A 121,067-nucleotide genomic window follows, 5' to 3' on the forward strand; every position below is an offset into this window, starting at 1 on the left:
TCCATCGATGCCATACCCCATCCGATCACCACAGTGGTGGTAACGGTCAATGACACCGCAATCTAGAGCAATCACAAGGTCCTACATTATGATGTGCCTTCTCTTGAGATATTAAATGGATTGTGGTTTCAAACGTGTTAATTTGTTTGGATGTGTGTGTGGTCTGTAATTGTAGAAGCGATGTAAAAGGTATTATTGCTTTTTTGACCTTTTAGACATAATCTTCTTCTATCGTGTGGGTTGTGAGGTGAATTACCAACCTCATCAACCCTGGTGTCAGCTATTGAGCTATTGAGCTGCCAAAGGCCCCTAACATGACTCGTGTAACGACTACTTACTTACATCAGTAAGTAGTAGTCGGGACCAACGACTTAACGTGCCTTCCGAAGCACGGATCATCTTACTTTTTTGGACAATCAGGTGATCAGCCTGTAATGTACTAACCAAACTAGGGATAACAAAGTGATTTTTGTGATATGTCCCCACCGGGATGCGAACCCGGGACCTCAGGATCGTGAGCCCAACGCTCAACCACTGGACCACGGAGGTCGTAAGACATAATTAACTATTGGTATCTTAAATATACTCTAGGATCAACCGGACGGGGTGTGGAACATACTCCACCACGCTGCTCCACTGCGAGTTGGTGGAGGAATTGAAGTACTTATAATATAGTATATTTAGCGCCCCTTGTCTGCCTGCCTTTCTCAAACTGCAAAAACAACCCTGATAAATGTATGTCATTTTAATTATTTAAAATTTTTGGAAATGTTTCTTTGCATCATAAATGATAATTAACACCTACAAATACAAAGTAAGTATGTAAAATAAATAAAAACTAATAGCATCATAACATCACGCCTGAATCCCCGAACGGAACCGGACGGGCGGACGGTATGTAATCCGTGTCTGTGGTGTCCTAAATATTAAATGTTTCTTTCTTTCTTTGTATGCACCATGTCATCAGCATAACTTAGGTTATTTACACATATGTATGTATGCTACTGAGCCCCTCGATAGGGGGTTTAAGAAAACTTTTACATGTATGTGAGACTTATGCTGGGGAACATGGTTTAAAATATAATGAAAGAAAGAGTGAGTTCATGCTATTTAAAGCTGACAAAATATGGCCGACTATCATACCTCCAATCACTCAAAATAGCACACCTTTGAACCGTGTTTCCCAGTTTAAACATCTTGGTCACATAGTCACTGAAAATTTATGTGATAATGCTGATATTGAGAGGGAGCGCAGAGGGTTATCGGTACGTGGTAATATGTTGGCACGCAGGTTTGCTCGGTGTTCAGCAGAAGTTAAAATTACGCTGTTTAAGGCATACTGTCAGACTTTTTATGCGGACAGTCTGTGGGCCAACTTTACACTTGGGGCCTATAACGCTCTGCGTATCCAGTACAATAATGTATTTAGGGCTCTGTTTAGGCTCCCTCGTTACTGCAGCGCCTCAGGCATGTTTGCCGATGCTGGAGTCGACGACTTTTACGCGGTAATTCGCAAAAAAGTTGGCTCATTAGTACGCAGAGTGCGAGGGAGCACGAACAGCGTCCTTAGGATGGTGGGAGACCGGCTGGACTCCGCGCTGCTGGGCCTGTTCACCGAGCTGCACGTGTTGCGCCCGAGCGCACGGTGAGGTTGCCCATCTGCTTATTATCTACATTACTTGTTACTAACATAGCATGTAAGCTAATCATACTAACATATCTATAAATGATTTTTATTTTATTTTTATTTTTTATTTGTTTATTTTAACGGGTAGGCAGAAGTGTATAAATACACAACCACTCCTCGCCTGTGGATCATGGATAATTAATATCACGTGGTTTCCACCATTTATGCCCACGATGGCAGAAGCTCGTCCCCTATTACATAGGACTTAAACATGTAGCTTTTTCTTTATTCACCGGTCAGTAATTGCAAAAGTAATTTAATAATAAAGCGTCATCCTTTTACAGACTGGCAGTTGACTCATCTTCCACATTATTTCACAAAGTAGCCCCGACGCGACCCATATAGTCCACAATAGCACATTTCAGTTCGTCATTGAAAAGAATGGAACTTATAATGTGATGCAAAAACGTTAGCAATCTAATGTGTCTGTGGCTAGATTTACACGCAACTTATCTAAAACACAACCAAAAAAAATAATTCAAAAATATTTATTTTTCAAAATTGGCTTACAAAGTTAGCGCTTTTTGAACGTCACAAAAAATTAAATTACATATTATATAACTAGCTGTAAAACTACTACCACATCGGAATCTGTAACGCTGAGGGAAAGACGTGGCCAGAAAACCTCCCAGCACAGAGTCCTACTGTTTCATGTTTTCCTTTATTTTTTACCTTCTTAAAGATTACCCATTGGAGTCCGGGCGCCTTAGCCAAATCGTAAACAATTCAATCAATCTATCAATAATTCTTTGTGGTTAGCTAATATTAAAGAAAATTTAAAATGTGTAAGAGAAATATATTTTATTTAAAAAATGCTATTTAGCAATAAGGCCGCCGATTGTACTTCTCTTGTCACATTTGTAATTGTTTTTAATGTGTTTATATGTGCAATAAAGCGTTTTGTATTGTATTGTAAAAATGTCATCATCATCAATTTAAGAGCCACGCTCTTGTCGCTGTAGCATTTTCCATTCCAGTCTATCAAAAGCCAATTCTTTGACTTCCCTATAAGACACGACGTTAACTTTTTCTTTAATCTATTCCATGTAAGCTCTTTTTGGTCTTCCCCTTCCTCTCTTTCTTTGTAAAAATGTATTTTGATGAATTTGAAGCACCTACCCATATCTACTCATATCTTTGCTTTCCACGAGAATCATTATAATGTTACCAAACTAGGTAAGTAAATGAGCACACAAAGACGTACCCGGTCACGGCAGCACTCGCGCGCCGAAATCTGCGGCCTTGCGCGTGCGCATAATGGGGTCTCAGTCAAGACGAGCTCACACACGACATCATGGAAACACGCCCCGAGGATAACCCCCATTTGTAACACAAGCGTGATGATTTTATCTAACCACAAATTTGGCAGATAGTTTCGACTAAAAGTATTAGGAAATCAAAACATTATCGTAGTAATTAATCAGGCTTATTGTCACGTAGGCAGAATGTAAACAGCTTTAACTTGTTTTTTGGGACAATAGATTTTAGACAAGACAGCAGACTAGACTGGTCGTATAGGTACATATAGGCCCCGATTCCTGCTTTAAATCCGCCGAAAAGAAAAGAGACGGAAGCTATTGACCAATACAAAATTTTGGGAGGGTTTTTTTTTAATTTCTGCATAAGTATGTATGGAGCATTCCGCAATTTCCAAGATAGAAAGCTAAAACTTGGTATGCAAAGTATTTGTGACTAACAAAAAAATTGTGCATCAGTTTTTTTGGAAATCTGCCCCCAACCCCTTGAAAGATGGGGGAAATTTTTTATGGGATACTTTTTTCGCTTTCAAGATGAGAAGTTAAAATTTGGTCTATTAGGAAAGGGAAACCGTGTTACCCCAAATTTAACGCAAGCGAACCCGCGGGCAACAGCTAGTACACTATTAAGGTCTAAACTACAGAATTCGTGTCTTAATTCCCATGAAACTTATTTAAACTTGCTATCAAATATTAACAAATTATTCTTCAGTACCTATCTCGGCAAAATGTGCAGAGTTTTGAAAGTACCTCCAGATACCTGAAGTTATAACTTTCTGAAAACTCTAAGTGTATAAGTTCGATACAACAGTTGCTGGTTCCCGAATACCAACCACTTGTATAACTCTACAGAAGGTTTCATTTTAGAAAATGCTTTATTAAATACCTAATTATAGAATAGAATAGAATAGAATAACTTTATTCCCAAAACAGTGCAGTACAATAGTAGAGAAGATAAAGATAAGTATACAAATCAAAAATACACTGCCAGGGAAAAGGGACTGACTCAGCATGTTGTTGCCAAGGATAGTAGAAATACCACTCTTAGCAACACTGATATTCTGCCAGTACCTAAGTTACGCTTATAAACACTTTGAACTATCGTGCCAACAAAAAGTGTCGGGATTTACTTACAATAAATGAGAAAATAAGCAAATATAATTATGAAGAAAATATATGAATTAAGGGATTACGAAAAATATGAAAGTATTAGTCAAAGGTAGATAGTATGCCAAGGGGTTAAAGTATACATAATAGATACGGCAAATAAACAGATGTGTAAAATAAAAGCCACAGATAAACATAACGAGAGAGATTCATAAACAATATATGACAAGTAGGTGTGTATAACATAATTATGAAATAAGTATAAAGTTCAGTTACCGACGTTTTTCTGAATATTATTTATATACTTAACATCTAATCTATGATCTACTTTACTTTGAGACTGATCATTTAGTTAAAAGAACCAACATATGTATAGCATAAGATAACATCACACCTGTATCCCTGAAGGGGTAGGTTACGTTAGACGTACGGTTAGACGTACGTACATAGTATATACACTATTCATCGCCAGCTCTATTAACATATAAGTCCACTGAATTCTACTTTATGAGTTTAAATTCATGTTTTGATCATAGATAATTGATATCACGTGGTTTCTATGGCTCCATTCTATTACATCGTATGTTGTAGATATTTTAACATAACATAAACTCACAAATATATCCTAATGGGTCAGTCAGTCAAGATCCATCGCAAGATGAACTCAGTACCCACGCCTCACCGAGCTTTCTGTTAGACCAACGTTATGTTTGTTTGGTGGTGTTATGTTTTTACATGACCTAAATTATATGATGTAATTGACAAACAAGAACTCTGTAACATCCAAACATAATCTAACAATAGACATAAATGTAGTTATTAAATAATTTCAGCTGCCGTGTGCGCGGGCGCATCCATATTCATCGACGTGTCGAGATGGGCCATTCTCCGCGCCCTGGTTGCTCCTACATACAGGTGACGTCATACGGACATACATTATGGATGCTCTGACCTATTGCTTCACTCACCACTTAATTTACTTCCTGATGTTCAGATAGGTATACTTTGGGCGAGCCGAATGGGACGTACAGAGGGCTTACACCCGGCAAAATTAATTTATGGTTACAGTCATTATCATCATCACTAGCCCATTGACGTCCCCACTGCTGGGGCACGGGTCTTCCCTATGGATGGATAGGGAGATCGGGCCTTAAACCACCACGCGGGCCCAGTGCGGATTGGTGGTTATTAACGACTGCTAATGCAGCCGGGACCAACGGCTTAACGTACCTTCCGAAGCACGGAGGAGCTCGAGATGTTTTTTTTTTTTGTGGTCACCCATCCTATGACCGGCCTTTGCGAAAGTTGCTTAACTTCAACAATCGCAGACCGAGCGCGTTTACCGCTGCGCCACCGAGATCCTCAAACTATGGCTATGGTTACAGTACGGATGAAATAATCATTTAATTTTTACTCATCACAACAAGACAGATATCGTAGGTGATTTCTTAAATTCTGAGGGTTCTATTGCACTGAATCGCGCCGCCAACAAAAAGTAATCAGGTGGATAAACACTACCTCACCTGTGTCTTCTTAGTTAAAAGAGGGGGTTTAAAAAGTAATGCAAACAAACGTCAAAAAGCAATATTTCCTTTTTAGATAAATTGCTCACGTTGTGGCCTTTTTAAACCTCAGTATTCGTTACGATGTCACTTTCAGTCATTATTCTGAGTTTGAAATTTTCCATCGCAAAGGTATAGAATTAAAAATACACAAAAAAACATTAATTTTGCGGCGGAATATTCCACATAGAATCATGGTCTGAATCATCCCCCTCAGTATTCGTTACGGTGCCACTAACATCCTGTATACCACAGTCATCTGATACTCCGTCGAGTCACGACAACAGCTGGATTATTTCACCGAGGTAAACTTCGCATGCAAGTGATAAATAATGGCTCGTTAATAATTAAGTGTCATTACAATTTATCGAAAGGCGATTCTTTCGCGATAATGTGCGAATCTCCCTCTCAGTTCTTTCGCCGTTGAGCCTTATATTATCATTTACCCACTTAATCTTTAATTGAAAGCCCAGAGCACGTCCTACCATAATATTTTATGTGTTCTTTTCATCTTCCTTATACGAAGCTTTGGCTAAAGGTAAACGTTGTGAAATTGTCGTAGGCCTAAGGTTAAATGATACGAGTATCTAGAAACAGCCTCCTTGGTCTGGTGGTCAGAGCGTTAGGCTCACGACCTGGAGGACATTTTCTAAATCACTTTGTGAGACTGTCCTTTGTTTGGTAAGGACATTGCAGGCTTGAATCACCTGATTGTCTGAAAAATAAGATGATTCCATGCTTCGGAGGGCACGTTAAGCTGTTGGTCCCGGCTATTAGCCGTAAAAACATCTCCACTAACCCGCAGTGGAGCATCGTGGTGGTCATGCTCCATACCCCCTCCGGTTGATTAAGGGGAGATCTATGTCCAGCAGTGGGACGTATATAAGCTGTTTAAAAAAGTAATCTAGGAGCACATAGCGAGGAGAACCGATGGCCGATGGGGCGGAAAGGTTCTGGAGTGGCGACCACGTGTCGGACGACGCTCAGTGAGTAGGCCCGCTACAAGGTGGACCGACGATCTGGTGAAGGTCGCGGGAAGCCGCTGGATGCGAGCAGCGCAGGACCGATCGTCGTGGAGATCCTTGGGGGAGGCCTATGCCCAGCAGTGGGCGTCATACGGCTGATGATGAGGAGCACATAGGATATTTCACTAGGTTAAAATATGAATTATAAAATGCTAATCAAAAAAAATGAAATATCGGGAGTCTCATATCCCTGCTTTAAACGCGGTAAGAACCCGTTATTATGTGTTTTAATTACATAACATAACAATAACATAAGCCCACGACTACAACCCAATTGGGAGAATCAGAAGTACATCCATCGCAAGATGAACTAAGTACCCACACCTCACCAAGCTTTCTGTTAGACCAACGTGATAGGTGGTGAGCCGTATCGCCGTCTGTAATGGTCGCGCCAACTGTGTTAGTGAAAACGGCACTTAAGATACAATATACAACAACTTCCATGAAATATGCGTTATATACTTTGATAAAGTTATAAATGTGTCGTTCCCGGGAATGTTCCCAAAACGAGAATGTTCCTGTAATAAAAAATCTTTAATTCAAATTCAAATTCAAAAATATCTTTATTCAATAGGTAACATAGTTACACTTTGAATCGTCAATTTTACATAACGAACGTCTCATCCGCCTGAAACTACTGCAGCTTCTCACAACCTGTATAGCCGGGGAAAAGAAGCTGCAAGAAAAACCTCGGCACAGGGCCCTAGACGTTCTTTAAAAAAAAAAACATAAAATATTGGTATACAATTGAGAAATTTAGCTGCCTAATATCAGTTCTCAGACAGTTAATCCCATGCATTCATATCTTCTAAATAATCACTAACTTTATAATAACCTTTTTTGTAAAGTTTTTGTTTAACTACTGTCTTAAAACAGATAATAATAAGAACACCGTCTGCTTTGTTGTACTCGGATCCTAAAGGTTAGGTAATAAAGCTTTTACATAACTTTTGCGCCTTTTTAATATAATATAATAATATTCTTTATTTCAGGCCAGGCCCATATTTTAAAATTACAAATTACAGCAAAAAGACATCACAAACAGTAAAAGTAAAAGGGAAATTACACACATAACACACAAAGTAAATTTAAAAGTGTTTACGGGGCAATACTAACATTTAAAACTTTATTTTTTGTTCACGTCCCGATGCACTCTAATCCAGTGCCTCACAATCCCGTTTCTATATATATCGCCTGATGCCGAGAATGTTACCACTTTGGGAATATTTCCGAGTATAGCACACCACTGGACATGTCATTTTATTATTTCAACTTCAGAGTCTGAAGACGACGTAAACATTTGCCAATTTTATTACAAAGTTACAACAACATTGCACATTCTTTCTAGAGATACGAGCGCGCCCGCACCTCCTTTTACTTTCCTACAAACTTATTGTATGAGTCACATTAAAAGTAATGATCTCTGCTGGATACAGTTCGTATCTTTGTTATCTCATGTTACATTCTAAAATGCTCTTTTAAAACATTATTCTGCGGTAAACATTATGCTATGAGTTAATTAAATTAATACTAACATACATTCGTACGTAAAAGTATGATCGAGACCGTAGTAACATCACTAATTAGCTTAGTGTGCGGGTTATAATTTTGACGTTTTATTTCTCATACTAGGTACATATCTATTATGCTTCCTATTGGGGTAATTATGGAGAATATAAAATAAATACTTAATGCTTGCAGTTGGTTCGACCTTTATAGACGTCGATACAGCTCATCACCTATTACGTTGGTCTAACAGAAAGCTCGGTGAGGTGTGGGTATCTAGTTCATCTTGCGATGAATGTACCTCTGACTCTTCCAATTGGGATGTAGTTGTGAGCTTATTTTGTTGTTATGTTTTGCTTCTAAGTTCGGCAGTTGATTTTTGAAAAGGTTTGTCATAGTGAAAGGTTTGGCGCCTGTAGGTATGATGGTCTACGTACTGTATAATTGTGTATGTTATTTGTAGACAAAAAATAAACTTATAAATCTGTAATATCTATCTATCTAATACGGTGATGACACGACATCACCAAGATATAAGTAGGTATATCTAGGTGGTAGTCTCGTCCACTTTATAGACGTCGATACAGCTCATCACCTATTACGTTGGTCTACAGGAGCTCGGTTCATCTTGCGACGGATGTACCCCTGCCTAGCCCAATCGGGAAAGTAGTCGTGAACTTAACATATAGACCACTACTTTGCACGAACTGCTCTGCTCTTATCAACTGAAATACTATTATATAAAGAGACTTCATTCAAGTTTTGTTTTATCAGAACGCACGCAGTTGCTATTAAAACTGCTTACGAAGTTTACACTATAAGAAGACGATAAGGCTCTGTTCACACTCAGCGAATGCACCGAGAATTGTATGCAAAAGACTCGCGACATTACCCTGACCGGTGTAGGACCAACCATGGAAAGTCAAACCATCACTCACCTACATAAATGGAGCTTAAAGGAGTCGCCATACTGTGAATGTGGTCACCCGGATCAAACCATATCTCACATAGTGAACGAGTGCCCTCTGCACCGGTTCCCAGGTGGCATAGCCGGGCTGCATTGTGTGACGGATGCGGCAGAGACTTGTTTAGGGGAGCTTCAGCTGGATATATGATCCACGCAGGATATTTTATTTTTGTCTACCATACGCAATAATAATAATAACGACATTACCCTTATAAACGTTATACAAGGAAACTGAATGAGACAATGGAACAATTCATAAAACAAAACGCCAATAAATAAATAAGACAAATCAATACACAAGTCAGCTGATTGTCACACAGAATGCGTGTACGCATTCGTGACGTAATCCCAGTACCACATTGTTTCACAGCTGATGAATTAAAGCGTGAATCAATTGTAGTTATTGACATGTGTTATGACCATCATATCACATAACTTCGCTTGCGACGGTGTCAAATACCGATTGATTAATTATTCATAGAGGTTGTTTAATAATAATTGTGGGATATGTCAGTAGTACCGTATAGCCCACGCCGTGGTAGCCCAGTTGGTAGAACGCTTGCCTCTCCCTTTGATGTCGCAGGTTCGAATCCAGCACAGGCCTAAACCAATGATTGTCGAATTTGTTTTCGAATTCATGTTTGGATCATAAATACTTGTCACGTGCTCAGCGGTGAAGGAAAACATCGTGAGAAAACCCACATTCCCGAGAAATGCATTTTTGGAGGTACGTAACCTGTTTTGGGCTGATTTTTCCTTCGCGGGTTTGGCACCATAGTGATTCTTCTTCATCTATCGTGTGGGTTGTGAGGTGGATTACCAACCTCATCAACCCTGGTGTCAGGGTTATTATTGAGCCGCTAAAGGCCCCTGACATGGCTCATGTAACGACTACTTACTTATATCAGTAAGTAGTAACCGCGACCAACGGCTTAACGTGCCTTCCGAAGCACGGATTATCTTACTTTCGGACATGTCAATCCCGTATACGCTGTCGATGGTCAAAATAGTGGCCACTGGCCTAAGACTCCTGAACAAATTGTTCGTATAACTACCAATCCAGCTGAGCTGTATGTATTAGGTTGACAACTGCATGGGAATGTTATTCCACTAACACAAGATGCGCGATGTTATATAAACACCATAATTATTTGAGAACTGACCATGGTATGTTTACATACAGATGTCACTTGTTGGTATCTGTTTTGGCATAATTACAGTCACGAGATTCGTTTTATTATGGTCTAAAATAAAGAATCATAACAATTCAGTGGTGGCCTTGGCAAAATATTTAGGTGGTGCAAGACCTTAAAGTGGCACCCCTTAGCCCCTCAAAATACAAAACCTAGTTGCTCCCCTCTAGATACGGGGCCTGCTGCCCAGGGTGGACCAGTCTTGTTGATTTTGCCCCCCCCCCCCCCCGGTCTCGGCCGATGTGGTCGCACCGCTCCCACCGCCACTGACAGACACACACACACACACGTGACTTATTGACGTGACTTATTGTAGATTTGCCGCAGGCCTGAGGGTGCCCAGTTGGGCTCGAATGCCCAGTTGGGCTCGAATGCCCAGTTTGGCTCGAATGCCCAGTTTGGCTCGAAACTGTAACTCTCCGCCCCGCACCAATTCGTACCGGACGCTGTCCCGTAAAGACCTGACGCCCCTCTGGGGAGTTACTTTACTAATGGCTGTAAGTCGCGGAAGAGTAAGGGGGAAAGCACGAGAAGTGTGTCTCGCGCGCACTTACGCATTACGAATGTCTTTTTCTTATGGAGAATCCGGGGTGTGGCTACCTATGTATAAATTGTGTATGAAATCAGTCCACACTGCAACAGCCATAGTAATGACAACTAAACAAATTCGCTCGTAACATACCCCACTTTACGGCGATGTTAGCCCACTTCTGCAAGGGCCGCGGTGACCCACAACACCAAACTGATGGGTAATGGCCGACATAATGGTAGAAGTAGTAAATAGTAGCAATTCTGCACGCAAACTGCGGCCCATGACCACTTGGTGGTTACATCATCTAAAGCTGAGGCTACATAATGTATTGAAACTGTGAAAGGCATACTTACAATACAAGAAATAAAAATAAAATTGCTATTCAAAATTCTAGATTAAGTAAAGTAAATTCATCTTTTTTGGGGTTATGTATACGTTTTTACCATAAAATACTAATATATTAAATTTGACAGAAAATAAATTTAAAGCTCATGTGAAGCTTACTTTATGTAAAAAAGCTTATTATAAGATTAATGATTACCTAAATGATAAAAATGTCTGGTATTAAATGTGTTCCTCTAGTTATTAAATAACTTGTAATGTATACCCTCATTGGTTTGTAAAAGATGTGTTGCTGTTGCAGTTTCTTGTCATTTCTTCTCCTCAGCCATAACACCTTGCGAAATGACGTAAATTCAAAAATGTTACATTGACCTTCAACAAGTTCATCCATGATAATTACGTTGAATAAATGATTCTGATTTCTGATTTCAACAGATCCAACGGCCTCTGTGGTCCATAACATCACGCCTGTATCCCCGAAGAGGTAGGCTTAGGTGTATAGTATATACTACCCCTCCTCGCCAACTATGTTTAAATCCCATGTAATAGGCGGCGAGCCATAACCCATGTAAGGGGCACAAATTTTTGAAACGACGTGTTATAAATCAACATGACATGGATTAAAACTCTTAAAGTCGGATTCAATGGTCAAAGTCAAAGTCAAAGTATTAATTGCACACCGTATGGTAAACAGTTGTTATAAATACATATTATAGTATCACATATGGACCCGGGAGGGTATAGCAAAAACAAGCAAAAATAACAAGAAACTAAATTAAGCCAGAAATACAAAAAAAATAATAGTAATAAGTACTTAACATTAAACAAAATTAATCAAAAAAATAACTATGAAAATCTTAAAAACTATTTATAAGTAACAAAATCTACACCACTTACAGTCTATTTATCATGTAATAAAAACAAACTTTTCTCAATTAGGAATTTTCTTAAGTTAATTTTTAACTTTTTTATGTTTAAATCTTCCTGTAGCACCCTTGGAATCCTATTGTAAATTTTAACTGCCATGGCAAATGGACCAGAACCTACCATTTCCATGGTTGTTATGGGGAGCGCTAAACAAGTTTGTGGCCTTAAGTGTCTGGGTCTGGAATATTTTGGAAATAAATGCAAATTCTTTTTACACACCATAATGCAAACTTCAAATATATATAAAGATAAAATATTATACTGTTTAAAATAAGGTTTACAGCTTGTCATGGTATCAATGTTAATTATTATTCTAAGGCACTTTTTTGTAGTGTAAATAATTTGATAACATTACTGCTATTTCCCCACAACACAATTCCATAATTATGATAACCAGCCATGGGCGTACGCATAGTATGCTGTAAGAGCCGTTTTACTATCAGTATTTTTTTTTTAATTCATACAGTGCATACTTGGTTTACAGCCCAAGCCAGGAATCGAACCCGGGACAGTACAATGTAAGTCACGCGTTCTCCAAACAGGGCTAGCAGGGATTGTTACAAAGCTACCACTTAATAAACGTATCATTCTTCTTCTTCTATCGTGTGGGATGTGAGGTGATTACCAACCCCATCGACCCTGGTGTCAGGGTTACTATTGAGCCGCCATAGGCCCCTGACATAGCTCATATGACCACTACGTACTTACATCAGTAAGTAAGTAGTAACCGGGACCAACGGCTTAACATCCCTTCCGAAGCACGGATCATCTTACTTTTGGACAATCAGGTGATCAGCGTGTAATATCCTAACCAAACTAGGGTTCACAAAGTGATTTGTCCCTACCGGGAATCGAACGCGGGACCTCCAGATCGTGAGAACATCGCTCAACCACTCGACCACTGAGGTTGTCTTTATAATATGTCATTATAAGAAACATTTAATCATATATAAATAAAGTGCGTGGTAAAACGAGAATCTGCTCGATAAGTCATTTTCCTTTAAAGTTCACATTCTTTGCCGAGAATTAATAAACTGAATAGCATTGACAGTTCGTCTGATTTATCGACCGACGACTTGAGGCAATTGTGGATTTAAGGTAATAAGGCATTTTGTGAAGAATGAGGAAGGCACGGCTCATTGTGAGGCCTGCCTATTGTGCTGCCTTCATAAAAAAGGCAGTCTTAACGGAATCAGCTTAAGTGATGACTTTTATATACTTAAATAACTTTTAAAACGTGAATGCGCGGATTGCATCGGCATTTTCTTTTTTATTGAATTAGCTAGACAATAAACACGGTGAACCAGTGAGCCAGGGTGTGTAAGTAACTTCTTTTTTTTATTTTTTTTTTAAGTTTAGGTACACAACCTCTTCCAGAACTACTGTTTTTCTATTCTTTTATATACCTCCTCAATTCTTAAGATACAGGTTTTTACCTAGTTTAGGGGACAGCGAATCACAACCTTGTATTTTAAGTACAACCATTGTAAACTTCATTGTAACAATTATTTTTTTTGGAAATAAATTTATTTATTTATTTATTATTTATCTTCTTTTAACAGCCTTCGTGGTCTAGTGGTTAAAGCGTTGGGCTCACGATCTGGAGGTCCGGGTCCGATTCCCGATGGAGACATTGTCGAAATCACTTTGTGAGACTGTCCTTTGTTTGGGAAGGACATTGCAGGCTTGAATCATTTGATTGTCCGAAAAAATAAGATGATTCCGTGCTTCAGAGGACACGTTAAGCAGTTGGTCCTTGGCTACTAGCCCAAATACCTCCACCAATCCGCAGTGGAGCAACGTAGTGGAGTATGCTCCATATCCTCTCCGGTTGATTGAGGGGAGGCCTTTCCCCAGCAGTGGGATGTAAATAGGCAGTTTATGTTTATGTATATACCTATTTGAATTTGGATAACGTTTTGACTGAAAGTCAAACAAAGGGAGCCCTCACCGCTCCCCATTTGTCCGGCCAAGTAGTTAATGCCATCTGCGGCAAATCTACAATAAATCACGTCAAAAAAAGCTCACGATTCCTAATCGGGGTAGTCAGGGGTACATACATCGCAGGATGAACTATACTAACTGACTATTACTGCTACTACCACTACTACTATCTTCATTTCACTCAATAGAATGTAATATCTTTGACATGTGGCCGCCCTGACCTCCTTCCCCAAGACAGGCAGGTGCTTACCTATTAGTGCAAACTTTATGACATAATCGAAGTTGTAAAAACTGACAGTACCCCAAGTTAAATCGACCTTAAAGCCTTTTTACATAAGTGTTCACGTTACCAGGCCCACTGTTGGGCAACTGACATATTGATGCGTGATTGCTGATCACACCCAGTGCGAATTATCTGTTTGCAAATATGCCACAACTAAAATAAACATTGGTTATTATAAAATGGTAATTTCGTCTTTGAATGGGCATTAATGTATTTTATTTTATTTTATTTGACGAAGCCTGTGGTGGATTTAATGATGTATTTTTTTTTTTCTTAAATAATCAAATAATCAAAATAGTTTTAGGGTTGTTTTATTTCGTGTATTTTATTTCATTTTTATTAATAATATTAATTTTATTTGATTTTATATATAATTTAATTTTAATTTATCTAATCTAATCTGATGTTCTTATAATTATGGATATTAATCTGAAAATAAATAATTTGAATTTGAATTAGTGGGATGACATTTATGTTCGGGATGGTGAAATAGGCAAGATTTTAGAAGGGATGAGAATACTTCTTCTTCTTATCGTGTGGGTTGTGAGGTGGATTACCAACATCATCAACCCTGGTGTCAGGGTTTATAGAGCAGCCAAAGGCCCCTGACATGACTCATGTAACATACTTACATAAGTAAGCAGTAACCGGGACCAACGGCTTAACGTGCCTTCCGAAGCACGCATCATCTTACTTTGGAACATTCAGGTGATCAGCCTGTAACGTCCTAACCAAACTAGGGATCACAAAGTGATTTTTGTGGCATGTCCCCACCGGAATTCGAACCCGGGGCCTCCAGATCGTGAGCCCAACGCTCAACCACTGGACAACGGGGGCCGTTAATACTATGAGAATACTGTAATTGTTGTTTAGCACTTGCGATCACTCGAACACGAGTGATAGAATATGTCCTGTCTATATCAGGAGTATTATATTGCATATGTTTGGATAGGTAAATGATATTACTTGGTTTCCAGGATTTGTTCTCGGTTGGCAAGAGGCTCGCTCCTGGCGACAAGTGGGTGTACATGTCGTGGCCAGGGGGGTTAAAATGGCCACATTGCAGCAATTCATCTAATAAAGCAATATTGCAATTTGACATTTGCGCATATAAACATATGAGCGCAATGCAAACAAATGTCAAATAGCACTATTGCTTTCTTAGATGAATTGCTTCAATGTGGACATTTGAACCCCCCTGGTCACGATATATGTACTGTATAACTCTGCCGACTTTGTTGTCACCAAGCTGATGTGATGAAGATACACTGATAGAGTCAGTTCAATTAGCAATTCCCCGGATAACTGTTATCTCACTGTTACGTGCATATTACGCGTTTATCATCAATCTTATCGATACAATCATCGACATTTCTTATCGATAAAGCTTGGATCTGTCGCGACATCTGATGTTACGCGTAGTCTTCGTAATCTTTACTCATCGCGTCGTGGAGTTTGAAGTTCTTTTTTCACAGTTCTTCTATGTTCTTTGGATTGTGAGGTGAAAGGCTCCCCTGGCAGCTGTACATACACACACACACACACACCCTATATGTAACCCCCTGTGTGTGTGTATGTATGTGTGTGTGTGTTGTGTGTGTGTATGTGTATGTGGCTGTGTGTATACAGCCTATATGTATACGTCCCACTGCTGAGCACAAGCCGCCCCTCAAGCAACCGGAGGGGGTATGGAGCATACTCCACCACGCTGCTCCAATGCGGGTTGGTGGATGTGTTTTTACGGCTAATAGCCGGGACCAACGGCTTAACGTGCCCTCCGAAGCACGGAATCAACTTACTCTTTCGGACAATCAGTGATTTCGACAACGTCCCCATCGGGAATCGAACCCGGACCTCCAGATCGTGAGCCTAACCCTCTTACCACTAGACCACGGAGGCTGTCAACCCTGACTGCCCCTGGCAGCTGTATGTCTGTCTTATTCTGATCCTTCCTGTGTTTATTACCGTAATTGTAGGTGTAGGTAAAAAGTAAAGTAACTCACTAAGTAATAGCCGGTTATAAATTAACTGCGAGACCTTCATCCATCACAGATTAAAGAGTCAATCCGCAACTGGTAAGTTAAGAAGTCTTCTGAAAATTAAGACGCATGCGCCGACGTATACGACTACAAAAACATATGATTATACTTATTCACCAGTAAATAACAATTACAGTGAAGGCAATCTTATCTTTGTATCGTAATTAATAACACGTGCTTGAAGGAAAACATCGTTTTTTTTTTGTTAGTTACTTACCTACTTTACAAACCTAGATGTTGTCTTACCTGGGGGGTTCAAATGTCCACATCGAAGCAATTCATCTAAGGAAGCAATATTAGAATAGAATAGAATAGAATAGAAAAATAAAAAAAAGTAAAGTACATAGAAAAATATTACCGCAAAGATGTATTATTACTATTATTACTATTTGACATTTGTGTGCATTGCGCACTTACTTTTATATGCGCAAATGTCAAATTGCAATATTGGTTTTTTAGATGAATTATTTCGATGAGGCCATTTTAACCCCCCAGATAGGTAAATAAAACTTCAACTAAGTACAGTCATGAGCAATATAATGTACCCACTTTAGGACTCTGTCGCATTAACATATTTGACATTTAGTGCGACTTACAGTTCAATTTGACAAAAAAGTTAATGTGACATGGTACCAAAGTGTATACATATTAATGCTCGTGACCGTACTTATATGCAAATTAAATTATTCTAGACTATATACTATATTTTTTTGCCACAAATGGCATTAACTACTTGGCCGGACAAATGGAGAGCGCTGAGGGCTCTCACTTGGTACAAAAATTTAAGACAACAGGCCTGAGGGTGCCCAGTTGGGCGCGAACTTCGGATCAGGGCGTCATCTGCGAGGATAATTATTTGAAAGAATGAATCGACTCTAGTGGGTCGATAGCGATAAGTCCTGAATGAGCGACTTGCCTTAATAAAAGCTTCCGATATTTTTTACCAAAATATTCATCTTCTTCATTCTTCTTTGTCCTCGCCACTTCGCGTTGTGCTTCCCATCATGACCCTCTGGACATTTGTCAACCAGGTGATTTTAGGTCTTCCCCTCTACCTCCCTCTAGTACCCATGGAAAGGAGTTTCCTCACGACATGGTTATCCAACAAAAAAAATACTAAGTTCATCAATATTAAAATGTAACCTTCACATGAGGATGATTTTAAAGGAATCATGATATAATCATCAATAGGAAGTAGGCTTCTAATCAGCAGAGATTCTATAGAATATATTTAAGTACCATTGAAACATATTTTTTACATAAACATAAGTATTGTAACCGCGCCTATGATCGAAGCTCACAATGTGATTCATTGAATCATTCGACAGCATTAGATGTCTTAAATAAATAAAAACACCAGAAGTGTTTAACAAACATAATGGCCCCGATTCCTGCAGACACCTCCTATTTAACCGACTTCAAAAATAAGTGGTAATTGTAAATATTTAAAAAGTAATAATAACTTTGTTAAATTATTAGGTATTAAGTTTCAATATTTAATAATACTGGAATCAACCCCAGTGATGAATTTCTGATGTTATTTACATGACTCATTTGGTTTACCTCAAATAGCATTAAACTACTTTGAAAAAATAAATAAAAATAAAACACTTAATTACAAAGTGTGGCTTCAAATAAAAATATATAAGCTTAAAAACTAAAACCCGACTACGGAAAAACGCGCTGTAAAAAGTGTGATATGAAAGAAGAAAATATATCTCTGAAATTCAATAGTGGTGTTTAGGAGATAGTCGACGGTCGTATGCCGTGGTAAGCAAACTCTAAGAACAAATTGGCATTCAACAATACATACCCCATTACAGTTTAAGGGCGTGAGTTTATGGTATGTTTGTATTATATATGTAGTACATATATGTAGTATTTATTAAGATGTCCGCCTCGGGCAAGGCAACGGACATAAGCTAGTGTTATTGCGCACGTGAATTCGAGTGTACAGTCAGCAACTTATTTAATATACATAATATATTATTGCGGTGAAAAAGAATATGCATTAAATAAAGTTGTTATACATAAGTATGATAAATATGTGGGATGGGGCATGATGGAAACGATTATATTTCTTCAATACTTCTTTATTAAAACGTTTTATTAATTTATAACATTTTCCATTTTCAAACAACCGACCGCCATTTCCCTGTCCTTCCGCAATCCTCTCGTCTCTCTCGCTCACTCGCCGCTCTCTCTTTCATACGCCCTTACGTCACGTTTCATTCAGCCTACCATTCCTGCCGTTTAGATTCATCTAAAGTAAGACGGAGAGGGGGTGAGGTAGAATCTAGCTCGGCGCCCGATACGAATTAGTGCGGGGCGACGAGTTACCGTTCTATTCGCAGTATTATTTTGTTTGTTTCTATGACACAAATTAGAACCCAGTCAAGCCAATTTGGTGAAATCCTTTGCTAAAGCGGATTAAGTGGCCCAGTTGCCTACAGCAGTAACCAAATATTTTTATATAAAATAACTTTGACTACTTTGGCGCAGACGGTAGATCATGTGCAAATAGCGTAAAGCAGGTAGCGAGCGAGTACGTGTGGTGCGCGGGCGCAGGCGCGGGTGAAGTTCAGGCCATGATCCGCGCAATTATAGCAGCGTTTCGGCAACCTCGAACCGCGCGTCGCCATGGGAACGCCCTTGCGAGGAGACGTCGCGGACTCCACTAGCTTGCACTGTTAAGACAAATTATAACTGTGTTTGAAAACTGTATTTAAAAACCTAATCTGTAGATTTGACAGGTCCGGTTTTTTACAGAAGCTTCTGCCTGTCTGACCTAACCCGCGAAAGGAAAGCCAGTAATGCAGGTTAGGTCACTCTGAGAATGCATTTCTCGGGAATGTGGATTTCCTCACGCTGAGCATGTGATAATCATTTATGATCCAAACATGAATTCAAAAACAAATCCCATAATCATTAGTTTAGGCCTGTGCTGGATTCGAACCTGCGACCTTAAAGTGAGAAGCAAGCGCTGTACAAACTGGGATACCACGTCTAAATTACTATTAACATGATATTAGTAAATAAAGATCGCTGTATTATCTATTGCTAACTACGATGGCCATCAAAGAGCCAATATTGTCGTTTATTACAAGCGAACAAATAAAGAAGTCATATTTACCATCTCCCGGGTCACTGGGACTTCCTCACTCTGTCACACGTGGTTATGTCAGTTGACAGCTGGCAGTTGGCGGTGTATGCTCATTTAGAAACTGGTTGTACAGTAGTTTTTACATATATAAACTTATACCCTAATGGGGTGGGCAGAGCCACATGCAATCAGAATATGATTATAACTTTTATAATGTGACTGAATTCTTAAATGACATAGAATTAAAGTGAAATCATAGATTAATAATTTAATTACTTATTATTGACATGATCTCTATTTTAGTCTAATTTATATTACCTACTTATAATAATAATAATAATAAAACACTTTATTGCACACTAATTCACAAAACATTTACAGGGTAAACTTATTCTAAGGTGGGCAAAGGCGGCCTTATCGCTAAGAGCGATCTCTTCCAGACAACCTTCGGCAGAGGATATAGTACACTTGTACAGCTGCAGTGTAGCGCGCAAAAAAGTTAAATAGAATAAGAGAAAAAACATAAATAAATAAATAAAATATATATAAATATACAATATATATACAATATAATATTACAATATTATTATATATATATATTACAATATTATTATTATATATTATTATATTATTATTATTTATATTATATTTACAATTACTTATACATGTATTTTTAAGAGTGGAATTCTTTCCCGTCTTCTGCATTTCCAAATGCATATAACCCTGGTGCTTTCAAGGCCAGCTCCATCCTAGCTCCATCTTAGGCCTCGTCAATGCCTTCGGGCAAGGCTGGGGCCAAGAGCAAACCTATACAAATATCTTAATTATCCCACGAATCTTCTCAGACAATGCCGTGAGGGCTTTTCCTGAGGAGACCCTCAGGAATTTGGTTTAAACATAAATAAGTCATGCAAAACATAGGAATACAGTCTTGACTTTCATCTTCTTTTCTCGTGTGAGTTGAGAGGTACCAACCTCATCAACCCTAGTGTCCCCTACGAACCCTAGTGTAGGTTACTATTGAGTCGCCAAAGGCCCCTGACATGACTCATGTAACGACTACTTACTTACATCAGTAAGTAGTAACCGGGACCAACGGCTTAACGTGCCTTCCGAAGCACGGATCATCTTACTTTCAAACAATCAGATGATCATACTGTAATGTCCTAACCAAACTAGGGATCACAAAGTAGTACTCTTGACAGTCATATACAATTCATACAGATAGGTAAAATTCTTAAAAATACATTTAACACTAATCAACAAATACCAACGTGGGTTTATTTATACCCTTAATGATAATTATTGATTCCCTGCTTCGGAGGGCACGTTAAGCCGTTGGTCCCGGCTATTAGCCTTAAAAACACCTCCACCAACCCGCAGTGGAGCAGCGTGGTGGAGTATGCTCCATACCCTCTCCGGTTGATTGAGAGGAGGCCTATGCCCAGCAGTGGGACGTATATAGGCTATTTATGTTTATGATAATGTTAATGATAACTGAGATAAATGAAACACAATACCTACTGTTTGTGCTCTTAATACAACACGTGTGAGAGACAGGGATGTTGTGATAATGGTAACGATACACATGACATACAACGATGACAACGATATTTACAGTTACTGTCAAACTTGTATACAGTACAGTAATTTTTCTTTTTTCGTCTCATTTATATTATTTGTGGGAAGCATCGTGTGAAATCTTTCATCTTTCAATATATTTAAGACTCATTTTCAAAACACACACTGTGATATATTTTGTGGGTGAATATCAAAATGTGTCAAGTTTGGTGGCGAACTCACATACAGTTTTTTCGTGAAAAATTGGGGAAATTGGGAATTGAAAAATTCCTTTTTCATGTCGGAACCGAGGATCCTTTTGGATCTTTTTCATGTCGGAACCCAATTTTTCACGAAAAAACAATATGAAATTTCGCCACCAAACATGAAATTTTGAGATTCACCCTTGTCATAAAGAGGAATTATGATCTGTAACATTTGAACCTACCTTTCTCTGTTATTTACAAAAGGCCCTATTACACTAGGACACTATGGTGGCGCATCCACGGTCTACGGTCTAATCTACGATAAGTCACCTGAATTAGGGCATCTACCATTGAGTTATTAATTTATTTACGTCGTCTTCAGACGCTTAGTTGAAATAATAAAATGACATCTCCAGTGATGAGCCGTTCTCGGGAACGGGAACATAAGGCTCCATTATAACCCTGTGAAATGGTTATAAAAACCTTTTCAAGTACCTACCCTACAGTATGGGATTCCCATGGTGTAAAGTTCTTCGGAATGCGTATAAAAAAGTAACACACTTAATAAAACAAACATAATATGTTCACACCCTCTTTTCCTATCTGGGTAGCCAGAAGCTCTCCCTTCACACATCGTACCAGCCTCCCTTTGCTTCTCCGATTCTTACTTCGAATATTATGTTGGTTATTGGGGTTGGTTCCGTTACACCTGACACCAGGGTTGACGAAGCTGGTATTCCCCCTCACAACCCACACGATCTTAGAGAGGAGCAGTGGCTAATATTTAACAAAAAAATCTTCTTTTGTAGATACAAAAGAGAATTTTTTGGTAGTCGGGCGGCGGCTGTACTCCATCCATGGTCCGTTTGCTCCGAGCCTACGACCACGATCTGTCGTAACATGAGATAGACAAATAATGTAGGTACTTACAATAATTCATCAAATTACTTCATTACGACATATTTGTGCATCTATACAGGTTTTCTCGGTAAGGTAACTACAGCAGCAATCATGTCATAGGAAAGGTTTAATAAGTCTTTATAATATAATGAAAAATACACTTAAATAGTCTTTATAATATAAATCCTAGAACTAAATCGAGTTAAAAATATTTAAAGCTTATTAATCAAATTCCTAAGGCTTTTAATAGTTACTTACGTAGTTTATAGAACATAGATGCCTTAATAGTACAGCAATTGTATTTAACAATATTTGGGAGGATAATTATATGGAGCCGGCGATGATGCGCCGGGCGCGCATGGTGGGGCTGTGCGCATGCGTATATATCGTTGCGCGCGCACCGCCGTGCCATCAGTGCGACGTGCGCGCACGTCACTTTTTACTCCAAATTGCAAACGTTCCAAATTCAAATTTGACAGCCGAAAGTTTGTGATCGTTCTTTTTATTGGTGAATTGGATTCTGTGGTTTTCTGGTGAGTAACGTGAGAGTGACGTGTCGGTGAATTATCGTCAGAGATTGTAATAAGTTGTGATAGGATTTAGTAATTTACATTTTCCTGAAACTATTATTAAGTTAGTTATTATCTTGCGTGAGATTAGATCCGCATCCGAGTCGTGTAAATCACGAGACGGTTGATTGGAAGTTAATGATATGTTCTGAAAGTATAGCACGTTGGTTGGCAAGTTTTGCGGAAATTCCGATCTCATCTGGTTTCTATAGAACTTCTATTGTCTGACCACAAGAGTATGTAATTCCCTGTAATACATAGTGTGTATATAAAGAGTAGTGCAGTAACTCTGGTCGTATTTTACAGAGCCAGGTCGTCGGAGTCGATAAGATGGTGCATTTTAAGACTGTGGTGAGTACCAAAATTCAAACAATTTCATCATTATATTCAAAGTTTATCTAGGTAGGTATGATATATCTATAGTGGGAGAACAGGTGAACTACAACTTTTATAAGTTAAAAAATATATATTAAAACATTTTTAAGACAACTATTTATTAATAAAATATCTTTTTTTTTGCTGAACTATAAAGTTACAAGTGTTCTAAACTTGAAATTAAAAGACAAACTAAAAAAAATAACACAAAATTTTTAATGTATCTTAGAAAAAAAAATCAATCTTAATACAATTTCAATGCCTTTTCATAATATGTCGCTAACAGACTTAGCAAAGAAAATTTTAAGTTTTCTCGTCTCCAATCTCCATTTTATATGTAATTAATGATACTGTCATGTAGAGCTGCTTCATAAGACGGGCACCATCGTAACCTGAGAGAAATTAAATTTTCCAATGTATGAAAATACCTACTTAGCTTACGTAAGATGCAGCTTTGCGAGAGTGAGATACCTACAAGTATTTATCGCGTTTCTTTTTTAAGTAGTAAAAGGTAACTAAAATGGGGTATTTCACAGGGTCGAAGATAAATTATAAAATGCTAATCTAGATATTGAAAAAAAAATAATCTCATTTTACTTTTAACTTAAATTCGAATTTGAATTATGTATTAAGCAACAATAAGTACGAATTTTGACTGCTTGTACCGATGAGGTCACAGGACTTTTGAAAAGAAGGTAGGTATTGCTAAAAAAAATTCAAAAATATTTATTTTTCAAAATTGGCTTACAAAGTTAGCGCTTTTTGCACGTCAAAAAAATTAAATTACTTACATATTATGTAACTAGCTGTAAAACTACTACCACATCGGAATCTGTAACGCTGAGGGAAAGATGTGGCCAGAAAACCTCCCAGCACAGGGCCCTAGTCCTACTGTTTCATGTTTTCCTTTCTTTTCTTTTCTTTGCTATTAACAATTATAAAAATATACCTTATATTATAATATAAAATGTATTTATTTTTACCTAACCTAACTACAGGTTTGACAGGTCCGGTTTTTTACAGAAGACCTTTCAACCTACGAAACTTTATAAATTGAAATCCTTTTATTTATAAATAACAAATGAATGTTTATACAAATGTATGAACTGCGGGCATTTAGTACATCCGGTGGATGTACCTCCGACTACCCGAATAGGGAACATGACCGGAAGTTTATAATTATGTTCTGGTAGCAAACGAAGAAATCGGATCTGTTAAAAAAATAAAAGATCAACGGATGCTCACTGGGACGATATTATTTCATCATCTCATCTCCCTAAAGTTTATTAGAGCCATGAGTTTTAAGAGGCTGGTTTTCCCTTCGCGGGTTGGAAGGTCAGACAGGCAGTCGCTTCTGTAAAAAGCCGGACCTATCAAATCTTCAGGTTAGGTAAGCGGACCCTGTAGGAAAATATTAGGGAGCTCATCATCTCCCTAACATTTATTCTGTATGTATTATAGAGTCAGCTACACTGACTTAAAGTTCAAAAGATTTTCTATAAACTTAATACAACAACAAATCTTCTGTGCGGCCTATTTAATTTAGTTAATTTTTAAAATAAAAATAAATCCATTGGGAAATTGACGTGGGTTTTTATTATGTTAAAATGAAACCTGCCTACTTAATGGCCATGGCACAACATGTATCAATCAATATTACATTTTACGCTTGTTTTTTTTTTTTTTTTAAAATACGCATATCATTAAGCAGCGTTCACACACACACACCATCCCTCATTCACAAACTTCGCGTTGAAACAATCGGCGGCTTGTCATAAGCCAGATAATTCGTCTTGACATATGTTTAGGAGAAATACACAAAAAATACCGCGAAATACATTAACAAACAATCATCGGGGAGTATTCTCGTAGTTTTTGTGTCGTATTCAAATGTGGTTGTGATTTATTAGTATTCGGTTGACTAGCTGTAGCTACTGGCTTCACACGCGCGGCGCCACCCGTTATTTGCACGAGCTATGTAAGTAAGTAGTAATTTTATTTGTAACGTAATAAGTTGCATATTGGAAAGATATTGCATATTAGTTTCCGAAGAAAAAAACGCCGTAATTGCTGCATTTATTTTCATTGAGTAACAAGATTGTCTGTTACAATTAACGAAAGAAATGCGTCTCGGAGGTATGTGACCTAACCTGTATTGTGCTGGTATTCTTTTCACGGATTGGAAGGTCAGACAGGGGTCATTCTTCTTTTTTATCGACAATAAGAAGTAATTTTCTCGTTATATCGGATTTAACATCTTTCATTATAACGGTAATAAATATTTAAAAAACATCATATAGAGATGTGTCTGTAGAGGAGTATTTAGTGTTTCTCTTTATCTTGGTAATATACTGTTCCTTGCAGGCGCATTGCAAAATATATTGTGACAGAGTGGCCCTTTTCATCGGAGACAGCATTTCGATTTACCACTCTGTCACAGAATTTTGTGAAAAACAACCAAGCTACGTTAATCACTAATCGAGGAACCGATTAGTATTTCGCTAGTATTTTAAGTATAATAAGATAACTATATTTTTGGACAATTAAACGAAATATTAAATAAAATTCTAAAACATGCTATGTTATAGCAGAGCGAAGGACAGATCATTGTCGATAAAAAAGAAGAACGACCCACAGGCAATCGCATCTTTAGGAAACCGGACCTGTCAAATCTTCAGCTTAGGTGAGCAGACCTTGTGTAAAACAGAAGATAGATAATCACAATGTAGGTGTACTCACCTTGCGAAATCGACATAAAATGACTTCTACATACATACATACTCGTAATATGCAGAGACTATAGAATTCCATTTGCTTCGATCCTGACAAACTTCTCAAAAAAATGACATCTGTTTCAATATAAAACTTATTTTTATTCCACACAATGTTCTCCATCATCCATCATCAATTTAAGAGCCAGGCTCTTGTCGGTGCAGCATTTTCCATGCTACTTTCCGTTTTTTTTTTCCTTTTTTTTTACAATTTTCTTAAACGTCGTTAAACAGACTACACGACCTCTTTTCTGTAGTATCATTATCATATCATAATAATTCTGCAACAAAAGCGACAGAAAGTTCAAAACTTTACTAAAATACAGGATAACTTATCCCATATGACTCTACAATAAACATGCGTACGATTTAGATAACGTTATGCGCAAAATGGTCGAAGTTCCCGCTGTAACGTAAAGTAATGCGATTACGATGAACGAGCAATAAATATGACGTTTACGCGCATAATGCCCATTATACGCACTGATCGACGCGAGCGCAGGGTTGCGTCGTGATTTATTTATTTAACGGTTTACGGTACAATATAGACAAAGATTATATGTAGTAGAAATCTTTTCCAGTAGACCGTGAAGGAGAATCATTAATGAAATATAAATAAAACTACCCTACCCGGCTGAATTTGGGTAGTTTTATTTAATGCCTTAAAAAATGAGGAGTTTGAGATACTAAATTGATCGGAAAATTAATTTTGTCGAAAAATACGTAATTTTCCCTAAGCACGGGTGAATATTATAAAAAAATCCTTTAAAATAAAAACCCTTTTAAATCGTACTTACACTACTTAGAAAACAGCGTCTCAAAAAAACTGTATCTTTCTTCTCATCCTGCTAAAAAGAATGAAATGGAAACACATAGCCAACCAATTATATATTCTACCACAACAAACTTCTTCTGCGAAAGGATCACCTAAAATAAAATGGCTGTAAAAACTAAAAATAGCCGGAATAAAATGTTGAATCATAATGTTATGTAAATTACGCATTAACACTTTGTCTCTGTCACCGCGGATGATATACGGACATTGAAAGAAAAAGGTAACTTTCATCTTGCTACCGTTAATACAGCACATGCAAAACAGGCAATAAATTTAACATAAACAACCTTTATACGTAAAGAAACAAGAAATAAAAGCAATAAAATCGAGCATGGCAACAACATTCGAATGTACCGCGGGAAAGATAATGTTGCCAAAGTCCTACGTGAATATAATGGTGCTTTCCCACTGAAGCGGAGACGAGAAGAAATAAATTTTCCAAGATTTGCACAGATACAACAATGTGGCAGGTTAGTAGATATGTTAGCAACTACACAACAACAACTACTACTACAACAACACAACGCAACTACTATATTGCGTGCGTGTGTTGTGTGCTGAAACCAAAAACATATCGTCACTGGAAAGGCAAAATTACGTAAGCGCCAAAAGGCCATTTCGAGAAAAAGCCGTTTAAAGTTTCATTTTTTAGTTTTTTTATCATAACTTTTTACCCAATTATCCAATTTAGATGACGTCAAAGTAAGGTTACATTGTTTTTTAATTGTCTATGTCCAGCAATACATATCATAACAGTTGGATTGCTATTTTAGGATATAGTGGCGCTTACGTAAAAATGACTTCAGTTTACAGTAAAGCAAATTTACTTAACCGCCATCTGGTTAAAATATTATTTGGAAGCAAAATTACTTACAGCTCTTACGACAATGCATACGAGAACGACAATATTTCTTTAAATATAATAATACTGTAATGTTAGCGGAGTAAAAGTTACTGTAACGACTTTTACACATCTGCTTTCATTATGTGAAAATTGCCTAAAAAGTGATCGATTGATTATGTCAGTACACCAAAGATTCTTTAAAGTAAGTTTTTGTAATATCTTACAAGGGTAAAAAGACGTAAGAGACTAATAATTATTCTTAATACCTCCTTAAATTACTTATTACTTCAATTGATTTATAAAAATAGCTATTAAAATACTGAAGTGCCAGAAATAAAGTTTCATAAAATATAAATAATAGCGTACAACCCGTTATCTGTTTGTAAAAGTTTCTTTTTAACACTTTCAAAGACAGAACGTATACGGACGTTCCGATTCCAAGGTATCATACTACCTATTATGAACCACCAATGACCCATGGTCTCTGTCCGTGAAAGGGTTAAACGGTTTTATTTAGCTAAACCCGTACGGTATATATTTGTATCAAAATTAGAAATTGCAGTTTAAGTACCTTCATGTTGTCAGATTGATCTGAAATTTGGTACGCACCTTTAATTCCGATGTCAATACAATATAATAAAATCAATAACATTATAAATCTAAGATGGCAGCCGGTACATAATGGGGGATTACATATTTTTCCAAACCCCCTCAATATGGGTATCAAATGAAATAGCTACACAAGTAGAATACTGTGATTATGTCAAAATTTAAAATCCAAGATGGCCGCCGTTCCAAAATAGCGGACTAGGTACATATTTTTCCACAACCCCCTCAATAGGGGTATCAAATGATGGGACTACACTAGTAGAATACTGTCATTATGTCAAAATTTCAAATCCAAGATGGACGATATTACAAAATGACTGAAAGAAGGATGTTGCCCTTAATTTTGTCATTGGCATCCACCGTCCATAATATGCAGGGCAGCACAGTGGATCGCTGGGTAATGATGCCGCCGACGAACTGGCAAGAAGAGGATCAGACACCAGGGTATATGGACCCGAACTAATCCTGCCGATACCTTTCAGTCAGTTACGCTCGTGGGTACGGGACCATACCCAGCAACTACACAACGACAGATGGGCACAGCTGCCCACATGCAGACAGTCGAAGGATATCATGCCTATAATATCCAATTCACTCGCCGACTGCTTCGCTTAAACCGCAATGACCTCCGAATAGTAGTGGGCAGTATAACGGGTCACTGCCCACTCAACAAGCACCTATTTAACTTAGGGATAACGGACAGCCCACTTTGCAGAGGCTGTCTGGACGCAGAAGAAACTGCCCCCCATGTAATCCTGGAATGCACGGGAGTGTCAGCACAACGGGTAAAATCCTCAAAGGAATGGGGTCGCTCCGCGAAGCCTGTAAAATCCCCAGGAGGCTTCTGAGCTTCTGGAAGGAGATAGGTTGGCTTACGTAGTCAACAATTACACGCATAATGGGCCACCTTAGAGTCTAAATGCGGAAAACAGAGCCACTAACATAACATAACATATGCAGGGCAGCACAGTCGACCATGCAGTAGTATATTTGGGCTCAAAATTGTTTGAATTAGGACAAGATAACGTGCCTCTAAGTCGAGTCAAGTCTCTGGAAGGGTCAAGTCTTTTTAATTCCTCAATAATTCCCCTTATTATTTTTCAAAGTATTTACCACGAAGTTTAATACACTTTTCCATTCGCTCGAACCATGTATTATTTAACATTTATTCCACTCCAAAGTAGAGGTGTTCAAAATGGCTGACTTGAAAGCGTTGGCCGCTTCTTCACCGCACTGGAACCTTTGACCGCGAAGAGTTTCTTTTTTAATTTTAGGAAATGTATAGAAATCATTGGAGCTTAGGTCAGGACTGTATGGAGGATGGTCAAGAATTTCTACGTTTTCCTGCTTCAAATAATCGTTTGACGAGCGGCGTGTGAGCTTGCGTTGTCATGGTGCAGCATCCTGCACCCCTGCACATCATCATGCGTCGCTTTGGGTTAGATTTTCGAAGTTCGGTGATGACTTGTGGTAAAAAAATTGTGGTATACCAATCCGCATTAACCGTCCTACGATCTTCAAGTGCAATTGTCGCAACATGACCGATTTTCTCCACGAAGGTAGCCACCATCTTCTTTGAAGTGCTTCGAGAGCGAACAACTTTAGTCGGCTTTGACTCGTTTTGGAAGACCCAAACTGTGGATTGTTGTTTGGAATCAGGATAATAGCATAAATCCAAGATTCGTCACCACTGATGATGTCTTACACGTGATTTGAGTCTCCTCGGTTGAACCTCTGAAGAGTTTTCTTACACCATCTGACGCGGGCTACCTTATGATCGTCAGAAAATGCGGGATGCAACGGCAAACTAGTTTTCTCACACCAAGTGCCTCATGCAATATCGTTTAAATGGTTGTCCCTGAAATGTCTAATAACGCCTCTATTCTCGGTATGTCACATGACGATTTTTGAGGATTAGTTGTCTCACAGCAACGATATTATCTTCAGTGAAGGCGGATGTCCACGCTCGAATTCTAAGACATGGCACTTCATCGTGGAATAGAGATTTTAACTCTTTGAAACACTGAAGTCGAGGTAGGCCTCTTCAAAAGTTATAGAAAATTTTTCTTTGTAAGATTCATTTTCGGATGTGACCTGACAGATTCAAACGAACGCTGTGACTAAACAATTACATTAATCCTAATGCTTTCAATTGTTTTGATATTCGAAATTCCAACAAATTTGAATTTTGAGTTCTCAATTCAAAATTGGCGCTAAATATGCAAACGACAGAACTTAAAAAGCATAACAAAGTCGCTTTTTCTGTCCCTATATCCCTATGTACGCTTAAATCTTTAAAATTGCGCAACGGATTTTGATGCAATTTTCTTTAATAGATAGAGTGATTCAAGAGGAAAATTTATAGGTATGTATAATAACACCCAATAAATAGTGTAGAAATACTGTTATTTTTGAGGATTTTAATGTGATGTCGTAAATAATTTAATTTTTCCTCAGCATTGCACCCGAGCGAAGCCGGGCGGGTCGCTAATAAATTATAAAATCAATACTAAAATAGTTTTACTTTTAGATCTATTGTTAAAAAATAACTTCCTGGGAAACTTACTGCTAGCCCGCAAACTTTCTTAATAACAGCATAAAAATGCGAAGGCAAATTTACGTACACGCCTTACTTATTCTAAATACTGTAAGTCAAAATTACTTATTCGCCATTCACTGCATAAACATGCTAAGACATTTTTTTCTTATACGCCTTACTTATTTTAAAAGCTGTAAATAAAAATGACTTATACATAGTCTATTTTTTATTTTCAGTAGTCCAAAATTACTAATAAAATGATACTTTTCTAACTATAGAATGCCAAATTTACTTAAAGTTAATATGTAGTTATTATATAGGAACACAATTTTACTTATACACCAGTCACGAAAAAAACACCAAAATCTTGTCGTTTAAGAAACTGGAATTGAAAAAAGTCAACTATTTTTAAATTTACGTAAGCGCCAAAAAACTGCTCGTATCGCAATGCTACCCAGACAGATCGACGCAGAATGAAACGCTGATTCCGAATATATAAAAAACCCAAAATACCTATTTTGGCGCTTACGTAATTTTGCCTTTCCAGTGACGATATCATTAAAAATAAGGAAACGGTTTATTAAATCATACATTTGGAGCATTGCACTCTATGGAAGTGAAACGTGGACTATGACACAGAGAGACAGAGAGAGGTTGGAAGCGTTTGAGATGTGGTGTTGGCGAAGGATGGAGGGTATAAGCTTGACTGAAATGGTGTCAAATGAAAAAGTGCTGGAAAGAGTTGAAGAAAGGAGAACATAATGAAGACTATAGAGAACCGGAGAGGAAATATGATTGGCCACCTGATACGACACGTTTCATTTATAACAAACGATAATGTTATCCGCTTCCTTTGTAACTCATATTATACAAAATTAAACTCTTTTTGAAGTCCTTTATATTTCGAAAATTTAACTTGTGTAGGTACTTAAAAAAGTTATAATAATTTTATAATTGTGATATCTACATAAGTTTGGAGGCCAGTGTAGTAGACGCCGCTGGCGCAACCCTAATCACGCGTTCCGGATGCGCGAACGCACGCGCCGCGACCACGCGTTGTTTACAAACTGCTAACAAGATGCCTGTTTACGATTACTGCTGCAGGCACAATGTTGCCAACAATCACTTTATTTTACGAATATTGACGATATTAGTACAAGGATAAGATACTGTGAGGTAAGATTCGGTTCCGATAGTTTTATGATTCATCACTTGGCCAGACAAATGGGGAATGGAAAACGCAATTCAAAATAGGTAACTGTTATAGATAAAAAAAAATGTGTATTTTAGGTACTTACAGTTATAATAGATCCCAGTTAAAAAGTGTATTTTAATAATTATCGTAATACCTAACCCACTTCGATTCACAAAAAAGTTTACGCTAAATGACTAATGACCGAGGTAAATATTTAATGCGGGCTCGCTTTTCACTTTGTATCGTAATCAGGTGAACTTTTTAATTTTATTTCCTCATGCCTAAAAAGTTATAAAACTCAATCAATCCCCATTAAGAACATTAAAAACTAAATTCTTATTAAGTACAAGAAACTATAACATTTTAAAAAGCTAAATTAAAGAACTGTGAAGTTTGTAAGTAATTTAACTTGAACCATAATAGTAGTAACTCACCTAAATGTAATTCGTTCCCTCTTTAATAAATAAGTAAGGCCTAGGTCCAATTAGTCAGTGTTCGTGTTACGTTACTTCTTTTTATAAAGCACATAATACTCTATGAACTTAACCTCTAACCTAGTTCCCATAAAATCGCAAGTGAACACTGAACAAGTCACGGATTTTGGCCAAAACAAACGAAATTTACCCAATTGTTCGCATTCCTCACGAAAAGTTAGGGCGGGGTGAGACGCGCGGGGAGACCGCGCGCACAATGCGTTGCGTCACCGCACCGCGACCGCACGTTGCGTCACACCCTCAATGATGATGCACTCCACGTCAAGATGTATTTGTCACATCGCCACTTTCTTCCTAGTGGACTCGCTGCCTCGCTATTGATGCTCGCTGTGACGAAACCATACATCATCTCCCTTCGACTACAAAAAGAATTACGCACTACGTTACCGCAATCTCATGCATGTATACAATGTCGTATTTACTTTACAAATAGTTTGGTGACGTAACCGAATCCTTTGCACTTACTTAGTTTCATAATAATGAAAAGTGCATCGTGAAAACTGGCTAACAGAAAACCATTAAAGTTTGGGAAGTGCGATTGTTTGCTTAGAATGTGTGTCGACGAGTGTCGCGTTATGCAAGGTGCGTTACCCGGCGGGTCGCGCGGCCGGCGCGCGGCGTCGCGCGGCGCTATACGTACAAGACAAGAAGGTCACGGCCACTTCCGCGCGTGTGCTCCACCGTTATGTCACCGTCAAGTGTGTTTATTACCTTATCTCTGTTAATTCGCTTTAGCTGTCCGCGCATACGTAACCTTTGCTCTTTTATGAACATAATGATGATGGTACGATTGTGCTAGTTCAGAAACCCGATACCGACCCCGCCGGAGTGGTCGACGATGTCCCTCATTCAGCGCTTATCGCTATCGATCCACTAGGGTCGATTAATCCTTTCGAATATTCTTCCTCTCAGACGACGCCCTGAGCCGAGGTTCGCGCTCAACTGGGCACCCTCAGGCCTGTTGTCTTAAACGTTGTACCGGGTGAGAGCCTTCAGCGCTCCCCATTTGTCCGGCCAAGTAGGTAATGCCACCTGCGGCAAATCTACAATAAGTCACGTCAAAAAAAAAAGACTGATCGTGAAATCAGAACTGAGATGACTTACTGAATATTAACGGTGACATCCGCACAAGTTGGAGACGAATCCGCGAGACCCCGCAGTGTTGCTCAACTTCACTAAGCGCACGTAACAACAGTGTACAGGCTTCCACTGTATAACGGTTATTTTCTTTCGAAAATACGTGTAATAGAATTGTTACAAAATTGATAGCGCTGTGAAATATTATTTTCGAAATACGAAACGTTTAGTTTTTGTATTGCAATTTGCATACCACGCGATACTACCTTTGCAATTGCAACCTTTAAAGCTGTTAACACATTAAATTGTCATCGTACTTAAACTTACTGAGCCGAATACATCAATCCTATTTCCAATAAGAGTAGACAGAGACCCGCTACAAACAGAATAATAACATATCATAACATAAATAGCCTATATACGTCCCACTGCTGGGCACAGGCCTCCCATCAATCAACCGTAGGAGGTATGGAGCATACTCCACCACCCTGCTCCAATGCGGGTTGGTCAAACAGAATAGCAGCACTTTCTCATCTCTCTCTCCTCTTCTTTATAACGTTTTTCTTTTCTACTCCATTCTTCTTACATCTTCCTCTTCATAAAGTAGGTATTGTAGTACTGTCATGGTTTCCTTTCTTCCATAGTAATGTTTGTATATATTTACGTATTTATATATTATTATAATCATTATTGTTTTTAATATAGTCTATCTAGTTATAAGTACTTATATTTTTCAACATTTTATTATTATTATTATTATTTTGCACTGTCTATCCCGCTACACTTTTCATTAAATTCATATCCTATACCTAAAGGTTGCCTGGAAGAGATTGCTACCTTAGCAATAAGGCCGCCTGTTGTACTACCAATTTAATTATAATACTAATGTATTTTTAATGTGATTCAAGTGCAATAAAGAGTTTTTGTATTGTATTGTAATAATACACCTATTTGAAAGCTTAGTCAAAAAGAGCTTACAGAATCAATTATTAGTAAGTATAATTTTATAGGAGACTTTATTGATATACAAATGGGATAATTGTAGAACAAGTTATTGTAGAAACAGTTTTTTTTTTGATGGGACTTATTGCTGACTTAGCTCAGGTGGCATTCATTACTTGGCCGGACAAATGAGGAGCGCTGAGGGTTCTCACTCGGTACAAGTACAGGTGTGACTACAATGATTATCTGTTTACGGCGCATTCACTAATGACTGAGTCTACAACGCGGAGATCAATGTACCCACAAGGTCACCACATGGCCAGTGTTGCCAGTCCGTTGGTGCACATCATCGGTACATATTTGGCCAGTCAAGTGCAATACAAAGATGGATGTAATGATAAAACTGAGTTCATTGAGTTCAAGTACGATATTCATGGCTGTATTCGCAATTATTATCATATATCCAGCTGAAGCTCGATAACCAAGTCTCTGTCGCATCCGTCACACAATGCATCCCGGCTATGCCACCTGGAAAACGATGCAGAGGGCACTCGTTCACTATGTGAGATATGGTTTGATCCGGGTGACCACATTCACAGTATGGCGACTCCTTTAAGCCCCATTTATATAGGTAATGGTTTGATTCGCAATTGGGGTAGATATATATTGACAGTTTCACGGCGCATTGGTACTTCTGCACTGCAAAGTCGTGAAATGTAAATAAATAAATAAATAAATAAATAAATAGAGGTACAGCCATCACATGATGAACCATCAACCCGCTCCTCACCGAGCGGGGAGGAAGCGAGGTTTATGTGATGGGTTATTTTTAGTTATAGGAGAAGATATGTTTTATTATTATAGCTAATACTATTAGTAGTGACAATTAGGTCGATAGCTAATTGTGTCTGTAATTAAATAGTCTTTTACTTTTTTTATTTGCCGCGTTAACTACTTGACCGGACTTATGACCAGCGTCGAGTGCTCTCACCCGTTTCGAACGGCATTCACTACTAAGTACTTGGCCGGATAAATTGGAAGCGCTCTCAATCAGCTCACAGCATACGTTCTCACAGAATTTGATATAAGTACTTACCGTTTACTAATCATCATCTCCCAAGCGTTATCCCGTTTTTCACAGAGTCCACTTACCTAACCTGAAGATTTGACAGGTCCAGTTTTTTACAGAAGCGACTGCCTGTCTGACCTTTCAACCCGCGAAGGGAAAACTAGCCCAATACAGGTTAGGTCACATACTTCCGAAACGAATTTCTCGTGTATGTGGGTTTCCGCACGATGTTTTCTTTCACCGCTGAGCTTTATAATCTAAATATGAATTCGAAAACCGATTTCTTTAAAATAGGTTTAGGCCCGTGCTGGATTTGAACCTGCGACCTTACAGTGAGGGTCAAGCGTACTTCCAACTGGGCTACCACCGCTTACTAATATTCGAATTTTTTTTTACTGCAAACAACCTTTCTCTCTTATGATTCTCATCTCACGTATGATATTCGTAAATACACAGGTAACTTTTGTTTTTAGTCATAAAAGCCCCATTTGCGCGACGCCTGATCTCCATAAATATATTTTTTTATTTTCTCACGCGTATTTGGTATACGCGAAGATAAAAATAATAATGTTCCAATAGAACGCCGTTTTCTTTTTATGTCATGTAACATAAATTGAACTTTTCTCGTCTTGAATATAAAAGCAATTATTATTATCGTGCGAAAACTAGAGCTGGTTTTACTTTAGCAAAGCTCCCAGGTTTCAATGTAACATAACATATCTTCTAACAATAGAAACATAATCACTTTGTAGATCGATGATAATGAATAACAATTAGTTTCACGATTGATGACAAACTTGAAGTCTCATCAGCGGTTGTCAATCGTTACCTAACCTCTAATTTCTACGTGTTATTAGACCTATTGTGTATAGTATACACAAAACCTAAGACTTCACCTCTAACAATTATTAATAATAACCCAGACGATTTCTCCGCTTTCAATATACAATATAGAGCACAATGGCAAAGATTAACTTACCCTAACAATACACACAAATGCAACAAAGCTCAGAACGTCATATCATCAGTTAAAAGCTCCGTTTAAATACCTATTAACCTTTAAAACTAAAATTTGTAAAGAATAATCGATTAAAATTATAAATTTAATATTAAAATTCTACCGATATCGTAAAATTCACATGACATAACAATGTCTTAATAAGCAAAAATATTGCCATTGACCCTGTTTAATCGAATTTGAATGCTAAACTTATGTAGGGCAAAGTTTTAATTTCTCACGTGACGCGACTATATGTATAGATATACACTTTAATATTCTTATACATATTTTTTTGTTTTTTTTTTATAGGTTTTCCTTCTTATGCCATTGAACGGTACATAATTTTTGTTTTCTTTGTGTGCCGCGGCGGTATGTGTGCCAAACGAATCGTGTCGTGACTAAAAACTCTGGGTCATAGTTCACATCACCTCAATCGAACTAAGTTACATAACAGCGACAGTTTTGTACCTCATAGTTTACATCGACGCTTTCAAACTAACAAAACTAATCGATTTAGTGGATAGTGTACAATGCACGCGGTGCACCGTGTGCTTCGCTAACGGCTAGAAGGTTCGTGTATCTACTTTTACTTTCATTGTGGGAAGCCATGTTCGTTATGTCATATTATTCAAATGTTTTCACATTAATTCGTTACTTGTGAGGGAAATTGGAGCAGTATGTACGCTTCTTTCGACATTATAACGATATAACTTATATCCTATTATACGTAAAATAAATGCTTGTAGCAAACACTGCTTCATAGTTGCACATTCTTGACCTATTGACCGGGTTGGCAGCTTTAAAAAATTGATTTTCAAAGAAAGAGAAAATAAAAACCTTTGAACTTTCACACGTCATTGTTAAGGTGCTGGTGATTAGATCACAGCTCATAAATATCGAATTATCTATTGTGACGGCCATCAGTCAGTCCTCGGGGCGTCTGCCAGACGTCTGGAGTCAGTGGAGAGTGAGCTTTATACCGCTGTCGTAACGCTGAGAAATAGGCGGGAAAACATCAGCTGTTGGAAAGTGTCATGGCGGCTCATTGTGCCCGCGCGTTCCGCCTCGCGCTATTATCATATTAAAATGCACTTCCTCCCGCGCAAACTTAAAAAAACAAAGATTATGTTTCACTTTCGTCGCACTGACAATGGTAAATCCTAAAAACTATCATGAAAGTTCATGTGCGTGACACGGCGAGCATTGTAGGTTTTTGTGGCCATTAATAGTGCATCGTGATCTTGCAACGATTGCTTCCGTTCTCACTGGATGTATTTACGTGTGGCAACACCGCGGGAACGGATGTGAGTGACTCCCGATCTCGGAGAATACAGTCGCGATTTCAATTTGCACAATTTTTGAACAATACTGTCCGGTGTTGCGCAGGGGCATTGTGGCGGTTCCCATGGCAACGCGCGCGTTCCCGTGAGAGGAGCTTTGAGTGACACATCTAGATGCACGTCTATTCTTTGATGCGTTTTAGACGTTTACATAAAGTTATTATAGTAATGTACGCGCGGAGTGCAGTCAATATCTACAATCTTCGACGTAACCGGTGTCAGTGCGCCGGCTGAGGCAACTCATACAGATGTCAGCTGGGTTCCGCGAGTTTATCTTATTTACGAGGCGCGGAAAGGGAACTTTTGCGGTATATTGCTGTCAGTTTTTGCGCCTCCGGTGAAGATTAGCTCTCTTTTCGTAATTATAAATGCGCACAATAGACTGTTCCGCTTACTCTAATTAAGTCGCATTCTTTTGGCTTAATACTTCGTAGAGAATTACTACGTAACCTCATTATGACGACGTATAAAAATAACAATACTTCACTTCTTTACGTATATTATTACCTATCATAAAATTTAAGATGACTTAGAAAGGCCGTATATTAAGGAATTAATAATTAATTATGCATATACATAGTAGATCGAGCTTGCATAATGCATAAGGCTTTATAATAACTTGTATAAGTTCCATAATACTAAATAGAAAATTTATAGTAATTAAAAAGAAACAATCGACGAATTAAAATCACCTTTCTGTTTATTTTTCTATATTTCTCACGACTGGCAACTTATTTGCGGAATCAAAGATGGCCGAAAAAGAGCGCCAATTTAAATGTATAATTCCATTCACGAATGATGTTAACAAATGTTAATATCATCATTAAGGTGATTTTAGACAAAACACTTGTCTTAGTGTCGTAATGAAACGAGAGTGAAAGTGTTTGTGATGTTTTAATCTCACATGATGAATCTATGAATGAGACGTAGGTTCGTAAGATTACGTATGGAACTGTTTTTATTTTTATTATACTACTAGAAGTTTCTATTGAGCAATACGTGAAAACGAGATTCTATGTTGCATCTGGGAGCGAATAAATAACATTATAGAACGCCATCAACTGCTTATTTTCCCGGGACTATAGTACCCGGGACTGTATTATCCGGGACTGTAGTATCCGGGACTGTCCCGGGACTGAAGTAACTACGGACAGAGGAATTGTGTTTTACTCGTCACCATTCAGTATACCGTATCTATCTTAGAACTTCGCAGAAAGATTTTCGCATCTGGACTCTTCCTAAGCGTATGCTCTGTCAGAATTTCCAGTTTTGTATGGAATTATTAGATAGAAAAAATCTTTATTTAAGTTACTAACACACTAGGTCACTATTACAGAACAGATAAGGTCAGTTTTCGTTTTGTTATTTAAAAAATCTGCCATCCAACGTGCCGAATTCTTCTGAATAACCTAACACCTAAAATCTTAAAACTAAAATATTAATAAATCGTTTTCATTCCCACTGAAATCTTAATTTGGATTGAAAAAAAGCAAAGAACTTTTAGTATGATCATTTATATTTGTAATAGGGTAATATAATATGGCAGCTCTTTAGAAACCGAGTCAATAAAAGTCATAACGCTTCTTTCATTTTTAAGATAATTTTATAAGAAAAGTAAGGCAAATCCCTTCAATGTCAGATGTTCAGACATTCAAACTCATTACCCTACATTGGGTACTCCGGCACAATGAGCCACGCTAAGCAACAAAGACAGTAAATGAACTCTCTGTACAGAAAATAGGAATTTAAATAAATTAGCATGCGCCCGCACCATTGTTCAGTGTTGCCATTACACAACCAGTGTTGCAAGTTGAGGGAAAATCCGACAGTTTCCACCGTAGCTTGACCGCAATGAGTTCCTGGAAAATAAAATGACAGCATAATATGCGTTCTTATGTATAAATGTGTGACATATTTATTTGCATTCGGCCTACGTGGTCCAGTGGTAGAGCGTTGGGCTCTCGATCCGTAGGCCCCAGGTCCGAATCCCGGTGGGGACATATCACAAAAATCATTTTGTGATCCCTAGTTTGGTTAGGACATTACAGGCTGATCACCTAATTGAAGTAAGATGATCCGTGCTTCGGAAGGCACGTAAAGCCGTTGGTCCCGGCTATTAGCCGTAAAAACACCTTCACCAACTTGCAGTGGAGCAGCGTGGTGGAGTATGCTTCATACCCCCTCCGGTTGATTGAAGGGAGGCCTGTGCCCAGCAGTGGGACGTATTATAGGCTGTTTATGTTATTTATTTGTATACAATAAAACATCAATTTTTGTGTCCTTTATGCTTTTTATTAGGTTAAGTTATGTTTATTTTCATGACACCAGGTAAATTGCAATTAGTTGGTTATCTGAGCTGTATTTTCGAAATGTCTAACGTAATAGAGTAATTATATCAAGATCTTAATAACACGTCAAGCGAACTGCTGCTTAATGATATTAATTAACGACTCTGACTTTATTTTCTTAAGTTGAATGTAGCTCTTAATAATGTGCTAATAACGACAGTACAGCCCAGTTATTAAATTACTGAGGATGTTGCAAAAGTTATAACTCTATAACACTCCACCTCTGCATAATTATGTGGTGAACTACTTAAATGTCTTGCAGTCTAGGCCAAAATGGCAAACAGCTAAGAGCAATATTACGATTGGTTCTCTGGTACTTTTAGTTGAGAATAATTCTCCTCCCTTGACTTGGCCTATGGTTTGTGTTACACAGATTTTCCCTGGCAAAGATAATCATGTTCGGGCATTTGAAGTGATGACTCCGAATAGAAAGAAACACATTAGGTCTGTAACTAAAGTGTGTATTTAACATTAGATTAAGAATATGTTCCTACGGATAATTACTAAAGTTAGCATAAGATTGTGTTATTTTTTTACTATGATAAAAACTAAGATAATCATTCTGTCATGCATACTTAGATTCTTTGATACAAACCTCTTCATAATTTGAACGCATCGTAAAGCCCGTAATTCGTAACGGGCTATGGACCTTTTGATACAAAGTCCTAAGATGGATATGATGGAACCGTGAATCCCTCAGTTCATTTCTACGACACGAAATAGGTACGTATTATATTTGTCTGTAAGTACTCCCGTTAAATAAACTTGAAAAACACATAACGTAACATGAGCTAACGACTGCACCCCAATGAGGAAGTCAGATGAACTAAATACCCACATCTCACCGAGCTTTCTGTTAGACCAACGTGATAGGTGAGCCGTATCGCTGTCTGCAATGGTCGAGCCAACTGTGTTAGTGGAAACTGTACTTCAGATGGAGCAAGTCAAGGTAATCGGGGTTCGAACCGACGCTCTCTCTCTCTTTGAGAAACAAGCCGGTAAACTACAGGAACACAGTGACTTGGAAAATAAACTTTGCTATTTTAGCATAAACTCATCATCATCAATTTAAGAGCCACGCTCTTGTCGGTGTAGCATTTTCCATTCCAGTCTATCAAAGGCCAATTCCTTGACTTCCCTATAAGACACGACGTTAACCTTTTCTTTAATCTGTTTCATGTAAGCTCTTCTTGGTCTTCCCCTTCCTCTCTTTCCTTCTAGCTTTCCTTCTATGATGTTTTTAATGAATTCGTCGTGTCTTATTAGGTGTCCAATCATCTTGCCTCTTCTGTCCTCAATAATTCTCAGTATTTGTCTCTTTTCCCTTACTCTTACTAGCACTTCCTCATTTGTAACCCTTTCTGTCCAACTTATTCTTTCCATCCTCCGCCAACACCACATAAACATAAACTACCACGTTTTTTATATGATAAAAATCGTGTAGGTTTACCGTGTCCGTCAGAATCGGTAGCCACTCGCCAGCACCATCCATGACATTCGCATGCTAAAATTCCTCTGAATAGTTTCGCCAACAACTTTTCCCCTTCTCTGTATTCTAGCTGCGCTCGATATAATTCCAGAGTAATCTGGACCCTCGCCAGGAGTGCACTCGCGACGGCCAATAAAGAAATCCACGACAACGTATCTCTCCCAGACGGGAGGCGAATATTAAACTTCTGAATTATTCAACTGCATTAGATGTACTTTTAGAAAGGAGTTTTGAGAATTTGAGTCACTGTGTATGGTCACGAGTAATAATATGTATACACTTTGATACCATGTCACATCAACTTTTTCGACAAATAAACCGTAAGTCTCATTAAATGTCAAATATGATAGTGCGACAAGGTTCTAAAGTGGGTACATAATATTGTTAATGATTGTACCACATCCTGTGGTACACCGACTTGCTTCTCAAACAGGTAGCATCTGTGCCAACTCTGGTACAGGACTTGCACCAATGAGTTATACTTTCTTAAGTGCAGTTTTCACTAACGCTCGACTCGGCAATTACAGACGGCGATACTACTCACCACCTATCACGTTGGTCTAGCAGAAAGCTCGGCGAAGTTTTGAAAGGCATAACAAAATTATCAAGTTCAAAATTCTAATGCAACATGTTACTTAGTTACTCTTTGAATAGTCATTTTTTACATAACAATCGTCTCATCCGCCTAAAACTACTGCAGCTTCTCACAACCTGCATAGCTAGGGAAAAGCAGCTACAAGAAAAACCTCGGCACAGGGCCCTAGAGTACTTAAAAATATATATACTGTTGTACAATTTAGTAATTTGGTTCCCAGACAATTAATCCCATGCATTCATATCTTCTAAACCTGTTCTACAAAGTTTATGTTTAATTACTGTCTTAAAACTGTTCAAGGGTAAATTCTGAAAATTATTTCTAGCTTTCTTCAGGTTGCCTCATTGCCAGTAAGAGATCGCTTTTAGCGATAACGCCGATAGGTGGTTTATGTTTCTGTTCTAGGTATATTCTTTTTCTTTTTTTTGTAATAATGTATTTGTGTTGTATTATATGAATATTTTCTTTTACAATCTGGAACTCTTCGGATAATTTGAAGACTAAATTTATTGTCCTCTAGTCCAGATAGCTCCACCAATATTCTGTGAAAACATAAAAAAGGAGTTTGAACTATTCCATACAAAGTTGTGAGACGTAAGCTGGTACGTAAGTACTTTGTGGAACTTGGATGAAAGACCTTGGTTATTTCATAACCCTGGCGTTAGATTTGCATGACGAATGTGCCGCATTTTGCCCCATGGCATTTTTGTGACGTAAGTCATTTTCCTCAAATGGCATACTTGGTCCGACAAATGGGAAGGGGTCACTTGGTTCGAAATTTAAGACCACAGGCCTGGTGACGCGTAGTGCCTACATATAATACTTCTATAGGTACTTAAATCTAAAGTCACAGGTCGTAGCTAGTTCTATAATTAAATAAATAAAGTTTAAACTCGTCGGAAGTATTAAATAACGAATGAGGATGAGCAATGCTTGTGTAATTTGTTGCAATTTCGTAATTATTGAAATTCAAGCAACTTTGTTATTACCCTCAATCATGAATAATGAAGGGTTCACTGAGGATTGTGGTTGAATTAATCATTGTTCTCTTGTTTGTCTTGTTGCACAACATTAAATTTTAGAGACCTTTGAATATCTGCCAGGTTTTATACATAATTTCGTTTCGAATTTTGCATGAAATCCTTGAGCAAAAATATGAAAATATTCCGCAGTCACCCGCATTGCAGAATACCAGATAATCACTGGTAATTCTCTCTCAGTGAAAGCTAGTGCCATAAAAATAAGTAGGAAGGTAATACTATACTTTATGGCACAAATCCTAAGTAATAACGCCTGCTTATATGTCTAAGTAGCTTAACATACTTGCGGGTTAAAATGGCCACATCGAAGCAATTCATCTAAGTAAGCAGTAATGCAATTTGACATTTGCGCATATAAAAGCAAGTGCGCAATGCATACAAATGTCAAATAGCAATATTGCTTTCATAGATGAATTGCTTCGATGTGGCCATTTTAACCCCCCCCCCTCTAACTTAGAAAAAACTTAGTATCAAGCCTGTATATCCGAAGGGGTACGATTCCTGGAAACCAAAAATTTCAAAGTCGATTTTAGTGGTTTAGAGTCTGAGCCGAGATTGAAACCCGTGACACTATGGTGTAAGTCACGCGTTTTCTGAACATTACCTAAATGGGTAAATAAGTTAATGGTGCTAATTCCTGTAAATAACAACAAAAAATAAGTTTTTTTTTATTATTTTATATATTTTTTTATATTATTATCTGTCATTTTCTCATCCGCCGAAAAGGAAAAGGACGGGTAATCGACAAGCATAAAATTTATGGAACACACGTCAATTTTAAGCACAAATCTAAAAGAACCGTCTAAAAATTTTATATTGGCCAATATCCCGACAGAATTAAGTTGACAGCACACGTGAAACGGTTTGCATACCAGCGAGATGCCTTTTTGATTCGCGCGGGTTATTCATTAATTTACTCATTCTTCCTAAAATTAAGATCTGTAAATCATCCGTCCTTTTCCTTTTCGGCGGATAAGAAAATGACAGGTATAACTTAAAATAAATTAGAAGGTGTTTGCAGGAATCGGGGCCAATATGCTAATACATATATACTATTATATTCTAAGTTCTTTGTTCTTCTTCATACACCATAGATGGAAGGCCACAATCAAATAAATAAGATCAGCATTAGATACGCAACATTGTTATGGTGTTTGTTTTTGTAACATCCAAGGGCGGCGCAGGCGCACGAAGCGACGTCCGTGACTTACCATTTCACAAGCAACCATGAGTTTTCATGAGCTTAATCTCATATCACATTGTAATCAAAAAAGTCTTAAAAGGTTTCCAACAATGGCGGCTTGCGCAAACGCACCCACTGATGGGCGCACGATTTTTACATAGATAACATCAGATTTAGTGGCGCCCGCGAAAGTGTATTACGCGGGACGTGGTTAGATTTAGGAGTAGTAAGGTTCGATACACACTTGCCGGGGGTCATTCTTTTTTTGGCGTCGTCTAACACATGCTGTACAAAATAGCACCGCGCCTGTATCCGCAAATGGGTAGGCAGGGGTGTATAGTATATAACACTCACTCCTCGCCAGTTGTAGAGCGCTGAGGGCTAACTTGCCCGATTTGGGCGCGAACCTCTGGTCTGAGACTCCCAATCCTGCAAAGACTGGCGCAAATTGAATTCAAAACAGACTCACCTCAATCCTAAGCTAGAAAGGGAAGATAGCTAAGATAGAAAGGCATTTCACCCATTTCACCCGATATGCCGCCATTTTGATATTTTTACTACCGTACGTGCTATGAGTGGAAGCAGCTGCTTATCTCTAACATGCGCTTTATATCCGCTTCTGGAGTTACGTTCTTATTGCTATTATACGGCTGATTTGAAACCAAGTCATGTAGTATTTAAATTGTTAAAAAGTACACCGAGCAGGGAAAGTCGGTTGGGTTATAAGGTTATAGCAAAGAGCCTACTGTCTACGTTATTTTTAAAGATTATTTCTGCTTAGTGTGCTAAAGCCTACCTAATAACCTACCTAACCTACCTACCTACTAATTAAGTATAGCGAGTTAAGCGCATTCATTCACTCCTCGCATAAACCTGTACGGGTTTTCTGTTTAGAGGAGCGTCTTATTTTATTTCTAAGGATTTAATTGTTTTTTTGATATTGAATAAATAAATTAAAAAAAAGGTACTTTGAAGATATTTTCCTTTCCTAAATTCCAATGAATAATACCTAACACCTACCTAGTGGTCGACAATTTTCCTCATTCAGCACTTATTCAACCCACTTGGATAGATTAATTCTTTCAAATATAATCATTCAGATGACGCGTGTATTGTGTATGCTTGAAAAAGTAGAATTTGGTGATACTTACTATTTTTATGCACTGTAATCTGCAGTGTACGCCTGAGATTCGCGCCCAACTGAGCACCCTCAGGCCTGTTGTCTTAAATTTTGTTCCGAGAGAGAGCCCTTAGCGCCATTTCTCCAGCCAAGTAGTTAATGCCATTTGCAGCAAATCTGCAATAAGTCACTTGAAAAAAAGCCCTTAATTACCTGGCCGGAACCCCAGAGTACCAGACGTCAAGTTGTATAGAGAAGGCTTCTTTCACAGCCCAATTACGTTGATGGCCCGCGGGCACACGCGAGGTTGTGCAAACCCGCGGGCTGAGGCTCCGCCGTCCAATGCCAGAGTTGAGCAACATTTGATGTGACTACAGGCACCCGCTAACTACTGCTCACAGGGTAATCGCAGGACAGATCGTTATTTGAGACTAGTTGCGACATCAGTTGAACATTTGGATATTTGTGCGATTTAAGCTGTCACCAGCTTATGATGTCTTGAAAGAGCTAGACTCGTTTCAGGCTTAACTCCGAACAAAGTGCGAAATACATTGTTTTAAGTTTACGCGGTTATTATCATAATTAAAACACATAATAACGGGTTCTTACCACGTTTAAAGCAGGGACATGAGACTCCCCCGTGATCATGGCACTTGCAAAAGTGTCGAAATATCGGGAGTCTCATATCCCTGTTTTAAACGCGGTAAGAACCCGTTATTATGTGTTTTAAAGTGCGAAGTAGTTTTAAATATCTACCCAGTTATATATTTTGTAAAGTTTTCCCATACTTAGGTACTGTGACGTCCCGATCACATAACTCATCCCCATATATTATTTTTACCCCTGGCTTTTCTTCTGGAAGAATACTTATGTCAGTGTGTCGCTGTGTCTCCAGCTATATCATCCTCCTCAGTATTTGTCACGATGTCACCTACACCCTTTACTTGTAAAGTAGCCATACAAGTAGATAATAATTATATTAATGTCATCCTTGCCACATTACGCAGTTGAGCTTCGATAGTGAACTCTGACGTGACTAATATACCCTATATCGACGGTAAATGTCCGCGAGCAATGCGCGCATGTTAGTTAGGGAACCGTTGACATAGTTATAAAATATGTAACAAAAATATAAACTTCATAATCGAATGTCATTTATGCCAATAACACCATAAAATATACGTACAATTATATATTATGTACAATACAATATAAAATTCTTTATTGCACAAAGGGAAAATAGATTAGAAATAGCTAATTTCATATATGAATATTTATAATTATTATGTTGATATTTTATATAGATTACGATAGTAAGTTACGTACGATACTTGTATATATATATCAACGCCTCAAATCGAGCATTTCTCTTGTTTCCAGGTGTTGGTACTGGCGCTGGCGGCGCTGGCAGCCGCGAAGCCTCCCAAACGAAAGCACTACAAGCGCGATGGTAAGCTATAACCATAGTACAAACCCTGCGCACGCGCACCATAGCCTCTGCTGTCTGGTGTTCACGCTAGCATAACATGCTCGCACCGTTTATTGCCTGTTTCCTTATCTTACCTTATATTTCTGCCCAATATTGTCCCAGTGGGCAAAGGGATCTTCATCTCTGCACCTTTGTACAATCTATGCGCCGGGCATCGTATCGCCATATCTATCGAGGACTACATTGATTTCGATATCCATCTTGAAATACATACTGGATGGCTAACATAGTCCACCGCTTGCCATCTATGTTTCTTTTTAATTTGTCACTCATAAATAGAGTCTGACAATTTGAACAATGCGTTCGTTACATAATAGTGTAGTGTTCCGAACCAGTGGCGGCCCTAGCAAAATATTTAGGTGGTGCCAGAACTCATAGTGGCACCCCTCAGCCCCTTAAAATATTTTTTTTCGATTAGGTTACGACCACCGACATTTGCATATGTAAATATTTAAAAAAAATTGTTTATGGCAACCCGGTATGAGTTTAATGTGGCCGCAATCTAACCCGATGAAGTTAGTTTGCGGCCAGGGTGAACCATTTGATTTTCACCTCGCACCGTCCTAGGGCTGCCACTGTTCCGAACCTCAAAAGGTAAAACGGACCCCTTATAGGTTCTTTTTTTTGACGTGACTTATTGTAGATTTGCCGCAGATGGCATTAACTACTTGGCCGGACAAATGGGGAGCGCTGAAGGCTCTCACCCGGTACAATGTTTAAGACAACAGGCCTGAGGGTGCCCAGTTGGGCGCAAACCTCGGCTCAGGGCGTCGTCTGAGTGGAAAATATTTGAAAGAATTAATCAACCCTAGTGGGTCGATAGCGATAAGCGCTGATTGAGGGAAATCGTCGACCACGCCGGCGGGGTCGGTATCGGGGTCCTGAAGTGTTTGGTGTCGCGAGCTGATTGGCTGCCTCTGTGGCTAGAGCAATCGGGTCGTCGGGATCGTATATTACGTCCTTCGGACACCGATACTTTTCAGTACCGTCCCTAAGCGGGATGTATTCGGAAGACCTTATAGGATCACTTTGTTGTCTGTCCGTCTGTTTTATTCTTATGTTTGCTTAACAACTAAAAAACTTGCACCGCCTAATATTATAAACGCAACACTGTGCATTAAGTTTACATAATACTTATCATAAACCATCTCACTTACGTCTTTTTTAAGTTTCTGATCTGTTTAAAATGCTTAAGAGATATTTCTAATTAAAAATAATTTGCATATCGCACTCATATAACATTTTTTTTAGAAAAGCAATGATGTTATTCGATTTCAAACTTTATGGAATACCCTATTGAATGTAATCACAGTATAAAGTAATAAGTAACAGTACACTTATCTGCTGTTCTATTCTAGTTCTAAGCAGGAGCAACTTTTATGTCGGGGGGGTCACCAGGTTGCAGACAACCTATCTCCGTCCAGAATTAGATAAAATTGCAGTGGCCACCCATGACCACCCAGAGGGGAAGTAATGACTGGGAACGAGGTGAGGTAATAATCCGGAGGTCCCTGGTTCGAATCCCGGTGGAAAAATATCACAAAAAATACTTTGTGATACCTAGTTTGGTTAGGACATTACAGGCTGATCACCTGATTGTCCTAAAGTAAAATGAATCGGGCTTCGGAAGGCACGTTAAGCCGTTGGTCCCGGTTACACTTACTGATGTAAGTTAGTAGTCGTTCCATGAGTCATGTCACGGGCCTTTGGCGGCTCAATAGTACCCTTGTAACCAGGGTTGATGAGATTAATAATACACCTCTCAACCCACACGGGAGAAAAAGATAGATAAATTTGATGAAAATCAATTTTAAATTTTTGAATATACGTCATCAGAATCAATCCTCATTTGTTTTGTTTTTTTTTTTTTGTTAAGTACTTACAATCAATCCTACTTACTTTTCTATTCATACTCTGATATCACAGTCCTGTCACAAACCTTGCAATATTACAAGGTACTTAACCTGTATGCGTATGGCGAGGTCATATTGCGTGCCTATTGCACGAAAGTGTCAAAAAAACATCTAAATGCGACAAACACCGTGTTATTTAGTACGAAATACAGCACATTATACGAAATTAGAGTTGCAATTATTTTGTGTTCTTAAGCATGTGTCCAACCTTGTATTGTATCATACTAATGTGTCATCTTTACATGAAGTAAGAAATTCACCAAAATACACGCAATCCAAGGCAATATAATGAAATATTCTAGAATCAATTTGTAAATTATGACAAACTCTACATGCACAATTTCTAATGTCGATGTCATTACTGTTACAATTTTGTCATTATGGTATATTATTATTTATTACAAGAAGGATATACAGGGTGTTAGTGACATCGTAACGAAAACCATGATTCTGAGTCGATATCAACTGGAATTTCCTATCGGAAAGTCATGAAAATTTTACTATATTATTTGAATTATTTTCAATTCTATACTTTTGCAACGAAAAATTCCGCTTGATATTAACTCAGAATCATGGTCTGAATCATCCCCCTTAGTATTCATTAAAGTCACTAACACCCTGTATAGTCAAATTATTTTCGTATACATACGGGTCAAGTTCATAAGCTCGACGTACGACTCTCAATAAGTGTTCTCATTGATTAATCTTCATACAAAGATTTCTAAAATTGGATTAACGCACATAGATCTCTACCACACCCTGGACACTTCATATAAACACCTCGTTATACAGAGACTACACATTGACGTTATCGTACACGCGCATCTGTTTGTGTGACGCTTGAAGACCATATACGATTGAAGATTAAACTAAAAGGGGGGGTGAGGTAAACCTAGCTCAACCGCTGGTGGGGAGCGGAGAATTGCCGTTCTATCCGTTACTATGCCTTATTATATGCCTCTACTATTCCAAAACCAACATTATATTATATCCAACTGAAACAGGTTAACGAATGTTATAAAAGCGTTGAACGCTCACAGCAGAGGCTCGTACCAAGAACAAGTTCTCCGACGTCACTCATAGCACCAATACCTCTGTCCGCAGCGCCGCTGAGCTCGTCCTACCTGCCGCCATCACCTTCAAGCAGCTACGGAGCGCCCAGCCGGCCGTCATCTAGCTATGGAGCCCCGTCACGGCCTTCATCAAGTTATGGAGCCCCATCACGCCCCTCATCCAGCTACGGAGCCCCACCGAAGCAGAGCTACGGGCCTCCACCTTCAAGCTCGTACGGCGCACCCCCTCCTTCCTCCAACTACGGCGCCCCTCCGTCAAGACCCTCGTCGAGTTATGGAGCTCCCCCCAAACCATCCAGCTCATACGGAGCGCCCGCCAGACCGCCCGCGACCAGCTATGGTGTCCCCACTGGACCTTCCACCACATACGGAGCACCGTCTAAGCCCTCTAGCAGCTACGGCGCCCCGCCTAAACCATCCAGCTCTTACGGTGCCCCGTCTAAGCCCTCCAGCTCTTATGGCGCTCCCCCTCCCTCAAGCTCCTACGGCGCACCTTCCCCGCCATCTAGTTCATACGGCGCTCCACCTTCCTCTTCGTACGGCGCTCCCTCAGGCGGCTCCGGTCACGGCGGTGGCTCTGGACACGGTGGTGGTTCCGGGCACGGCGGCGGCTTCAGCAGCGGTGGATTCAGCAGCAGCGGCAGTGGGTTCAGCAGCAGCGGTTTTGGTGGCAGCGGTTTCGGTGCTTCAGGTCCTTCGAGCAGCTACGGCGCCCCTGCCCCTCCATCCAGCTCCTACGGCGCACCGTCTCCTCCTTCAAGCTCTTATGGCGCCCCTTCTCCACCCTCTAGCTCGTACGGCGCCCCCGCCGCTCCTCCCTCCAGCTCTTACGGTGCCCCATCCCCTCCTTCTAGCTCATACGGCGCCCCTAGCTCTGGAGGGTTCTCGTCCGGTGGACACTCGTCCGGTGGTCACTCATCCGGTGGTCACTCATCCGGAGGTCATGGTGGCGGCGGCGGCGGTGGTGGTTACTCGTCTGGCGGTCACTCTAGCGGTGGATTCTCACCCTCCAGCTCGTACAGCGCTCCTTCTAGCTCGTACGGAGCGCCCTCTCCTCCGTCTTCCTCGTACGGTGCCCCGGCTGCTCCCTCAAGCTCGTACGGCGCCCCGGCTGCCCCGTCCAGCAGCTACGGTGCTCCTAGCTCTGGTGGCGGACATGGAGGGTTCTCTGGTGGCTTCTCTTCTGGTGGTCACTCTGGCGGCGGCGGCGGTGGTTACTCATCTGGCGGCTCTGGAGGGTACTCGTCTGGCGGTCACGGAGGCTCCGGTGGCCACGGAGGCTCCGGTGGAGGCGGCGGCTACCCCAGCGGCGTCCCCGACACCATCAGCCAGGGCTACGACTCTAACGGCGGCTATGTGTATTAGAAAATCATTGCAATTCCTTATGTGATAGATCGGTGATAGAATATTCGTGTCAGTCATTTTCCAAGAGCATCTTAAGTTTTACGATGTGTAGACCACAGTGATAACATGTTTTGTGATAGATGAATATTGTTTGGGATATTATGTATTGTGCGTAGTTCACTCACACTGTGGTCTGGCACATTGTTCCCAGCTGGTGCGTCTGCTCTGTGACCTGTCAGCGCCACCTAGCGGCGTCTGAGTACTCGATCAAGTTAGTCTCTCTATTTATTTAGTCACGCCGTCTCTATCGCTGACTCGTGTGTAAGAACAATACTGAGCGAAAGTATTAATTATATTATTTAATTATAATGACGAACTGTACAAAATTAGTTTAAGAAAAGAATTTTGTATAAATTAATAAAAATGTAAATAATTAAATGATTGTGTTTTTGTATCCGCAATACGTAACTGTTCATTCAGCATAACACGTTGTCAAAGTGCAGATTACTACTATTTTTTACTTTTCGGAGACCTAAGTTGTAATCATAATTACGTATATATTTGTCATAAAGTCATAGGCCCCGATTCCTGCAGACACCGCCTAATTTTATTTTAAGTTATATCCGTCATTTTCATATCCGTCGAAAAGGAAAGGGACGGATGATTCACAGCTCTTAATTTTAGGAAGAATGAGTAAATTAATGTGTCGGGTTATTGACTGACGTAAAATTTTTAGACGGTTGGTTTAGATTTGTGCTTAAAATTGACGTGTGTTTCATAAATTTTATGCTTGTCGATTACCCGTCCCTTTCCTTTTCGGCGGATAAGAAAATGACAGATATAACTTAAAATAAAATTAGATGGTATTTACAGGAATTAGCACCATAATAACGCTAAATATAGGAGAATCAATAATAATAAATTATGAATTACGGCCAAAAAAACAGACCGAACTATATCTTACATAAGTAATTGAATATAGCCTAACAACATAACATCTGAGAGGAAATTTTATCTAACATATAACACGCATATTTAGCGGCGAAGACGGAAAGTACTGAATGCGATTTGAATCATAAATGAAGATACCATCAGATGGAGTCGAACAACATCATTAATATTACATGAGCATAGTGTGAGAGCACTCGTGAGCACTGACATATTTTGTTTGTTACACCTACATCAATAACTCCCTAACATTATTCCATTTTTCACAGGACCCGCTTACCTAACCTGAAGATTTGACAGGTCCGGTTTTTTTCCGGAGGGGACTGCCTGTTTGACCTTTCAACCCGCGAAGGGAAAACCAGTCTAATGCTGGTTAGGTCACATACCTCCGAAAAATGCATTTCTCGGGAATGTGGGTTTCGTCAAAATGTTTTCTTTCGCCGCTAGTATCTTTATTGTTTTTGAGTGGTAAAAAGAATTTTTTCGCACATTCTCTACCATTGTAAACAGGTACCAGAAATTGATAAATTTCTATTAATAGAAGTAGGTACGTTTGATATTTTCAATTTAGTAATAAATTTATTTATTAGATTCAAACGCAATTCACCGCTGAGCACGTGATAATAATTTATGATCCAAACTTGAACTCCAAAACATATTCGACAATCATTGGTTTAGGCCTGTGCTGGATTCGAACCTGCGAACTCAAAGTGAGAGGCAAGCGTTCTACCGACGGGGATACCACGGCTCACATATTTTGTTAGACATACATATTGCTGCTAATTCCAGTACACATCATCTAATTTTATTTTAAGTTATACCTGTTTTTTCTTATCCACTGAAAAAGAAAGGGACGGGTAATCGACAGTCACGTCGATTTTAGACAGAAATCTAAAACAACCCTCAAAAAAATTTGCAGACCAATAACCCGACAGAATTAAGTTGACATGACCTGTCTAACTGGTTGCATACCAGCGAAATACTTATTTGATTCGCCCGGGTTCGTTATTCACTCTTTCAAGAAGTAGGTATATACTTACGTTTAAAAAAACTTCTATCTGAAAGGCAACACACAGGGTAATTGCTTACCATAATGCGATCCATCAGCTCGTTTGCCTTCTATATTATTAAAAAAATATGAAGTGAGGCTGTCTGTAAGAAGAAACCTAATAGAATGAGAAGGGCTGTAAATAAAATAAAGTGAAACGCTCATCCAACATACTATATCTTTTATTGCCGTCGCGAGCGCGGCCAAGTTCACAAAAGTACACATTTTTTTCACATTTTCAAATATTCAACAAGAACTAGATAAGTCGTAAGTAGGTATACTACCAACTAACAGTGGACAGCCGCTTCTAATATCATCGCGCGATACTACATTGTCATACGTACTTTATATATTATACATATTTTTATATATTTATTTATATAAAACTCACAAATAAACCTTAGGCACGAGTATACCTGAAGAAGGTGTAATTTTGTAACAATATCATAATCATAAGTATATTTTGTCACGTGATGAAACTATACAATGGTTGTGCCCTATTGATATACACATACATACACACATAAACAGTGTATATATACGTCTCACTGCTGGGCACAGGCCTCCCCTCAGTCAACCGGTGGGGATATGGAGCATACTCTACCACGCTGCTCCACTGCGGATTGGTAAAGGTGTTTTTACGGCTAATAGCCGGGACCAACGGCTTAACGTGCCGTCCGAAGCGCGGAATCATCTTACTTTTTCGGACAATCAGGTGATTCAAGCCTGAAAAGTCCTTACCAAACAAAGGACAGTCTCACAAAGTGATTTCGACAATGTCCCTATTGATATATGTATTGTATGTATAATTATTTAGTTGTGTATAATAGTCATATATATATATATATATATATATATATATATATATATATATATATATATATATATAGTTTATATATTTATGTATAGTTTATATATTTATGTATAATATATATATGTAGTTAAATGTACTTATTTTATGTAGGTTGTTCTTTTAATTATTTATTTTGTTAGAATGCACTAACCCGCTATTATTATACTTGTACAAAATTTTCCTGTACCCAAAGGTTGCCTGGAAGAAATTGCTGCATGAGCAATAAGGCCGCCTGTTGTGCTTTTCTGTATATGTTGTCCTTATCTCTGTATTTTGTGTCCATTGTGCTCAATAAAGTATTTTATCTATCTATCTATCTATATATTCGCAGCCAACTGGATTGATCAGCCAGTCAATGAACCGCATAGCCTATTATTAGTTACATTATGACGTTTCTTCAATATTTTCTAGATTGATAAATGTGGAGGAAGCTGACAACGAAGCAAATTGTCTTTACTTACCCCGGTGGGAAGTAGGTGTGAGTTAATGTATGTATGTATCCAGATATCACAAATTAGAATTCGCTTCTGGTAATGAAATTTTGTCCGGCCAAGTAGTTAATGCCATTTTAGTCAAACCCACAATAAGTCACGTCAAAAAAACTAGTAAGTAATCAACATGGCTGGTTTCCCGCACACATTGAATATTATTATTAACATAGAAATTATTCAATTATTTAATCATAAACTCGCCTTTTTGTTATAAGTTGTATTTTGTATGTAGATGTGTATTTTACGGAAAGCTCAATGAGGTCTGACTACCGCAATGATATGTATGTATTTTACTGTTTTGGTAAACAACATTTAGGCCTGAATTAGATAAGTGACGGTTTGGCAACCCGCAGTGGAACAGCGTGGTGGAGTATGCTCCATACCCTCTCCAGTTGATTGAGGAGAGTCCTGTGCCCAGCAGTGGGACGTATATAGGCTGTTTATGTTATGTTACGTTGATCTGGCGAATGAATCCATCAACCTGCCATATTCTGGAGTTTAATCAAATCGAAAACATATTTAAAATACTAATTATTATACTGTCACAGTCTGTGCCATAAAAGATAATAAGTAGTGTATTTTATAACAATAATATATTATAATTCTATTTGATTTTTCTTATTTATAAAGTTCATTTTGATATGTTTCGTTTCGAGTATCAGATCTATTTTAAAATGTTAAGTATACAATATTTTTAAATTTCCTATAATTATATATAATTTGATGTATATAAAGATAAGCTTTGTGCCATAAAATTACAAGTAATACATAAATTATTCTTGTTTTATAACAATTTTACTAATAAAATTTTGTTTAATCTTTTTAAATTGTTTGTTAAAGTATGAAAGCCTCAACAAATTTGGCTTAGAACTTTAAAGATTCAACAAAGTTTTTCAATATAATATATATATATTAATATACAGGGTGTTAGTGACATCGTAACGAATACTAAGGGGATGATTCAGACGCTGATTCTGAGTTAATATCGTACGTAATTTTCCGTCGCAAAATTCATTATTATTTAGTTTTGCGATGGACAATTCCACTTGATATTAGATCAGAATAATTTTCGTTACTATATCACTTACACCCCGGACAAGTACATACATGTAGCCATACAAGTAGGTATGGGTGTTAGTGACACCGTAAAGAATACTGAGGGAGATGATTCAGACCATGATGCTGAGTTGATATCAAGTGGAATTTCCTGTCGGAAAATTCATAAAAATGTTAGTATTTTTTTAATTATTTTCTGTTCTATACTTTTGCGACGGAAAATTCCACTTGATATCAACTCAGAATCATGGTCCGAATCACCCCTCAAAGTTTTCGTTACGATGTCACTAACACCCTGTACGTATATAGTAAAGTATAACGCGCGCGTATTAGAGACAACGTCTGAGAACAACAACGATCCTATACTACTTATATATGTATAATATGTTTCACACTAACCACTATGATATTTATGTATAGTTTAGTCAGATATATGATATGTATCGTGAGCGGTAGCAATCCGCGTATCACATTCGATATCCTTGCAAACTAATTAAAACGAAGTATTTAAATCGAAAAACACATCTTATTCTCAAATCTGGTAAAAACGCCAACATATCTAAAGGTATTCTTTTCTTTTTTATATAAGTCGTTCATTTCATATAAAAAAATATATACAAAAACGCTGATTTAAAATTGTCGAATGTTTCTCATTCAACAAAGACATATTTTTTTCATCTTTTTTTTTATTCTATTGAAATAATATAACAAAATTAAAAATATCAATTCAATAAAGTTCATATAATATTTCTGTTCTAGAGTCATAAAAAATAAATATAAAAAAAAACATGGCGTCTCTCGATTTAAACCTTTGTGTGCTCGCACTGATGTACCTGAACAGTCACTTCGATACAGCGACTAATATTATAAAACAATCGAAAAGCTCCACTATCTCAATACCGAGGAGTATACTGTAGAGTATACTACTCTAGAATCTCTAGAAATTACCAGACAAAAACATACACGGCGGGAGATTTTTAGCTGACTGACTTTAACTTTGAGAGACAAAGTGAGCTCAATACGAAAAGTTCGTAAGTCCACTTTTTAACTACAAGAAAATGTTTTAATAAGTATTACTGAACTACCTAACAATTATAAGGAAAAAATATCCGGCCAAGTAACTAATATCATATGCGGCAAATCGTAATAAATCACGTCAAAAAAATACAGTTCTGTTTTAAAACGCATATTGCTCGAATCTTCAGAATCGCTGTAGGCAAACCTTGTGACGTACACAGCTTGGTACCTCTTGGTACAATCAAATTCAGTTAAAAAACAGCACGCAATTTTTTAGGTATTTTCTATTTTTGTCTCTAGTAACGTTTACCAAAATGAACTTTGATTTTCGAAGTCAGCCGATGAATCTTTAGTTTTTTTTTTATTGAAGCATGCTGCAGATACTACAAGATAGAACATTACGTTATTTAAATCCGCTTGCGATATCTGAAGATGACAAGTCTACAGCTAAAAATACACCAACTGTATAAAACTTCAAAAAGCGTCAAATGCACACATCGAATACGTATTATATGAAACATCGACGAGTGAGAGACAGTTGGTCGGGACCGGGGTACATCCATATTATAATTACCATGAACACCGAGAAACATCAAATTTATAAAATTCGAGATCGATTCACAGTGTGAGTGAGACTAAACATTAGTATAATATACTGTGGTAACTAGTATTTTACACGCGAAACAGATACAGCGTATAAGATACGTATAATATAAACACGTTAAAGTATTAGCTAAAGTCAAGCATACAACACTCAGCGCGTAAAAAACAACGCGACACGACGTCGCCTGAAACCATCAAACTATATAAACTGCTAAACATACTAACAATAATCTATAAAATCATTTCTAACACTATTTTTGCAAAAGTATATTTATATTAATGTTATGCATATTAATACTAATACATTTATTAATTAAACTATACAGAAGCGAAATTATATTCGATATAATTATTAACAGAGCTCAATAACATGATATGTATGCTTTTAAAGCGATATAATATATTTTATATTTGCCGACTCATCCTCCTAGTAAGGCCAAGTCCAGATAGCGCGATTAACGCTCGGATCACGCGCCGCGCGTTATAAATAACAGTGGTCAGGTGCTGAAAGCCAAAGAAATTCGTTAACCCCCCCGCACCCGCGAGCTGCGATTGATAATATCGTCGCGACACACCCGGCGCTGCTTCTCGTACCTCACGCCGCGTGTATCACCAGCGCCACCTGGATTAGGCCTCCAACATCAGTTGCGCACGACACGTAGTGTGGTCACCGCGCGGCGCGGCGCGTAGCGCGCCCTACAAGCACGAACATACAGTGCCCATTCCTCTACATTAATTGACTTAAATAAGGAATCCTCTTCAATATAAATAATATATGTATGTATATAAGTATATATCTCTCTAACAACGACGTTTAATTCACATTTTGATATGTATGAGTTGCATTATCATTTCGTTTAAGTATATTATATTTAAATTAGATCGAGTCGCGCCGCCCGGCCGTCGTTCCTTCATCATTTTCACACATTGGAATATTTTCTTTTCATTTAAAGATTTCTTAGTCCGTTTCTTTAATTTCATATTATGTCTTTCCAATAAAATGTAAAGGAACGAATCGAGTACAACTCTTTAAGTTTCAACATGTTCGACGACCGCCGGCGCGGCGCGCACCCCCCTCTACAAGGTAACATTGCTTATTTTTCCATACATCGACTAGTACGTACACTATTGCTTCGACCGCCGTGTCCTACGTCACACGGCGAGCTATGTACGAGTATGTGCTACACTTAACATTACAAATAAAACTGTATAAGTTACTATGTTACATACAAAAGTGTGCTTGACGGAAGATAGACATGATATGTAAACGTTGAGCATACACTGACGCTGAAACATACTGACACTCGTGGGTACATTTCGATGTAACGAACGTTTCACGAAAGAAAGGTTTATTAGCTATAGTAAAATCATCGTAAAATATATCTCGTTCCGTTGTCGCGCGGGCCCGGTCTACTGATTAGTAGAAGAGGGCGTCGTCTCAGAAAGCCGTTTGTTTGCCGAAGGGCTGGACCGGCGGGGGGGCGCTGCTGGACCCGAAGAGGGGAGTGGGTCCATCATTTGGGTCGTCTAGGTCATCGTCATCGGCTTCTAAAGCTGGATTAATCCTGCCGGACTTCTCGTCAGGGCCGACCAGCGTGGAAGCAGCGCCGTACAACTTGCCCGGCACCCCCCCGAGTACTGACATCTGCTCGCCGGCCTCAGAGGGCTCGTCCACTCTCCGGATGTCCTCAGGGATGTTCACCACGCAGTTGAAGTAGTCCGACTCCGGGCTCAGGTACCCGGAGTTGAATAAGTACCTGTGGCAGAAAGATACATGACTTAGAATACGCTAAAGTACAAACAAGTATTCATATAAAGTAGAACGAATTTGTAACACTAGAAGTTAACAATTATCGGGGCGATGCGGACCGCAAAGTGAATGTCAAAAAACAATTACCTATCTACTTAGATGAACAACTTAAGCTTGTTTTTAAATAAAGAATAAATTGTAGAAATTGAAATTTCTTTCATGTAGTAAATTGACCTCTTGTTATAAGTTGAAACAATCATTTACGCAATCCTAAAGTTACGCAACGCCGCGTTGTGGTTGATCATCTCGGCTGCATTCAACGACATTCGCGACTCTTAGTACCGGAGTATGACAATACATTTTACTGTCACCTAATGTTGTTTATTGCCAGTTCTCAATTATTGGGTTTATTTTCGAAATAGATGTTCGTTGAATTATTAACGATAGCGCATCGCACCGCTAGATAGCGCGCGCTACAACCATATGAGTTTGTAAACTCTTTACTGAGCAAACTTGAGGTCTAGTCACAACGGAATCAAGAAGGGTAATGGTATTAGGTATGAGTGTCCTATAAGTAGGCAACGGGTGTCTTTTAAATATGTTTCTACATGACTTATAAATATTCAAAATTATTAAAGTACAAAATCTAAATGTATACTGATACTATTATTCCGACTAAGAAATAGCAATATATTTTTTTTTCCTTTGATTGGTTTGCTCTTGGCCCCAGACTTGCCCGAAGGCATTGACGAGGCCTAAGATGGAGCGAGCTGGCCCAGAAGGTGCCTGTTCACTCTGGCCTTGAAGGCACCCGGGTTATATGCATTCGGAAATACAGAAGACGGCAGAGAATTCCACTTCCTAGCAGTGCGCATAATGAAGGACGTTGCTCAGCGCTTTGTGCGAATAGTTGGGATATCCACCAAATAAATGTGATTATATCCAAATTGTCTAGGATCAGCATTATTCCTGCCTACAAAATTATACGTAGATACGTCTCATTTGAGACAGGAAGAAAATTTTACCGGCGTATATCTCCGAAGCACATTACCAAGATACCTTCGCTTTTTTTTTAATTTCAATTAGCGGTCAAATGTAGGTCAACATCTATACAAGACTTTTTCTTTGACGTGACTACTTGGCTTTCTACTTGGCTGGTAAACTACATGGCAGAAGTATAGAAGATGTGAACCGCAAAATTGTACCTTAGACTGAAGTACATATGTAAAATATTTATATTGGGTGAATTTTGAGTGTAAGGATTTCTAGGTTGAATTGATTCCTATAGAAATCCGTTCACTAAATCGGGCCGGACCTTGTTATCGCAATTGGTAAATGCACATCAAATGGACGCGCTGTTGTAGTGGATTTCATGTTATGTTTTTGTCCCTTTCACAAATCAAGTACAAGATAAATGTACCCCAGCTGGTGCACAGTTCGACACCTGGTTATTATCCAGGGTATTGTCAGCCGTATCGCGGACAGATCACGATCGCACGATTACTGTTACATCAAACTGAAGAGAATGGTCGCTACCATCACCCCACCGTCGACCATATACCGTCACGATACCACTATCTGTTTATTAACTTTGTTCTTGTGTCAACTGCTTTGTTGCGTTAGTTGATTGTCAATTTTCGCACACGTTAGACAAGCCACAATGCCGCCAATCAAAAATCACAACGATCTTCGTGGTCCAGTGTTTGAGCGTTGAGCTCACGATCCGGAGGTCCCGAGTTTCGAATCCCGGTGGGGACAATCACAAAAATCTTTTTGTGATCCCTAGTTTGGTTAGGACATTACTAGCTGATCACCAGATTGTCCGAAAGTAAGATGATCCGTGCTTCAGAAGGCACGTTAAGCCATTGGTCCCGGTTATTACTTACTGATGTAAATATGTAGTCGTTACACGAGCCATGTCAGGGGCCAGTGGCGGTTAAATAATAACCCTGACACCAGAGTTGAAGAGGTTGTTACTCCACCTCTCAACCCTCACGATAGAAGAAGAAGAATGCCGCCAAATCCCCGAAGGACGTTATATACAATCCTGACGACCCGATTATGTACTCTTGCAATAAAGACGTCCAATCGGCTTGCGACAACCAACGCTTCAGGAGCCGGATACCGACCCCGCCGGCGTAGTCGACGATTTCCCTGATTCTACGCTTATTAATTATTTCGATAACGGCCTCCGTTGTCCAGTGGTTGAGCGTTGGGCTCACTATCTGGAGGTCCCGGGTTCGAATCCCGGTGGGGACATATCACAAAAATCTCTTTGTGGTGCTTAGTTTGGTTAGGACATTACTGGCTGATCACTAGATTGTCCGAAAGTAAAATGATCCGTGATTCGGAAGGCACGTTAAGCCGTTGGTCCCGGTTATTACTTACTGATGTAAATATGTAGTCGTTACACGAGCCTTATCAGGGGCCTTTGGCGGCTCTATAATAACCCTGACACCAGAGTTGATGAGGTTGGTAATTCACCTCACAACCCACACATAGAAGAAGATAGTAGCATGACGTCGTAAGAGTCCAGCGAGGCAAAGTGAATGTACTGTCGTTTGAAGTTATTGTTTGATGGTATATGCCACGCTCACGATTCACCAGTACATGTTTGACGTACTAACAAATCGATCTAGATATAAATCTAGGACAAGATAATAACTTATATATAGGACGTAGATTGATTTATGGTTCTTCCTCAAACAACAATAGTGTGATCGTTTTGGAAATTGATTGACTATACATTGTGGAAACGCACACAAAACCACCACAAGCCATCATGACTTCATTACCAAATATGGCGTCAAATTGAATTCTTACCAGAAAAGACTGGTGTTAACTTAATAGGTTGCAGACCCAGTTTTATCCATAGACATGGCTGGCGGGATTCGCAGGATTTTGACCACATTATGCGAGACTCCGTGCAGCCTTACCCTCCGTGGTCTAGTGGTTAGAGCGTTAGGCTCACGATTCGATTCCCGATGGGGATATTGTCGAAATCACTTTGTGAGACTGTCCTTTGTTTGGTAAGGACTTTTCAGGCTTGAATCATCTGATTGTCCGAAAAAGTAAGGTGATTCCGTGCTTCGGAGGGCACGTTAAGCCGTTGGTCCCGGCTATTAGCCGTAAAAACACCTCCACCAACCCACAGTGGAGCAGCGTGGTGGAGTATGTCCGGTTGATTGAGGGGAGGCCTGTGCCCAGCAGTGGGTCGTATATAGGCTGTTTATGTATGTATATTATGTATGCGAGACTGTCGCCTCCCTAGGCACCGTGGAACTCCATCGGACCTGTTCACCCTTGACCACGCAGTACATGGATGCAGGGCCTTAACATCTTGTGCTATACGCCTCCAGGACGACCGTTCGTTAGACCATAACAATTGTCCATAATGCTCGACTCAACCACTTAGAGCTTTATTTTACTATTTCTGCTTCCAAGCATCCAATATTATTTATTCGTAGCATCCAATGACAAAATCTAGTTGTTCACGTACTCAATTATTACTAAATCCTTTGTTCTTGATATTGCTGCAAGGTTCATGAAAAATTACTTGTGTAGAATTGATTATTTCCCGTCAGAAACAGACAACTTCATATGTTACTGGGCCGCGGGCGAGCACGCTCTACTCGTATGTAGAACAAATTGATGGGTACCAGCCACACACTCAGTAATGTGCCAGTATCGGGAATGTTCCCAATTTGGGAACGATCCTGGCAGTAAAAAAGGCGCACAACTTATGTAAAAAGAGCTTTGTTACCTAACTTTTAGGCAGATTTGACCAGAGTACTAGAAAGAACAATTTGAAAAAGAAAAGCCGCCGGTGTCCTCACGTGTCGCGAGCTGATTGGCCGCCTCTATGGCTAGAGTAATCGGGTCGTCGGGAAGGATCACAGAGGGTGTTGAATAAAAATAATAATTATGTACACATCGCATAGTTACCGTACAAATACAAATATACATTATATTGCATCAATATAATATATAAAGAAAATAGTTACAAAAGAGACTTAACTAGGTAACAAATAATGAAAAAAGAAAGAAAAATGTAGATATTTCTACTACATTTTTTTAATTTTTTTTTTTCATAGCGAATAGCGGCCTTACCGTGCGTGTGTAGCGACGACCGCCCCGGGTAATTCGTGTGCACATGACGCGAGCTTTGTATCCAAATACAGTTTGTGGCTCAGACGTACTCGTAGCATTGTATGGCTCAGTGGCGAAACAATACAACCTTTGAAAGGTTTACTCTGTATTTGATGTGCTAAATTACATTTTGGTTTGAATCTGTATCGGATTCTTATATGAATTCAGTTATTTAGACTCGTGTCCTAACTAATTTATGTTATCAATTTTTTTTTTTAAATAATCTGATACATTCACTGTGCTCCTACTTACAATTGACTATTAGATATAAGTTCATATTATTAGTAGAGACTCTTTCCTGCAGACAAACTGTTTAAACAGTTTTGCAGGGCATTAACAAATTGTATATTTAGTATTAAGATTTAATACATAAATAAATATAAATATATATATATAAATATATATATTTCAATTGTCAAATTATATTACACGAGGATGTAAGAGAAACGAGAGGCATTTGTTTAGCATTTCTCTTGTTCTAATTTAGTGTAGCTTGTAAGGTTAATGATGAAATGTTGGATAGGTGGAAAGCCTGATTGTGGAATACTGAGACACTGGACAAAAATGCATGCACCAACTACTCATCACGAAATCTCAAAAACTGTAAGTGCTAGGAGTCTCAAATTTGGCATGGGGGTTGCTTTTAGAACGTAGGTGCTGACTAAGACGGGATCTTGCGGAATTCAACCCTTAAGGGGGGAAAATGGGTGGCAAAGTTTGAATGAACCTTCTGTATTTACTTAGTTTTAATAGTAGGGTTTCACGCGAAGTCACAGGTGACAGCTAGTTATCATGTGATTTAACAGCTTCTGTGGGCTAGTGGTTAGAGCGTTAGGCTCACACCACTGGTGGTTAGAGGTCCGGGTTCGATTCCCGATGGGGACATTGTCGAAATCACTTTGTGAGACTGTCCTTTGTTTGGTAAGGACTTTTCAGGCTTGAATCACCTGATTGTCCGAAAAAGTAAGATGATTCCGTGCTTCGGAGGGCACGTTAAGGCGTTGGTCCTGGGTATTACCTGTAAAAACACCTCCACCAACCCGCATTGGAGCAGCGTGGTGGAGTATGCTCCATACCCCCTTCGGTTGATTGAGGGGAGGCCTGTGCCCAGCAGTGGGACGTATATAGGCTGTTTATGTTGTTATGTATGTATATGTGATTTGATTTTTATACAAAATCAAGTAGATATACTTACACGGAGAGCCAGGATATGAACGCCAGCGTGAACAAGGACAGTACCATCGCCATGGTGCGGAAGGGGAACAGCTGAACCTCGCTCTCGGGGTCCCAGCCGGGGTAGTGGATAAGCGGCGGCAACCCGAGCATCTTCTCGCCGCCACTCAGGCGCACCAACAGCGCCACGATGTAGGCCGCCAAGGAGCCGTACGTGTTGCAGTGGTGCTTGAAGTGCACCACCATCAGCAGCTGCGGGAACAGTATCACGTACACCAGGTCCGAGCACATTGACCTGGGGACAAACGCGAAGGTTAGTTGCTTCGTCAACGTGGTGGTTGATCAACTGGATCACAGGAAAAGAGAGATATCAATAGTTTGATACTCAATAGTTGCTAATTTTATCAATACTGTGGAAAATAAAACCTTTCGGTTTGAGTTTTAGAGAAAAACTGAATGGTTTTATTTTCCACATATTTTTGGTGTCAGAAGATTTTTTTTTTAGTCTTTTAGCAAAAAAGACTATAATATCAAAAACGTAGAAAACAAAATAATATCCAAATTCAAATATATATAAAAAAGAATAGAATAACAAGTAAAAAGTAAAACATATTAAAAAGGTTTCCTATCGGCGACAAATACAGTCAGAATAGTTGAAAGAGTAACGTAACTTAGCTTCATGCCTGTATCCCCGAAGGGGTAAATAATGTACATTATATAGTATACACAGACACAACTCGTCAGCTATGTTCAAGTCCCATGTAATGAAACCACGTGATATCAATTATCTATGATCCAAACATGAATAATAATTCAAACCCATAAAATCGTCGTCGAATTCTATGGTTTAGACCACAGACATACATGACGCGCGTTCTCCGAATAGGGTTGTCATGGCTTTTGAAATAGTACATACATACATACATAAACTCACGCCTATTTCCCACCAGGGTAAGCAGAGACTATAGAATTCCATTTGCTTCGAATTCCATTTGTTTTGAAATAGTACATATTCAATAATATAGTATTTTATGGATGCATGCTACAAAGATTGGTTTTACTGTCTAATATCCGTAGCTTTTATCAAGGACGTGATGGCCGCCAATCGAAACTCAAATTGAATCGTGTACTAGGATTCGTCGTCGTGTTCAAGATAAATTACGAAATTCTGATTTCTAAAGACAGATCTAAAATTAACGAAAAACATTTTCTTTTTTTCTATTAAACTTATTAATGAATTTTAATCTAGAAAAACGTAGTAACAAGTCCGGCATTTTATCACGTTTTTCTATAACGTCACAGTGTGCTTCACACAAATTCCATAGTAATTTCGTGTTTTGACGTTTAGTAAAATGTAACTGATTTGACTAGTTGGAAACTAGCCTATTGGGGATATCTTTCAAATAGGTTTAGTACTCTCCGAACCAGCGTTCATGTATGAAACGATTGGTGAATGTGAAGGAAGCAAAAAAACTATGTCGGGATCGTAGCTTATACATAGAATTCCAGTCTTTAGTTACCCCGGTAGAAAATAGGCTAGAGTTATATAATGTAACTTGACTTTTGTAGATTTGTATCGGAGGGCATTCAGTGCTTGAACAGAAGGGCTTCACAGCACGAGCAACTTGTTCGTTTTATTATCATTCGACAGTGTGAGACCCGAACTCAAATCCAAATCTCAGGACTGTAAACTGTTTACCATCTCTTAGTAATATAGCCTTTTAACAACATAGGTAAGTATAATAGATTACTTTAGTAGCTCTTACTGTAATCTAAGTATTTACATGTCTAATGACTAGTAATTATTATAAAATATTCACCTAATAGCGACGGATTCATAAAGTTTTAATATTTATAGACAACGTTCATAATTTAGAAGGTTGCGTGTCGCAATACGGCTACAGTTCAGTAGTTTGAGATAATAAAATGATCAGGATGCATAAAGTCTTGGTATTTTCGTTATAGTTTGTAGAGACTCAATTATGATTAGTTTGTTTTAATTAAAATTAAAATCCCAGCTTGCTTATGGCACGTTCCACCAAACCGCAGCAGTGGAGGAGCGTGGTGTGTACCCCTCCATACCCCTGTCGGTAGATTGAGCGGTGGTCTGTTCCCAGCAGTGGGACTTATATAAGGTTGTTTACATGATATAAACAGCTAATGTACAATACAATACAAATATACTTTATTGCACCAAAATAAAAAGAAACTAACTAGGTACATGGCAAATGGCAGCCTTAAAGCGATTTAAGGTGAAGAAAAATGACAATGTACTTCCTGCTGTAAGTACTTGACTGTTGTTGTTGCAGTTGCTGTTACTGTTGTTGAAACAACATGTTGTTGTTTTACTGTTGGTATAGGTTGTTTTTTATTTTATATACTTACATATTGTATGTATACAGGGTGTTAGTGACATCGAAACGAAAACTTTGAGGGATGATTCAGACCATGATTCTGAGTTGATATCAAGTGGAATTTTCCGTCGCAAAAGTATGAATAGGAAAATAATTAAAAAAAAAAACACAAAAAAAACATGAATTTTTGCGACGGAAAAATCCACTTGATATCGACTCAGAATCATGGTTTGATTCATCCCTCAAAGTTTTCGTTTCGATGTCACTAACACCCTGTATACTCTTGCTAACAGTCAAATTGTTCAGGGAAAATTAAGTAGGTACGGTCACGAGTACTAATATGTAAGTACACTTTGAAACCATGTCACATTAACAATTTTGTAAAATGCCAAATATTATAGTGCGACAGGGTTCTAAAGTGGGTACATGATATTGCTCATGACTGTAGCTAAGATCTAAATTTTCATCCCACTAGTTTGATAATAATTAATTTCATCCATTAGCTTTAAATTAGAACAACTGACACGGTGATTCGCCAACTAATTCATTCTGTCACTATAAGGTTGAGTAAGACATAATTCACTAAGAACACGTTAATCTGCTCCGCGCAGCACGAATGTGAATGCAATAAACTGTAAAGTCAATGAACACGGCAATAAACAATAATCCAATAAACGTAACAAATGCCTGCTGGCTGTGACTGTAACTCCCAGGAGAATCTAATAAAGATTGGAAATATGGATATATATATAAATAAATAAAATAAATAATTCTTTATTTACCAAACATGCAAAACAAATACATTAAAGTTGATAACAATCTAGGCAAATACATTTTGTAGCATCGTTAATGTGGGCAGAAACCCAGTGGTCGCCGCACTAAGCACAGCTTGTGTTGCGGCGACCAGACAGTACGATCACCATGAGTATGAATTTGTACAAGACGCCCGATTGAGATACAATTTATAACGCGATAGTACTTCAGATTCGGACTATTATCATCACTTACTCTGTACTCTGGGCTCTTACAGTGTCAGTAACATTAAAAAAAAATAAGTACAGCACTCCCCCATCACTCTGCGGTAAATCCCTCCAACCAATGCATCCTGAATCTGGAACCTCCCCGTCCACCCACACCGCCCGCTATTCACATTGTAGCACGGATATACAAGCAGTACGACAACTACCTCCACATGTAGTATGCAAAGTAAACATTCAGCTCACGATACGTTTGCAATTTCGCGTCAGCGCCGCATTTAAGCATAGGCCTAGAAGCCTCCATCAAAAGGACTCTGGCCGGAAATGGGCACGATTGGTTAGGTTAGTAGATGGAAAAGTGGGAACTGAATTTTCTTCCAATATATGCTGGAATTGTATTACCTACTAGTAATCCCCACTTCATAAAAAAATGAAGAAAAAAACAGAATAGCTTATAATTTTACAACCTAAAAATGCGGGGCCCCGCTATAGATGTGGCCTAAGAATATACAGACCCTTGATGCGGCGGTGATTTATGTACCCGTAAAAAAAAAGACGCGAAGACGTCGTCAACACGGACTACGTAATTAAATAAATATTCGAAGTTATAAACTATTATGGATGCTATAATATTAAGTTATACCCAATTCCCAGCTGCCGTCGAACTTAAAGCTGCTGCAATAATCCAAGGTGTACCACTGTTTGTCCTATATATACTGCGCTCGCGCTCCGACCGCATTGTGCATACAGCCCGCGGGTGGTTGGATTAAATTTCAATTAAGAGGTAAGCCCGCGCGGTCGCATTACTGTTTTCAAATGATTATCTCGGCTTTTCACCCGAGACCTGGTTTATCTTATTTCTCATTTGATCTGGTTTCTTTGTTAGTTGAGTAATATAATATTTACGTATAACATAAACATAGCTAGCGAGGAGTGAGTGTATATACTGTACTGGGGGGGTTAAAATGTCCACATCGAAGCAATTCATCTAAGAAAGCAATAGTGCAATTTGACATTTGCGCATATAAAAGTAAGTGCGCAATGCAAACAATTTTCTGCTTAGCTTCGAAGATACAAAGGTACAAATACAAATATACTTTATTGCATCAAAATAACCAGGGAGAAAAAATCAGGGAGACCTGTGTTCCGTTGTGGGACATATTATATCAGCTGTTTATGTATGTATGCCATCATCATCAATTTAAGAGCAACGCTCTTGTCGGTATAGCATTCTCCATTCTTGTCTATGAAAGGCCAATGGTTTCACTTCCTTATAAGACACGACGTTGGTCTTCTCTATAATCTGTTCCATATAATCTCTTCTTGGTCTTCCCCCTTCCTCTCTTTCCTTCTACCTTCCCTTCTATGATGTTATAATAAATTCGTCGTGTCTTATTAAGTGTCCAATAATCATCGTACCTCTTCTGTCCTCAATAAGTCTCAATAATTAATGTCTCCTTTACCTTACACTTACTAGCACTTATTATAAGACACGACGTTTGCCTTCTCTTTAACCCGTGCCATGTAAGCTCTTCTTGGCCTTCCCTTCGTATCTTCCCTTCTATGATGTATGAATGTATGTAGTAAATAATAGAGTAGATATAGTGAGTGCATGTCTCGCCGCTAGACCACATATCGCAACACACAGCCATAATGCCAGTGTTTACGGGCGTAATGCCAGCCGTTTAACATCGCAGATGAGCCGCAATTATTGGCGATTGCTTTATTAAGCCGCCGCAGCCTTGCAATCTCTCGATACGATGTCGCCAACCCGTCTACTAGGGGTGCACTCCGTAAGTATACGATACAAGTACCTTCTTATCGTATGGGTTGTGAGGTGGAATACCAACCTCATTAACACCAGGGTTATTATTGAGCCGCCAAATGCCCCTGACATGGCTCGTGTAACGACTACATACTTACATCAGTAAGAAGTAACCGGGACCAACGGCTTAACTTGCCTTCCGACAATCAGGTGATCAGCCTGTAATGTCCTAACCAAACTAGGGATTACAAAGTGATTTTTGTGATATGCCGCCACCGTGATACGAACCCGGGGCCTCCGGATCGTGAGCCCAACGCTCAACCAGTGGACCACGGAGGCCGTTGAAGTACCAAATTACCAAAACGACGAATGGCTTCAGAAGGGTCGGGCCTTCCTTCCAGGGTACCTGCTAGGTACAATTTGTGTAAACAATGTTACTGTGTTAGACATACACAGATTGACCCGTAAATATTGGATGTAAATTCATTTAAGTAATCAGAATTTAAAAAATCTTTAGGGTTTCGTAGTTTATTTACTTTTCCATTTTTAAGATATTTTCTAGTCCATTCAATTTTTTGATGACGTAGCTTCAAATCTTTATTTGCATCGGTTTTTTACGTAGAGTCTAGAATAGTGTAGTATTCAATATACCTCTACAGTACGTAAATTGTTTCCTGTTAAAGTATTAATTTTGTTTTCAAAACACCAGCTCGAATAAATTATATTTTCTGTGAAAGACATTCTTCATAAGGTAACAACCTATCTCCTAGAATCTGTAGTTTACTTTACGATTATCCTTTTTGGCTTTTTTGTGTTTTTTCACACATATAAAACAGATATCAAACATCAATATTGCTTTTTAGATAAATTGCTTCTATGTGGGCTTTTGAAAACGACTGCAAAATGTTTCTACAAATAGTGACACTTAATCCCTAATATAATATATAACTCGAAGAGGAAACAGCCACCCCTATGGCGGATCATACCCGCGGTGATCGGATTTCAGTATCAAATCTGTGTCAGTGGTCGGCGGCGCACGACCTCGCTCGCACATCCTCTCTGATCTATACCCGCTGAGGATGTACCTCCGTGAACTATCGCTGTCTTCTTTCAGCTTTTCTACTTCTTCTATCGTGTGGGTTGTGAGGTGGATTACCAACCTCATCAAACCTGGTGTCAGGGTTACTATTAAGCCGCCAAAAGCCTCTGACGTGGCTCATGTACCTGCTACTTACTTACATCAGTAAGTAGTAACCGGGACCAACGGCTTAACGTGCCTTCCGAAGCACAAATCATGTCCTAACCAAATTAGTGAACACAAAGTATTTTTTGTGATATGTGCCAATCGGAATCGAACCCGGAACCTCTGGATTGTGAGCCCAACGCTCAACCACTGGACCACGGAGTTCGCTTTTCTATTAAGAATTAAACTAGCCCCAACCTCAAACGCACAATTTTCTGGGTTGGGGTCGCTCATGTCCGCAGGTTTACCCTCGAGATGCTACACGTGACCCCTGGGTGATGCTTATCAAGTAACACAGCTGTGGTATGCAGTGGTATTGGCTTCAACCGCAGCTGGTTATCACCCAAACGCCTTGCCCCAAGCGACGAAACTAGTGAATAAACAATAATTATGTTTCTTACTTTTTATGTGCCTGATTTTGTAGTCGGTTTCATTTATAAAATTACTTTTTGTTATAATAATAAGAAAAAACTGCGTATCGAAACAATATGCAATATGGGCAGCAATTCAATTTATTTCCATTCTTAACTCTCCTTTAAATTGCTGTGCCCAATCCGGGTCCATATGTGTTACTCATCTTATATTACCAACCTCCTACCATGTGGAACGCAATAAATTATATCATTATGATTATTAACACTGGCCTAAGCAGTTGATTAGTTCTTAACTAGGCAATTAATAGCACCACCACCACCACCGCCGCTATTTTAAGAGCCACGCTCTTAATTCAAATTCAAAAATATTTATTTTTCAAAATTGGCTCACAAAGTTAGCGCTTTTTGAACGTCAGACATAATTAAATTACATATTATGTAACTAGCTGTAAAACTACTACCACATCGGAATCTGTAACGCTGAGGGAAAGACGTGGCCAGAAAACCTCCCAGCACAGGGCCCTAGTCCTACTGTTTCATGTTTTCCTTTCTTTTCTTTTAATCCAGTTTGTATTACATAATTTATAGACTTAAATACAATGGTATTCCAATTACAGTCGGTGGAAGGAAAGTGAAACATAAAGAGTTTATGTGACTTTATCACAGAAACAGTGTTTTATGAGCTCCCTGTCAGAAGCAGGCCTGTCCACATACGCAGCACCCGATCACGAGTTGACGCGAAAGCCAGCCATCGCTCCCTTCGCACATTTTTGAGGGAAAGGTGCAGCATTCTTCATGCCGGTGTAGCATTCTTCATGCTACTTTTTAGGGAAAAATAGGGCAGTGATTTCCCTCTTGCCTTCCTCCCTTAGTACTCTGTCTGACGCGAGTGTGACGGCGCCCAGAGTAGTCTATTTCAAGCCGTACTGGGACTCCTGTCGTCCACCTCTGAATAGTATTGACCGTTACAACAAGTAGATACAATCTGATAGAATTCATTTTTATGAATTAGTTAATAGTTTTATATTTGCCATTGTCATCTACTTATACAGGATGTTAGTGACATCGTAACGAATACTCAGAGGGATGATTCAGACCATGATTCTGAGTTAATATCAAGTGGAATTTTCCGTCGCAAAATTCATCTTACTTTTTTAGTTTTTTTAAATTATTTTCAATTCTATACTTTTGCGATGGAAAATTCCACTTGATATTAACTCAGAATAATCAGCTGAATCATCCCTCTCAGTATTCGTTACGATGTCACTTACACCCCATACAAGTACATACAGTAGCCATACAAGTAGGTATGGGTGTTAGTGACACTGTAACGAATACTGAAGGGGATGATTCAGACCATGATTCTGAGTCGATATCAAGTGGAATTTCCTGTCGGAGAAGTCATGAAAATTTTAGAGCTTATTTAAACTATTTTCCGTTCCATACTTTTGCGACGGAAAATTCCACTTGATATCAACTCAGAATCATGGCCTGAATCATCCCTCAAAGTTTTCGTTACGATGTCACTAACACCCTGTATATTGTCACATTTCATATTTCCTTATGTTGAGTTGTGGTGCGAAATAAAGATTCTTATTATTATCTTATTATTTATACAGCCAAATCATAGTAAACACATCCGACTCAGAATAAATCACGTCAAAACTTTTTCTCAACCAGCCGCATGTCATTTTTCAGTCTCCGTCCTACAAAAACCTGCATAATCATGTTTTAATTAAGCCTTCCTCATAAATTGGGCATTATCCGCCGCTTCCTTCCTCGCATTGATCGGCGACAGCGCCCGTGTGAATATTACACCTCTCAGCGATTTAGGAAGCGATGCATATTTCCGACAACAAGCTGCTTTATTGCTAAAGAGCACGACATGTAGACACTCGATTATGAAAAAAAAATGAAAATGGCCCTGATTCCTGCCCGCCGAAAAGGAAAGGGACGGATAATTGACAGCTCTTAATTTTGGGATTACTCATTAGTAAATGAATGAATAACCCGAGCGAATCAAAAAGGTATCTCGCTGGTATGCAAACCGTTTGACGTTTGCTGTCAACTTAATTCCGTCGGGTTTTTAGCCAATGCAATTTTTTATAGAGTTGGTTTAGCTTTGTGTTTTGACGTGTGTTCCATAAATTTTATGCTTGTCGATTATACCCGTCCCTTTGCTGTTCGGCGGATAAGAAAATGACAGATATAACTTAAAATAAAATTAGATGGTTTTTACAAGAATTAGCACAAGTATATTTATTGCTTAACACCAACTATACAAAATTATAATAATTGGGATCTCCTAGTAGGCAAATTAATTTCAACTGTGTCAGGAGTATCCGCCTCAGAACAGAAGAAGAAAAAGAAAAGAAGAAGAACATAATATCAACTATATTTCAACTGGTATTTTCACAACTTAAACTTCAACTAGGAGAACATTTATGAAACAAATAAAAGAGAAGGTGCAGGTCGTGTCATATCAGGAGGTGAAGGTTTTGGCGGGAAGAAGAGAGGAATGGCGATTACTCCACCGACAAGAGCGCAGCTCTTAAATAGAGAGAGAGAAACTTCAACTGTACTTAAAAGCAGACATAGACTCACGCCAGCAATCCGTAATGGTGTGGACAGAGCCACAAATAAAAGAAGACTACTTGTAGCCAGACTGTACACAAAGTCTTAAGATGGATATCATCATACCCATCTCGCTTCATCATCCATTCCAAGGTCCATTATGTTGGAAAGGACACATTTCCTCTTGTTACAATATTCCCAAATGCGGAATAGGCGTGATCATATTACATGATATGTATATATGTATATATATATCCTCCACCAACCCGCAGTGGAGCAGCGTGGTGGAGTATGCTCCATACCCCCTCCGGTTGATTGAGGGGAGGCCTGTGCCCAGCAGTGGGACGTATATAGGCAGTTTATGTTATATATGTATGTATGATATGATTTATGCCCGGTTAACAGGCTCACCCTCTATTACATGTGACATAAATATAACTGGCGAAGAGTGGGTGAATGAATACACTAAATACACCTCTGCTTACCCCGTTCAGAGATACACGCGTGATGCTACGTTATGTTAAATACATTAAACTGCGGAGTAGCAGATGGCGATTAATATGCAAGCGCAAACGCATAAAACAAACATATTCCATCACAGATCACAGGACCCTTCGCCTCTGACATCGCAGCGCAGGCGCAGTTCAAACAATCATTTGTAATGTTTGTCTTACACGAAACATCAATAGATTTACATATTGATTGGCTCACGAACCACTTCATTCGTAATTGAAGTGGAATATATTTAAAGAGCAATGAATATTACTGAATTACTTAATATCTGTAGTAACTGCCGCCGTAGTATAGTGGCTAGAGCGTTGGACTCACGATCTGGAGGTCAGGGTTCGATTCCCAATGGGGATATTGTCGAAATCACTTTGTGAGACTGTCCTTTGTTTGGTAAGGACATTGCAGGCTTGAGTCTCAGATGTGACTTGATTGTCCGAAAAAGTAAGATGATTCCGTGCTTCGGAGGGCTCGTTAAACCTTTGGTCCTGGCTACTCCGCCACCTCGCAGTGGAGCAGCGTGGTAGAGTATGCTCCATAACTCCTCCAGTTGATTGAGGGGAGGCCTGTGCCCAGCAGTGGGACGTATATAGGCAGTTTATGTATGTTATGTATAGTACATCCATCGCAAGATGAACTAAGTACCAACACCTCACCGAGCTTACTGTTAGACTAACGTGATAGTCAAATCTACACATAAATTAGAATCTAATACGTTCACTATGAACGCGAGTTTCGTAAGTGATCGTGAAGGCGGCCATTAAAAATGCGCGTGAGTAATAACACGACGCGCATGCGCATATGGGGGGTAATAACTGACGGTAATATGCTGTGGGGACAAATAGAGAGGGGTCTTGACCCGCCTGTTTAGGGATCGAGCTGGTGATGATTGATAGCAAAGTACTTAATGGCGTTGTGGCAAGTAACGGCAACCTCAACTGTACGCCTCAGTTGCCAGTGGGGTGGGCAGAACTACTAGTTACCACAAAACGGTTTTCAGCCACATTTCACTCACTTGATGGCAACCTACCGCCGCCTCGAGGGTTAAAAGACAAATTGTAGCCAAAGATAATTACGTTTGAAGTGAAAAAAAATAGCTCCGATTGATCTAAACCCGAGATTAGTCGACGCAGACAAATTCGCTGATTCCGAATATCTATTTATAAGTAAATTCCACCCATATATAAATTAGTATAGCAGAGAATCATTATAAAGCCGAGGGCATAATAACAACGAAGTGTTCGGAGCTCGGTCGGTACAATAAACACCTGGATGTATTTTATGTTGTATCTTTTTTATACGCGACTTATTGCAGATTTGCCGCAGATGACATTAGTTACTTGGCCGGACAAATGGGGAACGCTGAAGGCTCTCACCCGGTACAACGTTTAAGACAACAGGCCAGAGGGTGCCCAGTTGGGCGCGAACCTCGGCTCAGGGCGTCGTCTGAGAGGAAAAATATTTGAAAGAATTAATCGACCCTAGTGGGTCGATAGCGATAAGCGCTGAATGAGGGAAATCGTCGACCACGCTCAATCGTTACTCATCATCTCCCTATCATTATCCCGTTTTTCACAGGGTCCGTTTACCTAACCTGAAGATTTAACAAGTCCGGTCTTTTACAGAAGCAATGCCTGTCTGACCTTCCAACCCGCGAAGGGAAAACCAGCCCAATACAGGTTAGGTCACATACCTCCGAAAATGCATTTCTCGGGAATGTGGGTTTCCTTGCGATGTTTTCCTTTACCGCTGAGCACTTGATAATTATTTATGATCCGAATATGAATTCGAAAACAAACTCGACAATCATTGGTTTATGTTGTATCGTTACTCTTAATCAAAAATAATTACGTAGACTCTCTTTCTCCCTCGATATAACTCGTGCCCTTTTCAAAAATAATCTCATCCTAAACCCCTATTTACTCCTGAGTCCTGACATTTCGCTTGGAAACAAATGTCGCAAAAAGAGAAAAACTTCGGAACATAACGCGCTTAAAGGGTTTTTATTACTTTTATCCTCATACAAATATCCTTCGAAACTTTTACAATAACGTGAGATTGTTTATATTTGTGGTTATCTTGTAATATTTGTTGTGGCTTGTAACACCGAATCTAAGGTAGTTTAATTTGACTATGATTCACATATTCCAAGCAGCTAGGTACGGTAGACAAAACTTTTGATCAGTGAAATGGCTATATAATAACGACCTCCGCGCTGGGCTCACGATCCAGAGGTCCCGGGTTCGATTCCCGATGGGGACATATCACAAAAATTACTTTATGGTCCCTAGTTTGGTTAGGACATTACCGGCTGATCACCAGATTGTCCGAAAGTAAGATGATTCGTGTTTCGGAAGGCACGTTAAGCCGTCGGTCCCGGTTACTACTTACTAATGTAAGTAAATAGTCGTTACATGAGCCAGGGGCTTTTGGCGGATCAATAGTAACCCTGACATCAGGATTGATGAAGTTGGCAATCCACTTCACAATCCATACGATAGACGAAGACCACCTCTCACGTTAATTGAATAAAGCATGTACGAAACGCAGGTACTTAGTTCATCATTGGTTGTACCTCTGACTACCCCAGTTGAGAGACCTCGGGTCTTCTGAGATTGGTTTATTAAGATTAACCGGGATACAATTATCTAATAACCATTTAGATGATTGTAAAACTCTTGCCGCCATATTATAAAAGGAAGATTAAATTCTGTATAGAATTATTATCACTTAATAAGTTTTATTAAAATGTTTTTCGTGCACGGAAGACTGTGAACTAACTTAAACTATATCAACATAACATAACGTCAACAGCCTATATACGTCCCACTGCTGGGCACAGGCCTCCCCTCAATCAACCGGAGGGGGTATGGAGCATACTCCACCACGCTACTCCAATGCGGGTTGGTGGAGGTGTCTTTACGGCTAATAGCCGGGACCAACGGCTTAACGTGCCCTCCGAAGCACGGAATCATCTTACTTTTTCCGACAATCAGGTGATTCAAGCCTGAAAAGTCCTTACCAAACAAAGGACAGAAAACAAACCATATCAGTCTTCATAATAACACTGTTTGAGTACTTACTAAGAGTTAAATAATAATCACATTAAGCGATACGACAATCAACCAAACTTTCATAAAGGGGGGAATTCCGAAAGATGAAACGTGAAAACCGACAAGTTTCTACCTAACCAACCTATTATTTTAGGCGCAGTTTAAACACAGTGTGTAAGCAAAAATGATACAACCATAACGTCCTCATGTTAATTAATTAATTTTACAGACAGTAACCCATTTGATACTATACCATTTAGATAGGTACACGAAATTTGGGCGTCTCGTGAGAATACACGCGTAATATATGGTGAATATTTCACTTGTATAACGAGGAGGTAATATTTTTACTAATGCTTTACTTACATGTCCCAGTCTATCAATGTTGTTGTGGCAAACTTCACTACATAGTATAAAACCCAGTTGCTTTTTCTGTCCCTATATCTCTATGTACGCTTAAATCTTTAAAACTACGCAACGGATTTTAATGCGGTTTTTTTTTAACAGATAGAGTGATTCAAGAGGAAGGTATAATAACATCCATTAAATAGTGGAGAAATACTGTTATTTTTGAAGTTTTTAATGTGATGTCGTAAATAGTTTATTTTTTTCCTCAGCAATGCACCCGAGCTAAGCCGGGGCGGGTCGCTAGTAGAGTAATAAGTGCGTGCAAGTGGAGCTGCCATCAGGGTACGAGGTACCAAGACGGATGGCCTGTCAACACTGCTGTTATCAACCCCACACTTAAGTAACATATTAAGTACTTTGTATAAAAAATTAGAATACCAATGCGAATTCTTGTTAAAATATACGCAAGTCCTATATTTCAATTTCATTTACTTTATCCTCGGCCGAGCCGATCTGATTCTTACCTATGTATATTGAACGTACTTATATTGATACGTCTATTATAGAGTAATGTTTATGACCAAGTCAACCAAAAATATTTTTATACTATAACAGTTTTTTGGATTGTCTATGGTTATTTAAGAAAAACTCAATGTTATAAAATGGTGTAAGTCTTTTCGTGCCATAAAATAAATATCGTGATTCTATAAATCCGCCTGTTTTCTATGTTGCCCTCATCAAGCTACTCGCAGGACTTTAAGATATATATGTAGGGCACATAGAATACATAAATTAATTAAACTAAAATAAATAATATACTTACTACTTAAATAAAGCATTTCTTTAGAACAATATTAAAATGATACTTACCTAAATTTACGAGGCTTGGTAACTTATAGAACTAAATTTTTAATAACCAAATGTATTTGTTAAAAAAATTAGAATAGGCGTTATCAAGTTGTTGCAAACAATTTAAGTGTAGCATTTACCTACAATGGGGGACTTTCCAATCGGCGCTCCCCAAAAACACGATAGATGGCGTTGTGAAGTTTTTTCTTCGTTTAAACTTCCAGTTTCATGGATAACAAATATATGCATCTTTTATCTTTGTTTTTGGGTATCAGTGAAGGCAAAGGTACAATTACAACTTCCACCCACTATTATTGATCAAAATAAAAAGAATCAAATATAGGTAGCAGCATTATTCAAGCAACTATTTTTTTATATTATTAAGAATAATTATGTATTCAATGCACAAACAGCAATGAGAAAAAAATAGGTAATTATCATGTTAAATGTGAACAACGCCATCTATCGTGTGTTTGGGAAACGTCGATTGGAAAGTCCCTTATCATCAGCCGTACGACGCCCACTGCTGGGCATAGACCTCCCCCAAGGATCTCCACGACGATCGGTCCTGCGCTGCCCGCATCCAGCGGCTTCCCGCGACCTTCACCAGATCGTCGGTCCAAAGTCCCTCATTGACCTATTATTTTTCTTTAAATCCAAACCTCATTGCTTAATTATTGTGTCTCTAAACCTGGGCCTTGTGAGGTTAATGTTGTAAGTGAAAAGTAATAAATTAGGTAACTTGGTAATTACTTTTCCGATGTTTCGATAGCGACGCGAGGAGGGTAACAATCTAGTAGGTTTTGAAACTTTTGCTTTGACCTCATTTCACGAACATGTATGAACTAACTATCTCGCTTTACGCTTTTATTAAATTCATTTCCTATACCTATAGGCTGCCCGCAGAGCTAACATACGCAACGTGATAAAATTATCGATCGATTCAATAAATTTTGTTGAAATCGATAAGTTTGTTTTTTTCCCTAACATGCGTCGTCACGTGATGTTGTTCGTATTTTGACAGAACGAGGTGACTTATTTGGGTTCACATATTAGCACCAATCGACAAAACGACATAATTATATCGTCAGAATTGATAAAATGACGCTGACAAAATTTTATCACACATGACAGCAATAAAGCCAACCCTGACTTGTTGTACTACTACTGATTATAGATGTTTATTTTAATGTTTGAGTGAAATAAAAAGTTCTGCAATTGTAACTATAACTGACCAGAGTCCGTAGATGGAGGGGATGGTCAGCGCCATGATGGTAGACAGCACGCCCACCACCAGAATGCTCACGCGCATCACCCAGATGATCTCCATCTCCGACGCTCGCTGGCGGAAGATCAGCTTGTATACGTTCCTGTAACAATACACATAGGCTAGTATCGTCGGAGAGACAGACAGATCCGTGCTAAGATATACAGAACATATCCCCAGAAGGAAACTGACAACCACACGTGATGTTTTGTTCAAGATGTATATAATAAAACTTTAACCCTGTCTCTCTAACAATGTTTTGTGAGACATTTCAATATGTGAAAAAGTTACTACACATACATTATAATTATTATTATAACAATCCATTCATAAAAATAATTAATTTCAACGAATAAAGTAAGTATTTAGATTTTGTACATCAAAAAAAACCTATACCAACAAAGTAACTAAGTAGGTAGGTACTTAGATGTATTATACTTAAGATAACACTCAAAGGAAAATTGGTTGTCAAAAATATGACTTTTCTCATATTTCAAACCCACGCGAATACTTTACAAGAATAAGATCATGTTATAATATTACAAGGAAAACGAATGTGTAACAGAAGGTATTATCTCTATTTTAATATACACTTCTCATCAAAAAAATCGAAACACTTCCGTTTTCATTGTTTCTGTCCGAATTTAACACAAAAAAGAATTCATACGATGAAAAAAAATACATAAATGTATAGCTGGCAGTTTGGCCATTACAGTAATAAGCGAAAATTCTAAATTCAAAATTAGAATTTCATTTATTTATCTTATAAACGAAATGAATCACTGTTTTGAGACAAATGTGTGTTTAGGGTTGGAGTACATTTAGCGTTTAAAAACTAAAAATTGGCGCCTATCCTTAATCTTTTTGTTTTTTATTTCAATACTGTGACTTTGGGACGTCTGAAAAAAGGTTTTTTTTCTAAAACGTATGGATACTTCGCCCACAGAAGCCGCCCAAGTTGTGGCATTGCTGGATTCTGGACTTAGTCAGCGTGTTGTGGCTGCAAGACTGCATCTAAGCCTGTCATCTGTTCATAGAGTCTATAAACGTTATCGGGAGACTGGTTTGTTCACGCGCCGTTCCGGATCTGGCAGGAATCGGGTCACTTCTGAGTGAGATGATCGTAACAACTTCTTTAAGAAATCGACGCCTTAACGCTTTTCAACTGCAGCAGCGGCTTCGTGTTGTACGAAGGGTGGCTGTAAGTGACTCTACAATTAGAAGAAGGTTGAAGGATCGTGGACTGGTACCGCATAAGCCAGCAAATGGGCCGAAATTATCGATGAACAACCGTATGGAAGCAGTAATTAGAGCTCGGGGAGGGAATACAAGTTATTAAATAAACGTTTTTTAGCTTTTTTTTTTTCATTTACGTGTGTTGTTTTATCCATTTCCTTTATACTCCATACGGAATAAAAATGACTCATTTAACAAAATACGAAACCTATGAAAAATTCATTTAAATTTAGAACATTTAAGATTTGATAAGCTCATATTACTCACTATTAAACGACATTTAACATTTATTCCTAAATGTACACATTTTTCTGATAATCCTGACAAAACGTAAACTTGCAAGGTGTTTCGATTTTTTTGATGAGAAGTGTAATATAATAAAAAAGTTGGTACCATTTAGATAGATAGCCAAAATCTTTATTTAGGTTTAAGACGTTACATTAACTTATTACGTAAGCGTGGCCAATTATTGGTCAGCAAAAATTTAGCTTCGATCGCCATCGACTCGCAAAGAAGAAGAACTTATTAATATTAAAATAGAGATAGTACCTTATGTTACAAATTCGTTTTCCTTGAAATATTATAACATGATCTTATATTGTAAAGTATTCGCGTGGGTTTGAAATATGAAAAAATAATATTTTTGAAAACTAATTTTCTTTTGGGTATTAAAAGTTGTATTAAAAAAATCAAGAGCGACACTTCTATATAGAATCAATACACAATCACAAACGCTGGTCCTTTCATTCAAAACAATATGACCAAGTACTGCACCTATGAGACAGCCTGTAGATGACGTATCCCAAAATGTGTTCAGAGCAGTTCAAGGTACCTGGCAAACATGGAGGAGGCGCTGAGCACACTGGAGTCGGCAGAGGACATGACGGCGGCGGAGACGGCTCCCAGCCCGAAGAAGGACACGAAGTCAGGAGTGAGGTGCTGCAGCACCAGCGGCAAGATCATGGAAGTCTGGTCGGAGGTCAGCTCACCGTTCGGGGTTAGCGGCCCGTGGTACTCCGTCTCGTTCCACGCTGAAGACAAAACAGATTTTTTTAAAAGATAATTTTGTCATCCAAAGACCGGGCCTGCCAAATCTTCAGGTGTCTTCAGATTACGTAAGCGGAACATGTAAAAACGCTAAGAGATATGACAGCCAAATATTTTTTAATTAAAAGTTTTTAGTAAGAACCTAATAAGGACAACGGCTTCCGTGGTCCAGTGGTTGAGCTATAGGCTCACGACCCGGAGGCCCCGGGTTCGAATCCCGGTGGGGAAATGCACAAAAATCACTTTGTGATCCCTAGTTTGGTTAGGACATTACAGGCTGATCACCTGATTGTCCGAAAGTAAGAAAGAAGAAGACAGGTAAGCCGTTGGTCCCGGTTACTACTCACTAATGTAAGTGTGTAGTAGTTACATGAGCGATGTCAGGGCCTTTGGCGGCTCAGTAATAACCCTGACACCAGGGTTGATGAGGTTAGTAACCCACACGATAAGAAGAAGTAAGAACCTACATTTTTTTTGTGTCAGGATTATTATTTTCCAATGCAGCAGCGATAAAAGCTGGTATCGCTACATCTTGATCACTAGAACAACGTGAGCTAAAATGAATCTAGACTAACTCTTGTGTACTCAAGTGTATTGCCCTAAAAGTCACCGGGCGGATATCCAACCCAGTACTCTCCGTTGTTTCTGGAGTCTAAGTTTCTACTGGTCTAATTGCGCGACTCAGTTAGGTCTAATTTTCCGAATGCTTTGGTAAATGTTATATCGTCTGCATGAAATCTAGTGACTTTGCCAGCGTCTACTGGATAACTTGTTAATCTAAAAGCAACTTTTACAGAATTATAACCTTATTAATAGGTCCTCTTATTGAAAGATTACCTTATTTACAGAACACATTACTCTTCTTCTATCATGTAGGTTGTGAGGTGGATTACCAACCTCATCATCCCTGTCTGAGTTACTACTGAAAGTCAAAGCCGCTGACATGACTCATGTAACTATTACTTAGTTACATCAGTAAGTATGTAGTAACCGGGACCAACAGTTTAACGTGCATTCCGGGCACGGACCATCTTACTTTTGAACAATCAGGTTATAAGCCATACCTTACCACTTAGCATTACCTTATTGAAAGAAGGATTCATATTACCTGTGGCCTTGGCGATGGCTCCGATGAGCACAGGGGGGATGGCCATGAAGATGCAGCCGATGGCCGCCACGTATGACAGCACCTGCGCGCGTCCTGCCGTCTTACTGCTCAGCACGCGTTGGAAGTAAACCTGTCATTGGACAAACACTCTTCACACGCTCTGCTTGGTTACCCGAAGACGTATCTTGCGCTCCAGGATGGTGTGTAAGAGCAGGATAGATAGAGTACAGACCAATGCGAAAGAGACATATCAACTATTCCGATTGTTGTCCTACGCACCATGCTGTAACGCAAAAATATAAATCCAAGTACCAAGGCTGCTATTTCTACTCTCGGTAACGTATAACCCGTCTGAGTTAAAACACCTAGCGTCAATGACGATACGTACTTACTTCGCGTGGGTTATACGTAAGCAAGTGTAGAATAGGTTTTTGCAGGGTTAATATCAAAATTTCAGAAAAAATGTTTCCATGATGGATTTATCATCATCATCAGCCCATTAACGTCCCCACTGCTGGGGCACGGGCCTTCCCTATGGATGGATAGGGAGATCGAGCCTTAAACCATCACGCGGGCCCAGTGCGGATTGATGGTTATTAACGACTGCTAATGCAGCCGGGACCAACGGCTTAATGTGCCTTCCGAAGCACGGAGGAGCTCGAGATGAAAACTTTTTTTTGTGGTCACCCATCCTATGACCGGCCTTTGCGAAAGTTGCTTTACTTCAACAATCGCAGACCGAGCGCGTTAACCGCTGCGCCACCGAGCTCCTCATGATGGATTTATAAATATTATTATTTAATTTAAATAGCAATTTAAGAATTTCAAAGACCCATTTCTTTAGACCCTGTTTCCTTTTAGGAAGGATAATTATTAAGAAGCAAAGGAACAATAAAGAGCTGATGTTGAAAGTTTCCCTATTTTATACAATTTAACAAAAGTATAAACATTGGTAAGTAATTTTAAAAGTCAAAACTTATTTAACTCATATAAAAAACGGGAAGGAAATATTTTAAAAGTTTTAAAAGGCAAAGGAAAGTGCACCGTTTCAGGGACAAATTGAATTTGCGTCTTGGAGCGTACAATCAGTTAGGAAATACAACTTGAATTATTTTACTCTGAAAGTTGGAAGTTTTAAACATTGTTCCCATTTTACTTTTGTGAAGTAATTTTGTCGCACTGTCAATTTGTAGTTACCTAAAACCGAGTTATTGTGTTTTCGTTCTAACATTTAATAGAAACGAATTACATTTTACAGATATCATTCTCGAAATTTCCTTTGAGGAAAGCTTAATTAAAGAAGAAAACAAGAGACATAAACGTTACAACTTCGACTCACCTGCCAAGGAATCCCTCCGAAGATCAACAAGAGGCCGTAATCCAGATAGAACCAGTAATACGACGGATCAACCCGTCCAATCCAGTCCACCTCCATAGAGGAGAGCGGCTTGACGCTGGGGTTGGCCCAGGCGAAGGGGATGCACATCCAGAGGCCGATGAAGATGCAGAAGAGCTGGATGACGTCAGTGTAGGCCACGGAGTAGAGTCCGCCGAACAGTGTGTAGAACACAGCCACGCATGCGCTGAAGATGACAGACGTGCGGTGATCCATGTCGATTATCACGGCCAGCGTCGCGCCTGCGGGGTAACAGCTCGGTTACAATCATTATAAAATGTAATAGAAGTTGATGTCCCATACATCAACATCATCTGATTATACTAACAGCCCGGAAAACTTTGATACCGCGTTTTAGACATAAGTACTATAGTAATAATCGCGAACATCAGGCACGCCACGCGCTGATGTTGTCTGCAGTTTGAGCAAAATGCTTGAAGAAATATAACAGATAATACAATTACTTATGAAAGACTAGCTTTTGCCCGCGACTTCGTCCGCGTGGCGTGTTATATAAGAGAGAGATCTTTGTGTGTGTGGGAGTGCATACTTATGCAGTTTAGATTTTTTCATAAGTACATTTTTTTTTCCCAATAACTCCCATTTTTCAAAATACAGCCAAAAATAAACTTTATATTTACTAAGGTATGCATGCGTGCTAGATTGAATCAATTGATTGAATTGTTTTTTTTTAATTGATTGTTCATTGAGTTTTAATTTTAATACACACTTCCTCTCTTCCCTTCAACGTTGCTGTGCCCTATAGGGTCCATGTTTTAGTTCCTATGCCTATGTAACACCCTATTGTACTACATGGAATGCAATAAATAATTTAATTGAATTGAATTGAAAATATCTATCTTACGCGGTTTCGATTTTTTCATACAAATGTTTTTTTCCCACTAACTCCCGTTTCCGTGGGAATTTTGCAATATCCTGTTGCAACTAAGCTTTAAGTTAACTAAGGTACCTGCATGCCAAATTTCAAGCGTCTAACTTAAGCGGTTTAGATTTTTCATACAAAAAGATTTTCCCGCTAATTTCCGTTGCCGTGGGAATTCCGGGAATTCCTTTCTTAGTGCACCTCTACGGTACCTAAGCTATGTCCCTTCCAAATTTCAAATGCCTACGTTTAGCCGTTCAGGCTATGCGTTGATATATGTCAGTCACTGAGTCAGTCAGTTTCTCCTTTTATTTAGATTTGATTTTTTCATACAAATGTTTTTTCCCGCTAACTACCGTTCCCGTGGGAATTTTGTAATATCCTGTTGCAACTAAGCTTTAAGTTTACTAAAGTACCTGCATGCCAAATTTCAAACGTCTAACTTGAGTGGTTTAGATTTTTCATACAAAAGGATTTTCCCGTTAATTCGCGTTCCCGTGGGAATTTGGGAATTCCTTTCTTAGTGCACCTCCACGGTACTTAAGGTACTTGCATGCCAAATTTCAATTGTCTAACTTGAGTGGTTTAGATTTTTCATACAAAAGGATTTTCCCGCTAACTACCGTTCCCGTGGGAATTTTGTAATATCCTGTTGCAACTAAGCTTTAAGTTTACTAAAGTACCTGCATGCCAAATTTCAAACGTCTAACTTGAGTGGTTTAGATTTTTCATACAAAAGGATTTTCCCGTTAATTCGCGTTCCCGTGGGAATTTCGGGAATTCCTTTCTTAGTGCACCTCCACGGTACCTAAGGTACCTGCATGACAAATTTCAAAGGTCTAACTTGAGTGGTTTAGATTTTTCATACAAAAGGATTTTCCCGCTAATTCCCGTTCTCGTGGGAATTTCGGGAATTCCTTTCTTAGTGCACCTCTACAGTACTTAAGGTATCTGCATGCCAAATTTCAAACGTCTAACTTGAGTGGTTTAGATTTTTCATACAAAAGGATTTTCCCGCTAATTCCCGTTCCCGTGAGAATTTTGGGAATTCCTTTCTTAGTGCACCTCTACGGTACTTCAGGTACCTGCATGCCAAATTTCAATTGTCTAACTTGAGTGGTTTAGATTTTTCATACAAAAGGATTTTCCCGCTAATTCCCGTTCCCGTGGGAATTTCGGGAATTCCTTTCTTAGTACACCTCTACGGTATCTAAGGTACCTGCATGCCAAATTTCAAACGTCTAACTTGAGTGGTTTAGATTTTTCATACAAAAGGATTTTCCCGCTAATTCCCGTTCCCGTAGGATTTTCGGGAATTCCTTTCTTAGTATACCTCTACGGTATCTAAGGTACCTGCATGCCAAATTTCAAACGTCTAACTTGAGTGGTTTAGATTTTTCATACAAAAGAATTTCCCTTCACTACTCTGCTCCTATTGATTGTAGCGTGATGAAAAGTATACTATAACCTGTCCAGGAGTGTGAAGAATAATTGTACCAAGTTTCATTAAAATCCGTCCAGTAGGTTTTGTTTCTATAAGGAACATACAGACAGACAGACAGACAGACAGACAGACAGACAGACAGACAGACAGACAGACAGACAGACAGACAGACAGACAAAAATTTTACTGATTGCATTTTTGGCATCAGTATCGACCACTTATCACCCCCTGATAGTTATTTTGAAAAAATATTTAATGTACAGAATTGACCTCTCTACAGATTTATTATAAGTATAGATTACTAATGAAGAAGTGCTAGTAAGAGTAAGAGAGACAAAGAGCTATTGAGGACTGAAGAGGTAAGATGATTGGACACTTAATAAGACACGAAGAATTTATTAAAACATCATAGCACCGTAACACCGTGCAGTCTGTCGTAGTTTATGTAACGTCTTAAACCTAAATAAAGATTCTATCTATCTATCTATCATAGAAGGAAATAGACGAAGGGGAAGAACAAGAAGAGCTTATATGGACAGAGAAGACCAACATCGTGTCTTATAAGGAAGTCATGGAATTGGCATTGATAGACAAGAATGGAGAATGCAACACCGACAAGAGCGTGGCTCTTAAATTAATGATGATGATGAAATTATCCTTTTCTCTATCAAGGTGTAGAGCTATATTTACTAACGCCCTCACGAAGAATCTCACAATTTGTATCTTTACTTGAAACACGAGTCAAGATGTAACTAATGTAAGTATTTCGGAACAGAGGTCCGGTAACATATCCTAATACTTTAGTGAAACATGGGTATAATATTACACACGCGCTGGCTGGTAAGCTGACCCGTGCCTACCCCGCCACGCGGAAAGGTGAGCCGCGGTTAATGTCTTACAGGGTAGGCTGTATGGCATTTTTAAGATTGCTTTGTTTAGTAAACTTGAAGAACACTTTATATTCTCATCGCTAGGATATAACTTGAGTGTTGACGATTTAAATAAATACTTAAATTTATCGTTTTTACTTTTTCATAAAGAATTTACAGAAACTTAAAGAAACCGAATTTAAAAAAGTATCTCGTACCTACCTACACTTGTACTTGTAATTTATCAATTTATTATGATGCAGCAATTTTAATTACCTATTAGCTATATAACAGCCTCCGTGGTCTAGTGGTTAGAGCGTTAGGCTCACGATCTGGAGGTCCGGGTTCGATTCCCGATGGGGACATTGTCGAAATCACTTTGTGAGACTGTCCTTTGTTTGGTAAGGACTTTTCAGGCTTGAATCACCTGATTGTCCAAAAAAAGTGAGATGATTCCGTGCTTCGGAGGACACGTTAAGCCGTTGGTCCCGGCTATTAGCCGTAAAAACACCACCACCAACCCGCATTGGAGCAGCGTGGTGGAGTATGCTCCATACCCCCTCCGGTTGATTGAGGGGAGGCCTGTGCCCAGCAGTGGGGGGTATATAGGCTGTATATGTATGTATTGGTTATGTACGCCTTGTAAATCAACGCATGTTTGAGTGTAAAATAGCTGCTGAGTAAACATCGGAAAAACGCTGATTCACTTTGATACAACAAAACAATCTATGAAAGCCGGATATTCATTTTTTGCGACGTGTTTTCTTGTTATTTCCCTTATGATAACGTCGCGCCAACAATACAAGGAATCAAGTACTCATATTATTATATCCGCGAATGAGTGACAGTAGATGGGGTATACTCAGTGGTGCGTATCGACTGGGTCGAATGTTTTCTTTAAAATATTTTTGTTGTTTAACCCTGACATCAGGGTTGATGGGGTTGGTAATCCACCTCACAACCCACACGATAGAAGAAGAAGACTGTTTTTGCATGCAGAAATAAGTATAAACATCCATTTTCCTAACAGGCCTAATTGACCTAGGCGCAAATGTACCTACAACAATTTTAGGTCATATATCATAGCATCACGCCTGTTTCCCCTAAGAGGCGGGCAGAGGTGTATAATACATGTACCCACCCACTCCACGCCAGCTACGAGTATGTTTAAGCCGAATGTAATAGCTCCAATTCTCTAGGCAAATATCCTGGAAACCATGTGATATCAATTATCTATAATCCAAATTAGAATTCAAACTCACAAAGTTGAATTCAGTGGTATAGAGCCGAGCCGGGTCAAGCCAGGGACAACCCAGCCCAGGTAGCACACTGGCTGATTAAATATCGAACCTGCCACTTATTTAAGTGTAAAAGTGTTATATAAGATGTTTAATGGTTTTTTTAGCTTCCATAGGCTGTTATGAAACTTTGAAATAAGTTAGTTAATCAATGGTTGGTAAAAGGTACATCTAAAATACGTAATTAAGCTGTGGACTGCATACGAGTTCATAGTTAGTGTCTTATAACGTTTTTTGCTGTTGAATGGCTGAAAAATATTCTTTTATAACGGCAGCTGGTTAACGGTACGGCCCAGTGGTGTTCTAACGCTTAAAGCTGGTGAAGGCGTCTTTTATCAAGCTTTTACACTACTTGTGGTCTATTTTGAAACCAATAAACAGACTTCTGGTTAAAGCTCTAAAATAAATACTTTAAACAGCTTGCAGCTGCTTAAAATACGTTAAAGTATAATTTAATTACTCCTGAAGCTGTAAAAGTGTATCGAGTCGTATATTTTAACAGCTTGGATTGCAAAGCTGTTTTGTGTAATTTTACAAGTGGCTTATAATTCTTGTAGAAACGTAGTGTCATTTATGCGTACTTTTATAAAGATTATCACATTCCGGCAAACCCTTATGGAACTTGTTGCTCTTGATGACTCAGGTTTGGGCTGTGATCCGCCATGCAGGACAAAGGATTTTATATATATATATATAGATAGATAATACCGGTTTAACGGTTTTTATTATTTGCCAAAGGAGCCCTAATATGCTGCATAAAGTAGTTGCTGAAATACGATATACCTCATTAGTCATTAGAACTGCGTACCCCAAAACCTTGTAAAAACTAAAAGTGTAATTGAAAGTATCTTATGCAGAACATAAGCAGCCTGTGGCTGATTATTGGTATTCTTTTCAGCAAATAGAATCACAAGATATTTTTTTAACGACTTAAGCTGAAACCTTATGGACGCCATAACTAACCTCAAAAATACAGTTTGTATCAAATTTTAAATCCTAAATTCTTCAAAACTACACATTTATTTCACATAATAACTATGTTTCAACTTAAAGTACGTTCATAAAAGGGTATTATATATGATTACAAGTAAAAGTTTACCAAAAGCTTTTTCACTCGAAACTTATCTACACATTTCTTTCAATATAATTAAATAATTCTAAGGGCGCATCAATTATTAGTTATAAATTAGTATATACTACACGATAAAGTTGCACTCGCAATCTGAACTTATTATAATAATCACTGGTTCAAGTTACCGTAACTCGAAGCAGTAATATTTTAATTAAAAATGGATGCCCTGTCGCTGTTGAATAGAAACTTATTCTTCTGTCGTTAAAAATTTAAAAATATTAAATATTTTTATATGGAAAGCTGAAAAAAACGTTTCAACTGGATACCGGGTACGTCAAAAGCTGCGCAAGCGCTGGATATGGTAATCTTAAACATATTGAAACGTTTTGAAAGTGTTTATCGCAGCTTTAATTACGCCTTTATTAACGTAAACCACAGCCTATTTTCAGCCATTATAATACCAAAGGCTGGTTAATTTGGGGCCCTTTTTGGCTGAAAAAGCGCTTTTTCAGCTTTAATACAGCCAATTTAAATACCGTCATACAGCATTGATATTCTTAACCCGCACTTGTTCAGCGCTTATGCAGCAATTTTGTGCTACCTGGGAATACGATGTAAGTCGCGCGTTCGCTGAACAGGACTATAACGGACTCACGGGCATATTTCAAGCGATTTTTAAACGCCGCGCCGCGGCTAAATTTTAGTTTGAATCATAAATGATTATCATGTACCCAGCGGTGAAGGAAAATATCGTGAGGAAACCCACGCTCCCGAGAAATGCATTTTTGGAGGTGACCTAACTTGTATTGAGCTAGTTTATAAAGAATTTACAGAAACTTAAAGAAACAAGAATAGTTTATGTAAAATGTTTTCAACAATAAATTAAAAAAAAAAAAAAAAAAAAGTTTTCCCTCCGCATGTTGGAACGTCAGACAGGGTCGCTTCTGTAAAAAACCGGACCTGTCAAATCTTCAGGTTAGGTTAGCAGACCCTGTGTAAAATGAGATAGCTGCTGGAAATGATGATTAAGATTTTTTTACCGCAATTTATTGTGGATTTACCTCAAGTGGTAGTCACTGGTGTTTCGCTGCTACATAAATCCCAGTTAAAACTTGAAGACGTGCCCGAGACACGAATCTAGTCTCAAAGGTTTTGTCTTAGCGGATTATATTGCAGAGGAGCAGAAGTGGACCGACAGCGATAAACGTTGAAACTTAACTGTATCAGCCTCCCGCCTATAAATACATCTATAGGAGGAACATATTTAACTTATGCATTGTATTGTATAATAAACTTCCTGATAATTTTAAGTTAATGACAAGCGCTTCTTTAAAAATACACTTGACAAAATGGTTACTGCAACATCGCTTCTATAGTGTAAATGAATTTTTAAATTTCAAATTCGGACTTTAACATTTTAAATTTTATTTAATTTTAATTGTATTATCATTGTTATTAAAATTTTGTTTTTTTTTTTATATATATTGGCGACGATGTGATTTTTGCATGCTTACGTGTAAGCTGAAAACACTGGACATAAAATTGTAACAACATCTTATTGTACTGTTTTCTGGCAAATAAACTATTCTATTCTATTCTATTCTAAACATAGAAGAAAATACACACAGCATAACACAAACTCAAAAATGGGTAACGTAGTTACACTTTACACACACACACACAGCAAACACGTATAATTTTGCATAAGTAAGTATATTTTTGTCGAAAGTCTCATCCGCCTAAAATTCCGCAGCTTCTCAAGCTGTATAGGCGAGGTAAAGTAGCTGCAAGAAAAGCTTAGACGCAGGGCCCTAGACGCTATACAGGGTGTCAGTGAATTCGTAACGGATACTGAGGGGGATGATTCAGACCATGATTCTGAGGTAACACATACATACATAAACAGCCTATATACGTCCCACTGTTGGGCACAGGCCTCCCCTCAATCAACCGGAGGGGGTATGAAGCATACTCCACCACGCTGCTCCACTGCAGGTCTCCGGCCAAGTATTTAATGCCATCTGCGGCAAATCTACAATAAGTCACGTCAAAAAAAAAAAAACCACTGCAGGTTGGTGGAGGTTTTTTACGGCTAATAGCCGGGACCCACGGCTTAACGTGCCCTCCGAAGCACGGATTCTGAGGTAATATCAAGTGGAATTGTCAGTTCCATACTTTTGCGACGGCAATTTCCACTTGATATCAACTGAGAATCATGGCCTGAATCATCCCTCAATGTTTTCGTTACGATGTCACTAACACCCTGTATAATTCATATATTTTCCACCACGCCACGATAATAGGTATATATTGTCATCTGTCATGGATACATTACTGTCTTGTGACAGCGAGCCGACGGCTCTAGGTGTGCAGGGCGGCGGGGGGGTACCCGACTCGTGCATTAAAACATCAACACGTCAATTACGCTGCGTCTGTCTATACTGTCTATAAACAATTTTGAATCAAATCGGGGACCGTATTTAGCCGCTGAAATTACTTGGCGCCTATCCCCTTTGATTACATACATAGACTCACTAGAGGCAGCCAATCAGCTCGCGACACCAAACACTTCAGGACCCCGATACCGACCCCGCCGGCGTGGTCGACGATTTCCCTCAATCAGCGCTTATCGCTTTTGACCCACCAGGGTCGATTAATTCTTTCAAATATTTTTTCCTCTCAGACGACGCCCTGAGCCGAATTTCGCGCCCAACTAGGCACCCTCAGGCCTGTTGTCTTAAACGTTGTATCGGGTGAGAGCCTTCAGCTCCCCGTTTGTCCGGCCAAGTAGTTAATGCCATCTGCGGCAAATCTACAATAAGTCACGTCATAAAAAAACACTCACTCACGCCTTCAAATACCTTTTTTAGTAGACAGAGGTTTAACATCAGAATTGTACCACTCCCACTTTGGTATCTGGTTTCGGTGGGGAGAAGTAAGTGTCCTTGTTGTACATGGCAGCATGTGTTGGCAATATCGAAGGCATAATATACAGGGTGTTAGTGACATCGTAACGTAAACTTTAAGACATGATTCAGGCCATGATTCTGAGTTGATATGAAGTGGTATTTTCCGTCGCAAATTATAGAACAAAAATAATTTAAAAAAAGCACTAAATTCATGAATTTTCCGACAGGAAATTTCACTTGATATCAACTCAGAATCATGATCTGAATCGTCCCCCTCAGTATTCGTTACGATGTCACTAACACCCATGTGTACTTGTACGGCTAGATGGCTACCTGTACTGTACGTACCTACTGCTGCTGCTTGTACGGGGTGTATGTGACATCGTAACAAATACTGAGGCGATGATTCAGCTCGTTATTCTAAGTTAACATCAAGTGGATTTTTCCATCGCAAAAGTATATAAACTCATGAATTTTGCGACGGAAAATTCCACTTGATATTAATTTAGAATCGTCATCATCATCATCATCAGCCCATTAACGTCCCCACTGCTGGGGCACGGGCCTTCCCTACGGATGGATAGGGAGATCGGGCCTTAAACCAACACGCGGGCCCAGTGCGGATTGATGGTTATTAACGACTGCTAATGCAGCCAGGACCAACGGCTTAACGTGCCTTCCGAAGCACGGAGGAGCTCGAGATGAAAACTTTTTTTTTGTGGTCACCCATCCTATGACCGGCCTTTGCGAAAGTTGCTTAACTTCAACAACCGCAGACCGAGCGCGTTTACCGCTGCGCCACCGAGTTCCTCGCTTAACTTAGAATAATGAGCTGAGTCATCGCCGCCATGGACTTTGCCGACGAGGTATGTTTTTCTTGTCTCTTTCAACTTCAGTCCGCTTTAACACCATATATCGTGCTAACACCGCCTCCAGCAGTAGGTACGCTAAGGGTGTAGAAGACGAACCCATTTATTAACAAGCCTTTGATCATTTTTCAGAGGTCTCGAGTTCTAGAGGGCTGCAAATCTTTTATCGCGTTTTTACGTAAATTCAAACAAAGACATGAAAGCGACGCTCCGGATGTCGCCGGTCGACAAGTTAATCACTTGACCCGAATCCGGATCTCCGGCTCAAAAGAACTGCAAACAATTTCATCCGGATAAAAAAAGTCTTTCATATCATAACGAAGCACTTCGACAGATAAACGGACTTTAGACCCGGCTTTTGAGAATAAGCTACTTGAAAATGTTTTTGAAGATAACAAATCTGTATGATACTAAACAGTTTTGTTGGTTTTTAACACTTTTCCTTATTTTCTTATGTTATGTTGGACGAAAGGGAGTGACTATTAACAAACAGAGACAACTGACACCCATACCAGCATGATCAACAACTGAACGTATTATATATTTTTCTTACTTCCAGTCCAACAGAGATAAGTTATATCTACTTAGTAAAATACACTTAAAATATTTCAACTCAATAATAGTAACATCGTAACATAGAAGTACCCATTCTCCTTTAGAAGCGTAATAAAATAACACACGAACCCACAAATATACTTTCACTTTAAGAACATTTTTATCTTTTCTCCGGGGACAGGGTCCACCAAGACCACATATGAGGGTAAGAATACGTCAATAGTCGCAAGTTTCATTCGATGGGGACTTGAAGTGGGACGGACGGCGGTCGTGACGGGGAAAGGTAAATCCGAATGTGTCTGGGATAAAGGAAGAGATTCCAAGGAGAATGACTCTCACTCACGCAAACGATGCGACACGGTTGGACATTTTTTTCGACGTGACTTATGGTTGGTTACTTGGCCGGACCAGTGTGGAGCGCTGAGGGCTCTGATCCGATGTCGATTAAACAAGAGGATAAACACTCTGGTTGCACCATAATTATTAATTGTTTAATATAAAAATTTTGATTGGTACGTTCGCGCCATTTCCTGTCTCCTTCCTCTTCCTGCACATACCTACCGTCTCTGCGCGAAAGAGAAGGAAGATAACGCGATAGTTCCGCGTTTCGTCCCTTGGAGGCGCTAGAAAAGAAAAAAGAAGATGGCGAAAACCTTTGTTAACACAAAAGGGCATCCTGGTGATTAATTCCGCAAATTCGCCGCACTGCGTTGTTTGTTTGCTTGATTGCAGTGCATCGTCATCGACCAGTGTTTTTCGTACACCGCCGGTTGAGGCCTTTACAAACTGTATTTGAACTTCGTATTAATCCGCCCAGAGTAATATACCAGTCAAATTTCGATTTTGTCATTCCACAACGCATGTACAGTCCATTAAACATTTTGATTTCACACCTGCGTAACCACACTCTCTGTACTTGCACAGTGCTCCTATTTACGTCTCTAGACGATCACACAGTTCAACACAACGCCTATTTCTACAGGTATAATAGAGAACTACAGATTAACGGCACCTCCCAACTGTCAATTACATATATTGCTAGAGTAATGCTTATGGATATCGATTGATTCTTTCAAACGTCTGTTATCTTGAATTTTGTACCGAGTGAGAGCTCTCTGCGCTCCCCATTTGTCCGGCAAATCTAAAATAAGTCACGTCAAAAAAAGGCTTAACGCAAACACATGAACCAGAATCATTGTCTTGTTTTTGTGTGTGGCGTCCTTTTATAATAAACAATTTATATTCTATTCTATTCTAATCATCGACAACAAGTGTAGTACCAATGATGATGTTAACAGAATAAATGTTGAAATACATTTTACACATATAAAGGTGTATTTATATCATCAAATCCATCTCAGAACTGCACATTCAAAATGGCTGCAAGTTGTCTTCTTACTACTTATAGCTCTGCGCACCCTGGGTATTACGAGAGCGTGAGTTTATAAATGTACTTATGTAAGTATGTATTTATTTCCCCCAGCGCCTAGATATAAACGTTTATGTTATCAATTCCAAACATATTACGGGTAAAGAATATGAATATATGTTGAAGGTAAATATTACATTTCTCTGTTAGAAAACGACTTCCCTCGGGGATGTAATGCGGATGAGTACGGACCATTCCACACACATACCCTCAGCATTCCTTGCTCGAGAGATAGTTTGTTGGTATTATAGTTTGAACGTTTCTGTATCCTCACTTACACAGTTTGCTCGACCGTTATATACGGCGCGCCGCTACGGCTCAACGCCTATCACGTCGGTCGGGAAGCAGAACAGTATTTTTGTTTTTGAGACTTTTCATTTTACTAAAATATATTAATAATTAATTGATTAATTGTTGATAGATGGGACAGTCCTATTTTGGACTTTTAGATGAAGATGCATCCTCATTTCAGCAGCTATTCCACTAGAAAGATGCTGTTCTAGATATGTTGCGGGTGTAGGATACTAACACAGTTTTTAAGTTCACATTGGTGCTAATTCCTGTAGACACCATTTAATTTTATATTATGTTATATCTGTCATTTTCTTATCCGCCAAAAAAAGGGACGGGTAATCGACAGGCATAAAATTTATAGAACGCACGTCAATTTTAGGCAGAAATCTAAAACAACGTATTATGGACCTAAACGCGTTTTTGAACACACCCTTTCTTCAATTTCTTTCACATATTACCATTCTGGATAAATTGAGACCTGGATTGCAACTAGCTTGGCCATTGGGAGGTTTTGTTAATAAAAATCACAACCGAAAGTGATTTTTCAAAATGGCGCATGCGTGGTTTTCACTATGAGGCGACGATAATTGTTTATACAAAAGTTCTCCTTTCAAATAATTCTCAAAGCTCAAAATAAGTTCTTAACTTTATTGTACCCCTAAACTTTTACCCCCTCGATCCACCCCTACCTGCGATGCCACCCTGCATAATGTTTTACTTTTTAATCTGTTACATTATTGAACATCTGAACCAGAATGGATCGATAGCGTTCGTCTGAACGCAAGAGCAGTTGAGTTGAAACTTAATGCCCTTTGATACGACGCTTTCAGGCGTAACCTCAAGAATATAGTCGAGAAAATGTTATTTCATTCTTCTTCTATCGTGTGGATTGTGACGTGGATTACCAACCCCATCAACCCTGGTGTCAGGGTTATTACTGAGCCGCCATAGGCCCCTGACATGACTACGTACTTACTACGGGACCAACGGCTTAACGTGCCTTCCGAAGCACGGATCATCTTACTTTTAGACAATTAGGTGATCAGCCCATAATGTCCTAACCAAACTAGGGATCACAAAGTGATTTTTGTGATTTGTCCCCACCGAGATTCGAACCCGGGACCTCCGGATCGTGAGCACAACGCTGAACCACTGGACCACGGAGGTCATATTCGTATGATAAATATTACATCATCATTGCGCTAGCGTTATCCCGTTTTTCACAGGGTCCGCTTACCTAACCTGAAAATTTTACACGTCCGGTTTTTTACAGCAGCGACTGCCTGCCTGACCTTCCAACCCGCTGAGAGAAATCTAGCCCAATACCAGTTAGGTCACATACCTTCTCAGGCATGAGGGTCGTTCACCGCTAGTTTATTTGTTGTTTTTGTGTAGTAAAAAGTATTCAGTTTTCCGCACTAGAAATTGACAAATTTCTATTAATAGAAGTAGGTACGTTTGATATTTTCAATTTAGTAATAAATTTAATAATGCTTACAATTGGTAATTCGATTCAAACGAAATTTCGGGAAAGTAATTAATGATTCCGTGAACATTATATTTGTAATTCAGTTTGGAACGAACAATTTTGGCTGAATTCATTACTGGGTCTGGCTTCACTTTATTAATCTGTACCCGTATTCATTGGATATTGTACTCAAGTTCTAAGCTAGTGTGAGAAATAAACATTATTTTTATTTATTTATTTACTTACTTATGTGATAACTTTTAGCATATAAGCAGGTGAAAGTCCTCAGCGCTCCTCATTTGTCCGGCCAAGTGTTAATGTCATAAGCGAAAACGAAAATAATAACATTGTGTAAAGGGTTTATTGTCAAAGCATATTAATTACGAAATGTGCTGTTAGGGGGGGAGTTATCGGGGGAGGCTCCCCTCTAACGGGGGGTAGTTGTGCACACAGTATTTAATTACTAAAATTGCAAGACCGGTATACAACACCGAACACCAACTAATGGGAGCTCTGTTTAATTACCTCACAAACGATACTTTGTGTTTTGTGACTTGTGTACTTAGTTCATCAGAGTAATTTGTTTCTATCGTATTTAGTTAGATTTTAGAACTGGGAACAGAACACAATATTTTCAAACGACGCATGCTACATATATGAAGCTAAAGTCTGTGTATCTGAACCACATACTTTTATTGCTATATTATATTTCTAATTACCACCTATCAAATGGCTTCCGTGGTCCAATGGTTAAGCGTTGGGCTCACGATCCGGAGGCACCGAGTTCGAATCCCGGTAACACTTTATGATCCTTAGTTTGATTAGGACATTACAGGCTGATCACCTGATTGTCCGAAAGTAAGATGATCTGTGCTTCGGAAGGCACGTTAAGCCGTTGGTCCCGGTTACTTCTTACTAACGTATGTATGTAGTCGTTACATGAGCCATGTCAGAGGCCTTTGGTGGCTCAATAATAACCCTTACACCAGGGTTGATGGGGTTGGTAATCCACCTCACAATCCACACGATAGAAGAAGACCACCTCTCACGTTGATTGAACAAAGCTCGATGCATCGTAGGTACTTAGTTCATCATTGGCTGTACCTCTGACTACCCCAGTTGAGAGACTATGTATACATAACATAACATAAGCAGCCTATATACGTCCCACTGCTGGGCACAGGCCTCCCCTCAATCAACCGGAGGGGGTATGGAGCATACTCCACCACGCTGCTCCAATGCGGGTTGGTGGAGGTGTTTTTACGGCTAATAGCCGGGACCAACGGCTTAACGTGCCCTCCAGCCTCCGTGGTCTAGTGGTTAGAGCGTTAGGCTCACGATCTGGAGGTCCGGGTTCGATTCCCGATGGGGACATTGTCGAAATCACTTTGTGAGACTGTCCTTTGTTGGTAAGGACTTTTCAGGCTTGAATCACCTGTTTGTCCGAAAAAGTAAGATTCCGTGCTTCGACTATGTATATTTATCTTATTTATTTCTATTTACTTCGATCTATTGACAGACCTGTACGCAAGCAGCCATGTTACGTACGAAACGACTGTGGGTTCCCAGCAGAGCGTGAGCGTCAAACAAGGTTATCCTGTTGCCATTAATAGTATTACCCCGTTCGCTTCACATACCCGGATTCCGACAACCGGCGCGCACCGGATGGTCCCGATTTCACCCGGATACGGTAATGGTTCGTTGCCGCGTTTTATTAACGCTTCGCAACAAATCCGTGCGGATAAACAAACATAACCTAGGAATTATAAGAGCTTGCGCGCGATGCGTGGTGAGATCAACAGGATTTCGTGTTTACACATCTTTGATACATGGAGGTGCAATTAATTACGTTGAATGAGTAAAGGGGAACGACGTCTCTGGTATAATGGTAGAAACCTGACACACCATAGCAGAGGTCCTAATAATGCTCGGCTTTACCTAAAATCTACCAATCCTAGATTTAATGTTAATTTGTAATAGTCAGCACCTTATTCTCATAGCTCGTCTTTCCCACGCATCCTAGTCAGTCTCATCCTATCCATCGAGCGGTCCAAAACTCTCTGTTTCCCATTTACCAAATCTGTTTTCCGTTTCTAAATTTAACGTAAAACATAGTTTTTTTCCACTTTAATTTAAAATTAATACGTAATGTAAAATAAAGTTTTTTTTTTTAAATCCAAGCTCTCGAAACCCGTATAACAGATCTATAAGAGAGGGACATGTTTACACCCATCCTTCCAGAAAATGTCGTCAATGTTTGACTGACCAATTTGCTGATCCTGCCTAACGTCGTTAAATTATCAACTGGCGCTACTTAACTCACATGGCAACACTAGGGATTACGAGCGTCGCATACAATCCGCGCTATTTTATGATTTATGGTAACACGTGTAGATATTTCCCAGTTCCGTGGCGAAGTGTTCGAGGCTACACTTCGTTCAATCGAGCGTTAGATAACTGTGCCAAGGACGCGCTTCCACGCCGCTGGGTTCTTATTTTCACATTTATCAGTCAAACTAAATCTTACAAAACCACTCAAACCCTTGTTGACTTTTACAACATAGTTCGTAATAAGATATTGTTGTTCTACTTGATCCTGTAGATAGTTTAGTTTCAAAAGAACATTAAAACTTCTACGAGACGTACAATGTCTTGCCAGACGTACAATAATGTAAACCTGCCAGGAAGATAAAATGGCGGATGTTAATGCGGTGCGGGAAACTGAAAATCATTATTATTATGATACTGACTGAAGCGTTTCTCATTTGCCTAACCAGGTAAGAAACCATCAAACAAGTTCCATCCACCATGATCTACTGTTGCCTATGACTCACCATGTGTAGCCAGTCAGCCTGCAGTCCAGAAGACCTCCTCACATAGAGCAAGCAGGAATAATAGACCGCCCATACAGCTGCCGAATGGATCCTGCTTTGGTCTACTGTAGTCTACTATGACTCACCAAGTGCAGCCAGGATGCCTGCAGCCCAGAAGACCTCCCCACACAGAGCAGGCAGAAACAGTAGACCGCCCATGCGGCTGCCGAACGAGTCCTGCAGCGGGTCCAGCATCGTCACGTAACCCTGCTTGCGCATCGGGTTCGCGAAGAATATGCCGCCTGGGGACAAACAGACCCATCAACTGTGAGGCTACAAATACCCAAGGCAAAGTTTTATAAATTAACCTAAGTTGAATAAAGATATTTTTAAATTTGAATTTGTTACCTAATCGAATTATTTGATAATTGGATTCAATTTTGCTTGGTCATCAAATACTTAGGTACTTACATACTTATGTTCACCGCATGTTTATTTTTCGTTAGTAAGTCGATAAAGGTTTCATTATTTGTAAAACAAGAGAGAATCGGTCATTTTTATCACTGTCACTATCGATTTGCTGTTGCAAACGATTATGACGTATGGTGAATAGCATTTTAATGATGTATCACTAGAGATACGTTTTTTACATAGCAAGTGGTGGAAGGACCAAGCAGTGTACATTATAAAATTATCTAGGTAATCTGAGTAGTTGGAGGTAGACTTACCAAAGACGAGTGAGAGGGCGTACCCGAAGGGCGCCTGGCACCACACCAGGCCGGAGGTGTAGATCGCCTCGGCCGTGCCGTTGATGTACCCGCCGCCCACCCACGTCGCTGCAACAAACACCAGGACGTCAGTACTCAACTTTTAGTCAAGGCATAGAATGAAAATAACTCTCCGCTCCCCGCCAGGCCGAGGTGGATTTAGGTACTTCACCCCCTTGGCTGGGTACTTTAGTCTTCAATCAAGAGGGCTGCGCGCAGCCATAACAGTGTATTTAATATGTTCTAATTTTGAAATTGCACACCAACGTTGTTTATTCTGATTTTAAGTAAATAAATAATAAGGAATTATTGAATGATTTATTATTTCTTCAAAGTAACAATTGACGAATACTAAGAATTATTGAGGACAGAAGAGGCAAGATGATTGGACAGCTAATAAGACACGACGAATTTATTAAAAACATAATAGAAGGAAAGCTAGAAGGAGAGAGGAAGGGGAAGACCAAGAAAAGCTTACAAAAGCTTGCTTGATTTAAGAGAAGGTGAACGTCGTGTCTTATAAGGAAGTCAAAGAATTGCCCTTTGATAGACAAGAATGATAGAGAAAATGCTACACTGACAAGAGCGTGGTTCTTAAATTGATGATGATGAACAATTGAATTACTGGCCTACCTGTGCGTCGCGGATGTGGCAAGGTTAAATCTAAAATCATATTACCTATACATTCGAATGTAAAGCAACCCTGACAAGCAATATTATATTATGAAAGGAATCTGTTGATTATTCCCGCGGAGCCCGACACGCCATGAATAATAACTCTCAAGTTTGCCTCACGGCCCACTTGCTGTGACAAATTCGAGGGACCAAACATATTTTGCTACGACATTACTCCGCGTCATTTTGAGTTATCTATCATGTTCAATATAAACGATGTCCGTGCGCACGGTAAGATCGATTTCTTTTTCTGGCCGCGTGGGTGTTACGCAGCGTAGTTGTTTGCTACGGATGACGTCATGCATATTACTACGGACGTCCCGTTACAACATCGATTGGGGTACGACCGTCTCAACGGATTTTCAAATTATAAATGTTTTGTTTTATATCGTATATTTACGAGTATTTTATCGACGTTTCGAGTACCTCTGTTAGAGTTGTGTGTGCAGAAAAATAATTATTGATTAGGAATTGTTATACTTAGTTGTTCTACACGGCATTTGTTCACAATTAAACCTTTTAACTACGAAGGTAAGGTCCCTCAACCTCATAAAAACATCCTCAGTTAATCATATAAGTACCTAAACTTGTACTTATTCGTTAATTTATTTAAAGATAGAAATAATTATTACGTATAAAATTTAACTTATTATTAAAATAATAAAAGGTAAATGCGTTCATAAGAGCATTGACAAAACGTAATTTCATGACCTATTGTAGGTTGGCCGCAGATGGCATTAACTACCTTGCTGGACACATGGGGACTGGCTAACAGGCCTGAGGGTGCCCAGTTGAGCGCCAACTGCACCTCAGGGCGTTGTGGTGGAGGATTATAATAATCCTACCATATATATAAGCAAAAATGTTATTAATCTAGAGGTACTTCAATTACTTCGAGAAACTTCGCTCCTGTTGTAGCCATTAGCCATTTTGGTAAAGTTAATTAATAATAACCTTATCCTATGGTACAGTACAATGTAAGGTAATATCCCCGCGCCCGGCATAGTATGATCACCTCGCAGCTATATACAAACCAAAGGGGCCATTTGACTGCTAATTGGTTCGACGTTTTCCCTGTTCACAGGGTGTGTGTGTCGGCAGAAGTAGTTTTTCCGCCTAATGTAAATAAATAGTTATACGACAGAGTACTGCGGGGCGGAAGGCAAGAGGGAAACCACTGCTCTATTTTTCCCTAAAAAGTAGCATGGAGGATGCTACACAGACAAGAGCGTGGCTGCGTGGGTATGTACTGAGCTTTGATAACAAACCTATAACAATTAAACTGTATTCCATGACTTCAATAAAATAACCAACTACAAAATAACAAATTAAAAAGAAACTGTTTTTTTACCTAAAGAAAAAAGAAAGGGGCAAGTCACAGCATCTAATGTAGTAAGTATGATAAATACAAATTGTATCGCTGACTTATAATTAAGTATGTTGTCCTCTCTACCAGTTGCAGTGCCCTTACCGGGTCCATGTTGATACTATAACACTTACTTCTGTATTTTTATAACACCATAATTTTTAAGAACACATGGTCGCAATAAAACATTTCTATTACTGTAACCTGGAACCTGATTGAGGGCAGCAGTGTCAGTACTATTCAGAGTCGGAGGACAGGAGGCATGTCGTAAAATCCAACAGAGGGATTGTGTCCTTTGTAAAATGACGGAACATTACATCGGACTGACTAACTTACACGGTTCAAATCCATCATAGAGCTTCATGTCAAAACGTGTTAGCCTGTTGCCTTCATACTTGTGACTCTATCCCACCAGAGACAACTGGGGCGGAAATTAATTATGAATGTATGTAAATATCTACCAGCATAAACGGAACACACTTCGTAGTAAGATTTTGGGAACGCGGTAGAGCGTTTTTAAAAAATACAAAATTGAAGTTTGAATTTTATATTATTAAAAATGGAGCTGTGCTCTACATTCGAGTTACAAGACAAGACTAAAAGCTAAACTAAAACTATCATGCATATCTGACTGGGCCGGATGCATCCCACACCTCGCTTCCAGTAATAAGAATGGACGAAAGCTTACGCGGCAATTCGCGGTGGCCATGGCGCGACTCGAGTCAGCGGCGGCCACCCGTACTGATAACAATTAGGAGGTGTAGGCTGCATAACTACGCAACTCAGTGCTGGTGTATCGCGCTCGAGAGACGCAAGTTCATGTATCGGTGACGAACTCTGCTCCTGACTATATACATAAGCATAATAAATAAGACTATATCCCAACGGGCTAGTCAGAGGTACATCCATTGCAAAATGAACTAAGTACCCACGCCTCACCGAGCTTTCTATTAGACGAACAGTAATTAAACTCAAACAAAACAAGGATTCCCATAAAATATATTTAGTTTAGGTTTTTTTAGGGTGAGAGTTTGGCGGCAAGGATGTGCTGCCGCCAAAGGGTGTTTTCGGGGTACCGAACAGAGCATAGTACCCCGCTAGCCACAAGTTGGTAGTGTGACTAGGGATCGACGATCCAACAGTGTCGTGTTGGAAGTTGTATATATGCGTCTTGCCGTGTAAACTTCGATACCGCGTTTCACGACCGCTTGAAGACTGCATTATTGAATGTGGCGCCATCTGTTGCATGTGAGCGGAACTAGGTGGCCAACTAGTTGGGTCCGCTACAAGAGCTTTCAGCGCTCCCCATTTATCCGGCCAAGTAGTTAATGCCATCTGCGGCAAATCTACAATAAGTCACGTCAAAAAAAGGTTTTTTTTATTAACCCACAATTAGTTCACAAGACTATAGGTCTCTTCTTCTATTGAAGAAGGTAACATCTTCTGGCTTCTATAGGTAACATCGTCGCTTAAATAAAAATGTCATGTGTAGAGCTACAACCAGTATCATAATTCATTTATTGGCAATATCTATGGTAAATAAATAAATAAATACAGTTTGTAGTTGGTCAGTATTTAACATTTGGTCTGCATTTTAGTTATTTAAATTATAACATGCATATAAAACAAAATTAATAAAAAAAATATAATCATTAAGTACATTAATTGCGAAATAATTATAATAAATTACACTGTCATTAGTCATCACATTCCTTACACAACACAAAAAACAAACAACACACAAAAATGACACGCAACATCTAACAATTCATTCCTTGCCTCCTATAATATACAATGGTCTCTCTTTTACCAAATAAGTGAAATTATGTGAAATACTGAATCAAAGGAGACGTGAAAACTCTCAAGAGGACCTCTTTACTACTCCGCTCGGGTCCTCCCAGTGCTCCTCCGACATGCAAATGACGACATTTGCATTCAGTGGCTGCACTGACAGTGACTTCTCAACGGACGAATACATGCTGGTACAGTAAGGTTTCAAAAGTTCATCGTCGCTCTGTGAAAACCTCGTTTGTAAGCGCCTTTCTATGAAATCACATTCAGATGTGTTTTTGTTGATATAAGTAACCTATAAATGTGCTAGTTTCAGTCAGGTAAAAAAAGTAATCGCAAATTTTTCAAATTAATTTAATGAATTCGAAGTTTTTTAAAAAAAATCACGTCAGAAATATTTTTTGAGAAAGCCGCTTTCTAGATTTACGATACATCACATACTAATATGCTCAATATGCTCAATAAACGCTTACGATTACCTAGCAGATGCGGTTGAACGTTAGAATTATGATCCGGAGATCCCGGAATCGAATTCCGGTGGGGGTATACCACAAAAATCACTGTATCCCTAGTTTTCACCTAATTGTCCGAAAAGCAATATGATCCGTGCTACGGAAGGCACGTTACGCCGTTGGTCCCGGTTACAAGTTACTGATGTAAGTACGTAGTCGTTACTACTCGTTACATGAACTATGCCGGAGGTCTTTAAAATGTATCCCGCACAGACACCTAAACAAGTCCAAAATAATTAACTTGTAAGTAATTTACGATAAGCGCGTATAAAATATAAAAACATTTTAGTATTTTACGGAAGCAGTTTGCTTGCAAAAATGATTTTATAAAATATATATTTTTTAAAAAGAGCTTTTTTTTACTTTGACATACTTATCTGTATTTGATCCTGAAATTGATTCGAGATGAACATAACTGTCCTTAGCCCATTATGAAACTGTGTTACAACAGGCGGTGTCTGTTGTTTTAGTTAGTTATGTTTTTCATTGTTTTGAAGTTGTTGGTTTAGGAAGGTTATTCGTAGGTATGTTGGAGGGTCAAAAGGGAGGGGGTGGGACCTTTGAGCTCAGACCAGATTGCCACGAGGCGCCTGAGCCCGAGTATGTCGTCTATTGTGGTAAAAGTAATTTCAAATATAAACACTAGCTGTAATTGGTAAATAATATAAAGACCTCCTCTGTGCCTCTTGGAGATTTTATTATGCTAACCTTTTGGAGTTTTTTTATGGCCGTTCTACTTGACCGGACAGGACATATTATGGCTGTCACTTGACAAAAACAACGCAATTTTTACCTCGTGGCAAGCACAATTTTTGAGTGATTGATAATGGCTGTATTTATATTTATATTCTCTGGGCGTTATGATCGACTTATTATAGATTCATCGCATATGACATTTTACTTCTGTAAGGTTTAATTTATATTAGTTTATTACACTGGCCACACTGACAAAAATCAATATGGCTGACATGGCATTCTAGGCGGAAGGGGGCATTCAAGTCAGAGCGCTCTAACCGTTTGGACGTGTACAATAGTCACTTGAAATTGAAATATAAAATAGTGAATATGATTTCGGTGTTTGGTGTTTCATCCGGCCTACACTACTTGACCGGACAAATGGGGGGCGTTGAAGACAACATGCCTGAGGATGCCCAGTTGGACGCGAACCTTGGCTCAGGATGTCGTCCGAGAAAGTAAATCGACGCTGCTAGGGGGAAATCGACGACCACAAAACTACTTACTGATCAATCACTTCACAAGAAACTAATTAACTATTGAATCCATTAAGGCTGCCGGCGCCTCACAGACGAAACAATGTACAAGAACGATACAAGTAGTAAATTAGTAGCTGCGGAAGTTTCCAGATTACAATGGGCCATCCCAGGCGATGCTAATGAACTAGCTCGCTAACAGAATTTTTTCTTGCTTCTTAATAAAGTTAACAAATAAAAGAATGTTAGAAATAATGACAAAGGAAAAATGTTTCTTAATAACCACGCGAGCGCCCCGGGTAAGTATAACAAACATTTTCACATAAAGTGTTTTCTATGTTATAATTTATTTGCTTTAGTAACGGAGGAAACCTGTGCCTTTGAAAGACTTTCTTCTGATATAATTTTCAATAACATTTTCTTCTCAGACAATTCAGAGCATGAAGGAGTATGGATCATACCATATTAAGTCCCTACTCATATTTAGAGGCTGCTCAGAAGAGCAGGATGATGTGTAGGATTGGTTTTTTTTTACCTGAGAAGTCAGGTAAAGTAGGTACCTACCTGATTCTGATTTGAGTTTGAATAAATTCTACCTAGGAATTTCTCGCGTTTTTTGGGATTTCTTGTGATGAATGTGTGTGTGTTCTACCTCTGACTACCCCAATTGAGGTGTAGTCGTGTACTTATTATGTGTTATGATTTCCTCTGTGGTAACAGAAATAAACTAATAAACTAAACTAATGTATTACACATGGCAACTGCGACATTTGCAACACGACGTCTATATAACCCAGGCCAAGACTTCAGGGAATCAACGATGGCAGATTCAAAATGTCAACCGCACGTGTAATGTAATAAAACAGATTTAAGGTAACATTTTAGTTTTATAACTTCAGTTCCAACAGTAAGGAGCAAACTCGCCTGTACGGGTCGTTTCAATCACAAAAATACGTAGGTTTTGATGCAGTCGCCGCTGTGTACGTTATCGTGGGCGCGTGGGCGTGGGTATCAGGTTCATGGGCGCCTGAGTGGGTGATACGTGGGCGAGTGGGCGCCCTACCGCCAAGCAATTAGCAAATTGGTAATGAGTTACTACTCTACTCCCGGTGTGTGTTTACCTAATCAAGATTTCGTTTTCCTGTTTGACATTAGTACAGTCATAGTTCTCATTAAGGCAATGTTTTAGTAACTTTTATCGTGTTCGCTTATCTCTATTTACGGAGTTATGTTATAGTTCAAATTTTCCTTAATAATAATTAAGGAAATAATACCTTAGTAAGTATATGAAGGAAATACGAATAGATAATTAAGACAGTCTTTTAACATTATCATTCATATCCTTAAAGAAAGATAAAGTGGAAAGAGGTGTGTAGTCTCTCTTGTCACGTAGGTCAGCTGGAAGAAATCTCTTTGTTTAGAGATAAGCTTGCCTGTACTATCTGTTTTCTTTGTACGTTTCTTGTGTCTGTTTCATTGTGTACAAATAAATAATAAATAAACTTATACATTGGATTAGATTAAAAGATATAAATAAAATAGGTACCTAAATCGACAGATACGGCCTTACAAATAAAAATTCCATCCTTATTTCAAGATTATACTAGGAATAGTTAAACCTGGTATAAGCCGATAATAAGGAGATAATTTAAAAAATCCGCGAAGAAACCAACAAATCACATCTGTCAATGTCAGTCAAGTTTAGGTTATTCCGAACTTAAACTAGGGCGAGGGTTGGTTTAGCGATAGTATGAGACGTTACACCGAGGTATAAGTTATTCAGAGTTTATTTGTAAATTGTGCTTATTCTTAGGTTATGATCGGTATAAAAAGTTACATCAGGTTTATTTGTAAGGCCGCCAGTCTTTCCAAAACGTCCAACACACCGCGTGAGCGTGTCCGTGTGGGTCCCACCCCCCTCACCCCTCCGCAGCCGACCCTTAACCTTATCTACCCAGTAGTTCCCTATTGTCAGGTTTTCGATTAAACTTCCCTGCAAAAATACCTTTCCCTTTTATCAGTGACAGAGTACAACCCAGGACCACGCCCGCGTGTGGAATAAATGGACCTCTAAATGCGAGTAACAGCACGGTGACGAGATGTTTTGGAGAATAATTCTTTTATCTTACTTAGCTTTTAGGCTGCTTTTACGTTCTCGTTTTTCCACTTTTCGTAATGGCGGAGTCTGATAAGTCTTTTAGTCGGTGTTTTATATCTCGTGAGTCGTTGAAAATACACGTTTTTATATAAAAAAATGTTTGTCATGCTTCTGGGAAGATATATAGACCCCTTCAGACGACGCCCTGAGTCCGCGACCAACTGGGCACCCTCAGGCCTGTTGTCTTAAATTGTGTACCTAGTGAGAGCCGTCAGCGCGCCCCATTTGTCCGGCCAAGTAGTTAATAGCATCAAGTTGAGGAAACAACAACGATAACAAATTAAAAAAAATGTGCGAAAGAATGAAAAGATTACCCAAATTCCTCGAATTCAAACAGATATAGAACTTCGAATAATAACTTGTTATAAAATTACAGCTAAATGTAGGACATTTCTCTACCGTAGTAATGAAATATTCATCGGTATTTCCAGGAACCAATGTCGTAGCTTCATATGAAAATTAATAAGTGCTTATAAGTAGGTAATTCTGAGAGTATTGGCCCATTACCATACTATATAGAAAATGAAAAAAACTATTACATGCAATGAGCGTAATGATATAACCCGAAAAGCATAGAAGATTATCCGAAAAATTGATTCCATGTGGAACGCAATAAATGATATGATTATGATTATGAAAAATAGAAAACACCATGTTAGGCCCTCTCTGACCTAACCTCGACACATTTACACTAAACTCATTTAATTCGTAACACCTCCCCTCCGCACTGTTTTATTAAATAGTTGAATGGAATTATAGGTAGCCGTACTAGACGCCTGTGTCACGACAGGAGTTCGTGAACCTCCTCACGGCGCGATGCTATTTGTGCGATATCGAAACATGTGATGATATAGATACTAATCTATAGGCTAGATAACAACCCGACAATTTTTACAAATTGTCAAAATGTGTTCATGAAATAATATTATAAATTAAGACTTCATCAAAAAGTGGTGAACGAGAATTTTTTTGTTACGTGTGGTCTAATTTTGTAACCTTGCCCTAAAGTCGCACATGCAACGCATTTCCTGTGCGTGAATGTATTTGTCATTTTATGTATCTGTTAAGCGATATCCGATCGCGCCGTGAGGGAGATCCCTTTCGTATATAATAGAAACTTCAATTAGGCACCATGGTCACCACACGTCACTGCCATTAATGGACAAACTTCATTCATTCATGACCACCATTAATGAGCGGAAAAATATCACTGAAAATACGTCGACGTCATCATACGATTTACGTATTCATAAAATTAATTAAATTAGGAATAAACGCGTAATCCTGTGCATTTTTGAACTGTAATGTACTAGAAATAGGAAGAGATAGGAAGGAATAATTTTCAGAAAAACGAGTGAAATTAAAATAAATAATTTAATTTACAATATTGAGGCATGTTTCACGGCTTGGTATAGGACCCCGATACCGACCCCGCCGGCGTGGTCGACGATTTCCCTCATTCAGCGCTTATCGCTATCGCCCCACTAGGGTCGATTAATTCTTTCAAATATTTTTCCTCTCAGACGACGCCCTGAGCCGAGGTTCGCGCCCAACTGGGCACCCTCAGGCCTGTTGTCTTAAACGTTGTACCGGGTGAGAGCCTTCAGCGCTCCCCATTTGTCCGGCCAAGTAGTTAATGCCATCTGCGGCAAATCTGCAATAAGTCTCGTCAAAAAAAAAAAAAAAAAATTCACGGCTTGGTGATAACCGTCTGACTGACTATCTGGGACTTGTTTGGTAGATAGTTTTACCTACTATCACGTTGAATAAACATATAGTAGTTCGGTAACCCTTGGATACTGAGTTCATCATGCGATGAATGTGCCTCTGACTACCCCAATTGGAAATATAGTCGTAAGCTTATACATGGTGTGTATGCTATCAGACACTTTATGCAGCAGAACAAGCTAACAGACTGTTTATCAGCAAGTGATGAAACAGGCCATAATTAACTCCTTAAAATTAGTTTGCACACCTGAGACGGGGGTCTAAAAGCTACTTTGAAGCAATTCATCTAATGAAGTAATATTTGACATTTGAGCATATACGTAATAAAAGTAAGTGCACAATATCTACAAATATCAAATAGCAATATTGCTTTTTAGGATGAATTGCTGAGTTTTTATACTCTGCAGGAGTTTTTTAATGATTAGTTGTTTAAGTACTTTAGTTTTACGTCTAAATTATGTATACTTGTTAATATTTATTATGTTTAAGCCTAAAAAATATGCTTTAACTCTCGTTTAAATTGCTGTGCCCAATCCGGGTCCATATGTGTTACATACCTTATATTACCAACCACCTACCATGTGGAACGCAATAAATGACATGATTATGATTAAGAGGGAACCCACTGTCCTTTTTTCCCCTAAAAAGTAGCATGGAGAATGCTGCACCGACAAGAGCGTGGCTCTTAACATAGTGATGTGATGAGGATGAGTTGCGTCAATGTGGCCTTTTTATCCCTCAGGCTTTTCAATACCTACTCGGTTACATCTGAAGATCTTTAACTACGTACATTCTGTTAAATGTTATTATTATTCTTACTGTTCTTCTTCTATCGTGTGGGTTATGAGGTTGGTTGTTAACCCCAGCAACCTTTATTACTGTTGCTAATTATACGAGTATGAAAGTATTCAGATAATGGTGATACTACCCCCAGAACAGAGGCGGGGGCTGGAAAGCAGGCACGGGGTAGGGCTGCGGGACCGGCACGGGCACCTCGTAGGGCACGGGCACCGGCATGGGGTAAGGCTCCGGAACCGGCATGGGGATACCCACGTACACGGTGTCCCCGGGGCCGTCGCCACCACCACCGGCTGCAGCTTCTGGTTTCGGTGTGGTGGTAGTGGTAGTGGTGGTGGTGGTGCGGACCTTCACTCTCACGCCGACAGGTATGATCATCTGCATGGGCGGAAACATCGGCGGGCCCGGGTACGCCATCGGCGGGCCCGGATAGATCGGGAACTGAGCCCATGCTTGGCTCACTAACAGCAACGCTAATATGATACACTTAAGTTTCGTATTCTGAAATTGACGTTAGATTGTTATCAGACTGAACTATATGCAGATCTATTCTGTGTGAATGATATGACATTGTTTTAAGTTTACGCGGTTATTATCATAATTAAAACACATAATAACGGGTTCTTCCGCGTTCGGGAGATAGATAGATAGATAGATAAAATACTCATAGTAGTGGTAGAGTCTCATATCCCTACTTTAAACGCGGTAAGAACCCGTTCCGTGTACTGGTTTGAGGCCGAGGAAATGGATTCTGGTAGGGCTCTAGCTAGAACATCACCGATTGAGAAATTGGACGGTGTACTGCGGAACGGAAGGCGATTGGGGCAACCACCGTTCTACACGCCCTATCTATGGAGTAATGGCGATTACTCCACCGACAAGAGCGCAGCTCTTAAATAAAGAGAGAGAGAGAGAAGAACCCGTTATTATGTGTTTTAATTGTGGATATGACAGATAAAATCACACTCATGACAGAGAGCCGCTAATTGACAAATGAATAATAAAGAACAATCTTTACCACGTAAGTGGAAGCGAGACAGAGTAAGTAGGGACCTTACCTCTTAGCGGCCTATGACCATTTAGAATAATAGAGTAGGACTCAGAGGGGGTGAGGTCGGTGTCCGGTTAAGAATAGGTGCGGGGCGGACAGTTTCCGTTCTATACGCAGTATTATTCTTTATTCTATGGTAAAGGGACAATTCAATTAATTTTGAGGTTAAGTCGAGATGATTTGACAAATATCATAACTACTTACGATTTTAACACGCCAATCCATCGCTCTACAGTTCTTTTAATTTCATATTTTCCATCAATAATAGATTTCTTCATTTATAAATCAAAACATTTGGCGTCGTTGCACAATTTCATAACAACACGTACCGCGTTGTAGGAATATTGCGAACAAATACTGAAACACGGTACTTATATGTTTCGTAAGTGTCGTAAATTTTGTTTTATTCGACAACAGGTTACATAATGGAAATTAAAACGCATAATCAGTCATTTTAGTAGTACCTGAAACGGTAGATGAACGCTGGAAAATTGCCGTTACCTAATCATTACACTAATTATCTGTGGGCAGTGAAATTATTTTAATACCGCAAAATTATCAATCAAAAAACGGTTCGTTCGAATAACGATGCGAACCATCCCACGCAGATAGGAAACCTCTTGTACCACTAACTAGTTAGTACCCAATAAACGCTTCATTTCAAACAAATTGATGCTCGTGTGAACGGTGCGGCGCCATTCCAAACCCATTCCAGTCGAAGTTCGGTTTCGCCAGCCACATCAGAGCCCACCACAACAACGACCCACAAGAGCCTGTAGCCAAGTTCATAATGTATAATTTTCCCAATCCGATCACCGTATTCGCAGCATGGACGACGTATCATGATCGCTAGCTTGTGTGATAAGGATACACGGACGAAACGATACGCGAATAAGACTCAGCTTTCAGTTACCAGTAAAGTTATCTTACGCTTTGATAGGACTTCTGATCATCATCATCATCACTAATTTAATACTCACTCTCTTGTCAGTGTAGCATTCTCCATTCTTGTCTATAAAAGGCCAATTCTTTGACTACCTTATAAGACACGACGTTTGCCTTCACTTAAATTTATTACATGTAAACTCCTCTTGGTTTTTCTTACTATCTTCACTTCTGTGAAGATTTTAATAAAATAATCGTGTTTTATTTGGTTTAATCATCTGAACTCGATAATTCTTAATATTTGTTTCCTTTTCCTTACTCTCTGTAGCAATTAGGAAGTCCTCATTGATAATCCTTCTCAACTTATTCTTTCTATCCTTCTCCGACACCACATTTCACAAGCTTCAGCTGTCTTTTTTGTCAGTGGACTTGTGATAACTAATTAAAATAAATAGTATATTCATTATAGACCCCTACTCAGGTTCGTCCTAGAATACCAGGGTACAACCCTTCGTCCAGCGAGGTCTGTCAGCCGAGACAATTTAATAATGCAGGCTGCAGGGGATGTACTTCTATAAATACACCTCGCATTGAGCTTAAACGGCCTTTACAAATGTATTTGTGAGAGGGTTAGTCTGGACCATGAAAATCTGAGCAGAAATATAGTATGCTAGTGGCTAATATGAAGTCAGCTGTTTATAATTTATTTCACCAAAAATATTTACGTAAAAAACTTTTTTTTTTACATATTTCCTCGCCTTATGGTTGTCTGCTTTCAGCGTTAATGCCGCCATTAGCAATGTACCTAGTTAAGTCTCTTTTGTAACTATTTTATTTATTTTGGTGTCATAAAGTACATTTTTATTTGTAAAAAACAAACATAACTTAACCTAAAAAAATAAAAAAGCATGAAAAAATTAAAATTATTCCATAAAATATATACATGTCGTGACCAGATCATAGAATTGATCATTTCATGATGTGCTCGATCATTTCATGAAATGGTCATATTTCATGAAATAGAATATCATTCGTTGGCTACATCATGATGTAGTTTGGCCAGATCAATGAACACAAAACGTTTAACGATAAGAGCAACTAAACGCATGATTACTTCATGATATGGCCAAACATTGGCAATCATATCGTAAAATTTGTAACATTATCCACCGATAGTGGCGCTGGTGTCGATTATATTTAAAACTTGAATGATATTATAATCGATGAATCAATGTTATTGTTCAATTTTCCATATCGAATAGGCAGATAATTTTGAACCTAAGAAATTAATCGACTATTCGCATTTTTATTACACCACATAGAATGGACACCGCCTACATTAACGATATGGCCAAACGTAGATTGATATATCATTAAACGTTGACGTTTCAACGATATGGTCAACTTAAGTTGGCCATTTCATGAAATATGACCATTTCATGAAATGGTCGACCACATCATGAAATGATCAATTTTACGATCTGGCCACGACATACTAGAGAGACAAGACAAGAAGAAAATTCAATTTTTAAATTTCCTTTTTCTATTATTGTCACTATTTGTTCAACCGACTACCTACTAGAGTTCCGCGGGTACATTACATTGACACCCTAAGGACCAGACTATGTGGATCCATTGCAACCAAATTATACGTATAAGCAAACAGTAAGTTTGAGTTGATAGAGGTAACCCTGGACGGGAGACGTGTAAGGCCCCCCCGCTGGCCGCCCGCAGTGCCTACGCCACGAGGCGGTGAAATCAATAATTACAATTTTTGGAATGGTTTTACTTTGTGTCAATACTAGCGCCTAGCAACTAGGTACACAATACGTTCATGAGGTATTGAAGTAAGTCAATAGATATTAACTTCTACTTATTTAAGTTTTAACACAATGAATGGTATCATTACAGGGTATGAACCCAAATCGATTCTTCTTCTATCGTGTGGGTTGTGAGGTGGAGTACCAACCTCATCCCTGGTGTCAGGGTTACTATTGAGCCGCCAAAGGCCCCTGACATGGCTCATGTAACGACTTCTTACTTGCATCAGTAAGTAGTAACCGGAACCAACGTTTTAACGCGCCTTCCGAAGCACGGATCATCTAACTTTCGGACAACACTGACGACGACTGGTGATCAGCCAGTAATGTCCTAACCAAACTAGGGATCACAAAGTAATTTTTGTGTTATGTCCCCACCGAGAATCGAACCCGGGACCTCCGGATCGTGAGCTCAACGCTCAACAACGGAGGTCGTTACCCAAATCGATAACATTGTAATTTCAAGCTGAGCAGCTTTTGGAAGTTTCTTTTTGTATTGGGTGTCTCGCATGTGCTCGCAATCTCTTATCGGTTAGATAATTTCAATCGAAACTTAGATAAATAACTACAGATGACTCAAAATAATGATATTGTTTTCAGTTTGAGATAGCTCATTCTTAGTTTATCATGCGATGGATGTACAGAGGTAGTCAGAGTATCCCAATTGGGATATAGTCTTTAGCTTAATGTTATGTCATCATCATCATCATCAGCCGTATGACGCCCACTGCTGGGCATAGGCCTCCCCCAAGGATCTCCACGACGATCGGTCCTGCGCTACCCGCATCCAGCGGCTTCCTGCGACCTTCACCAGATCGTCGGTCCACCTTGTAGCGGGCCTACCCACTGAGCGTCGTCCGACACGTGGTCGCCACTCCAGAACCTTTCCGCCCCATCGGCCATCGGTTGTCCTCGCTATGTGTCCTGCCCACTGCCACTTCAGCTTTGCAATTCTCCGAGCTATGTCGGTGACTTTAGTTCTCCTGCGGATCTCCTCATTTCTGATTCGATCGAGCAGGGAAATACCGAGCATCCATTGCCCGCTGAGCGACACCGAGCCTCCTCACGAGACTCATAGCAAGCGGCCACGTCTCACTGCCGTAGGTCATAACTGGCAACACGCACTGGTCAAAGACTTTCGTCTTGAGACACTGAGGTATTTTGGACGACAAATGTTATGTAAATATTTATATTACCAATGAGGGACATTCCAGCCGTTCACCAAACACAATATAGATGGCGCTGTGCAGCTTTAACTTCCAAACTTGTACACCATCATAGTATGCAAATAAAGAATATTGAATATTGAACGTGATAACTATCTATTTTCTCATTATTCGGGTTCATATATAAACTGCCTATATACGTCCCACTGCTGGGCACAGGCCTCCCCTCAATCAACCGGAGGGGGTATGGAGCAAACTCCACCACGCTGCTCCACTGCGGGTTAGTGGAGGTGTTTTTACGGCTAATAGCCGGGACCAACGGCACATAATTACAAAATTATTTCATAATTATTAATTATTTCGGGTACATAATTATTCCAAAATATAAAAATAATTGTTGCTTGATATTTGCAAATACAAATACAAAATGATTACATCATGATTAATGAATGATTGACATTATGTATAGAAACACATAATAACGGGTTCTTACCGCGTTTATATGGGGATATGAGACTCCGTTATTATGTGGTAAGAACCCGTTATTATGTGTTTTAATTATGATAATAACCGATAGATAGAGTTATGTTGCTACCTATATTACCTCTTTATTCTGATCAGAATAATAATGGGTGAAAGATGTAATTGTGCCTGGGTGTAATAAAAAGGGTCATCAGTTATATTATGTCTGTTATCCATGAAATTAGAAGGTTAAACGAAGGAAAATCTATACAGCGCCATCAATATGGTTTTTGAGGAACGTAAACCTCTAATACCCATAACACCATACATCAACCCTTAAAGCCTGCTCGGGTTAGGATGTATACCGTATTTGTACGTCCGGCGCGAACCGTGAGTTACGGTATGGTTCCGGCCGACCAGACCACATTAACACGATTACCCACTGCCACGTCCAATGGGACTGTCGGATGGGGGGAGCTACTGGTACTGATAATCAACAAAAGTATTATTCATTCGACTCGTCAAAAGAAATTGCTATCTTAGCAATAAGACTGCCTTTTGTTCGTTTGTTTAATTTGTATTCCTATATTATAGTTTCTGCAATAAAGAATTGAAAATTGTATTTTTAAAATACTCTTAAACATTCTTCAATAACTTGCTTTTTTATCCCTTTTTTATTTTTGTTGATATCTTTGCTGTTGAACTTGTTGTTTTGTCTTGTGACGGGTTACAGAGATTGTAGACAATTAAAATGTTCTTTCAGACTGACACAAACTGAATTCTATTTTATTAGATTGACAGTACCAAAAATAATGCCGCCCTTCTCTTACGATAGGTGGAAGAAAGAGTAAAGGCTTAGTTATATGTTATTAACTTTCAACAAGTATCCTTTATAATTACGTTGAGTAAAACGATGAATGTTAAATGATTTTGCTTTGATTTGTAGAACTAAAATAATATGAATATTCTGTCGGCCTTTTTTGACGTGAATTTTTGTGGCATTAAATGAGTACAAATTGAAAACAACAGACCAGGGGGTGCCCACTGTATGTCAGTCAGGTTATCCTAAAATATACTTCGAGGTCGAGGTCAGTACTGACCACATCATCATCTGAAATCACTTTGTAAACCCTACTGTGGTTAGGATATTGTGGGCTGATCAACCGATTGTTCGAAAGTAGGACGATCCGTGCCTCGAAAGGCACGTTGAGCCGTCGGTCCCGGTTACTACTTACTAATGTAAGTAAGTAGTCGTTACTTGGGTCATGTTGGACTTTGGCGACTCAATAATAACCGTGACACTAGGGTTGATGAGTTCGGTAATCCACTTCACAACCCACACGAGAGAAGTAGATGTACTGACCTGTCATGGTGAAGATGCCGACGAAGAGGCCGATGGACCTCCCGGCCAGCATGACCTCCTCCTCCGAGTCGTTGCCAGCCGGCTTCTTGCGCGCCGCCCAGATGCCCACCGCCAGGATCAGCACGTAGAACAGGATGATCGACACCACGCCCGCTATGTTGATCATCTTGGATGATTACGCTGATCGCTACAACACACATTGGGCTGATTAATCAATGGACTCTTGGATATAGAGTTAGAGGTAGAGGAAGAAGCGTTGGAGAGATGACCTGTACATAGAAGTATGACAAATCTTAGGGTAGGGGAGGTTATTTGCCTAACAATGACGCTTTAGAGTACGGAAAATAAAATTAGAAGTGTGTGGATGGTAAACGGCAGAGCGATTGTGTGCAGTCCACCATTTTAATAGATAGAACGAAAAAAAGATAACGATATAGATCTACGGGACGAATGCAAATGCTATAAATGGGGAAGGCCCAGATGAACATAAAAAAAAGAAAAAATATATATTATATAAAAAAGAAAACAAAAGTATATTTGTATTTTATATTTGGCTTTGTAATAGACTACTCTGGGCGCCATCCCACTCGCGTCAGACAGAGTACTGCGGGGGGGAAGGCAAGAGGGAAACCACTGCCCTATTTTTCCCTAAACAAGTAGCATGGAAAATGCTGCACCGACAAGAGCGTGGCTCTTAAATTGATGATGATGATTTGTATGAACGTGGGTGGCCTAAGCAGATAAGTTTTAGAGACATGTCAAGAGTAGGTAAACCCATAAACTCTTAACTGGCGAACATATATGAAGACTTATCAGCGAGAATGCAGCGAAAGATGCCAGGATCGAGACAAGTACAATGCTATGGTATCCGCCTGCCCCAACAAGAACGGGCGCGGATGTGTGTATATAAGTATGAAAATAACAGAACAATTGTGTGAGGACAACCCTGGCGAATCAAGATGGTTGAAAGTAATATAAACATGTAAAGGTATTGTAGCCACTATCAACATCTACTGACATATAATATGTAAATGCTCTCTAATAAATAGATGGATCCGGAATTAGTCCCTCAAAACTACATAATAGTAGTTCAGAGATAAAAGAAGCCATGAATCCGCAATGTTGATCGCTCTGAAATCGATCTGAACTAAAAAAAGATTCGGTGCACAGACAGTTGACAGTCTGTGGCAGTTACAGTTATACAGTTGAAGTGTTTTCAGTTATATCTGAACTGGCAGTAATCAAATAGGTACGGTATAGTAGGTAGCCCAGTCATAAATAGCCTGTAATTAGTAGGTCCGCGGAGGTCCGTGTTGCGCTATGTAGTAGGTACGTGTGGCACAAAAAGTGGGGAAACTGGGACTGAGCTCTATAGCGTTCCTCTTTATAAAATTCATAGGATATGGAGCATACTCTAACATCGAAAACTCATCTGTATTAAACATCTCATTATCATTTAAGGCTATCCATCTCTGGGGTTCATATCAAAATACTCCTCTGTTTACCCCCTTGGGGCGTAAGTTTATATAAATTTCAAACCGATGTAGGTATGAAAAAGTAAAGTGATGAATCTTCTCTGAAGCACTCTACCCGTAAATGTAAGTAAAAGTGTCCTGAACAATGTGTATGCATGTCTACCAATAATATAAAAGGGAGAGCAAATAGCACAAACCTTGTTTATGCTAATAAAATACCTGTACATTTGCATGCTACTTCTATTTTTAGTTTCGTCCATAAAATTCGGAGGGAAAGGTTCGGAGTGTGTCCGTTGACCTTTGCACCGCGGCAGTTCAGGAGGCCCACACGGAAACGGTAACCTTTCAGGGACCTTGGGGTCATCCTGACTGTAAAGGTGCCACCGCAGCAACCCCTGATGACGTCTATGCCATCTATCAGTAGACAATGTGATAAACACCTATCGGTTGTCGACGCATTACGTTAGACAGGGTGTTGTAAAGACGATGACAGCTTATTTTAAACGTGTCTTAAGTACGTGACGGTCTTACAAAAAATGTATCACTGTAAACTCACCCGTGTATCACAAGTAGCTCCGTCGATAACCCACGGAAAGTTCACAACTGACACTCCGTGTCCGCACTGTCTAATTACCAAATCAACGTGGTGACCATGCGAGTATAGAAACACGAACCATCTAAAATATATTCATCTAAATATTAGTATCGAGAACGCGTATGATCAGTTCCTGGCGGCGGCGGGCGGAGCGCTAGGCCTGGGGCGCGGGCCGCAGCTGTCGCCCCATCGGAGGGAAGTTTTCTGCGAAGGGCTGTTCCTGGTCCTAAAGCTTAGCCCGCACATGAGCGCGCGTTCCCCTCTCCACAGACATGAAAAATCCGGTGTTGGCCCGCGTTACGTAACTGGTCGGGGCCACATGCCGTGGGGGATGTGCCGTTCACGTGCTCAAATGTGACGGCGGCCCATGGCGGCGGATCGATGTGTGACGTCACCGCGCGGCGCATGCGCCCGCCGCCCGGCCCGCGGGCCGCCTGAGCCGCGCGCCCGGCTGCGCCCCGCGGCCGCGGCCCGCTCCTCTACACGCGGTCCATCGACAAATTAATTGATAACGGCTTATCATGGCAACGTCACATGCGTCGAACAAAAATATAAAAAATATAAAATTTGTATTGTTTGCCTGTCGAGATAATGCCTTTTGGGCAGGAAAAATTGATCAATTATCAATACGAGACTGGGAATGTCAATTTCCTATGTAAGTACGAAAGTTCGGAAAAGCTTTGAACAGAGACTTGGAATAAGTTTGAGTAGTTTCGTCACAGAATAAACATTACAGCCTTATTCCATGCCTATTCCTAAGGTG

General features: G+C 39.2%; 2 protein-coding genes across 2 annotated transcripts; one reads left to right on the plus strand and one right to left on the minus strand.

Moving 5' to 3' along the window:
* Positions 1 to 22,533: 22,533 nt before the first annotated feature.
* Positions 22,534 to 51,830, plus strand: LOC126369974 (pro-resilin). Its single transcript, XM_050014586.1, has 4 exons — positions 22,534 to 22,672; positions 23,015 to 23,059; positions 46,954 to 47,023; positions 50,080 to 51,830. The coding sequence occupies exons 2-4, from the start codon at positions 23,039 to 23,041 to the stop codon at positions 51,411 to 51,413; spliced, it is 1,425 nt and encodes a 474-aa protein (XP_049870543.1). The 5' UTR covers positions 22,534 to 22,672; positions 23,015 to 23,038; the 3' UTR covers positions 51,414 to 51,830.
* Positions 51,831 to 57,752: 5,922 nt separating this feature from the next.
* Positions 57,753 to 120,660, minus strand: LOC126370013 (high-affinity choline transporter 1). Its single transcript, XM_050014635.1, has 10 exons — positions 120,266 to 120,660; positions 118,235 to 118,421; positions 101,210 to 101,317; positions 100,628 to 100,783; positions 84,522 to 84,820; positions 83,183 to 83,312; positions 81,860 to 82,058; positions 79,760 to 79,894; positions 64,503 to 64,775; positions 57,753 to 59,165 (listed from the first exon to the last, which is right to left on the minus strand). Exons 2-10 carry the CDS (start codon positions 118,398 to 118,400, stop codon positions 58,847 to 58,849), a joined length of 1,785 nt encoding a protein of 594 aa, XP_049870592.1. The 5' UTR covers positions 118,401 to 118,421; positions 120,266 to 120,660; the 3' UTR covers positions 57,753 to 58,846.
* Positions 120,661 to 121,067: the final 407 nt, after the last annotated feature.

This window comes from Pectinophora gossypiella, chromosome 10 (genome assembly GCF_024362695.1).
Source record: "Pectinophora gossypiella chromosome 10, ilPecGoss1.1, whole genome shotgun sequence".
In the NCBI taxonomy this organism is placed as follows: Eukaryota; Metazoa; Arthropoda; class Insecta; order Lepidoptera; family Gelechiidae; genus Pectinophora; species Pectinophora gossypiella.

Bases quoted from the DNA above. Each gene is read 5' to 3' on its own strand.
- LOC126369974 (XM_050014586.1), top strand. From the start codon at position 23,039: ATGGTGCATTTTAAGACTGTG. The intron at 23,060-46,953 runs GTGAGTACCAAA...TCTTGTTTCCAG, and splicing joins TGGTGCATTTTAAGACTGTG to GTGTTGGTACTGGCGCTGGC. The intron at 47,024-50,079 runs GTAAGCTATAAC...CTCTGTCCGCAG, and splicing joins AAAGCACTACAAGCGCGATG to CGCCGCTGAGCTCGTCCTAC.
- LOC126370013 (XM_050014635.1), bottom strand. From the start codon at position 118,400: ATGATCAACATAGCGGGCGTGGTGTCGATCATCCTGTTCTACGTGCTG. The intron at 84,821-100,627 runs GTGAGTCATAGT...GTTACCCCGCAG, and splicing joins AGGCATCCTGGCTGCACTTG to GCGCGACGCTGGCCGTGATA. The intron at 83,313-84,521 runs GTGAGTCGAAGT...GTCCAATGACAG, and splicing joins TCGGAGGGATTCCTTGGCAG to GTTTACTTCCAACGCGTGCT.